The 141,614-nt window shown below is 49.0% G+C and overlaps 11 protein-coding genes across 15 annotated transcripts in view; 5 read left to right on the top strand and 6 right to left on the bottom strand.

The window, feature by feature from the left end:
• Nucleotides 1-3,585, bottom strand: part of CDC26 (cell division cycle 26) — a 9,331-nt gene extending 5,746 nt beyond the window's left edge. Inside the window, exon 1 of the mRNA XM_044268322.1 lies at nucleotides 3,518-3,585. The gene's annotated coding sequence lies outside the window, so the exon portion shown is untranslated. The remainder of the gene's footprint in view (nucleotides 1-3,517) is intronic.
• Nucleotides 3,586-3,606: 21 nt separating this feature from the next.
• On the top strand, nucleotides 3,607-16,626 carry PRPF4 (pre-mRNA processing factor 4). Its single transcript, XM_044306071.1, is given in 15 exon segments — nucleotides 3,607-3,663; nucleotides 4,676-4,843; nucleotides 5,724-5,910; nucleotides 6,191-6,278; nucleotides 7,928-8,007; nucleotides 8,757-8,850; nucleotides 9,324-9,418; nucleotides 9,639-9,697; nucleotides 9,912-10,035; nucleotides 12,688-12,777; nucleotides 12,867-12,912; nucleotides 12,914-12,990; nucleotides 13,324-13,431; nucleotides 14,033-14,151; nucleotides 16,049-16,626. Coding segments are annotated over 14 exon segments (1,521 nt in total). The 5' UTR covers nucleotides 3,607-3,663; nucleotides 4,676-4,683; the 3' UTR covers nucleotides 16,243-16,626.
• A 2,799-nt stretch (nucleotides 16,627-19,425) lies between these two features.
• Nucleotides 19,426-23,631, bottom strand: LOC122919532 (E3 ubiquitin-protein ligase RNF183-like). 2 transcript variants are annotated; one of them, XM_044268606.1, is made up of 3 exons: nucleotides 23,495-23,631; nucleotides 22,297-22,350; nucleotides 19,426-20,211 (listed from the first exon to the last, which is right to left on the bottom strand). In XM_044268606.1, the coding sequence occupies exon 3, from the start codon at nucleotides 20,166-20,168 to the stop codon at nucleotides 19,614-19,616; it is 555 nt and encodes a 184-aa protein (XP_044124541.1). In that variant the 5' UTR covers nucleotides 20,169-20,211; nucleotides 22,297-22,350; nucleotides 23,495-23,631; the 3' UTR covers nucleotides 19,426-19,613. The 2 variants fall into 2 exon arrangements, with proteins under 2 accessions (XP_044124541.1, XP_044124542.1); XM_044268607.1 differs by lacking the exons at nucleotides 22,297-22,350; nucleotides 23,495-23,631 and adding an exon at nucleotides 21,703-22,286.
• Nucleotides 23,578-26,226, top strand: LOC122919531 (RING finger protein 223-like). The gene is made up of 2 exons (XM_044268605.1): nucleotides 23,578-23,704; nucleotides 25,172-26,226. The coding sequence occupies exon 2, from the start codon at nucleotides 25,388-25,390 to the stop codon at nucleotides 25,961-25,963; it is 576 nt and encodes a 191-aa protein (XP_044124540.1). The 5' UTR covers nucleotides 23,578-23,704; nucleotides 25,172-25,387; the 3' UTR covers nucleotides 25,964-26,226.
• Nucleotides 26,227-26,265: 39 nt separating this feature from the next.
• Nucleotides 26,266-29,080, top strand: LOC122919533 (RING finger protein 223-like). The gene is made up of 2 exons (XM_044268608.1): nucleotides 26,266-28,053; nucleotides 28,127-29,080. The coding sequence occupies exon 2, from the start codon at nucleotides 28,181-28,183 to the stop codon at nucleotides 28,715-28,717; it is 537 nt and encodes a 178-aa protein (XP_044124543.1). The 5' UTR covers nucleotides 26,266-28,053; nucleotides 28,127-28,180; the 3' UTR covers nucleotides 28,718-29,080.
• A 5,737-nt stretch (nucleotides 29,081-34,817) lies between these two features.
• WDR31 (WD repeat domain 31) lies at nucleotides 34,818-49,140 on the bottom strand. The gene is given in 11 exon segments (XM_044268604.1): nucleotides 34,818-35,774; nucleotides 36,424-36,586; nucleotides 38,521-38,662; nucleotides 40,084-40,151; nucleotides 41,728-41,828; nucleotides 41,974-42,118; nucleotides 42,206-42,280; nucleotides 46,466-46,513; nucleotides 46,515-46,596; nucleotides 47,616-47,731; nucleotides 49,003-49,140. Coding segments are annotated over 10 exon segments (1,032 nt in total). The 5' UTR covers nucleotides 47,663-47,731; nucleotides 49,003-49,140; the 3' UTR covers nucleotides 34,818-35,613.
• A 6,429-nt stretch (nucleotides 49,141-55,569) lies between these two features.
• BSPRY (B-box and SPRY domain containing) lies at nucleotides 55,570-72,416 on the top strand. Its single transcript, XM_044268823.1, has 6 exons — nucleotides 55,570-55,992; nucleotides 65,873-65,971; nucleotides 67,532-67,762; nucleotides 67,850-67,875; nucleotides 68,156-68,280; nucleotides 70,387-72,416. Exons 1-6 carry the CDS (start codon nucleotides 55,615-55,617, stop codon nucleotides 70,905-70,907), a joined length of 1,380 nt encoding a protein of 459 aa, XP_044124758.1. The 5' UTR covers nucleotides 55,570-55,614; the 3' UTR covers nucleotides 70,908-72,416.
• Nucleotides 72,417-73,696: 1,280 nt separating this feature from the next.
• HDHD3 (haloacid dehalogenase like hydrolase domain containing 3) lies at nucleotides 73,697-90,761 on the bottom strand. Of its 2 annotated transcripts, none has more exons than XM_044268415.1 (2): nucleotides 90,725-90,761; nucleotides 73,697-74,492 (listed from the first exon to the last, which is right to left on the bottom strand). In XM_044268415.1, the coding sequence occupies exon 2, from the start codon at nucleotides 74,474-74,476 to the stop codon at nucleotides 73,766-73,768; it is 711 nt and encodes a 236-aa protein (XP_044124350.1). In that variant the 5' UTR covers nucleotides 74,477-74,492; nucleotides 90,725-90,761; the 3' UTR covers nucleotides 73,697-73,765. The 2 variants fall into 2 exon arrangements, with proteins under 2 accessions (XP_044124350.1, XP_044124348.1); XM_044268413.1 differs by lacking the exon at nucleotides 90,725-90,761 and adding an exon at nucleotides 76,939-77,143.
• A 3,130-nt stretch (nucleotides 90,762-93,891) lies between these two features.
• ALAD (aminolevulinate dehydratase) lies at nucleotides 93,892-119,263 on the bottom strand. The gene is made up of 12 exons (XM_044306650.1): nucleotides 119,180-119,263; nucleotides 112,385-112,513; nucleotides 112,261-112,311; nucleotides 110,348-110,444; nucleotides 104,165-104,300; nucleotides 103,822-103,905; nucleotides 103,645-103,733; nucleotides 102,590-102,645; nucleotides 101,834-101,921; nucleotides 101,585-101,671; nucleotides 94,766-94,895; nucleotides 93,892-94,377 (listed from the first exon to the last, which is right to left on the bottom strand). The coding sequence occupies exons 2-12, from the start codon at nucleotides 112,495-112,497 to the stop codon at nucleotides 94,316-94,318; spliced, it is 993 nt and encodes a 330-aa protein (XP_044162585.1). The 5' UTR covers nucleotides 112,498-112,513; nucleotides 119,180-119,263; the 3' UTR covers nucleotides 93,892-94,315.
• A 3,795-nt stretch (nucleotides 119,264-123,058) lies between these two features.
• Nucleotides 123,059-128,871, bottom strand: POLE3 (DNA polymerase epsilon 3, accessory subunit). 2 transcript variants are annotated; one of them, XM_044306469.1, is made up of 5 exons: nucleotides 128,787-128,871; nucleotides 128,221-128,301; nucleotides 127,786-127,871; nucleotides 127,190-127,308; nucleotides 123,059-123,483 (listed from the first exon to the last, which is right to left on the bottom strand). In XM_044306469.1, exons 2-5 carry the CDS (start codon nucleotides 128,284-128,286, stop codon nucleotides 123,296-123,298), a joined length of 459 nt encoding a protein of 152 aa, XP_044162404.1. In that variant the 5' UTR covers nucleotides 128,287-128,301; nucleotides 128,787-128,871; the 3' UTR covers nucleotides 123,059-123,295. The 2 variants fall into 2 exon arrangements, with proteins under 2 accessions (XP_044162404.1, XP_044162403.1); XM_044306468.1 differs by having other exon boundaries at nucleotides 128,757-128,865.
• A 119-nt stretch (nucleotides 128,872-128,990) lies between these two features.
• C9H9orf43 (chromosome 9 C9orf43 homolog) lies at nucleotides 128,991-137,604 on the top strand. Of its 2 annotated transcripts, none has more exons than XM_044268531.1 (13): nucleotides 128,991-129,023; nucleotides 130,514-130,685; nucleotides 130,776-130,887; nucleotides 131,903-132,002; nucleotides 132,118-132,218; nucleotides 132,303-132,390; nucleotides 133,238-133,344; nucleotides 133,466-133,661; nucleotides 133,751-133,865; nucleotides 133,968-134,102; nucleotides 134,825-134,934; nucleotides 135,136-135,268; nucleotides 136,725-137,604. In XM_044268531.1, the coding sequence occupies exons 1-13, from the start codon at nucleotides 129,006-129,008 to the stop codon at nucleotides 136,886-136,888; spliced, it is 1,551 nt and encodes a 516-aa protein (XP_044124466.1). In that variant the 5' UTR covers nucleotides 128,991-129,005; the 3' UTR covers nucleotides 136,889-137,604. The 2 variants fall into 2 exon arrangements, with proteins under 2 accessions (XP_044124466.1, XP_044124464.1); XM_044268529.1 differs by having other exon boundaries at nucleotides 130,773-130,887.
• Nucleotides 137,605-141,614: the final 4,010 nt, after the last annotated feature.

The raw sequence follows: 141,614 nt of genomic DNA, 5'->3' as shown, positions 1-141,614 counted from the left end.
TGCCATTCACAGATCCCCTATAACAGTGCCATTCACAATTTGTTTTAATGTGGCCTTTGAACATAATTTTTCAAGTAAAATCATATAAACCCCTTTTTTTGTCATATTGGTGTTTTTTTTCCCGATTAATCGATGAAATTATCGACAACTAATCGATTATTCAAATAATCGTTAGCTGCAGCCCTAGAGTAAACCATTCAAGAACCGCTGGGTTGATGGTCAAGACACGACCGCTAGATGACACCGGGAGCTTAGGCCTCTCGCTGTGACTCCTGCTGCCGCGACCCCTTACTCTGCTGCGACCTGTGCCTGCGCCAGAAACATTCAGGCCTCTGCCCCTCCCCTGAGCAGGGTCTCTGCCTGACATACTGTTAGAGCAAATAAATAAAGAGCCAATTAAAACACCCCTAAAAGTGACGAATATATTTTTCTTTTTGTACTAAAATAGTCCCCTATACGCGTTCACCGGAAATAACTGCAGCAGTGACCTGAGAACATACTTCTTGTGGTACTGAATAAGATACTAAAGGCTCCAACATAAGACTCGCTGGAATGACAGAGCTAAGGGCTGTTCAGACCCCCAAATAGTCTTTTTTCTGAAATTCGGATCAAATTCCACTTCGTCAGCTTCGATTCGCTTATCTCTATGTCTAATCCTATAGTCTGTGATGCTGTCTGCTGAGCCGTGTATCTAATCCTATCCTGTGTGATACTGTCTGCTGAGCCGTGTATCTAATCCTATCCTGTGTGATACTGTCTGCTGAGCTGTGTATCTAATCCTATCCTGTGTGATACTGTCTGCTGAGCTGTGTATCTAATCCTATCCTGTGTGATACTGTCTGCTGAGCTGTGTATCGAATCCTATCCTGTGTGATACTGTCTGCTGAGCCGTGTATCTAATCCTATCCTGTGTGATACTGTCTGCTGAGCTGTGTATCTAATCCTACCCTGTGTGATACTGCCTGCTGAACTGTGTATCTAATCCTATCCTGTGTGATACTGTCTGCTGAGCTGTGTATCGAATCCTATCCTGTGTGATACTGACTGCTGAGCTATGTATCTAATCCTATCCTGTGTGATACTGCCTGCTGAGCTGTGTATCTAATCCTATCCTGTGTGATACTGTCTGCTGAGCTGTGTATCGAATCCTATCCTGTGTGATACTGTCTGCTGAGATGTGTATCTAATCCTATCCGTGGATACTGTCTGCTGGCTGTGTATATCTATCTGTGATACTGTCGCTGAGCTGTGTATCTAATCCTATCCCGTGTGATACTGTCTGCTGAGCTGTGTATCTAATCCTATCCTGTGTGATACTGTCTGCTGAGCTGTGTATCTAATCCTATCCTGTGTGATACTGTCTGCTGAGCTGTGTATCTAATCCTATCCTGTGTGATACTGTCTGCTGAGCTGTGTATCTAATCCTATCCTGTGTGATACTGTCTGCTGAGCTGTGTATCTAATCCTATCCTGTGTGATACTGTCTGCTGAGCTGTGTATCTAATCCTATCCTGTGTGATACTGTCCTGCTGAGCTGTGTATCTAATCCTATCCTGTGTGATACTGTCTGCTGAGCTGTGTATCTAATCCTATCCTGTGTGATACTGTCTGCTGAGCTGTGTATCTAATCCTATCCTGTGTGATACTGTCTGCTGAGCTGTGTATCTAATCCTATCCTGTGTGATACTGTCTGCTGAGCTGTGTATCTAATCCTATCCTGTGTGATACTGTCTGCTGAGCTGTGTATCTAATCCTATCCTGTGTGATACTGTCTGCTGAGCTGTGTATCTAATCCTATCCTGTGTGATACTGTCTGCTGAGCTGTGTATCTAATCCTATCCTGTGTGATACTGTCTGCTGAGCTGTGTATCTAATCCTATCCTGTGTGATACTGTCTGCTGAGCTGTGTATCTAATCCTATCCTGTGTGATACTGTCTGCTGAGCTGTGTATCTAATCCTATCCTGTGTGATACTGTCTGCTGAGCTGTGTATCTAATCCTATCCTGTGTGATACTGTCTGCTGAGCTGTGTATCTAATCCTACCGTGATACGTCTGCTGCTGTGTATCTAATCCTATCCTGTGTGATACTGTCTGCTGAGCTGTGTATCTAATCCTATCCTGTGTGATACTGTCTGCTGAGCTGTGTATCTAATCCTATCCTGTGTGATACTGTCTGCTGAGCTGTGTATCTAATCCTATCCTGTGTGATACTGTCTGCTGAGCTGTGTATCTAATCCTATCCTGTGTGATACTGTCTGCTGAGCTGTGTATCTAATCCTATCCTGTGTGATACTGTCTGCTGAGCTGTGTATCTAATCCTATCCTGTGTGATACTGTCTGCTGAGCTGTGTATCTAATCCTATCCTGTGTGATACTGTCTGCTGAGCTGTGTATCTAATCCTCTCCTGTGCGATACTGTCTGCTGAGCGGTGTATCTAATCCCATCCTGTGTGATACTGTCTGCTGAGCTGTGTATCTAATCCTATCCTCTGTGATACTGCCTGCTGAGCTGTGTATCTAATCCTATCCTGTGTGATACTGTCTGCTGAGCTGTGTATCTAATCCTATCCTGTGTGATACTGCCTGCTGAGCTGTGTATCTAATCCTATCCTGTGTGATACTGTCTGCTGAGCTGTGTATCTAATCCTATCCTGTGTGATACTGTCTGCTGAGCTGTGTATCTAATCCTATCCTGTGTGATACCGTCTGCTGAGCTGTGTATCTAATCCTATCCTGTGTGATACTGTCTGCTGAGCTGTGTATCTAATCCTGTGTGATACTGTCTGCTGAGCTGTGTATCTAATCCTATCCTGTGTGATACTGTCTGCTGAGCTGTGTATCTAATCCTATCCTGTGTGATACTGTCTGCTGAGCTGTGTATCTAATCCTATCTTGTGTGATACCGTCTGCTGAGCTGTGTATCTAATCCTATCCTGTGTGATACTGTCTGCTGAGCTGTGTATCTAATCCTGTGTGATACTGTCTGCTGAGCTGTGTATCTAATCCTATCCTGTGTGATACCGTCTGCTGAGCTGTGTATCTAATCCTATCCTGTGTGATACTGTCTGCTGAGCTGTGTATCTAATCCTACCCTGTGTGATACTGTCTGCTGAGCTGTGTATCTAATCCTATCCTGTGTGATACTGTCTGCTGAGCTGTGTATCTAATCCTATCCTGTGTGATACTGTCTGCTGAGCTGTGTATCTAATCCTATCCTGTGTGATACTGCCTGCTGAGCTGTGTATCTAATCCTATCCTGTGTGATACTGTCTGCTGAGCTGTGTATCTAATCCTATCCTGTGTGATACTGCCTGCTGAGATGTGTATCTAATCCTTCCATGTGTGATACTGTAGGCCGACCCCAGTGTATCTCAGCCTATCATAGCTAAGCCCAGTGTATCTAAGTGTAAGAAGCTCTAGGAGGAAGACGTATCTAAGCCATGGCTTCACATACAGCCCCGGGCACAGCGCCCTCTTCCGGTCTCCCCCGCCGGACCGGGGCCCCTCTACATTACCTCTCCCGCACTCCTGGCAGCCCCGCGCTCAGCAGTCGCGCTACTTCCGCCCTTTCCTCTGACTTCCGGTTTTATCGTCACTTCCGCACAGCTGACCCGGAGGCAGTTGCTGTAACGTGCAGCGGCCGCTTGAAAGCACAGAACAGGTAATTTCCGTGATTTCTCCGGTTCCCGGCTCGGTTCTCCCGGGACCCCGCGTGTTATGTGACGGGTATTAAGTCTGGGGTCGCAGAAGCCTCAGTTACCCCCAGATATCAGTTCTCCATCACTGAGGCGTCTTCTTCCAGTTATATCTGTTACTGGGAGAGCTGGGTGAGCACCGACATGGCTGCCATTACAGGTTGTCACCTGGCTGTCCCAGACTCCTGACAGGCAATCCTGCTTTCTATTATATTCTACACCGCGGGGGCGTCACTGGCTGCGGAGCCCCTCCAGAGCCCAGACAGGTGGTGAAATAATAACTAAGCTCAAGACGTCCCCAGAAGTAGCAGGAGACTCCGAAAACTAATTCAGGCCCCGGACCGGGCCCCCAAAACCTCTGACGGCTATCCTCCGGCACTCCAGCTGTGGTAAAGCTACAACTTCCAAGATGCACACTTGCTTGGCTGTTCTCAGAACTCCATAGAAATAAATGGAGCACGCTGGGAGTTGTAGTTTCACCACAGCTGGAGAGGTTAGCCATCACTGCCCTAAACTAATACAGAACTCTGACTAGGCCTCCTAAACTACCCCAGACCAGACTCCTAAACTAATACAGACCCCAGAACAGGCATGTCCAAACTGCGGCCCTCCAGCTGTTGCAAAACTACAACTCCCAGCATGCCCTAATAGCTGTAAGCTACCCAGGCATGCTGGGAGTTGCAGTTTTGCAACAGCTGGAGGGCCGCAGTTTGGACATGCCTGCCTTAAACTAATACAGAATCCAGACTCCATAAAATGAAACTGACCCCAGACCCCCTAAATAATAAGGTGCTAGATGATACCCCTAACCCCCCCCCCCCCCCCCAAAAAAAAAAACCCAAATATGGACCCCCTAAGTAAATATAGACCTCAGGGGTACAATATGAATGAGACCTCACTGAGTAGTCTGGCAGATAGGCCATGTGGGAAAGCTGGGTGACTTCTGCTGAGGATTCTCCCTTCTGTCTTCATCCACAGATCCAGACATGTCGGACGATGAGGGCGCTCCTGTGGTGAAGAGGTCTCGTATTTTCTATGGCAGCCTGGCGGATAAAGAGAAGGAACGGATCTCCAGGGGGGAGTTTTCATTGGGGAGAACGGCGGTGAAGGCCGGGATCGAGGCCGGGAACATCAACATCGGAGGAGGTGACAGAGACCTTCCTGATACCTCACTGCTTCAAGGGTGGAGAGTGACACTAATCCGGGTGGGATGACCAGCTCGGCAGCTTTCTCATAGGCTGTCTTTGTGCTCCAAATCCTCACCGTTTTCAAGATCTCTGCTTACTGTCCGTGAATGAAGGCATTCCTGTTTACATCCCGAGGCTAAAAATACCTCATTATTCTCCCAGCAGTGGGGTTGATACAATTGTATCCAAACTAGACTTTGTCACTCCAGGCTGATACATTTCACCTGCGCTGATACATTGCAACAAACCATCAGGACAGGTGAGCTGTATACTGTTGATGTGTATATGGCTCACAGAGGATTATCTGGACTAGATACAATTGTAACAAACCCTCCGCTTTAAGAACAGGGCAAATTTATCTTCTGGATGTAAATGAGAATATTCCCTTTTACTGACAGGAAGCAGAGATTTTGAAAGTTGACATTAAAACAAATGTCTATTAGAAAGTTGCAGAACTTTATTTTACGATGATTGAACTTTATTAGACTGTTGTCTTTGGGGTCCTTATTTCCGTCAAGTCCCCAAAGTACAAGTCGGATCAGCGGGGGGGAGGCTCGTCCTTGTTCCTGGGGGCATCACAGCGATGGTGATTGGCGCGGGCCTGTCCTAGTCTCATTCAGCTGCTGATTGGGCCACGTGACTCCCACTACTGAAGGCATCTGCATCCTTATGCTGTCTAGTGTCAGTCTGCACTGTGGTTCTGTCATTCTATTCATAACCCAGGAAGACCTTCATTGACAGAACAGTAGGTCACGTGCTGATAGTAGGGTGTTGCGGTTGACATTAGACTTGTGATGATCCTTTTGGGGAGTATCCCTTTAACTCTGCTTCCTCCTCAGGGGAGTCCTTTGACCTAGATGAGCACATCAGTGAGAGGCAGGCGGAGGTCCTCGCCGAGTTCGAGCGTAGGAAGCGAGCGCGACAGATCAATGTGTCCACTGACGACTCGGAGGTGAAGGCCTGTCTGAGGGCCCTCGGGGAGCCCATCACTCTTTTTGGAGAGGGGCCCGCGGAGCGGAGAGAGAGGTGAGAGAACAGGGGGTGGTCTCTGGTATGAAGGACCCTCTAAAGTTTTGTTTTCTATTCTGTCATATACTTTGTGCTCGCCATTTTCATCACCTCTGCTTGCTGTCAGCGAACACCCACTCTGATCATGTCCTACTCGTGATGGACTTGTTAGTGTAGCCGAGCTGTCTCTTGTGTCAGTTGGACATAATGACAGCAAGCAGAGATCTTGAAAATGATGAGGAGTTGAAACACAAGTGGCAGAGAATGATTAATGGAAATGAACCGTTCTACTCTGCAGGCTGCGAAATGTCCTCTCCGTGGTCGGCACAGACGCCCTGAAGAAGACGAAGAAGGAAGATGAGAAAGCCAAGGCATCGCGTGAAGAGGTACAATGTAGGGCGTGTTCACACAGGGGATACTTCAGAGCTGTATTCGCAGTTCTTCTGCTTCATAGGTGAAATTTCCCGGCATTACCTGCTTGTTCAGGGTCTAAGTTGTAACTCCGGTGATTTGCGTTCTGGGAAGTGTTGTCTTTACAGTAGAAAACCTAATATTCCCCCCCCCCCCCTTCCTTCCCCATATTAATTAATAGGAATACATCAATCATCAGTATGTTTATCTGTAGTAGTAAGCCGCAGAATAGTGAGTGCAGCTCTGGAGTTTAATACAGGATGTAACTCAGGATCAGTACAGGATAAGTAATGTATGTACACCGTGACTGCACCAGCAGAATAGTGAGTGCAGCTCTGGAGTATAATACAGGATGTAACTCAGGATCAGTACAGGATAAGTAATGGTATGTACACAGTGACTGCACCAGCAGAATAGTGAGTGCAGCTCTGGAGTATAATACAGGATGTAACTCAGGATAAGTACAGAATAAGTAATGTATGTACACAGTGACTGCACCAGCAGAATAGTGAGTGCAGCTCTGGAGTATAATACAGGATGTAACTCAGGATCAGTACAGGATAAGTAATGGTATGTACACAGTGACTGCACCAGCAGAATAGTGAGTGCAGCTCTGGAGTATAACAGAGCTGTAAGTTATAAACTCAGCAATGTCTGGGGAGGGAAAAGTTGCACAGTAGTAACTGTCTAATAGACTTTGAGTTTTGGTTCATCACTGTTTTCAAGATCTCTGCTTGCTTTCAGCAGATGGCTACATTACTCATCTGATTTCCTGCTGTGTATCAGTCGGCAGAATCCTCTGTGAGCTAAAGGCCTCATGCACACGACCGTTGTGTGCATCCGTGGCCGTTGTGCCGTTTTCCGTTTTTTTTTCACGGACCCATTGACTTTCAATGGGTCCGTGGAAAAATCGTAAAATGCACCGTTTGGCAGCCGCATCCGTGATCCGTTTTTCCTGGCCGTGAAAAAAATATGACCTGTCCTATTTTTTTCACGGCCAACGGTTCACGGACCCATTCAAGTCAATGGGTCCGTGAAAAATCACGGATGCACACAAGATTGTCATCCGTGTCCGTGATCCGTGTCCGTTTTTTCCTATCATTTCAATGGCAAACTTGACTTAGATTTTTTTTTCATTTTTCATGTCCGTGGATCCTCCAAAAAACAAGGAAGACCCACGGACGAAAAAACGGTCACGGACCTACGGACCCCGTTTTTGCGCACCTTAAAAAAAAACGGTCGTGTGCATGAGGCCAAACTCTTCTCCAGCGCAAATCTTTCTCCTGTTCCGATACTCGGATGTGACATGTCTCAGACAGGAGTGCAGGCTGTGATCTCGCAGAGGGCCAACTAGATCCTCAGCGTAGCAAACCTTCCATCTGTGGTAAATGTTCGTGGCCAGGAGGGTGCAAACTAGAATCCGTCCCTTCACTGACAGCCAGCAGAGATCTTGAAAATGGCAAGGAACTGAAACACAGTATATTACAAAGTTGTAGAACATTTCCTCGTATGATGATTCATTTAACACTAGATGATCCCTTTAAGAAGAGCGGAGTCTGAAGCCTCAAAGCTGCATTGCATTCTGGGAATCTAAGCTAATGGCGGATCATTTATGTTTCCACAGTATCAGCACACCTGGTATCATGAGGGGCCCAACTTGCTGAAATCCGCACGACTGTGGATAGCGCGATATTCTTTACCACGGTATGTAGGATAATTGGTAGTATCGCCCCTAAAGGTATTTTCCAGGAATTTGCCCTCTTTTGCCTAGCCCTCTGCTTGCCTGCTCCTGGCCGCGCCGGTCCTGCTCCCTGGCTCCATTAGGAGAGATTCCTGTTTTCTTCCGGCCGGGAGTCGGATAAAGGCACGTGCGCCGCTGCAGCCAATGACTGGTCCGCAAATGTCATGTGCCGCTTGGGGACGCATCACTGCTGAGGCCAGTCATTGGCTGCAGTGGTGCGGGTCACCCAGTCCATAATCTAGCTGGCAGATTGTTAGGCAGAGCCAGGCTTCAGGTGAGTGTGATTATTCATTAGGCACCACATGTTCCCGGAGGTAAAAAAAAGAGCAAAATCCTTGAAAATCCCTTCAAAGGAACTCTCCAATCAAAGCTTATACACCATGTTGTGTCTAGTATGGGGCCCTCGAGGCGGAGCTCGACACAAGGATTCTTTCCTGCGCCCCCTCAGCCCAGCATAACGCAGCGTATCAGATTTGTTCGGAGTGTTCCTTAGGTTTCGGAATGGAAGCGACCATGATGCTGGTTGCAATCATACTGCAGGGGTCAGCAACCTCCAGTACTCCAGCTGTCGTGAACTACAAGTCTCAGCATGCTCTATCCACGTCTGTGGGAGTTCTGAGAACAGCCATGCAAGTGTGCATGCTGGGAGTAGTAGTTTCACTCACCACTGCCGATCCCTGATATACTGCATATGTGTCTGTTTCCCCTCTAGTGCCGCACAGCGACTGGAAAACGCGCGAGAATACAGGATGATCCCAGAATCCATCAGAACATCTCAGAAACAAGATCTGAACAATGATCTGCGAGTGAGTAGTAGTACTGTTGTTTGAGGCAGCCATTTTGTTAGCGGAGTACTCCGGTACTCGCGGATTAAATATGTAGAGTTTGTGCAGTATCAGGAAATATACTTTGTGCGGCAAGATCTCTGCTTGCTGTCAGGAAATGAATATAGTTTTAGTTTAAATTCAGCTGCAAACCAGACCTGACCTTATGCACAGTTGAGTGTTTGTTACACTGTGTCAGCATAGGAGCCATCAATTTTCCCATTTAGGACGGGAAAGAGATTTGTGCTGCTGGGTTTAGTACTAACGACACTGTAACATTGTAACAAACCATCCGTTGTGTGAGCTGGATGGAAATGAGTGTTTCCGTTTACTGACCACATGCAGAGATCTTGAAACCGGTGACAGACTGCAGCATTTCTACATTTTTGGGGCACTGGATTTGTGGGGTTGTGGGGGGAACGGTCAAGTGCTGAGGTTCTTTTCTTGCTCCGCAGTCCGTGAACAATTTCTGCAGTCAGATCGGAGATGATCGCCCTCTGTCCTTCTGCCACTTTAGTCCCAACTGCAAACTCTTGGCGACGGCGTGCTGGTAAGTGCGACTGTTCCTTTAAGACTGACCGATTGCTGTCAGGAGGTACATCCGTATGACCGGCCTGGCTGCAGCAAGGTCTAACCCAACTTCCCCGAATGTCGGACCCCCCACCGATCAGATACTGAGGACCTAGCCTCAAGATAGTCCTATCCGTTCCAGATTTGCACCGTGACCTCACGCGCCAGTCGTAGCTCACATCTTGGATTTTTCTTCCCAGGAGCGGACTCTGCAAACTTTGGTCAATTCCAGACTGTCAGCCCATACGGACTTTAAGAGGTAACTGGGGCAGAATAGGATGTACGGGGCAAGCGGTGATCTCCAGACTGCGGCTCTCCAGCTGTTGGGGGGCCTATACCTCTCACCACGCTGGGAGTTGTAGTTTCCCGCACGTTTGGAGAGTCGCAGGTTGGGGCTTATGGCGTTTACAGGATACATATGAGACATTCACTATAGGGTTAATTACAGTCAGGATTTCCTTTTTATTTCCCAGGGCACAATGCAAACGTAGGCGCCATAGTCTTTCATCCCAAGTCCACGGTGTCGCTGGATGAGAAGGACGTAAATCTGGCGTCCTGCGCCGCAGATGGCTCTGTCAAACTGTGGAACCTGGAGAGGTGAGCGAACTGTGTGCATTATGGGAAATCTAGGGGACTATCCGCCGTTGTGGGCTCAGGATGTGTAGTGCTGGTGCGTCTTAAAGGAACACTCCAGGCAGAAACTACAAGCTGTGGCATTCCTAATGCAGGATCTGAGGAGGCGGAGCATGACACAGGCTATTTGTCATGCTCCTCCTCCTTGGACCTAAAATACAAAAATGTTGCGCTAGTTTTTCTGCGACACGGCGCCATATAGCTGTATCCTTTTTTGTTGTGCGAAAATACATCTCCGTGTAGCCCTAGACTTATACATGCTTTGTTTTTCAATTTCTTGGCACTCGCTGTCATTGAATGGAAACCTTGATTAAGTGAGAGCACGCTTGATACACTGTAACCATCCCTGCCCCATGTTTGTTCACTGTTAGCAAGCAGAGGTCTTGAGACACAGATAGTTGCAGAATCCAGTGACAGAGCGTGACTCATAAATCCAGAATCGCTGTGTGGCGCTGCACCATACCTCAGGGGCCCCCCAGGGTTTTGTACGCTGCAGGTGCCTACCATGGGTATAGGCTGGGCCTCCGGGAATCGGTTTTAGTATCTTGTACCTGCATCTTGAGTTCTGTTTTCTAAGGCATTAATGTGTGAGAGAGGTTTTTAGAAAGGGGGGAAAAAATGGCTCCAGTAGGGTGGGGCCCGTGTCTCTTATGTGACTCCTCAGCATGTGTCTTCCATGGCCCCTATAGGGTGGGCTCTTTTCTTAAGCTGTCCTGCGTGGCCCCCATAGAGCTACCTCTATATTTCTCCAGTGGGTTGCTCTTCTAAGTCATGTGGCCCCAATAGAGCAGGCTCTTATTCTGAAGCTGTCCCTATGTGTCTTCTATGGCCCCTGTAGTGGGAGCTCTTCCCCTGAACTGTCCCTATAGAGCGTATTCTCTGCATTGTCTCCAGTGGCCCCTATCGCCTGCTCCGCATATGTGTCTCTCACAAGCAGGTCCTTTTGAAGAACTGTCCCTGTGGCCCCCTATAGAGGGAGTTCTTCTCCTGAGCTGCCCCATAGACCGAGCCCTTCTATAGTGTCCTTCTAGAGTGTATTCTTCTGCATTGTCCCCCAAATAGAGCGGGGTCTTCTCTTGAGCTGTCCCGATGACCTCTATAGAGCATATCTATCTGCAGTGTCCCCCATGTGTCTCCTGTGGCCCCTATAGAGCAGGATCATCTCTTGAGCTGTCCTGATGACCACTATAGGACGTATTCTTCTCTTGTGGCCCTTATAGAGCAGGATCTTCTGAACTGCCCCTATGTGTCTCCCGCTCGGCTGCCCCTGTGGCCCTTGTAGAGAGCGTTGCCCTTTCCTGCAGCTGCTCTGATTGTGCCGTTAATCCCGAGGACAATAAGCTCATGTTGTAGCGGAGTAGAGATGGCAGGTGCTCCTCAGGAAACAAAAGGAAAGGAAGACTCGGCTCCTAAGCCCCCCGGTCATCACGGTGCCACCCGACTTCTCAGGACATAGACATAGTCATAAGGGGGGGGGGGACCCGCACCTACAAGGAGAACTGAGCCGGGGAGAGTTGTGGCTGCAGGACCCCAGGTTTCCCGGGGTCCGTCCATCACCAGGCGCAGCTCCCCGCCTCTACCATTAAAGTGAATGGGAGCGCACCGCGCATGCGCGGCCACCACTCCCATTCATTTCTATGGGGCCGACGGGCTGGCTCGGCTATATTTGGTGGCTCCATAGAAATGAATGGAGGGCGGCTGCGCATGCACAGTGCCCCCTTCTCAAGTTTCTCCGTTCTCTTTGTAGGTGTGGGACCCGCACCTATCAGACAATGGGGGCATATCCTAGCGATATGCCCCCATTGTCTAAGATGGGAAACCCCCTTTAAATGACATTTTGGGCTCTGAGCGGCAGGTGATGGGATATTATAATCTGCTTTCATTTGTGTCTTTCCTGAAGAGCAGCGAGCCCATCCCGTTTAATATGATGGCGGACGCGCTCTCATTATAGCTGCCGATTAGTATTTTTCTGACTTCTCCTCGTTAAGTAGTAAAACCTCCGTCCCTGAAGGAGTAATTAGCGCCGACGCTGGGGACGGGAACCGTTGTCCTGGTGAATGATCCCCGCAGGGAACAGATATCGCCCTCTACCTGCAGACCCTGCAGTCGTGTGCACCTGCTGGCGCTTGTACCCTGCAGGAAATGGAATCCTCTAGATGGGAATAAGCGTACAGGCAGCGGTATCGCTGAGCTTAGCCGCTGATCCCATCAGCACGTGGATCCTTTCTCTGATTTAGTTTGGATCCACAGAGCGGAGTATCGGTGATTTCTTCTGCATGTGCATTAGAAAGGGCCGGATGGTATCTTAGGATCGTTTAAAGGGAACGCCCATTATTGAACACGGTTTGTTTTTTCCAGTCTAAACAGGTCCAACTTTTGTGCCAGGGCCTCCACTAGGGGGAGCTGTATACTGTAAAACAGGTCTGCAGTACGCTCTTTAGCTCCCACTTGTGGTGGCAGCAAGTAGTCAGAATTTTGTCATCTTAACTCTTTATGGAGCTCTGACTGTAAGAAAGGAAAATGACATGGGGCTTAAAGGTGTGCTTCCCCTTTAACGACGGCCTGTATAGAAATCCCAGCTGATACACGCAATGATCGCTTTGTCTCTTTCTGCAGTGATGAACCAGTTGCAGATATTGAAGGACATACTGTGAGGGTGGCGAGAGTGACGTGGCATCCATCTGGGCGTTTTCTGGGCACCACATGGTACGTAGGACACCGAATATTGAGCATACAAAGGCCTCATAACCAAGGGGGGTATTTACTTATTTTCTTTACCCCCTTGATCTCTTTAGCTATGACAAATCCTGGCGCTTGTGGGACCTGGAGGCGCAGGAGGAGAATTCTGCATCAGGAGGGTCACAGTAAAGGAGTATATGACCTCGCCTTCCACAGTGACGGCTCCCTTGCTGGTACCGGGTAAGGGACACGACCATATGATGCACTAATGCCCACCATCTGAGAAGCAGACGGAGGCGCAGCTCATCCCAGTCACAGATGTAATGCACGGGATTGGCAGGATCGATGCATTGCCTGCAGGAAAACGTCTAGTACCTGCCTCCTACCAGGGTGGGATTAAGCAGGATTGGCGGGGGATTTGTTTTGGAAAGCTGCACTCCTGACTGGTGGAGATTCGCAGGCTGCAGACCATTACTGTAGAGGATGATGCAGCCATGACTAGATATCGCTGCATTGCCGGGGGATTGTGGGAAATGCCTGTTTACACACATTTTTTGTTCTCTCCCTACACAGAGGTCTGGACGCCTTTGGGCGAGTGTGGGATTTGCGGACTGGTCGCTGCATTATGTTCCTAGAAGGTCACCTCAAGGAAATCTACAGCGTCAACTTCTCCCCTAATGGGTATGGTGAAAAGCACAGTTCCTTTAATCCACCATTAAAGGGGTATTCCAGCTCTACCCGGTTATCGTCAGCACTCCCATAGAAATGAATGGAGCAACGACGCGCTTTTTTTGACCAGCCGCTCCATCCATTTCAGGGGGTGCTCCAAGGGGTACGTGGCCCCTGTTCTCGTAATTGGTAGGACCCCCACCAATCTAATATTTTTATTTTTTTTCTATAACCAGAATACCCCTTTAATGTCCTTGTCCCACTCCATTCACCTCCTATGGGACTGCGGAAAACAGCCAAGCAGAAGCGCTCTGCTGTCTCCGAAAGTCTCATAGAGTCGAATGGAGCAGCGGACACGCATTCTTCAATCAGACATGTATCCCCTAATAAGTTATGGGATAACCCCTTTAACAGGACTGAATTAGCAGGGCCTCCAGGTTAACAGTCCAGTAGAAAACAAGACCCGCTGCTCTCGTTTCGGTCTCGCGGTTGATTCTCTCGGCTCGGTCCTGAGATTTCCACTTTTCTTGGATTCTCAGATGCCGGATTAAAGGAATGTTCCTGCAGGGAGACAGAGATCCAGTCTTCTTACCAGCTTCTTCTTTTCCGCCAGGTTTCACATTGCTACGGGCAGTGGGGACAACACCTGTAAAGTGTGGGACCTCCGGCAGCGGCGCTGCATCTACACCATCCCAGCGCACCAGAACCTGATCAGCGCAGTCAAGTTCCAGCGTAAGTACAGGGGGTTACACTCAGCAGCTGGCCACCGTACCTCTCCGGGTACTGCAGAGCTACAACTCCCATCAGGCCCTGACAGCCATCATCAGGACATGGGGGAGAGTTGTTATAGTGCCACGCATTATTTTGCGGATTCACAGCAGATTTCACCATAAACTTTAAAAAGGCTGAAATCTACGGCTTTTCCACAAGATAAGGAGGATCCTGCAGATTTGGGGAACCCGTAGCGGCCTCGTCCTTCCAGTACACTGTGGATGGTAGTCGAGTCTCAGCCACTTGTATTGTGCTGTAAAGTCAGCAGCTTCTGAACCCATCCTTGGGGTGAATTCGTACACGATGGATTTTGGCGCAATACAAACAAGCGGAAGATCGGGGCAGGCTGCAGATCTTCTAATCCTAAACCTGTCACGTCACCCTTTGCCTTACGTAAGGTTATATCCATATATGCAGATTACAGTGACCCTGTAGGAAACGGACGGAGCGGCTGCCGGGCCTGGTCTGAGAGCGCGATCTTGACTAGCCGCAGGAGTGGGCGGTTGCTGAGAGGGGACTCCGTTCAAATAGTCGCTGTGAAGCCTAGTCATTTCTAGCTACGCCACTGTATTAGAGGAAATGTATAAAGACCACTTTATTGTAAAATGGAAAAACAACTTCTAGCCTATACTTGGCCGCAAAATGCAGACCCATTGAAGTCAACGGGTCTGCAAAAACTGCGGATGCCCTACAGACAGTTTCTGTATTTTGCAGATCCCTAATTTGTGAATGGTTGTGTGCGTGAGGCCTAATCTTCTACGCTGTGATCCGAGTGGGTTAAGTTAGAGGCCCAAAGCCTGAGGCTGCACTACTGACAGGTCTCGATGACGTGCTCTTTCTGTTGTCGCCAGATCGCCATCTGCACAAATCGTGCTCTTCAAGGCTACAGGTAGAGGATTTTGGATCCCTACATGACGACGCTGCGGGTGACGAATTAGAAAGAATGCATGTTTTAAGGATCTCAGTAGTGCAGCCTCAATATTTGGGCAGGGACCTAAACATTTGTTCTGGTTGGAAGGATAACTTCCGTTTTGGAGCTGCTGTTTATACCGCAAGCCCCATATATAATGGGTCCCCTTGCGCTATAGGGAGCCTTACTGGTACTGTGCACCCACATACTTGCTTTCACGTGGGCAGCATATGCTCGGTGGTGTAGCTTATAGACGGGTCCAGTTCTGCAACATCTATGAGCTACCCGTGGACAAGAGGTGACGCCGGGTCACGTGATCAGCCCATGCGCTGACTATTGCATGCACAGGGCTGTTACCCCGGGCCCAGTGTTCTCCATGGTCGCCCCGTAGATGCCACAGGACAAGGTTTATCTATCGGCTATAGCATTATGTGGGGAGGACACCCAGGTAAGAGCAGGTATGTGCCCACCATCGTCGGTTAGTGTACAGCAGTCTGAGCTCCAAATCCCTTGTGTAACCATTTTGATGGACCCTCGCTGATCAGATATTGATGGCCTGACGCCCTGCAGATCAGCAGTGGTAAAATAGCTGCGTCCATTGCATAGTGGACAGACCTGGTTGCAGTGCTGCTACCATTCACTTCACTGCACAATGGATCGAGCCGTATACTTCCGTCAGTAAGATATGGATGGCCTGAGGATAGGCCATAAATCTAAAAATCCTGGACTGGCCCTTTAAACTATGACTTTTTGGTTGCCCTGCAGCCGCCACAAGGGGGAGCTGTTTGTACAGGTTTTTATAAATTCTATTGGAGAATAACAAACACTCCCTCTAGTGGCGGCTGCCGCTATTTATTATTAGGAAAGCCCAATTATCCGAAGCTCGCCAGTCTGCCCAGTTTGTGGTTGTGACAGACTTCTCTTGACCTCCGTTCTGCTTCCTTACAGCCACAAACGGACACTACCTGCTGACCGGAGCATACGACAACACGGCCAAGATATGGACGCACCCGCTGTGGTCTCCCCTGAAGACGCTCGCCGGTCACGAGGGGAAAGTGATGGCCGTGGACATTTCCTCCGATGGAGAACTAATCGCCACCTGCTCCTACGACAGAACTTTTAAGCTTTGGATGACAGAATGAACATTGGGCACAAAGGTCATGTGATCTCTCCGGCTGAGCATGCCCAGGACAGGCTGGTAGTTGTAGTGCTGCAAAGGCTGGAGCCTTACATAGGAGAGCATCGATTTATATATATTTTTTTTTTTATTACGCTTAACCCCCTAGTGACCAGCCTATTTTCGGCCTTTCTTCCTTTTTTAATCGTCGCCTTCCAAGAGCTATAACTTTTCAATTCATTTTTGTTCATTTTTAGGTATAAATAACACTTTATTCTCTTGGATAGGCCTCATGCACACGACAGTTGTTTTTTCTCGGCCTCCGTTCCGTTTTTTTTTTGCAGATAGGAGGGGGACCCATTCATTTCAATGGGTCAGCAAAAAAATGCTGATAGTTCATCCGTTTGTGTTCCGCGTCCGTTGTCCGTGTTTCCCTTCAGCAAAAAAAATAGTGTATGTCCTACTTTTTTCACATTTGCGGACAAGGATAGGCATTTATTACAAGAGATCTGTGGAAAAAAACGGATCCTCCAAAAAAACGGATGCTGCATCTGCATCCATTTTTTTTTTTTGACGGACACACAATTTCCAGACGCAAAAAACAACTGTCGTGTGCATAAGGCCTTAGTCCGATTACAGCGGTATCAAATACGTGTTTTTTTTTTGCAATAAAACCCTTTTTTATAAAAAAAATATATATAAAAAAAAAAAACTTTTTGCATTCCCGTTTCCTAAGACCTGTAACTTTTTTTTTTATTTTTATATTTCTTACTATGGAGCTGTGTGAGGGCTTGATTTTTGGCTGTGTGGGCATGCTGGGAGTTGTAGTTTTGTAACAGCTGGAGGCACACTGGTTGGGAAACGCTGCCCTAGGCAACTGTCAGCGTCTTACGCTGTAATACAAGCATGTATGTACCGCATTAAAACGGGGATCAATCCCTCAAACGTAGGTCCATAGCGACCTGGCTCTATAAAAAGGTCACATGCTCTACCCCGTGATGGTGAACGCTGTTAATTTTTTTTTAAATAATTCAATATGGCCATTTTTTGGTCACCATGCCCCAAAAAGGTGTACTATTGAATGATAAAAAAAAAAAAAATCACATGTACCCAAAAATGGTACCAATAAAAACACCAGCTCTTCCTGCAAAAAACGAGCCCCTACACGAGACGATCGGCAGAAAAATATAAATTTCAGAAAATGGAGACAAAAAATGTGATTTAAAAAAAAAAAAATGCTTTTATTGTATAAAACTGAAATAAAAAAAATACACATACACTGCCTGTCCCTAATATTTGGTTGGACCGCCTTTAGCTTTGATTCCGGCACGCATTCGCTGCTGGCGTTGTTTCGGGAAGCTTCTGCAATGTCACAAGGATTTATTTCCATCCAGTGTTGCATTAATTTTCCGCCAAGATCTTGCATTGATGACGGTAGAGTCTGACCGCTGCGCAAAGCCTTCTCCAGCACATCCCAAAGATTCTCAGTGGGGTTACTACCCATACGCCTTATTACGGCGACCACTAAGGGGCCGCGATAAAAAGGCAGCCCAGCCTAAGGCCCCTTAGTGAACGCCGTAATAAGGCGTATGGGTAGTCATTAAGGGGTTAAAATAAATCTAAGCGCTGCACGAGTTCCCTGTGCAGCCTGGATCGGCTTGAGTGCGGATCTGGGCTGTTTAACCCCTTTTTATGGCGGCCCAGCCTAAGGCCCCTTAGTGGTCGCCGCAATAAGGCATATGGGTAGTCATTAAGGGGTTAAAATAAATCCTTACTTTGAATTGGACCTGTCCCCTGCTGGCACAGAATGTGATTTAAAGGGGTTGTATTGCATACATGGCTTTCAAAAACAGCACCACACCTGTCTACAGGTCGTGTCCGGTATTGCAGCTCGGATTCATTCATTTCAATGAAGCAGAATTGCAAACATAAGGACAGGTTTGGCGCTGTTTCTAGACGCAAGCAGCCGTGTTTTTCTAAACCCAGTCTGGGACTACATGGAACCTTTGGCCGCAATAAACATGCTGCACAGGCAAAAAAAATCACAGTGCAGCGCTGTAACTAACCTATAGGCTCATGCACACGGCCATTTGCCGGCCGGGTCCGCAATATACAGGCCCCTGCCGGTTCTGCACCTCATCTTGGAGAATGGGTCCGCAATCCGGAAGGTGCGGTGCAGAACGGAAGCACTACAGAGTGTTTCTGTGGGGTTTCTCTCCATGCATGTACTACTATTTTGCTGTGCGGACGGATCAAGTTGAAAGGGTCTAGATCCATCTGCGGAATCCGCACAAATGTTGCCCGTGCCCCCGCAAACTGCGATCCCCAATGCACAGAACGGCCGAGCAACGCGTGCCTGAGCCCTAAGAATTCAGTTTTTAATGTGCATCCTCCTGCTAAATGCACTTTTTGGAAAAATCTTATCAAGGGCTCATACACATGAACGTGTCTGTTCCGTTTTTTTTTTTTGCGGACCGTAGGCAGAACCATTCATTTCAAGTCTTGCAGGCTCTTCTCTCTTTACCTTAAAGGGGATATTCAGGAATTAATATCGATGACCTATCCTCATGATAGGTCATCGATATAAGTTTAGCAGGGGTCCCGGGATCCCCACCGATCAGCTGTGACATCGGCCTAGTTGCAGCTCAGTCCCACTAAAGTGAATGAGGCTGCTACACAATATATGGCGCTGTGCTTGGAAAGCTGCCAGGAGCCCGCAGCACTCGCCAAAGCTCCCTGAAACAGGCGATGGACGGGGGTGCCGGGACGCCCCCTCCCCAATGTGATAATGATGACCTGTTCTGAGGATAGGGTATCATTATCATTTCCTGGATAACCCCTTTAATGGGAGTTCCCCAGGATTAATAAAACATGGCCGCCTTCTCTTTAAAAAATAAAAAAACAGCGCCCCGCCTGGCCACAGGTTGTGTTTTGTATTGCAGCTCAAGCCAATTCACTTCAATAGAGCTGCAATATCAAACACAGCCAATGGACAGGCGTGGCGCTGTTTCTGGAAGAAAGCCGCCATGTTTTTCTAGTTCTGCACATCCCCTTTCACAAATTCTTACCTGTTAAAGGGAAATTCTACCTCTCGTAAAACTCCACACGGCATGAACTTACCTGTAGGCAGCCGGTAGAATATTGAATGCTGCTCTGGATGTGACTAGAGTACAAGATAAAGAAAAGTTGCACAACATTTTATGAGGATTTAAAGTACAAAAACTGTTTATTGGGCGCGGGCGGGCAGGTATAACGTAAAAGTAGGGTAAGACTCTTTATACTGCAGAAGGTTCATTAGGAATGCTGAGCGTATATGTGTATTACCAAAGTCATCGCTCGATGCGTTGTCCTCCAAAACGAACGCGTTGCAGTAGATCCCATTCCACGTTGTGGGGGTCACCGTGGTCCCCACAGTAACTTGCGGGTCCAGAAAATGGAAAAGATCAGCAGCATACTGACCAACAGCATAGTCACCATCAGGTAGGAGAACATACGGAATTGGGGGTTCCGCAGACACTGCCAGGAGCCGTCGTCAGAGGGAATAGTGGTCGGGGGCGTCGGTACCTGAGTTTGTTGAGTAGCATACGTGGACTCCGTGTCCTGTCCGCCGCTGAGTGTGTAGACCGAGGGGGGACGGTGAAAAAAGTTCAGTCTCCGGGTGTCTCTAGCAGAGAGTCCGTGCTTCTGCGGCTCCAGTTTGAGGTGGCCGAGGACGGCCATGTTGGTGGGGAGGTCGGTGATCACCTGGTCCAGGCGTAACACGGTGGTGTGGCGGCACAGCGGGCAGGGCAGGCGGTTCCTTGCCTGGGTCACGAAGCTCAGGTGGGCCAGACACTCCATGCAGAAAGTGTGCTGGCAGCTCAGGAGTTTGGGGGTGCGGAAGGTGTTGTTGTATGGATTCCAGCACACGGGACACTCGGATTCCAGGTCGGCTTTGGAAGCGTCCGCCATCTTTGTGGGTCATCTACAGCTCAGGATTCGGAGCGAGCAAATTCTAAAAACGTACAAAAAACATGAAATGAGGCATAAAGGAGACTTGAGGTCGCCCCCACCCTTATTGTACAACCCCCCCCCCCCCCCAAAGTCATGAGATATTTATTTACATTCAGTTACAAAATTAGGACCGTATGCATTTTGTAGTCCGCAAAAAAATGAATCGCAAAAAATACGGATGCCGTCCGGGTGCATTCCGTATTTTGGGGGAACGGAACAGCCGGCCCCTAATAGAACATTCCTATCCTTGTCCGTTATGTGGAAATTGTTTTGAGGAACGGACATACGGAATGTACACGGAGTAACTTCTGTATTTTTTGCGGGCCCATTGGAATGAACACGGATAGAAAATACATTCGTGTGCATGAGCCCTTATTGCGAGCCAAAGTTTCGGTCCACCAGGACCTCGTGCACGGCCTATGGGACAACGAGAAGATGTGGGATTACTGGATGTCGATATCAGTCTGGAACGCTGAGATCCAGAAACCCCACATCTTCTCTTTGGATTACAGGCCGTGGACGAAACGTAGGACTGGCTTACTGATATCCGTGGCCGCGGTTTTCTCCACACTATTGGGTCGAGCACCACCATACGTGATCTGTGGAGGGCCAACCATACTTTTTTTTTTTTTTTTTGCAACTCCTAAAAACTACCATGAACTTTGACCACCATAAGGTCTAAACTATCTCTGTGTCCACAGAACTTTGCTCCCATCACGCAGCGGTGACCGCGACCATCTGCTCAGGAAGTGCGGCAGCAAGGTAAACATGGGGAACGTTCTCTGCAGCAGAGCTTTCTATCACCCCGCGATGAGCCGAGGAACCCCAATAAGGAGATGAGTCCATGTGAATTATCTAAAATATGGGGGTTCAGGGCAACATGCCAACACCGGGGGGGTGTGCAGCAGGACGACAGCGCGCCGACACCGGGGGGTGCAGCAGGACGACAGCGCAAAGACACCGGGGGGGGGGGGGGGGGGGGGTGCAGCAGGACGATGGCACGCCGACACCGGGGGGGGGGGGGGGTTTCGGTGCAGCAGCAGCAAGCGACACCAGGGGGGGTGGAGCAGGACAACAGCATGCCAACACCGGGGGGGTGCAGCAGGAGGACGTCACATTGACACCGAGGAGGGGGAGGGGTGGCACGGTGGGGGGGTGCAGCACGACGACGGCACGCAGACACCGGAGGGGGGTGCAGCAGGAGAACGACACGCCGACACAGGGGGGGTGCAGCAGGAGGACAGCACGCAGACACAGGGGGGGGTGCAGCAGGAGGACAGCACGCAGACACAGGGGGGGGGGTGCAGCAGGAGGACAGCACGCAGACACAGGGGGGGGGGTGCAGCAGGACGATGAGGGGTGCAGCAGGACGATGGCACACTGACACCAGGGGGGTGAAGCAGGACAACAGCGTGCCAATACTTGGGGTACAGGACATTGCAATATGGGGTCCTAGATAAAAGCATTTTATTCGATTACAGAGCCCCCATACCGCCATCCCGCTCTCCCGCGTCTCAGGCAGAGGGATCCTGCGCGCCTGTGAATCCGGATCTGAGCCCTGAGGCAGCAGGATCTCACCGTCCCGGGATCAGGGTAAACACTGTGACTTCCGTGTACAGGAGGACATTCTCTATACGTGGCTGCACCGCAGGGTCGGAGGATAGCGCCACCGGGGGCAAATAACTGTACACAAAACCTGTTCTGCCTTTCAGACCCCCCGGACAATGAGCGGATCATGGTGGTGGGGGAGGGCGACCGCCGCCGAGAACCTCGGAGGCACAGGGGCAGTGCCATACGGATAACACCCGCTAGTGTTCTCTGTGATCAGCCACGTCCGGCCGCCAGAGGATAAGCTGACCGGACATGAAGGCTGATAGCAGAGGACAATAGACGGCGGTCACCTGTCCTGTCGTCAGCCTCAAAAAGTCTACAATGGCTGATAACAGAGGGCAATAGCGTTCAGCCGTCCTACAAGACCGTGTAACTGCTCACAATCCAAACCAGCAATCACTCCCATCATCCACATTACACGACTATGACAAATATCCACTCAACAGGAGCAGCGCTCATATCTGCAGGCTCTCACCTCACGTGAAACAATGGCTGCTTTCATCTCGAGGCCACGGGATGTACCGACCACCTGTGATGTGTGAGCGGCAGGAAAGGGTTAAACGAAGTGACTGAGCCGGGAACCTCCAGACATGAGAGAGAGAGACACCGAAGTGAGGAGAGAAGAGAGAGAGACCGCCCGACACTGTGCAGGTGAGGGAGGAGAGCGCTGAGCAGAGGGCGGGAGCACGGCTGTATCTAATCCTCTGCTGTGTGATACCGTCTGCTGAGCTGTGTATCTAATCCTGTCCTGTGTGATACAGCCTGCTGAGCTGTGTATCTAATCCTATCCTGTGCGATACTGTCTGCTGAGCTGTGTATCTAATCCTATCCTGTGTGATACTGCCTGCTGAGCTGTGTATCTAATCCTATCCTGTGTGATACTGTCTGCTGAGCTGTGTATCTAATCCTATCCTGTGTGATACTGTCTGCTGAGCTGTGTATCTAATCATATCCTGTGTGATACTGTCTGCTGAGCCGTGTATCTAATCATATCCTGTGTGATACTGTCTGCTGAGCCGTGTATCCAATCCTATCCTGTGTGATACTGTCTGCTGAGCCGTGTATCTAATCCTATCCTGTGTGATACTGTCTGCTGAGCCGTGTATCTAATCCTATACTGTGTGATACTGTCTGCTGAGCTGTGTATCTAATCCTATCCTGTGTGATACTGTCTGCTGAGCTGTGTATCTAATCCTATCCTGTGTGATACTGTCTGCTGAGCTGTGTATCTAATCCTATCCTGTGTGATACTGTCTGCTGAGCTGTGTATCTAATCCTATCCCGTGTGATACTGTCTGCTGAGCTGTGTATCTAATCCTATCCTGTGTGATACTGTCTGCTGAGCTGTGTATCTAATCCTCTCCTGTGTGATACTGTCTGCTGAGCTGTGTATCTAATCCTATCCTGTGTGATACAGTCTGCTGAGCTGTGTATCTAATCCTATCCTGTGTGATACTGTCTGCTGAGCTGAGTATCTAATCCTATCCTGTGTGATACTGTCTGCTGAGCTGTGTATCTAATCCTATGAAATATAACTACGACATAAAGTGCAGGCTACAGCGGTTTGTTTACAGATTGTTACCATGGAGACACATAGATCTGCATAGGCGCTGCAGGCACAAGACGGTTGAGGATTTTAATTGTCTATTCATATCAGAGCGGCGCGGTATTACCTGGTTGCACAGAAGGATAACGTGCCGCGCTCTCCCTTCCGGATGTGGTCGGTCTCCCCTCCAGGCAACGCCGCCGCTCGTGTCCGGCATCTTCTGGAGATGGCGATGGAAGGAACACCGAACCTCTGGGCAAAAAGAAGACACAGTCAATGGCATCTGATATCTGTGCGACAATACAATGGTGCCGCCCGCTTGCAGAGGGAATATTTGGTAAGTAAACACGCCGGCAATCCACCGGATGATATCACAGTAGCTGAGTGTGCCGCCGCAGCCGCTTATTACCTCCATTATAGCAGATAAGGAGCAATCAATGGAGGACAGGACGGTCATCTGTCTCCACCTACTGGTCACACACTGAACTGCACTAGACCCGACAGCTTATAATAGTGCTGGAGCGTTATAAGAGCAGCGAATATCAGTCACGTGTAAGGAAATGTGTCTGGAGACAAAGTCATTATCGGGCAGAGACTTCCTGGCACTTATCTCCCCGAACAGCAATACAGTCAACTGAGAGCAACAGGCTGTATTCAACCGCACAGAAAAACACTCGGGGTACAGGATAATGACGCTGACACTCGGGGTACAGGATAATGACGCTGACACGTGGGGTACAGGATGATGACACTGACACGTGGGGTACAGGATAATGACACGCTGACACTCGGGGTACAGGATAGTGACACTGACACTCGGGGTACAGGATAATGACGCTGACACTCGGGGTACAGGATAATGACACTGACACTCGGGGTACAGGATAATGACACTGACCCTCGGGGTACAGGATAATGACGCTGACACTCGGGGTACAGGATAATGACACTGACACTCGGGGTACAGGATAATGACACTGATACTCGGGGTACAGGATAATGACACTGACACTCGGGGTACAGGATAATGACACTGACACTCGGGGTACAGGATAATGACGCTGACACTCGGGGTACAGGACAATGACGCTGACACTGGGGGTACAGGATAATGACACTGACACTCAGGGTACAGGATAATGACACTGACACTCGGGGTACAGGACAATGACGCTGACACTCGGGGTACAGGATAATGACACTGACACTCGGGGTACAGGATAATGACGCTGACACTCGGGGTACAGGATAATGACACTGACACTCGGGGTACAGGACAATGACGCTGACACTCGGGGTACAGGATAATGACACTGACACTCGGGGTACAGGATAATGACACTGACACTCGGGGTACAGGACAATGACGCTGACACTGGGGGTACAGGATAATGACACTGACACTCGGGGTACAGGATAACGCTGACACGTGGGGGTGCAGGTGACATTTCTGCGCTGCTGACGGCCCCTTTGGAGCACAGAAAAGGCAGAATATGACAGAAAAACTAAATTACCAAAAACCTCCCAATAATTCTGATCACCATTTCAACCCCTCCTGGGAGCAGGTGACTGGTCTAGTGGGAGATTTGTGTGCCCTCCCCCCTCTCCCCCCCGCCCTCCTGTCGATGCTCTGACACATGGCTGACATTTGCATCTGGCAGTCCCATGTAAATGACACCTTCTCGTGGACCTGAGCAGCAAATAATATCTCATGCAGTAGCGATGAATACGATGTGCGGTGTCATTGTCACCGAGTAATGTGATCCGATGTCACGCCAACACAGTAAGTAAATATTGTCACTAGGCACGGTGTGAACACAGACCAGTCTGTCACGGAGCCTCCGGGACCGCTCCCTCCACCAGGACCGCCTGTGGGGATGTCTGCTCTCCAACAGCTCAGAACATCCATCGTCTGGTCTCAGGAAGACATCTTCAATGCTACCAGGACCGAGTTCTCTGAAGTCCTGCGATCCTCGTTGAACTTTCTTCTGCCGTGGACTGTATCCATCGGGTGAAGGACATGGAGCCGGAGCATTCAGTGCCCGAGTGCCCGATTTGCTTCATGACGTACGACAACATCTTTAAGACCCCCCTGCTCCTGCCGTGCTCGCACACCTTCTGCATGGAGTGCTTGTCCAAGCTTTGCATCTTTCAGAAGGAGCTGGAAACGTTCTGCTGCCCCATGTGCCGGGCGGTTGTCACCATCCCACCAGGGGGCGTCCCTCAGCTACCCCCTAACATAGACATTGTATGCCGCTTCCAGCCGTGGATGGGCGAGCTCCAGAAAGTGTGGATGGAAGGGTCTAAACTGTGCTGGAAGAAGGACAACGGCCAGAACTGCGTCACCAGCACGCAGAACACGTTGGCTCATTTCCCACCAGGACAGGACGAGAACATGGTCATCAGCGTCTTTCTCCTGAGTCCTGCCCAACCACATTTCTCGCGTCCTGGAGATCTGGTGATTGTCCCGCGGCAGCCTCATTACCACCGGTGCAACCTGATCCTGCGGAACTACGGCTGCATCTTGTGGATCTTCATCTGCTGCTTCCTCATGCTGTTTTTCGTGGTGTTCTTCCCCACGTATTTGTGCCGTTGACTCGGTGGATCTGAGGTGGTCCACCACTCTTCATTGGGAACTCAAGATGTCAACGTCCCACCGGCTCCGGACTCTATCAGAGACAGTTTCCAAAGAACTAGCTGTGGCCCCTCCATCCTAGACATATCTGAAGGACGTATATCCCATCATCCAGGGTGATACACCCCCGTATTTACAGATGGTATGGACCAAATAGGGAGAATCCATTCCCAGCTTCGGCAGTCACCTATTCATCCGTAACGTACTTTTGTTTGGTTATTATACTGTTATCAAAAGTAAAATATAAGAGTATAATCTACAGTCGGTTCTGATTTCTATAAGGCCCTATGCACACGACCGTGTCAGTTTTGCGATCTGAAAATCGCGGACCGTAAAAAATATGGACGCGGTGCATGTGCCGTACACATTTTATTTGTTTCAATGGGTCCACGCTCGGCATTTTGTGGACCTTTTCTATCTTTTTGCGGAATGGACAATACAGATGCGGAAATCACACGAATCATCCGTCTGCTTTCTGCATTTGTATCTACATTCCGCAAAAAACATACAACATGTCCTATACCTGTCCGCAAAATGCGACACCAAATTTTGCGGATCCGTGATTTGCAGACCGCAAAACGGATACGGTCGTGTGCATGAGGCCTAAGTCATTCTAATACAGAAATATCACAAAATAAAAGAAAAAAAAAATCGTATCGGTGCAATTTTGTAGAACGTTCTTTCAGTCAGGTCACACTTATATTAAGCCACACCCTTTCACTTAAAGGGCAACTCCATGCAAATCCTGAACATCCTTCTACTTGCCCCTAACGTTTCACTTCTCTTTAAGGGGTATTTTCATCTCCCACACCTCTGGGACCATGTCAAGAAAGAGGGACCCCGACCCTCGTCCCAGCCAGAGAATGAATGGGGAGGTGGTGACTTGCATAAAAGTTTTGGGCAAGCAATAGACCAGTCGTAGGGTCAGCTCATCAGGCAGGATGGAGGGGGCCGGGACCCACATTTTCAACACTGGTGGGACCCGCACGAATATGGGTGACTTGATATGGGAATACCCCTTTAATGGGACTGCCTATGTTACTTGGTCAATCTGAATGGGTGGCATGTAATACTCCATTCCTCCTGTAGGGGCCGTTGTACCGGAAAAATATAACCAATCTCACCATCCACTGGCCATAGCAGCGACTTATTGAGGAGGATGAAACAACCCCTTTAAAAAGGTAATAGGTAGAGAAAAACAAGGTTGCTTCTTTCCAAAAAATAACCAAACACAGCGCCTCACATGCCTGCAGGCTGTGCGTGGTATTGCATTTCAGCCTCACTTCAATGTAGCCGAGCATCAATACCAAAAACAACCTGGGGTGGTGTTTCTAAAATGTTTTTCTAATACTTCATAAATCTTGCGCTGACCATGACAACCCAGAAAGTGTGACAACCCCTCTGGGCACTGTAATGACAGCCTTATTAGTTGTCACCCAGCTGTCCCAGATCAGAATGAAACCAACAAGGTGAACAGACTTGTCAGATGAGGGTCATCTGTCCAGTCCTAGAAAAACATGGAACGATGCCCCATCGGTCCATGGGTTACATCAGGGCCAAGCTGCAATACCACTCACAACCTGCAGATATGTGTGGCGCTGTTTCTATTGAATGCCTGGCAGCCTCTGGGCGATTTATTGCTGATCTGTCCTGCAGAATACGCTAATCCACGACACTTATGGTGACCCGAGCGCCCCAAGGGCAGCCATTAGCGACTATTGAGTAACTGGCCCGTCCCATCTCTCCAGCCAGAGAATGTGCTCAACTAGTGTTTGATGGTTTCCTCCGGAGACTCTCATTGTTCTCGTCCCCAATTGTTTGTGTTGCTATGTGATGAGGGAAGGACGGGCGACCGGAGAATCATTCTTGGCTCAAGGCTGAATGAAACCCGAAGCTGATTGTTGGTTACCAAGAGAAGGACAGGAGCTACGTCCATACAGAGATAGCAGCAGAGCAAGAGCCGAGGAACCAGAAGGTCTCGTGTAGAAGTAACAGAGCTGCAGGATGGACAGAAGGTAAAAATGGAGAAGAAACCTCACGGTCCAAGACAGGTGAGAACCCAAAGCTTAGGTAGAAAACCTCACCCAGGGCACGGTGATAGAAGATGACTTTGTGTCTCCTCAGGTTAGAGATCCAACTTAGAGTCTCCTATTCTGAACTTGGAGATCTGGCTATGACATGGCCACCACCACTCCACCTCCAGAGGATCCTGAAGGACATCTCACCAGCTTCCTTGAATGTCCCATTTGCTACGTCTCCTACGACAATGCCTTCAAGACGCCGCTTCTTCTCCTGTGTTCTCACACCTTCTGCATGGAATGTCTCTCCAGGCTTTGCCTGTTCCTCAAGAAGTCTCAGGAATTCCCCTGCCCCATGTGCCGAAGCTTGGCTCAGATCCCACCGGAAGGGGTGCCGAAAATGCAGCCCAACCTAGACGTCGTAGCCCAGCTTCCGCCCGAAATGCAGACTCTCGAAGAGGTCTGGGCGGACGGATACAAACTGTGCTGGATGAAAAAGAAAGATTCTTCGGAAGGTAAAGGATCTCTGGTGACTTTGCATCTTCTGACCAACGGTGGTGAAAACCGGCCTGGTCCTGATCCTGATGGGCTAATCTCCACTGAGCAGAGCGGCTGCCGGGCTTTCTGCAACAGCTTGTGGGGCATGGGGATCACCATCCTCTTATTGGCCTCGTCCTCTTCAGCCTTCTGTTCTTAGCCATATATCTCAACCAAAAGTGATGCTGACCTATCATCTGGAGATGGTGTGGAGTCCATTATAATATGATCTCAGCCTACATTAGTCAGGGTCCCTGAGCTGTGGCTCCCCAAAATATTGCATCGGTGGGGCCCTGTAGAGCATCTAAGTTTCTTCAGTGGAGCTCAGACCCTCACCAATTTTGGAACAGAAGAAGACACATTTTGATGGTTCCTTTTTACGTAGACAGTAATCTACTGGCTGGATAATATACATTTCATACTGATGGAAGGACTGGGTCCTGTCGGGGTGGTAGGGGGTCCCAGCTGCTGAGTCTCCACTGATCAGACATGCTCACCCTCCCTAGAATGTCTCATATAGACTCTCCTGCTCTATGTTTGCATTTAATGTCCATTTTCACACATTTTGCAAATAAAATATATGGGATGATATGATGTTGGTGCATGCGGCGGACTACTGTAGTAACTCCTGTCCACATACCCGCTATGAGGGCACATGGACATCATCGAGGAGGTCCTCCACTCTGTATTCCTGTCCTGGTGGACTCAAACCACCTTTGCAGTGCATGAACATCCATTTATTTCAAAGGTCTCCATTTAATGCAACTTTGCCTGGCTGGCCAGGGCCTACCCCAGCAAGATCAGCTGTCTGCCGGGGGCCGACTGAAGTGGTCTCTCATGACAGCCCCTTTAAAGACCTCCGGCAATCAAACTTAATGGAAAACGAGTGCAAAGCTAAGGGTATAAAGTGACTTCAGGGGTTATCTTCTCCATTTGATCTGTGGGGGGCTCACCTCTGGGTCCCTACTGATCCTCTAGAAAACAAGGGGGGCCTCTGGGTTGAGAGTATGTGGCTTTACCTCATTCTAAGGGTCCCAGTTCTTGGGCCTCCCCTTCATGACCCCAGTGATCAGCTGTAATCCGTGAGGACACCTGGCAGTAAGTGTTCAGTTTTTCTGCAGTGCCCCCACAGGGGAAGGGGAGTACTACAGTGTCTATTCCTATCAATAGGCCTTCCAAATTCCCTCCCAATGGGCTTTCTGCACTACGCGCCCCCTAAGTCCGTGTACTCCAGACCCCGGTCCCTTTCATTTTCTGTTTGGTTTGCGTGTGATCAGGCCGATACAAGATAACCAGATCTAGGTGGACACCTGACAGGTAACATCAGCCTGTTTAACTAAGGAGCGGGTTGTGTTACTAGGTGTGTGCCCACGGAGTGAATAGGGTCTAATTAGGGCAAGACGAGGCTTGTAGCAGCCGAAGCAGGACATTCATCTACACAATAGATGGATATGGAGCAAACACCGGGCCGGCCGGCTGCACCTTCATGCAAAGTTCATGCAAATCACACTCAGCTCCTCGACTGTGCAACGCTGCTCGGCATTGTGGGAGAGGCTTCTTTATGGCAATGGAACAAGACAGAGGGGAGGGGACGGATCAGTCATACTTTGCTGGAGGAATTAGCAATGGCTACCGTCATCCGCTGCGGAGCCACCGAATGCACATCCTCAGCCACCATGGAACCTCCAAATGCACCCCCCCCCAGCCTCCGCAGCGTCTCCCAAACACCATGGAACCTCCAAATACACACCCCCAGCCTCCGCAGCGCCTCCCAATGCACATCCCAGACACCATGGAACCTCCAAATGCACATCCCCAGCAACCGCAGCGGAACCTCCCAATGCAAACCCCCAGCTGCTGCAGAGCCACTTAAGCCACACCACCAGTCGCTGCAGAACCTCCCCAATGCAAACCCCCAGCCACCGCAGAGCCACCCAAGCCACACCAGTCGCTGCAGAACCTCCCCAATACACCCCCCCAGGGTCTCCTAATGCACATCCCAGACACCATGGAACCTCCAAATGCACATCCCCAGCCACCATGGAACCTCCAAATGCACATCCCCAGCCACCATGGAACGTCCAAATGCACATCCCCAGCCACCATGGAACGTCCAAATGCACATCCCCAGCCACCATGGAACCTCCAAATGCACATCCCCAGCCACCATGGAACGTCCAAATGCACATCCCCAGCCACCATGGAACGTCCAAATGCACATCCCCAGCCACCATGGAACGTCCAAATGCACATCCCCAGCCACCATGGAATGTCCAAATGCACATCCCCAGCCACCATGGAACCTCCAAATGCACATCTCCAGCCTCCACAGCGCCTCCCAATGCACATCTCCAGCCTCCACAGCGCCTCCCAATGCATACCCCCAACCGCTGCGGAGCCACACCACCAGTCGCTGCAGAACCGCCCCAATGCAAACCACCAGCCGCCGCAGAGCCACCCGAGACACACCTGTCGCTGCAGAACCTCCCCAATACACACCCGCAGCCGCCACGGAATCTTCCCAATGCCCCCCCCCCCCCCACCACCACAGCAGAACCTCCCCAATACACACACCCAGCCGCCGCGGAATCTTCCCAATGCACCCCCCCAGTCACTGCGGTTCCTCCCAATGCCCCCCCCACCACAGCAGAACCTCCCCAATACACACCCACAGCCACTACAGAATCTCTCCAATATACACCCACAGCCGCTGCAGAATCTCTCCAATACACCCCCCCCCCCCCCGGCCACCGCGGTTCCTCTAAATGCACACCCCCAGCTGCCGCGGTACCTCACATGCTCAATGTGCAAAACTAGAGCTAAACATAAAATCAGATGCAATACAATCTGCATTCCTCCCCGCCCCAAATTAGAGGATATCAAATAAGGAGACAATGCCGCCAACTGATTGTAATTGCATAAATGATAAATAATGCATCCATCAGAGAGAATATGGAATCCTAGTTTGCGCCCTCTGCTGACGGAAGGACATACTACAATGTAATCATCCCTGCGCTACAGTTATGCATGACCTGAGAAGTTTCCTAGTGCAAGTGTGTAATTCTGTCACCACTAGGGGGAGCTGACTGCGCATGAAGCTGTAAGAATCCCTATGCGGTGAGCTCCCTCTAGTGGCCACTGCTGGGATAGAGAATTCCATCACTTTCCTGCTCAACCCCATCAACAACACCATCAGAATATCATTACACTGAGGCAGCACAGACCCCCACGGATAACAGATACTAACCCAGAACCCCTACGACTATCAATACTCCTTCACTGAAGACCACCAGAGGTATAAGGTATCAGCTACTAAACCACAAGCTGTATGCTTGGGATACTATCAATAACTCGCCGTACACACCACCGCTCCATGGGGCAGTATGGCAGCACTTGCAGACCGCCGTTCTCATGATTGCTGGGGGTCCCACCGGTCCCGTGGATAGGTGATAAGTGTTATTATTGGCACAAGACTGTGCGGGTGAACATAGCTTCAACTTTCTAATGCTTGATGTACAAATCCCTTGCCGTCTTCAAGAACTCTGCTTGCTTTCAGGGAATGAGAATGTTCCTATTAACAGACAAAAAATGGAAAGCTGTCCTGACCTTGCTCTAATCAGCCACGCACCTCGAGCTGCCTGGGCATCGGCGTTCAGGTTCCGGAGGTTAACAATGGTGTTTTCATTCACTGACAGCAAACGCTGACACTGAATAAAAACATTCTTGTATGCATTCAGAGGCTGTAAACAAGTCCTGGCCTAGCTGTGCTCACACAGGAGCAGTCTGTTACAGTGTATCAGTGCCTCATGCACACGGCCGTTGTTTTGGTCCGCAGTTTTGGCGGCTCGGATGCGGACCCATTCACTTCAGTGGGGCCGCAAAACTCCATGTGTTGTCCGCATCCGTTGCTCCGTTTCATGGTGTGCAAAATAAATATAACATGTTCTATTCTTGTCCGTTTTGCGGACAAGAATAAGCAGTTATATTAAAGGCTGTTCGTGCCATTCTGCAAATTGTGGAACGCACACGGACGCCATCCGTGTTTTGCGGACTGCAAAACACACAACGGTCATGTGCATGTAGCCCAAGTCTCTCTCCTGCCATGGACACCAGACTTTACAGCTCTTCCCTTCACGGTAACAAGCCCGTGAGCAGTACTAAGACAATAGACATTTCAGATGCTTCCATTCACTGACAGCAAGCAAGAGACCCTAGAAAACGGAGATACAAATAAAAAGATGGCTCCAGACACCAGGGGCACGGTCATGCTCCGGCTAAGCTCTGTAAAGGGGCCCTTAGGGCACAACCACAAGTGGCGTAAAAGCTCCACGTTTTCCGCTGCCCAATTTCACGCTGGTAATCTACGGGCGCCGGAGCAGCCACGCACCGCGGAAAACTGCCGCACATCAATTGACATCCTGAGGATTAAAAATCTGCATAAAGGGCGAGACCTGCTGCAGATCCGCAGCATTGATGCACAGAAATCCACACCATCCGGTACAGATTTCAGCACTGCGAATGTCAGCGAGATATACCGCGCATTTTCCACTGTAGCCGACTCGCGGTATTTGTGGGACACCAGTCTAGTACACTTTTCTGCATTACCTTCTCTGGGGTCCATGTCCCTTCGGATCGCTCCGGTCGTGCTTTGTTCTTGAATCTTTGCACAAAATATCCGCCGCAAGTAACGTACAGGCCACGAATAATCTACTTTAATCTGCGATATTCACAACACGGACCCACAGGGGCATAAAACATGTAGACATTTCTGCAGCGCATGGCGGACGCGGCCCTCACCCCGACCCATAGCCGGACTGTATGGTAGAAAATGTCAACGTTATATCCTCTAACCAGAACCAGTATAAAAACGACAGAAAAAACAAATTGCGCCAACCCTGTCCATGGCTCGTGTCTGGTATTGCAGCTCGGCTCCATTGGAGTCTATGGGGCAGGGCTGCAATACCGCACACAACCTGTGGACAGGGGTGGCGCTGTTTTTGGAAGAAAACTTTAGAATTAGAAATCACTGACATCCTCTTTTAGAAAATGCAGATTCTACAATTTTTCCACATTTGTTTGTAGTTACAATTTCTGTAAATCTGTAATGTGCCGGTGTCTCAAGGGATCACATCCTTTAGGGCAGGCATGCTCAACCTGCGGCCCTCCAGCTGTTGGAAAACTACAACTCCCACCATGCCCTTCTGTAGGCTGATAGCTGTAGGCTGTCTGGGAATGATGGGAGTTGTAGTTTTGAAACAGCCGGAGGGCCGCAGGTTGAGCATGCCTGCTTTAGGGCATGTGCACACTGCAGAAAGCTGGGCCTTTGGGTTTCTGCTGCGGATTCGCATGTAATAACCGCCGTGGGTCCGCAGACAGATTCGCTTGATTCAGTCGGCACAGAAGCCGCGGCAAGAAGGGTCAAAGGTTATAGGGTTTGGAAAGAAATTTAAAAAACACAATATAATCTATGGCACAGATTTCTCATCGATAACAATGGCAGGAGGACTTTAAAATGGCTGCCTTTAAAGGTCTCCTTCCGCTCCCCTCCCAGTGGGACCAGTGAAGGCAGCTATACTTACCTGCTCCCCAAACACTGCGTTCGGGCTCCGTGGCTCCTAGGCCATCATCCTCCAGACTTCTGGTCCCCGCATGTGAACTTCCTGCACAGATGGGATTGAGAGCACTGCTACAGCCAATGACTGGCCTCAGCGGTGACCTGTCCACCTACGACATGTCACTCCTGGGTCACATGCTGCAAGGAGACAGGTCACCGCTGAGGCCAGCCGGTGGCTGCAGAGGTGCATACAATCCCATCCGTGCAGAAAGCTTACATGTGGGATCTAGTAGTCTGGTTGAAAGGGAGACAGAACTGAGCGGCGAGGACTGGGCGAGTATAGCTCCTTTTACAAGTCAGACTGAGGCAAGGGGTGGGGGGGCTCATTAAAGGGCATCTGTCAGCAGTTTTGTCCCTATGACACTGGCTGACCTGTTACATGTGCGCTTGGCAGCTGAAGACATCTGTGTTGGTCCCATGTTCATATGTGCCCGAAATGATGTTTTAATATATACAAATGAGTCTCTAGGAGCAACGGGGGCGTTACCATTACACCTAGAGGCTCAGCTCTCACTGCAACTGCAGCGTTCTCTCCATTTTGATTGACAGGACCAGGCTTTATGACATTTTCACTGCTCACATATGAACATGGGACCAACACAGATGCCTTCAGCTGCCAAGCGCACATGTAACAGGTCAGCCAGTGTCATAGGGACAAAACTGCTGACAGATGCCGTTTATCCCGAATGGAATATGCGCGATTGTGCACATACCCTAAGGATACTAAAACTTACCAGACACCTTCATGGATTCAGACATTTCACCTTTACAGGGTCTAAAAATGTATTCTACATTGATAACGCTGCCCCATAGAGATCAGTGGCTGCCTGTGAACCCTGGAGCCGCTGATGATCTTGGGAGTACAATAAAACAGGAGACGAACAATCCATCTTCGGAAACTATTTTGGCGCATAGACAGCACGCTGGCGCGCGCCGAGACGGGGGGCGGATTCTTTTTGTCCTATTTTACCCAGAATATAAGCAGCCACAGAGGTGCCGGGCAGCCCCTGATCTAGTCAGCTCCAGTGCTTCGATGGCCGCCTCGGCGTCTAGGCGTTGTGTCCCGTCTGATAGAACAATTGATCATTTCTAGAAAATACACAGTAGTAATCCACATACACAAACATATAAAAAGAAAATTCTACAAAAAATATTTCACAAGCTTTTTGGACAAGCGACTGTACAAATCGATCAAGTGCGCGGTTACTAATGGAAAGAGCTTCAAGTGTGCGGACGGGTCACGGACAGGCAGTGCTACATCTCTATAAGGGTAAGTACGGTGGCTCATAGAGGACAAGCTCCATGCAGACGCTGCCCAATGCCAGGTTTGAACCCAGGGCCCCACTGAGCAGGGCCGCACAGGAGTGCCATAGTCTTGTGTGTTCCCCGTCAGTCTGCAGAAGTGCTTGGGGGCGGAGAGGGGGGGGGGGGTAGCACCACAGTTAGAACTTTGCCACCTGTCGCAGCGAGGCGCCCCTGCTGCAGTCTATGCGCAGAGATTGAATTCCTGAGTTGAAGCTGGCACACAGGATGGATGTGTTATCGCAAACTGCCAAAGACGAAAGGGGCCCCGAGCCGTCCAGGAACAGGCTGCTCAGACACGCTTTTGGAGAGAGGAAGAGAGAAGCAAAGTAGGAAACTTTCAAACCACAAAGTTATAAAGAGCAGCTCAGCTTCAGCTAATATCTACAAAATAAACACTCAACATCGCATTCACGTCCCCACACTCCAGTCACAGCCGAAGCAGCGTACAAAATTCCGCAGCTAGCATTGTGGGAATGTAGTCTTTCCGCATGACTGAACTACATTTCCCACGATGCAGCTCAGCAGAGCAAATAGGACAAAATACTAAAAGGTCTACAAACGCTTGATGTTAAAGGGGTATTCTAACTTTAGAAATTATGATATATTGCTAGAATATGCCACCACTTTATAGAGGGTAGGGGTCCGTCCTCTGGGCTCCCGACTCATCCTGAGAAGGAAGGGGCCTCAGCGATGTTTACTGCCCTGCACGACGGGGCCCCAGGGGGACTGCAGCACAATCCCATTCAAGGGAATAGGACCAGCAGCTTTACTATGGCGCTGAAGTGCAAGGACAGCAACGCTAAATCAATGCCGAGGTCCCTCTCATTCTCAGGACTGGTGAGGGTTGACCACCGATCAGAAAGTGATAGCATATCACTGGGATGTTATATCATTTTATCGGAAGCGAGTGCCCCTGTAAGTTGAGATATAGGAGGCCAATCACATACCAGCAGTATCCCGCTCCCAAACCTTCACAGTGCAGTCATGGGATGTGGTGGCCACTAGCGGGGTGTCCGACATTCCCTTCGGAAGGAAAATGCAGGACGTGGTGCTTTGTAGGTGCCCCTTATATTCACACACTATGTCTTTCGTCTGGCGGAGGTCCCACAGCTGTGAAGGAGACATATGGCTTCATTATAGGGTTGAACCGGGTATCGAATTATCGATACCCAATCGAAACTTTTATACGGGTATCAGGATTTGCCATTTACCGATACTAGGCTGCGCTACTGCACAGCCTAGTATCAGAGAACATGGCGCGCGCTGAGAGCAGCGCGCGCCATGTTCCCTCTGCAGCACAGGGAAGAAGGAGAGACTCTCTCGCTCCCTCCCCACTATGCCGCTGCCACCAATGAGAGAGGGGCGGAGGAGGGGAGGGGCTGTGGCCGCTGCGCCACCAATGAAGATAATAAACGTTTAATACAGATACAGGAGGCGGGTGCCGGCGGCAGAATCACATAGCCGGCACCCAACCTCTGACAGGGAGCTGCGATCAGCGGCAGTTAACGCCGCACCTGAGGGGTTAACTGCCACTGATCGCAGCTCCCTGTCATAGAGGTCGGGTGCCGGCTATGTGATTCTGCCGCCGGCACCCGCCTCCTGTATCTGTATTAATGGATTAAAAACATTGGTGGCGCCCCCAAACCCCCCAGTATTAAATCATTGGTAGCGCAGTGCGCCTCCACAACCCCCCAGTATTAAATCATTGGTAGTGCAGTGCGCCCCCCCAACATTAAATAATTGGTGGCGCACTGCGTCCCCAATTTCCCCGGGAATAAATCATTGGTGGCAGTGGCCACAGGGTCTCCTCCTCATTGGTGGTGCCGTGGCAGTTGTGATCGAAGCCCCAGCAGTATAAGGGTCCATTCACACGTCCGCAAATTGCGGAACAATTCCGGATCCATTTATTTTCAATGGGGCCGCAAAAGATGCGGACAGCACACAGTGTGCTGTCTGCATCTGCACTTCCGTTCCGCAAAAAAAATAGAACATGTCCTATACTTGTCTGCAGACACGGACGAGAAAAGGCATTTCTATTCAAAGTGCCGGCCATGTGCGGTCTGCAAAATGCGGAACGCACATGGCCGGTGTCCGTGTTTTGCGGATCCGCAATTTGCGGACCCTAAAACACTTGCGGACGTGTGAATGGACCATTATCCTGGGGCTCCGATCAGTTACCATGGCAGCCAGGACGCTGCTGTGTGCACAAAGCCCCAGACAGCAGGGAGAGTGTGAGGTCCGATTCACCCTAATAGAGATCTATCAGGGGGAATAGGACAAGGGATTAAAAGATCACAGGTTCTGGCCCCTAAGGGGGAAATAGTTATTAAATAAAAAGTAAAAAAAAAAAAAAAAGTTTTCAAAAAATACACCAAAATATTAAGTATAAATCACCCTCTTTCCCAATTTTACATATAAAATATATAAACAGTAAATAAATAAACATATTACATATTGCCACGTCCAAACTATTAAAAAAAAATATCTCCTATGCGGTGAACGCCGTAACAGAAAAAAAAAAAAAAAATAAAAAAAAACGGCGCGATTCGACATATTTTAGTCACCTTGTCCCCCCAAAAAATAGGATAGGACTGTTCGATTATGGGTCGGACATTCCATAAAATGCGGAATCCACGCAGCTTTTTTGGTGTTTTTTTTTCCGCATGGTATCAAATGGTATCGAGTATCACAATACTTTTTTATGCTATCGAAATCGAATCAAAAGTTTGGAATCGCGACAACCTTAGTTCATTAAAGCTTAATTTAAGTTCCATCCACGGGAGATGCAGTTGAATATAATCGGTTGCTCTCGGTTAGCAGCCGTGGCTCACTGTAATGTATGTGAATGACAGGATGCCACATATCTCCAGCCACACGCACACACTAGCCTGCTGGTCCGCTATATAGTTGGGGGAGTTCATAGAGATTTTACTTGTGGTCTTCCCAGAAGATGAACGGGATAAGTAAATCTGTAAAACAATCACCCACCTAAAAAAAGCCATCCACAGTATAAAGCTCCACAGCCCCTGGAATAAATGTCTCACCGTGGCTTCACAGCCCTGTCCACCGAATCCATTGCTGCTGGTCACACAGTAATGGCCATCTTCACTGACATCGCAGTGCATCTGAATGTACTGCTTCACAGGGAACGTGTGCGCCACCTGCAGGTCACGGGTGTCCCAGACACTGGATAATGCAGAGAGATTAATGCTCATATGGATTACATGTGCAGGAGAGCCGGCCTTCCTCTCATGTGACATTTACATCTTGGGTAAATCTAAGGGATGTCTTTTCTGAATGCTGGAGCACAGGCAGGAGGTCTAACTGTGACCACGGAGAGTGGGAAGTAGGGGTATGGGTGGGAATCCTGGCTCGATTACTGGGAAAGTAGAGGAGGTGCCCTGCTGCCACTACCAGGGACGTAGAGGTGCCCTGCTGCCACTACCAGGGAAGTAGAGGTGCCCTGCTGCCACTAGCAGGGAAGTAGAGGTGCTCTGCTGCCTCTACCAGGGACGTAGAGGTGCCCTGCTGCCACTACCAGGGAAGTAGAAGTGCCCTGCTGCCACTACCAGGGAAGTAGAGGTGCCCTGTGCCACTACCAGGGACGTAGAGGTGCCCTGCTGCCACTACCAGGGACGTAGAGGTGCTCTGCTGCCTCTACCAGGGACATAGAGGTGCCCTGCTGCCACTACCAGGGACGTAGAAGTGCTCTGCTGCCTCTACCAGGGAAGTAGAGGTGCCCTGCTGCCACTACCAGGGACGTAGAGGTGCCCTGCTGCCACTACCAGGGAAGTAGAGGTGCTCTGCTGCCTCTACCAGGGACGTAGAGGTGCCCTGCTGCCACTACCAGAGAAGTAGAAGTGCCCTGCTGCCACTACCAGGGAAGTAGAGGTGCCCTGCTGCCACTACCAGAGAAGTAGAAGTGCCCTGCTGCCACTACCAGGGAAGTAGAGGTGCCCTGCTGCCACTACCAGGGAGATGGAGGTGCCCTGCTGCCACTACCAGGGAAGTAGAGGTGCCCTGCTGCCACTACCAGGGAAGTAGAGGTGCCCTGCTGCCACTACCAGGGAAGTAGAGGTGCCCTGCTGCCACTACCAGGGAAGTAGAGGTGCCCTGCTGCCACTACCAGGGAAGTAGAGGTGCCCTGCTGCCACTACCAGGGAAGTAGAGGTGCCCTGCTGCCACTACCAGGGAAGTAGAGGTGCCCTGCTGCCACTACCAGGGAAGTAGAGGTGCCCTGCTGTGACTACCAGGGAAGTAGAGGAGGTGTTCTGTCCTGCGACTAATAGGGAGGTGGAGGTGCCCTGCTGCCACTACCAGGGAAGTAGAGGTGCCCTGCTGCCACTACCAGGGAAGTAGAGGAGGTGTTCTGTCCTGCGACTAATAGGGAGGTGGAGGTGTCCTGCTGTGTACAGAGCAAGTGTAGCACAGGCTGAGCATTTTATTTTTTACTACTAGAGAGGAAGGGGGAGTGAGGAGGAAAACCACAGCTGTAACCACCATAAGGAACTTTAGGCCAGGTAAATATCGTAATGGATGAAATCACTTTTCCTATAAGAGTAGATCTGTAGCATTAGAGCCACCCTATAAATTAACTGTATAATTACCGGGTGCTTTTATCCTCAGAGGTCTGGACGACGTAGGACTCTCCGGGAACCCAGCACAGGTGAGTTACCTGCAGGAGAGAAAGCAGACATCAGGATCCTCTACCAGAACCCACCATGTGGACCCCCCGCTGACCGACCCGTGACTGGAGATTTAGGGTAGAGCTACAGAGATCTTGGTCATGCAACAGCTGTCCCACCCAAGTATCACGGTGTAGCAGGGCAGCCATAGAAGTGAATGGGGTTTCAGCGACTGAACTGCCCTGCTACTCTGCGATACTTTACAGTGAAGGTATCTGCACTGAATACTCCAATCATGCAGCAAACTGTGCATCCAGAACTGACTATGTACACATCATGGCTGCCTTAGCCCCTCGGAGCACCGCTTCACTTCCGCCGCTCCTGCGCCCAGTGAGATTGACAGGGCCAGGCATCCTCACCGCTTCCGAATCCTCCCGTATATGCCCGCGGCAGCACTATTGACACGTGTGCAGCGGAGATCCCAGAGAGGAACCCCCGCATGAGATCTTCACTGCGCCGACGCATGCGCCATATTTCAGGGCCAGGCATCGGAGCAGTGAGGATGACTGGCTTTGTCAATCACACTGGGAGGGGGAGTCGCAATGGGGGGAGGCTGAGGTGAAGTGGTGCTCCCAGGAGCAAGGCCGAAACCCTCAGTGTTTCGGGTGACGCTAGGAAGGCTCGTCCTGTCACTGCCTACCATTGGCTGCTACCCCCCGATGCCGGATATTTTCATCCGCGCACAGGGAGAAGCAGCAGCGGCGGTGCGGGGACCAGGAGCGGCGCGGGGAGCCAGGTAAGTATTTTCAGTGTGAGGGGCCCGAATATATGGGGGGCATTCTTTAGTCTTGGATAACCCCTTTAAAGGGGTATTTTGACTATCTCTGGAATTCCCATAGAAATGAATGGAGTGGCTGCGTGCACCGGGTACGGGCGTCCCGCTCTTGTGATCGTTGGGGGTCCAAGCATCCATCCATCTTGTGGATAGGGGATAATTTAACATAACCAGAATACCTAGGAAGCAAACTAATCACTTCTGCAATGTTCTGGAATACCCGACGAGCGGCTGCCACTGGCAGATCTGGCGACATTTGCCATGGAAACTCATGGGCACCCTACAATGACACTCCAGTGCACCAATGGGCTGACAGAGGAAGCCCCCTCATTACATGCCACAGTGGCTACTGACCACTGCATCTAAGGGGTTAAATGACTGGGATTTGAGGTACCTCCAATAACGTAGGCTGTATATTACAGTCAGCACACGTTGCCGTTGGCACGGATACAGCTCCTGTGCCCATGCCAGTCACTGAATGTACCATTACGTAACGGTGCATCATTTGTGAAAAGAAGTTAAAGGGTGTGTGTGATCGGTGGAGGGTCCTCGGGATTTCCAAAATCAGGAACACAAATGGCATCATTTGAGTGGACGGCGGTGAAGCGCTGCAGCCCCCTTTGCTCTGCTAATGAGGCCCCCACCAATCACACACGGATGACCTGTCCTGGCAGGTCTCTACAGAATGCTGGATGCTGCTGCCCCCTGCTGGACAACTGCAGTAAAATCCCCTCCTCGTGCCGTGTGAATGGACACAGCAGCCCTGTCTAGAATGCACAGCCTAAACCTACCAGATTTCTGGACACAGCGGCTTTCAGCAGACATTGCCCGGACTCCACGTCCCATTTACACAGGGTGTTGTCTCGAGACCCCGTCACCAGTTTGGCACAATCTGCAAACAACAGAAAGAAATCAGTTCTCCCAATTTCAGGCTGAAGCATCCCGGCCACAAGTGTCGGCAGGAGGGAGGACGCAGCGGCTAGCAGATGTCCCCCACATATCCCCGATAATAACCACACGGAGGAGCGAGTACTGACCGGGGCTTACTGCCAATCCAGTGACAATTAAATGATGTCCCATGAACTTCTGAGCGCTGCTGGCTTTACAGTGCAGGTCCCACATGAGAACCGTCTTATCCCGAGAGGCACTGAATAAACGGTTGGATCCGAACACGCAGCTGACCTGTAGGGTGGAGACACAACACGGTCTGGAGTACGCGCGTCACGACCCCATCTATAAACGCCATCTCCACCCTTGCCACAAGATTACCTTCGACACCTCTCGCTCGTGCCCTACAAACCTCTTCAGGGCGGTGCCCGCCCTCCAGTTAGACACGATCACAGCCTGTGAGATGGAAAAGTGGCACCGTTACGGTTTGCAAGCACCAAGTTTAGCAGCATGAGGTCGGATGGATCCTGTTCGCCAGGTAAAGGGCCTGCTGAGAAGCGTCCAGACCCTGATAAATGCCAGATCTGAAGACCTCCATAAGTGACTAACCCCTTCTATGCACCACAGACCAGTTCCTAGATTTGTGCCCCCGCCCCAAATTTTGGACCCCATTCTGTTCCATTTCCCATTACTGACATTCATCATTGTTTGTTACAAGATAAAACCACTTTTTTAATAAACTTTATTAACCTATAATTATTATTTTTTAGTCCCACTAGGGGGCCTGGCTTTTATAATACACTGGTATACACTGTACATCAATGTATTACAGCCTACAAGGCAGGGGCGGACTGGGAACTAAAAGTGTCCCCACATTGACAGCAGGGGGGGCAACACACGTAGGCAGGGTCAGCAGTACCATAGTACAGCACAAAATACTGGGGGCTATTTACAGATTGCAACAATTTTGGCAAAGAAATAAAAAGTCTGGAACTTGATTTGCGACTTTTTTTTTAACTTGATTTTGCGCCGTCGAGTAGCAGGGGCCGGAGCTTCGGCCCGATAAATTTACCATCTTTTATGTCTTGAAACCGGCGTTAAGAAAGAGTGAAAAGTTCACCAATCAGGGCTGGAGTCGTTTTCACTGCCAGAAGTGCACCTAATTATGAGACCCGAGCCTCTTCTTAAGGCCTCATGCACACGACCGTATGTGTTTTGCAAAAAAAGGATGCGGCAAAAATACGGATGACGTCCGTGTGCATTCCGTATTTTGCGGAAAGGAACAGCTGGCCCCTAATAGAACAGTTCTATCCTTGTCTGTAATGCAGACAATAATAATGTTCTATTTTTTTTGGGCGGAACGGAAATACATAAACAGAATGCACACGGAGAAACTTACGTTTTTTGCAGACCATTGAAATGAATGGTTCCACATAAGCAAAAAAAAAAAACGGAACAGACACGGAAATAAAATACGTTCGTGTGCATGAGCCCTAAATCAGGCGAATCCTCCGGCAACGCAGGGTGAAAACAAAGAGCAGCATAAAGAGACAGTCTTTGTAAATGACCCCCCTGCCTCAGGATTACCAAATACCACAGTGCAGCATAAAATGCTGCCCCAAACGCTGCCTTTCTGTGGTGGCCAGCACCAGCCGCCACATCCTGTCCTCCCCCCTGACCTAGAAGGCGAAATGCGGGCCACAGCCCAAGCCCGCCCTACCTTCAGCGTGCTGGCTGTCCCCGTCTGCTGCTGTCCTCTTCTAGCCTGTGACCCGAGAAGTCTACATCATGGTGCCATTCGTACATTGCCTCATACAGCGGCCTACGAGGGTGAATGGCGGGACAGAGTGCCGTGGGCTCCCGTGCCCTGCTGCCACATTCAACTGTAATGCCGTCCTGATGACTGCGATACAATTAAAGGGAACCTGTCATGTGATTATAATCTAACTAATTATATACAATCATTAACTACTAAAAAGTACCTTAGATGTATTCACTCACTGGTGTGACAGATGGGATGTATTCACTCACTGGTGTGACAGATGGGATGTATTCACTTACTGGTGTGACAGATGGTTACCTCATAATATACACACAAAGATGCCACATGCTAATGAGCTGATTTGAGTCCAGCGTGATGTCAGTGAGTCCAGCGTTTTTTTAATTCAGAGCTATAGCCACTCCCCTGCCCACCTGCTGCTGATTCATATGGAAAATAACTGTCATTCAGCAGCAGGTGGGCGGGGAGAGTCAGGAGCTCATGAATATTCAGGACTCATCATTATCAGCTGGAGCTTTTCAATACAAGATGTTGGCAGATTGACTGGGTCAATTAAAGAAAGTGACCCAGCATTTTGCTAAGAGAATCAGTCACTTATTTATGTTGCCCTTAGTTAGGACACCATAAAACTGGTGACAGGTTCCCTTTAAATTCAGGAGGGCACCTGCGACCACCTGCCAGGTATGCAAGTACCTGATGCTCCCACAGAGAGCGTCACATCATTAGGTACCCGGCCAGTGGCAGAGAGAAGGGCTCAGGTAGCCCCCTGAGCATCAGCCCAATGGGAAATCTTCCTGTAGAGTCTATGGCCTGTCCACCCCATCTGATAGGCTGGGTTCAGATCAGCATCAGAGGATTCAGACTTACACAAATGTAAACTCATTCACATGACCGTATTTTCATTTTTTGCGGAAAGGACGTGGCCCTGTTCATTTCTATGTGCGCATCTGCGTACCCCGTCCTGCATAAAAGATGGAACATGTCCTAATCTTGTCTGGTTTGCGGACAAGAATAGGCATTTTCACAATGGGGTGTGGGATGCAGACGGACAGAAACTGTATTTTGCGACCACAAAATACATACGGTCGTGTGCATGAGGCCTCTTAAACAAATTCATACTATACCAGGGAGTAGCTAAAGACTCATGGGCCCTGTGGCTGAAGCAAAGGCATCTTATTACAGTTCTCCACAATGTATAAAAAGAACCAAACATATTACGCTTAGACCACCTATATTCCACACATACATAAGTACGACCATATTGGGGGTCATTTACAAAGAACAGCGTTTTCACGCTGGTCTTAGTTTCCCCTTGCGCTGCCGCAGGACTAGCCTAATTTATGACAATACTAGGCACATCGGAGGGAGTGCATGGGACACATTTATCGAGCTCGCCTGTTTTTGGGGCGTAAAATTTAGACGCATTTCATTCTTCTGTCTTTCTTTTGCTGAATATTTATTAAAACTCGCACAGCAGTTATTTATTAGTCTGACCTCTGGTGGTTGCTTTTCAGTATGACAGGTTCATATTCACTTAGACTGGTCTAATTAGGGTACTTTCACAATAGCGGCAGGGAAGTCCGGCAGGCGAACAGCCTGTCGGATCCGTCCTGCCGCTAGTTCACTAGTGCCCCCGAACTGCCACTCCTTCCCCAATGACTATAATGGGGGCGGAGTTCCGGCGGCAGCACGGCAGCGCACGCCCAGAGGCAGCCAGACTAAAACTACGACATGCAGTACTTTTAGTCCGGCTGCCCCTCGCCGTGAGATCCGACAGGCTGTTCACCCGCTAGAACAGCCTGCCGGACTCCCCTGCCGCTAGGGTGAAACTAGCCTTAGTTTGCTCATTAAAAAAGTTGCATCTGTGCAGAGAAAAGTCACACGTCTCCAGGAAAGTCTTCACCACTAGTGTTGAGCGAAGTTCGGGTTCGGGTTATTGAAGAATCCCATTATGGAGTCCGCTACCACGGACCATAACGGAATTTAGAATCCATTACGGGATTCTTCGATAACCCGAGCTTTAGATGCCGAACTTAAAAAAACAAGTTCGCTCAACACTATTCACCACTGAAAACAGACGAAGAAATACACCAGTCCTGGGGTGAAGTAGAAATTAGACTGTCTTTGCAACAAATTCAGGCGCACCTACGTAAATAAATCGGAAAAAAGTTGCAAAAAAGTTTGAAAACTTCTGACTTTGTCTTAAAAAAAATCCAAATAAACAAATGAGACGCAAAAGCCTCCAAAACAGGCGTAATTTCAGTCGTAAATGCGACTAAAAAAAATAAGACTGTCTAAAACAGTATTTTTTTTACAAAAAAAAAAACTGGCGCAAACACTTTAGTAAATGAGTCCCCATGTGCTTGCCTTTTTCGCCACCATGTTGTCCTGTGTGCAGGCGTAGTGCGACACACATTGTTTGGAGGTCTTTTTTGTTTCTTTCACCCTGACATTGCTGCGGGAAGATGCTCCTAATTTCTGATGGGGCGTGCGCTTTGTCATAAATCAGGCGCATCTTTGGTAGTCCTTGCGCCTGCCGGAAAATCGGAAGGTTTTTTTCAGCAACTTTTTACGTTGTTTTTTTCTGATGTAAAACTGGTACATTTATCAGGGCTGGAGCCTGGCCCCCGCCACTACTATGTTAATGTTGCCACGCGGGCGTTTAAAAAGTCACAAAAAGGAGGTTGTGCAAACATTTTAAGCCAAAAAGAGGCATAAAACTGTTAGTAAGTGACCCCCAGCGTCTCCATAATCTCTGCCCGGTCTTTAAAGTCAGGCAGAAATCTGAGCCCTGCTGTGTTAATTACAAGGCAGAGCGCCTCGGAGCGCAGCTGACGGGTATCCAGTGCTCAGCGACTTACCTTGTCTTTGCCGCCTGACACACAGAGGTCCGATTTCAGAGCAGCGATGGACGGTGACGGCGTCATTGTGGGCCCGGCTGTACTGCTGGATGGCCTGCCCCGGCGCGCTCTCCTCCACATGACTGTCGGCCCTGCGTGCGATGTATAATACTGTAAAGGCACGAGGCCATTGATGATGCACAATGCTGCAGTCTATGGAGGAGCCGGTATGGAGTGGTGTGCGGGAGGCAGAGCTACATACCGCGACCCCCAAGATCTCGGCTTGGGGTCCGCACTGACATACAGCGCAAGTGGAGAGGTTTATTTTTACGAAGACTTCGTGATGGCTTCCCCATTAAAATCTGCTTAACATACGACGGCCACTGGTTTTATGGGGAATCTGTGCCGCAGTTTATACGGCGTGGATTTAAAATCCGTATCACAAAAAAGAAAGTGTGTCAATTCTTGGCTCTACCAGGCTGAAAGCGCTTTGGGTAGTCACACACAGATTAGCCCCATTGTAACTTAAAGGGGTATTCCGGTTGTTCCCCTATAACTATTAGATCAGTGGGGGTCCTTCTGTGGGAACCCCCAATGATCATGATAACAGGTGCCTTGTACAGAACAGAGTAGCTGATCACACGTGCATGCAGCCCTCCATTCAGTTCTATGGGAATTCCTGACATAGTGGAGCGCTGTACTCGGCTATCTCTTGGCGCTCCCATAGAAATTCAATGGAGAGTCCGTGTCCATGTGCGACTGGCTGCTCTGTTCATTTCAGGGGGGCTGCAGGGGGTAAGGGGCCCTGTTCTCGTGATCGGGGGAGGGGTGTTCCCAGAAGTAGTACCCCCACCATCTATCATGTGAATAGCGGATAACTTGAAACAACCAGAATACCCCTTTACAAGGCCTGGGTCGGTCTTGGATTTCGGCAGCAGGTTTCATGGTAAAAATACAATCTGATTTGCCGTATCTGATGCAGATTTGCGCCCTTAGATATTTGGAACCACGATGCCATGTGACATTACTGAAGCGTCGCTGCATGGCGGGTGACAGGGACCACCTCTCTCTGACACATTACATGCTGATCCTCCTGCACTTCAGCCCACGACCCCCAGTTTTGTCTGTTTTTACCATCTCTGGTTGAACATTGATCCAGTCGTACGTTTACCTGTATTTGGAGCTGTTCCGCTTGACCTTACTCTGGAATTTTCCCATTATCCTGACTGGGGGCGGATGACAGGAGCCGGCGAAGCGACAAAGACATCAGGATTCCTGAGCTGCGGCCTGTCAGGAGGAAACATGAGAGGTGAACGTCCGATAATCCGGAGACGCCAACGTGCGGGCCTTGTATATGGAGCGGACAGGTATCTGCTCATCATCAACGGGAGCAACACAATATTGGGGGGGTCCATGTGAACCCCTCAGCTTAGGGTACTTAAGGCCTCTTGCATACAACCGTATGGCTTTATCAGTATTTTGCGGTCCGCAAAAAACAGATCCGCAAAAAATACAGATGACAACTGTGTGCATTCTGTTTTTTGCGGAACGGAACAGCTGGCCCCTGATAGAACAGTTCTATCCTTGTCCGTTATGCGGACAATATTAGGACATGTTCTGTATTTGAACGGAAATACGGAAGCATACGGAGTACCTTCTGATTTTTTGGAGGATCCATTGAAATGAATGGTTCCGTATACGGAGCGCAAAAAACAGACCGTAAACGGAAAAAAAAAAAGGCGAGAGGCCTAAGAAGAATCCGGCAGGCAGTTCTGTTGTCGGAACTGCCTGCCGGATCCGGAAATCCGTATGCAAACGGATATCATTTGTTTCTGGATTCGTCTCTCCGGTGTCATCCGGAAACAGATCCAGTATTTATCTTTTCTCACATTTTTAAAGGTCTGGGTATGCGCAGATCGGGAAACCGGATCAGTTTTTCCGAAACACTGGATACCGGATCTGTCATAATACATTTCAATGGAAATCCGGCAAGTTTTCCAGAATTTTGGCTGGAGAAAATACTGCAGCATATTGCGGTATTGTCTATGATGTCTTCGGGGGATCAGTGACTCATTACAATCTTCTTCCAGCCTCAGCAGATTACAGACTATCCAGACACGGATGCTTTGCGGTATTTTCCATCCGCCCTCTTAGTTTTCGGGGGATTAATCGGTGATCGCACACAACAGATCTAATTAAAGCAGACGATAGGGACAGACAGACGAGGCGCGGCGGTGTCTCTCACCCGGCATTATGTTGCTATGGGAGACGGTAAATCTCATTAGGATAAACGGCGTCAGTCTGATTGACGTGACCCCTCTGGGTCGCCCGCTGCGGGGAGAGGAGGGCTCAGGGTGGCATGACACTAGATCACCTGCAAAGGGGGGGGGGGGGAATCAAATAATCATCTATCACCTGGCACTGGAATATCCCTTTAATAACAGGACAACTGTAAATGGATATTTAAAGGGATATTAGGTAAAGAATAGATGGATACGGGATGACTCAGGCTGTGTTCACACACACTGCGGCATATAAGGACACACATTGTACATTACCTCGCTCGGCGCCTCTAGTTGCCCCCGGGGCTTCTCCATCCTCCCACCACCTTCTACCGCCGTCTCCCTGTCTCCTTAGAGACGCGGCGCCGCCGGTTACCAGGGACCGAGCGTCACCTGGAAAACCCTCCCCGTGGAGCCAGACACATTGGTTCCGCCTCTTACAGTTCGGTAAATGTCCCGGTAAAACATACCCGTTCCCGGCGGTGCCCGAGGGCAGTTATTACCCCCCTGACCTGACATATTCCCTGAGCTAAAGAAGAATTCCTATCCTTACAGTCAGTGAGGAAGACTTGCTAAACTGGTGCAACCAATCGGATTTCGGCTTTCATTATTAGAAGGGGGCTCTGACAAATGAGAGCTGCGATTTGATTGGTTGCTATGCCCCCATTAGTTCCCCCCAGTATTGATAATGCCTCCATTGCTGCCCCACAGAATTAATAATGTCCCTATTAGTGCCCCCAGTAACAGTAATGCCTTCATTAGTGCCCCCCTGTAATGGTAACGCCCCCATTTGTGCCCCCTAGTAATTCCCCCATTAGTGCCCCCAATAATAGTAATTCCCCCATTAGTGCCCCCTAGTAATAGAAATTCCCCCATTAGTACCCCCCAGTAATAGTAATGACCCCATTAGTGCCCCCTAGTAATAGTAATTCCCCCATTAGTGCCCCCTAGTAATATTTCCCCCATTAGTGCCCCCCAGTAACAGTAATGCCCCCATTAGTGCCCCCAGTAATAGAAATGCCCCCATTAGCGCCCCCTGTAATAGTAATGCCCCCATTAGTGCCCCCTAGTAATAGTAATTCCCCCATTAGTGCTCCCAGTAGTGCCCTCCAGTAATAGTAATTCCCCCATTAGTGCCCCCTAGTAATAGTAATTCCCCCATTAGTGCTCCCAGTAACAGTAATTCCCCCATTAGTGCCCCCCAGTAATAGTAGTGCTGTCACAGTCTCTCCCCTGACAGGGGTCAGAAGATCTTAGAGACTGGCTGCACGTGATGCGATCTGACAGCCTCCTTGGTTTCACTTGTTTCTGTGTAGTTGCTGGATATGACCGCACCTCTGGTCTCATGTGTAGCTTAGTGGTCATTCCCACTCCTCCATTTAGTCTGGTCTCCCCCATCATGCTATGCGGTTGATGGCTCCTTTCTGGTTGTGGAAGTGCTGGTGTTGGTTTTCCTCTGAGTGCCTGCTCGTCCGCGTACTTCGGAGTTAAGTGTCTCTTCCTTATTTCTTGTTTGTAGTATTCCCCTATCTCTTGGTATTAGGCCTGAGGGAGTCTCCTGTTCCTTCAGCTGGGAAGAAACAGGACTTATTGTCCTGACACTATTTCCAGGGCCCTTTAGGGTCAGATAGGGCTCTAGGTTCCTGCGTATGAACATTCCTGTTCATACTGATAGTAGTCAGGGCTCGGTTTAGGGATTCTCTAGGTGGTGACCTTTCCCCTTTCCCTAGTTAATAGGCCTAGTACCTTTTCCCTTACCTCTTGTGTTCGGTGTGGAGTTTCCTACCCACACCGCGCCGTGACAAATGCCCCCTAGTAATAGTAATGCCCCCTTTAGTGCCCCCTAGTAATAGTAATGCCCCCATTAGTGCCTCCTAGTAATAGTAATGCCCTCTTTAGTGCCCCTCAGTAATAGTAATGCCCCCATTAGTGCCCCCAGTAATAGTAATGACCCCATTAGTGCCCCCCAGTAATAGTAATTCCCCCATTAGTGCCCCCTAGTAATAGTAATGCCCCCTTTATTCCCCCCTAGTAATAGTAATGCCCCCATTAGTGCCTCCTAGTAATAGTAATGCCCTCTTTAGTGCCCCCCAGTAATAGTAATGCCCTCTTTAGTGCCCCCCAGTAATAGTAATGCCCCCTTTAGTGCCCCCAGTAATAGTAATGCCCCTGTACTAATGAGCGCCCCACAATGGAAGCCTCATTAGCAACAGGCCTTGTAGGAAAATACCGACAATTATAATTGCCGGTAGAAAAAATGACCGGCACCAGCAGGGCCACAAAATTACCGGCCAGGTGGCACCCCTATGGGGCCCAGACTGAAACAATATTTTCCCAGCTTGCTGTCTTTAAGCATGGCCCTATGTCAGAGCTGACGGATCCCACTGACGGGAAAATGTCACCAGGGTGCCTAGTATGCATCAGCGCAAAGTCGATCGTAACCACCAATTTCGGCGGGAACGGTCCATGCGGTGCCGACTTTCCCGGATATCAGGGGAAAGAAGGGCCAGACAAATTTCAACATGCCCGATCCTTTGTCCTTGCAGCACCAGAGATGCTTATTCCCCTCTCCCCGCTGAGAACACATGCATGCTCGGCTAAACCAAGCATGCATGTATATGCACAGCTGCTAACAGCCCCCAATTTTCTGAGACAATCCGGCAAATTCGGGTTTGTCCCAACCCAGGTGGGACTTTTGTAGTTCCCAGCCGCTTGTGGACACATCACCGTGGCCAGTGATTGAACCCTGTCTTGAATTTTACATGTCCGGTACCAGAAGGAGCTGGACCGGACCATCGGCGCCGGAAGAGAGCAGCGGGGAGCAAGCAAGCGCCTTTCTTATGTTAGTTACAGCGATGTCCAGGAACTGTATAAAATTAGGTTCAATGTGGACGACCCCTTTAAGACAACCCAATTAAAGGGGTTATACGTGACTAGAAACAGAACCTTTTTTCCATAAAGAGCGCCACTCTTGGGCATTGACCGGTATTGCAGCTCAGTCCTATTCATTTTAAAGGGGTTGTCCAGCTATCCCCCGCTATTCCCGCATTGCCCGGGTACCATGTGCGCTTGGCAGCTGAAGGCATCTGTGTTGGTCCCATGTTTATAGGTGCCCACATTGCTGAGAAAAATTATGTTTTAATATATGCAAATGAGCCTCTAGGAGCAACGGGGGCGTTACCATTACACCTAGAGGCTCCGCTCTCTCTGTAACTGCCGCATCCTCTGCATTTTGATTGACAGGAGCAGGTGTGATGGCCTTTCCCCTGCCTGGTCCTGTCAATCAAAGTGCAGAGGGTGCAGCAGCTGCAGAGAGAGCAGAGCCTCTGGGTGTAATGGTAACGCCCCCGTTGCTCCTACAGGCTCATTTGCATATATTAAAACATGATCTATCTCAGCAATGCGGGCACATATGAACATGGAACCAACACAGACGCCTTCAGCTGCCAAGTGCACATGTAACAGGTCTGACAGTGTCATAGGGACAAAACTGCTGACAGATGCCCTTTAAAGCTGCAGTACCAGACACAACCTGTCGACAAGAGTGGTGCTGTTTTTAGTCACATTGCTTAGTGTGAACACGCTCTGCCAGGGATGGGTTGGAGGGTAAATAGTTAATTCATAACAGAAGGTCATATGACTGGTCTCGGCGCTGTCATCAGCAGGTCCTCTGTGTTTGGTTGTCGTCGCCTCTGACGCTGTCTGTGTAACTGGTATAACGTGTTCAACCTGACTTACCGGTGAAGGAGAACGGAAACTACACGACTTCTACACCACAGTCTCTGGAATATAAAGTAGGCGGCCATTTAGTGTCATTGAATCTACATTGAGTTAGTTTTGAATCCAGTTGGTAAGTGGAGACCGTCAGCAAGCAGATGTTGACAGATGTTGTATTCTTACTATGATTATATATCAGTGCTTGATACTAGGGACCAAGCGGTGGGTTGGATTGGGTGGGCTGCCTCATGATGTTAAAGACAGCCACCTCCAGGGGTCCGGCTCCTGTACCCCCCAGGGGATCAGCGGCTGTTGCTGGCGAAAGGTTTGGTGTAATACATAGACGCACCAGAGAGGGAGCTGGCACTCCATACATCACCCTACTTGCTGATGGTTTCCATACAAAGTTGATTTTACTACTATCTACAGAGTGATACTGAACTGTTTCCTAGTCAGACGCATCTCTAGGAAAGCTAAATCTGACAACCTATGATTGCCAGTCCACAACCGCCAGGTTGTCAGCAATCGACTCTTGAAACCTGAAAGTCAAATTTGAGTAGTGATGCTGTAATGTTGGAAAGGAGCCGTGTATCTGTATGTAGCAGGCAGGAGCCTGGGAAAGCTGGGTGGCCATGACATCACAGGGCGTCCCCCAACACCACCAGTTACTGTACATACTGGTGGAGACGGAAACATGAGAAACTCCCATCATCACCAGCACTCCCCAACTTGCCAGCCATGCTTGTGAAATGGAGATACTGGTAACCTTATCATTTTACTGGGAGAACTGGTAAAACGCGTTGTCCCTGACTTACGGGAAACAATCATAAATGCCAGAGACCTTCATAGAACAATGTGTCCATTCACTGAAAGCAATCACACCCAGCTTTCCTAGAGTCCTGAACAGCACATTTTCTGTAGTGAATAACCCTGGTGACTGATGGTAAATAGGTAACCTAGTCTGGGGGCAACGTCCTGTACAGCGCCCTGACCTCCGGACATGGCCAGGCCAGGAGCATGGCCGCAGCACCCAGTGTCACCCAGATATCTATCTATCAATAATAGCATAAGACTGGAACTCGGCCGAAAACCTTAACCTGATGGACCCCAATGTAAGTGAATAGGATCTGTCAGGGTGGGCCGGGATCAGCTGGTGACATTGGGCCCTGACCAGTGTAGTCATCTGTGACCATTCACATTTCGCAGAAATTTTAGCTGTATTTTCGCAGATTGAGCGGGCGTGTCCTTTATATACACATCCGTCATGTCACTGAATAGATCTGCTCTGGTAACATTGTGTCCTGCAGCTCCAGTCTCTCCAGCTGTGGTGGAACTACAATTCCCATCATTTATCTTGCAGAGATAGCGTGCATTCAGAAGTCTGCACTCATTGGTCACCATACATTATCCAATCGGGGGCGTCTCCTCCGGAGCAGAACATCTGACGGTTTCGGTTATGGGGGGGCGTCTCCTTCAGAGCAGAACATCTGACGACTTTTGTTATGGGGGGTGTCTCCTGCAGAGCAGAACAACTGACTACTTCTGTTATGGGGGCGTCTCCTCCGGAGGAGAATATCTGACGACTTCTGTTATGGGGGGCGTCTCCTCCGGAGGAGAACATCTGACGACTTTTGTTATGGGGGGGGGTGTCTCCCCTGGAGCAGAACATCTGACGGCTTCTGTTATGGGGGGCGTCTCCTGCAGAGCAGAACATCTGACGGCTTCCGTTATGGGGGGCATCTCCTCCAGAGCAGAACAACTGACTACTTCTGTTATGGGGGGTGTCTTCTCTGGAGCAGAACAACTGACGGCTTCTGTTATGGGGGGCGTCTCCTCCGGAGGAGAACATCTGACGACTTTTGTTATGGGGGGGGGGGGAGCAGAACAACTGACTACTTCTGTTATGGGGGGCATCTCCTCCAGAGCAGAACAACTGACTACTTCTGTTATGGGGGGCATCTCCTCCAGAGCAGAACAACTGACTACTTCTGTTATGGGGGGCGTCTCCTCTGGAGCAGAACAACTGACTACTTCTGTTATGGGGGGTGTCTCCTCTGGAGCAGAACAACTGACGGCTTCTGTTATGGGGGGCGTCTCCTCCAGAGCAGAACATCTGACGGCTTCTGTTACGGCTTCTGTTATGGGGGTGTCTCCTCCGGAGCAGAACAACTAACTGCTTCTGTTATGGGGGCGTCTCCTCCGGAGCATAACATCCGACGGTTTCTGTTATGGGGGGCGTCTCCTCTGGAGCAGAACATCTGACGGCTTCTGTTATGGGGGCGTCTCCTCCGGAGGAGAATATCTGACGACTTCTGTTATGGGGGGCGTCTCCTCCGGAGGAGAACATCTGACGACTTTTGTTATGGGGGGCTTCTCCTGCAGAGCAGAACATCTGATGGCTTCAGTTATGGGGGCGTCTCCTCCGGAGCAGAACATCTGACGGCTTCTGTTATGCGGGGCGTCTCCTCCAGAGAAGAACATCTGACGGCTTCTGTTATGGGGGGCATCTCCTCCAGAGCAGAACAACTGACTACTTCTGTTATGGGGGGTGTCTCCTCCAGAGCAGAACATCTGACGGCTTCTGTTATGGGGGGCATCTCCTCTAGAGCAGAACATCTGACGGCTTCAGTTATGGGGGGGCGTCTCCTCCGGAGCAGAACGTCTGACGGCTTCTGTTATGGGGGCGTCTCCTCCGGAGCAGAACGTCTGACGGCTTCTGTTATGGGGGGCGTCTCCTTCGGAGCAGAACATCTGACGGCTTCTGTTATGGGGGGCGTCTCCTCCGGAGCAGAACGTCTGACGGCTTCTGTTATGGGGGGCGTCTCCTGCAGAGCAGAACATCTGACGGCTTCTCTTATGGGGGGGGTCTCCTCCGGAGCAGAACAACTGACGGCTTCAGTTATGGGGGCGTCTCCTCCGGAGCAGAACATCTGACGGGTTCTGTTATAGGGGGCGTCTCCTCCGGAGCAGAATGTCTGACAGCTTCTGTTATGGGGGGCGTCTCCTCCGGAGCAGAACATCTGACGGCTTCTCCTTAGTAACTTTGTAGCAAGCTTTCAGCTTTGTCACCACTTGACTCCTCCCAGGGGAGGAGTCTACCTCTACCTGAGGAACAGGTGCAAGGAACTCAGGCAGCTACCATACCTAGATCTGTTCTCTCCAGGGTCCAGGATGTCCTCTGCTCCTGGAGACCCTCAGCCTCCGCTGTGGGTGATCACTGGATCTCATTCCTGGGGTGGATCTGAGAAGCTGGACAGCCTTCAGGACCAGAAGTCTCCCTTTGCTGTGGAGTGGATCCCTGATCTGGCCACCTTATCCCTGGAGATCTCCAAGGAGGAGACCATTAGTCTTGAAGACCACCCATCTCTTGATGAGGAGCAGCGGGGAGCCACAGACCCCTCGGTGGTGGACACCTGCAGGCAGCATGGACAGCAGCTCAGCCTCTACTGCTACCAGGAGCAGAAGCTCATCTGTGCCCAGTGCAAATCCCTGGGCAGCTGCCAGGCACACAGGATCAAGCCAGTGGAAGAAAGGGCATCTCAGATCCGGGTGAGTAGTGGTCCTGTCCCCCCCACTGCATTGCAGAGCTATGCCCCTGTGGTGCCACCCTGCAGTGCAGGCGAGGGTTAATGCTGGAGCACCCTTGTGTGGAGGCTGGAGGGGGGGGGGGAGTGAGCTGCAGCAGAGACCTGACTCATTGCAGCAGCAGAAGAGATTGTGTCTTCTTGGTATTCATAACCTCCTCTCTTTGCCAAGCAATACTGGCAGTGCCCATGACTACAGGTGCGGGCGTGTCCTTTGTAAAGGGTTCATATCCCTAGAAAAGCTGGGTGACCTCCAGTGTGAATTCACAGGTGCCAGATTTGTGTCAATTGATCTGAATGATAATAAGCATTAAGTATCTGCGCTGTGCCCAAGGGCATGGGGGGCAGCACGTCATATCTGGGCAGATTTATCATTCAGGACTCTAGGAAAGTTGGGTGCCGGTCTATTTAAAGATAGGGGGAGGGACAACGGGAGAGGAAGAGAAGGAATGTCACTGATTTTTCCTTTCACTCACGTCCTGGGTGCACGCCGGGTGATACAGCGCCACCCCCTGACTCACCGCACCCTGCACGCTGTATGCTTCATGTAATAAAACCGCCAACTACTGCACCATAAGATAGCCCTCCATAACAGTGCTATCAGAATATAGACAGCCACGATGACCAACATAACAGTGCCACCAGAATATAGACAGCCACAATGACCAACATAACAGTGCCACCAGAATATAGACAGCCACGATGATCTCCATAACAGTGCCACCAGGCTATAGACAACCACAATGACCTCCATAACAGTGCCAACAGAATATAGAGAACCACAATGACCTTCATAAAAGTGCCACCAGGCTATAGACAGCCACAATGACCTCCATAACAGTGCCACCAGACTATAGACAGCCACGATGACCAACATAACAGTGCCACCAGAATATAGACAGCCACAATGACCTCCATAACAGTGCCACCAGACTATAGACAGCCACGATGACCAACATAACAGTGCCACCAGAATATAGACAGCCACAATGACCTCCATAACAGTGCCACCAGAATAGAGACAGCCACGATGGTCTCCATAACAGTGCCACCAGACTATAGACAGCCACGATGACCAACATAACAGTGCCACCAAAATATAGACAGCCACGATGATCTCCATAACAGTGCCACCAGAATATAGACAGCCACAATGATCTCCATAACAGTGCCATCAGAATATAGACAGCCACGATGACCAACATAACAGTGCCACCAGGCTATAGACAACCACAATGACCTCCATAACAGTGCCACCAGGCTATAGACAACCACAATGACCTCCATAAAAGTGCCAACAGAATATAGAGAACCACAATGACCTTCATAAAAGTGCCACCAGGCTATAGACAGCCACAATGACCTCCATAACAGTGCCAACAGAATATAGAGAACCACAATGACCTTCATAAAAGTGCCACCAGACTATAGACAGCCACAATGATCTCCATAACAGTGCCACCAGAATAGAGACTGTCCTTAAAACATAGACATCCACACAAGCTAATTGCAGTGACCTCAGTTCCCCCACAGCAGTGACAGCCAACAAGTCACTATACTATAGGAAGTCACAGGATTCCCTTGACAATACGTAAAAACCTGAAATTATTGAGAAAAATTGACAACTGCAGCCAGCTATCTACAAGTGGTTGTCGGCCTCAGTTTCCACATGTAGTGTTTGGGGTTGCCTGCGGTCTAGGTCTGGTTGTCAATCACAGGTGAGGGGTGGGAGTATCCCGCCTTCGGAAGAGGGCGCTGCATGTGGTGCCTAACGTAGTCACGGGCAACCAAGTGAAGGAAAATGTCACTACGCACACCATAGGCCGTGACTTTGGGGTCGCCATGGTTCTTCTGCTCCTGTGTACTGGACTAGAGGAAAATGTCCTGGTTGATGGGAGACGTCTTTAGCTGGACACAGTCTATTGTTCCCTGTTATCAGCCCTTCCAAGCTGACTGCACCCCAATCCTCTCAATGGGCTTGCCTCTTCATTTTAGCACCCCCCTCACAGATGTCTTAAATTAGGTGAAATTGGCTTTTGGCCAGCAGCCAGGATGAGCGAACGCTAGTCGGAGGAGCCGCAATAATGGGAGAAATCCTGACCTCACCGAACACCATCTGAGGACTAAAGACCCCTGACAGAGCCCCCTGCCGGGTACGTGAGTCAAGGCGGTGCAGGAGTAAGCTCGTCGGCAGTGTACGGAGGTGCCGAGTCTGGAGCGTGAGAAGCCGCGTGACACGCCAAACCGCGAGACACACCGGGCTTGCTGATACAGTAAGTGAGGAAGGAAAAGGGGAAAAGAGCGGGAGGTGGTCAGAGATACCCGCTGAAGTTTAGAGGAACCCCTCCCCTGGTCTCCCCGCCAGTCGGCCATCTTCCCTGCCCTCCACTACCCAGTAAAGAAGGAGGGGGACAGCGCACCAAGTAACAGGCGCCTGCCTGTGATATGAACTCAGCGAGCCCTTGGCTTCCCAACCATATACTGAGCCTGGACGTTGTAATTGCCCTATATATGACTGTAATCAGCAACCAGGGAACAATAATCCCTCAGCAGAATAATACCAGGGACCTATACAGAAATATACTGAGCCCCAAGAGGTACAGAGCCCGATATTGTTACAACAGACAGTTAAGCACCCTGATACAACAATGGGTCCACAGAAAACTGCAGAGGAAGGATCGCGGTCGCCATTACCGCAACGGAACGTCCATACCAGGGCAAGTACGGCATCAAATACACCAACTCCTACAACATCCCCCTGGGGAGGACCAGGAAGAACTCGCACTGAAACAAGTATCCGCCCAAGTCCTGGACGCCATAACGGCATGTAGGACATCCCTAATGGGGAAACTAGATGGAGTTAAAACTTAAAATTTCCGGACTTTTCCATGGAATTGCAAAAACAGCGTGCCACGTTCATGGAGGTTAAAAGACGACTGAGGGGAGCAAGCATCCCATATTCCGTGGGCTATCCTGCAAGACTTAGAGTGGTGGACGGAGACAGGGCAGTCTTCTTTTCCATCCCCTGGAGAAGCGTCGGAGTGGTTGGCCCTACGAAGAAGATCCCCCCAAGACGCTGAGACTCTCCTTATTTCCAGGGTCCGGACGCCAACCGAGGACAACAACTGGGTTCGCTTTATTTGCCTCAATTCTGATGATCAAATACCGTTGTATGATTGCTTTTCTCTAGCTAAGGTTGTAGGGTCTTAATATCTACAAGTAGAATTGTTGTGGCTACAGCCCGCATGCTTCTGCCAATAGTCATCACAGGCGGAGGCATCCCGGATCTACTGGCCAATAGTCATTACAGGCGGAGGCATCCCGGATCTACTGGCCAATAGTCATCACAGGCGGAGGCATCCCGGATCTACTGGCCAATAGTCATCACAGGCGGAGGCATCCCGGATCTACTGGCCAATAGTCATCACAGGCGGAGGTATCCCGGATCTACTGGCCAATAGTCATCACAGGCGGAGGCATCCCGGATCTACTGGCCAATAGTCATCACAGGCGGAGGCATCCCGGATTTACTGGCCAATAGTCATTACAGGCGGAGGCATCCCGGATCTACTGGCCAATAGTCATCACAGGCGGAGGCATCCCGGATCTACTGGCCAATAGTCATTACAGGCGGAGGCATCCCGGATCTACTGGCCAATAGTCATCACAGGCGGAGGCATCCCGGATCTACTGGCCAATAGTCATCACAGGCGGAGGCATCCCGGATCTACTGGCCAATAGTCATCACAGGCGGAGGTATTCCGGATCTACTGGCCAATAGTCATCACAGGCGGAGGCATCCCGGATCTACTGGCCAATAGTCATCACAGGCGGAGGCATCCCGGATTTACTGGCCAATAGTCATCACAGGCAGAGGCATCCCGGATCTACTGGCCAATAGTCATCACAGGCAGAGGCATCCCGGATTTACTGGCCAATAGTCATCACAGGCGGAGGCATCCCGGATCTACTGGCCAATAGTCATCACAGGTGGAGGCATCCCGGATTTACTGGCCAATAGTCATCACAGGCGGAGGCATCCCGGATCTCCTGGCCAATAGTCATCACAGGCGGAGGCATCCCGGATCTACTGGCCAATAGTCATCACAGGCGGAGGCATCCCGGATTTACTGGCCAATAGTCATCACAGGCGGAGGCTTCCCGGATTTACTGGCCAATAGTCATCACAGGCGGAGGCATCCCGGATCTACTGGCCAATAGTCATCACAGGCAGAGGCATCCCGGATTTACTGGCCAATAGTCATCACAGGCGGAGGCATCCCGGATCTACTGGCCAATAGTCATCACAGGTGGAGGCATCCCGGATTTACTGGCCAATAGTCATCACAGGCGGAGGCATCCCGGATCTACTGGCCAATAGTCATCACAGGCGGAGGCATCCCGGATGTACTGGCCAATAGTCATCACAGGCGGAGGCATCCCGGATTTACTGGCCAATAGTCATCACAGGCGGAGGCTTCCCGGATTTACTGGCCAATAGTCATCACAGGCGGAGGCATCCCGGATTTACTGGCCAATAGTCATCACAGGCGGAGGCATCCCGGATTTACTGGCCAATAGTCATCACAGGCGGAGGCATCCCGGATTTACTGGCCAATAGTCATCACAGGCGGAGGCATCCCGGATCTACTGGCCAATAGTCATCACAGGCGGAGGCATCCCGGATTTACTGGCCAATAGTCATCACAGGCGGAGGCTTCCCGGATTTACTGGCCAATAGTCATCACAGGCGGAGGCATCCCGGATCTACTGGCCAATAGTCATCACAGGCGGAGGCATCCCGGATTTACTGGCCAATAGTCATCACAGGCGGAGGCATCCCGGATCTACTGGCCAATAGTCATCACAGGCGGAGGCATCCCGGATTTACTGGCCAATAGTCATCACAGGCGGAGGCATCCCGGATCTACTGGCCAATAGTCATCACAGGCGGAGGCATCCCGGATTTACTGGCCAATAGTCATCACAGGCGGAGACTTCCCGGATTTACTGGCCAATAGTCATCACAGGCGGAGGCATCCCGGATCTACTGGCCAATAGTCATCACAGGCGGAGGCATCCCGGATTTACTGGCCAATAGTCATCACAGGCGGAGGCATCCCGGATTTACTGGCCAATAGTCATCACAGGCGGAGGCATCCCGGATTTACTGGCCAATAGTCATCACAGGCGGAGGCATCCCGGATTTACTGGCCAATAGTCATCACAGGCGGAGGCATCCCGGATCTACTGGCCAATAGTCATCACAGGCGGAGGCATCCCGGATCTACTGGCCAATAGTCATCACAGGCGGAGGCATCCCGGATTTACTGGCCAATAGTCATCACAGGCGGAGGCATCCCGGATCTACTGGCCAATAGTCATCACAGGCGGAGGCATCCCGGATCTACTGGCCAATAGTCATCACAGGCGGAGGCATCCCGGATCTACTGGCCAATAGTCATCACAGGCGGAGGCATCCCGGATTTACTGGCCAATAGTCATCACAGGCGGAGGCATCCCGGATCTACTGGCCAATAGTCATCACAGGCGGAGGCTTCCCGGATTTACTGGCCAATAGTCATCACAGGCGGAGGCATCCCGGATCTACTGGCCAATAGTCATCACAGGCGGAGGCATCCCGGATCTACTGGCCAATAGTCATCACAGGCGGAGGCATCCCGGATTTACTGGCCAATAGTCATCACAGGCGGAGGCATCCCGGATCTACTGGCCAATAGTCATCACAGGCGGAGGCATCCCGGATCTACTGGCCAATAGTCATCACAGGCGGAGGCATCCCGGATCTACTGGCCAATAGTCATCACAGGCGGAGGCATCCCGGATTTACTGGCCAATAGTCATCACAGGCGGAGGCATCCCGGATCTACTGGCCAATAGTCATCACAGGCGGAGGCTTCCCGGATTTACTGGCCAATAGTCATCACAGGCGGAGGCATCCCGGATCTACTGGCCAATAGTCATCACAGGCGGAGGCATCCCGGATTTACTGGCCAATAGTCATCACAGGCGGAGGCATCCCGGATTTACTGGCCAATAGTCATCACAGGCGGAGGCATCCCGGATTTACTGGCCAATAGTCATCACAGGCGGAGGCATCCCGGATCTACTGGCCAATAGTCATCACAGGCGGAGGCATCCCGGATCTACTGGCCAATAGTCATCACAGGCGGAGGCATCCCGGATCTACTGGCCAATAGTCATCACAGGCGGAGGCATCCCGGATTTACTGGCCAATAGTCATCACAGGCGGAGGCATCCCGGATCTACTGGCCAATAGTCATCACAGGCGGAGGCATCCCGGATCTACTGGCCAATAGTCATCACAGGCGGAGGCATCCCGGATCTACTGGCCAATAGTCATCACAGGCGGAGGCATCCCGGATCTACTGGCCCATAGTTTGGGGTAGATACCAACCCAAAATCTAATTGTTTTCATAGAAAGCAAAAGTTTAAGTTCTGAGCTGTGTTTTTCTGTTTGAACTGAAATTAATAATGTTTTATTGGTTAAAAGCAGTTATCTATATAGTAGTGATGCACACCAATACACCCGCTGCGCTGCGCTCCACCCATGACAACACGTCTGCCTTGGAATCCAGGGCTGAGCTGGAATGTCAGGGGTCTGTGAACACGGCAAAAGAGATCTATGGCGTTTGCCTTTATCAGAAATTCTAGCCCACAAATTCAATGTCTTCAAGGGACACATCTCACCAATACCACCTCTAAGGCCTCTTTCACACGGGCATAGGATAGGATGTGGGTGCGTCGTGGAAAAATGCGCAATTTTTTTACGCGAGTGCAAAGCATTTTAATGCGTTTTGCACGCACGGGAGAAAAATCGGAATGTTTGGTACCTGAACACAGACTTCTTCAAGTTTGGGATCGGTGTTGTGTAGATTTTATTATTTTCCCTTATAACATGGTTAGAAGGGAAAATTATAGCATTCTGAATACAAAATGCAAAGTAAATGAGGGATGGAGGGGTTAAAAATAAATAAATAAAACTCACCTCATCCACTTGTTCGCGCAGCCCGGCTTGTCTTCATTCTTCTTCTTTGAGGACCTGGGAGGAAAAGGACCTTTGGTGAGGTCACAGCGCTCATCACATGGTCCATCATGTGATGAGCGCAGTGACGTCACCAAAGGTCCTTTTCTCCTACGTCCTCAAAGAAGAAGAAAGAAGACAAGCCGGGCTGCGCGAACAAGTGGAGGAGGTGAGTTTTATTTATTTATTTTTAACCCCTCCATCCCTCATTTACTTTGCATTCTGTATTAAGAAAGCTATCATTTTCCCTTATAACTATGTTATAAGGGAAAATAATAAAGATCGGGTCCCCATCCCGATCGTCACCTAGTCACCAAGCAAATCGCACCGCATTGCACCCGCGCGGAAAACTCGTTGTGTGAAAGAGGCCTAAGAGCCTACAGAAACCCTGGGTTCGATGGGCACCACATTCCTATCATACTTCCTCTTCACGAGGGGTCTCCTTACTAATTCATAAGCAATTGCGCTGAGAGGTAAAAGAACTAGCTGTTGATACAGAAGGCAGATATGTCTTTGTCCTCTCTCTCACTGACAACGTACAATATACCGTATTATGTATATACATCCTCCCCCCGGTTCTATGCAGGTATTATACCAGGCAACCACATCTGCTGCCACCCACCCACAGTCTAGATTACTTTGCACGGGAGATCTCAATATGACGGTAGATCCACAGAGGCAGTAGTTCCAGAAGATGTGGAGAGCTAAACACCCCAGAGACGGGCACACTCCGGCTATAACAGTAGTTACCATTCCTTAACCCGAATAGATCATATGTTAGGTAACGGGCCGACTATGTGAAACCGTCGGTCTATACGGTATTTATCTAGAGGTATATCCGATCACTCGCCGACACTGGGAATACTAACACCGGGCACTACCTCGGTAAGGTACAGCCCCATTGAAGTAAATGGGTCCGCATCCAAGCCGCAAAAACTGCGGACCAAAACAACGGTCGTGTGCATGAGGCCTAACTGCCGGTTCGGGTGGAGTGCAGACCTGAGATCTGCCTACTGGGGATATTGAAAGAGGATAACTGGGACCATTAGGCTGCTTTCACACTTGCGGCAGAGTGATCCGGCAAGCAGATCCGGCAAAATGTACGAGAACTGATGGCATTTGTAAGACTGACCAGGATCCTGATCCGTCTTACAAATGCCGGATCCGTCTTTCCAGTGTCATCCGGAAAAACGGATCCGGCATTTATTTATTTTTCACTGTATTTTGAATGCAGGATCCGGCACTAATACATTCCTATGGATAAAAAATGCCGGCATTCAGGCAAGTCTTCAGTTTTTTGGGCTGGAGATAAAACCGTAGCATGCTGCAGTTTTATCTTTTGCCTGATCAGTCAAAACGACTGAACTGAAGACGTCCTGAACGGATTACTCTCCATTCAGAATGCATGGGGATAAAACTGATCAGTTATTTTCCGGTATTGAGCCCCTAGGACGGAACTCAGTGCCGGAAAAGAAAACCGCTAATGTGAAAGTACCGTTACATGTCTATATTTTTAAAGGAGTCTTTATTCATGGAACGTAAATGCATTGCCTTGAGATGGTGCGGTCCCAATACGCCAAATCTGTCTATGTGGAAACGACAAATAAACCAAATTCTTCCGTACATAGCGCTAGTGTTTAAATCACGAAAATTTGACCGGGTCTGGGGTTTGTGGCGTGACTCCCCCCCCCCCCCCCACCACCCAATAAACGTCCTCGAGACTACGGCAGGCTATTTCACTGGCTCGGGGTTCCATGGCACAATCGATTTTAATGGGAATACTGGGATGATGCCGAAACGGTGCCGCCACTTGAAGGAACAAGGAGACGGTAACAGCGCAGTGAGTGATCGAAAACACTGAAACAATGGTGGATGTTGAGAATACCAGAAATGTAGGAGATACGGTGTACTTGTCTGTACTCGGACGTGGAGCAGGAATGAATAGGTCAATGTACTGTAACTTTGCTTTATTTCCTGTTAATAAAAGTATAAAAAAATAAATACAATTGGGTGAAATTATGCTAAAGTGGAACTCCCCTTTAAATAGATATTAAAGTGGACTGCCCCTTTAAATGGGAGAAAAAGCTCAGTATGCTAGAAAATCTGCCAGCAGGAATGTGGAGCTGGTTTTCAGATGCCCCCAATGGGGGGGGCTCATTATCGTGTCCACTGTGACAACAATACCGCGTTCTCTCCGTCTGGGGCGTGCACAATGGACTCTTTATACCCAGCCTGGATTCCTGGCTCTTGGAGTGTACAGCACCGAGCACTTCGGGAGTTGGGTTACCGACCCTGGCTTGTGGTGACAATTGACGGGTATCAATGTCGTGTAGCAACTGTCGCCGCACAGAGCCAGATTATATCAGTAATCTGTTATACCGGAGGGGGCGGAGCATGACACAGGTTCTCTGTGTCATGCTCCGCCCCCTAACTCACTGCATTTTATGTTTATATTGAAAGGGATTCTTATAATGGAAGGCTTTACCAATTGTTTTCATTTGTCACCGTCCAAGATCTCTGCCTGCTGTCAGTGAAAGAGAGCATGCGTGTTTACATCATGAACAGACAACGCAGATGCAGGGCTCGTTACAGTGTATCAGACCTTCTGCGGAAGAACCCGATCGGCGCAGGGTTTTTGCAAGATTGTTTCTATTCACTGACAGCGTGCAGTACTGAATATGTCAGATCTGGGGTTAACCCCGTCGCAGAGATTCTCCGTTGATCCCTCTGATCTGTGCTGCTGTCGGAGACCATACTAATGAAATGCTTTCTCCCCCAGAACAAGATAGTCGATCAGTGCGAGAAGCTGCAGCTACAAACGGCTGGAATTGAGAAGTATCTCGCTGACTCGCTTCCAGCCAAGATCCCACGAGTGGCGGTAATTATAGGTCCTTAGAGGGCGGTCACGGCCTCCTTATACTGTGCTCTGTGCTGCGCCATATGCAAATCAGTGTCATAGCCGTGTGACCTCAGGACAGTAATTGGGCAGCAAAGAGGAGGTGGGGGTAGATTTCCAATAGAGCAGAGGAAGATTTACTATATTACAAACTTTAAAAGTACCATGACCCTGAACTTACACGATTCACTTTCATCCTGAGTTACATCCTGTATTATACTCCAGAGCTGCACTCACTATTCTGCTGGTGCAGTCACTGTGTACATACATTACTTATCCTGTACTGATCCTGAGTTACATCCTGTATTATACTCCAGAGCTGCACTCACTATTCTGCTGGTGCAGTCACTGTGTACATACATTACTTATCCTTACTGATCCTGAGTTACATCCTGTATTATACTCCAGAGCTGCACTCACTATTCTGCTGGTGCAGTCACTGTGTACATACATTACTTATCCTGTACTGATCCTGAGATACATCCTGTATTATACTTCAGAGCTGCACTCACTATTCTGCTGGTGAAGTCACTATGTACATACATTACTTATCCTGTACTGATCCTGAGTTACATCCTGTATTATACTCCAGAGCTGCACTCACTATTCTGCTGGTGGAGTCACTGTGTACATACATTACTTATCCTGTACTGATCCTGAGTTACATCCTGTATTATACTCCAGAGCTGCACTCACTATTCTGCTGGTGCAGTCACTGTGTACATACATTACTTATCCTGTACTGATCCTGAGTTACATCCTGTATTATACTCCAGAGCTGCACTCACTATTCTGCTGGTGCAGTCACTGTGTACATACATTACTTATCCTGTACTGATCCTGAGTTACATCCTGTATTATACTCCAGAGCTGCACTCACTATTCTGCTGGTGCAGTCACTGTGTACATACATTACTTATCCTGTACTGATCCTGAGTTACATCCTGTATTATACTCCACAGCTGCACTCACTATTCTGCTGGTGCAGTCTCTGTGTACATACATTACATTACTTATCCTGTACGGATCCTGAGTTACATCCTGTATTATACTCCAGAGCTGCACTCACTATTCTGCTGGTGGAGTCACTGTGTACATACATTACTTATCCTGTACTGATCCTGAGTTACATGCTGTATTATACTGCAGAGCTGCACTCACTATTCTGCTGGTGGAGTCACTTTGTACACCCATTACTTATCCTGCACTCATTCTGAGTTACATTCTGTATTATACTCCAGAGCTGGATTTATAATTCTGCTGGTTGCTGGAATCAATCAGCTCTAGTGGCTGAGCGGAGCCTATTCTTCCTATAGCAGGTGCTGTATAATGTTTGTAGCAGAGAAAGTTCTGTGTACACACTGAACCTGCAGGAAAAGCTGAGAGATTGCTACTGTGAAACATGCAGAATTATGAATGCAGCTGTGGATTCAATCTGCAAAAAAGAACATCATTCAGTGGGGAGGTGCTAAGTTGACGATTTGCATCGGCTCTGTTAGAGAGAACTGATACACTGTAACGAGCCCCGCACCTGTGTTACAGAGCACGGCCAGGTCTGCTCGCGAGATGATCATCCAGCGACTGAACTTTATCCGCAACGTGTGTGACAGTGAAGAGCAGCGCCTCCTGGAGGAGATCCACGCTGAGGAGGAGCGGGCACAGCAAGGGATTCTCACCCAGAAGGCCCACTGGACGGAGTCCACCAAGAAGCTGTCCGGGATCAGGAACTACCTGGTGGACATGTTGACCAACATGGACGACCTCAACCTCATTGTACGTAATCATCTGTGCAGATTCTGGATTAAAGGAATTTTATTGGAAGATTTTGTTGACTTTTTTTCCTCGTCTTCTTCTCCCCAGGTCTCCGAAAACAAAATGGACGACAGGTCAGTGTGTTCTATATCCACCTAGCTAAAACTGCCATACTACTGAAATCTCCGCTGTCCACTGCTTCAATGCAGGCGTATGTGTCTCCATGGTAACAGACTACAAACAATCCTGATCCTCTACTTCTGTGTGTGGTATCATGGGGCTGCATAGGAGCTGTGTACACAAAACTGTAGGAGGATTTGTAAAAGAAGAATATTTCCAAAGTTGTCAGTGTTTGATGTGACGGCGGCCATTGCCTTCATCTTTAGTCATGTGCAGTATGTCTTCCCTCTGCAGAACAGAAGAAGCAGAAGGAATTCTGGAGCCTCAGGAGTCGGAAAAGTTAAACTTTAACATGGATTGTTGTCAAAGTCCATTACTGAACAGATTGTGGGCCCTGTCTGTCCTCTGCTACACCTCCGGTCAGTATAAGACACTACACCTTCTCCCGTCCTTTTCTACTCCTCTGGTCAATATAAGACACTACACCTTCTCCTGTCCTCTCCTACACCTCTGGTCAGTATAAGACACTACACCTTCTCCCGTCCTCTCCTACACCTCTGGTCAGTATAAGACACTACACCTTCTCCCGTCCTCTCCCACACCTCTGGTCAGTATAAGACACTACACCTTCTCCCGTCCTCTCCCACACCTCTGGTCAGTATAAGACACTACACCTTCTCCTCTCCTCTCCTACACCTCTGGTCAGTATAAGACACTACACCTTCTCCTGTCCTCTCCTACACCTCTGGTCAGTATAAGACACTACACCTTCTCCCGTCCTCTCCCACACCTCTGGTCAGTATAAGACACTACACCTTCTCCCGTCCTCTCCCACACCTCTGGTCAGTATAAGACACTACACCTTCTCCTATCCTCTCCTACACCTCTGGTCAGTATAAGACACTACACCTTCTCCTGTCCTCTCCTACACCTCTGGTCAGTATAAGACACCACACCTTCTCCTCTCCTCTCCCACACCTCTGGTCAGTATAAGACACTACACCTTCTCCTATCCTCTCCTACACCTCTGGTCAGTATAAGACACTACGCCTTCTCCTGTCCTCTCCTACACCTCTGGTCAGTATAAGACACTACACCTTCTCCTGTCCTCTTCTACACCTCCGGTCAGTATAAGACACTACACCTTCTCCTGTCCTCTCCTACACCTCTGGTCAGTATAAGACACTACACCTTCTCCTGTCCTCTCCTACACCTCTGGTCAGTATAAGACACTACACCTTCTCCCGTCCTCTCCCACACCTCTGGTCAGTATAAGACACTACACCTTCTCCTATCCTCTCCTACACCTCTGGTCAGTATAAGACACTACGCCTTCTCCTGTCCTCTCCTACACCTCTGGTCAGTATAAGACACTACACCTTCTCCTCTCCTCTCCTACACCTCTGGTCAGTATGACACTACACCTTCTCCTGTCCTCTCCTACACCTCTGGTCAGTATAAGACACTACACCTTCTCCTGTCCTCTTCTACACCTCTGGTCAGTATAAGACACTACACCTTCTCCTGTCCTCTCCTACACCTCTGGTCAGTATAAGACACTACACCTTCTCCTGTCCTCTCCTACACCTCTGGTCAGTATAAGACACTACACCTTCTCCTGTCCTCTCCTACACCTTCTCCCGTCCTTTTCTACTCCTCTGGTCAATATAAGACACTACACCTTCTCCTGTCCTCTCCTACACCTCTGGTCAGTATAAGACACTACACCTTCTCCCGTCCTCTTCTACACCTCTGGTCAGTATAAGACACTACACCTTCTCCTGTCCTCTCCTACACCTCTGGTCAGTATAAGACACTACACCTTCTCCCGTCCTCTTCTACACCTCTGGTCAGTATAAGACACTACACCTTCTCCTCTCCTCTCCTACACCTCTGGTCAGTATAAGACACTACACCTTCTCCTGTCCTCTCCTACACCTCTGGTCAGTATAAGACACTACACCTTCTCCCGTCCTCTCCTACACCTCTGGTCAGTATAAGACACTACACCTTCTCCTGTCCTCTCCTACACCTCTGGTCAGTATAAGACACCACACCTTCTCCTGTCCTCTCCTACACCTCCGGTCAGTATAAGACACTACACCTTCTCCCGTCCTCTCCTACACCTCCGGTCAGTATAAGACACTACACCTTCTCCTGTTCTCTCCTACACCTCTGGTCAGTATAAGACACTACACCTTCTCCTGTCCTCTCCTACACCTCTGGTTAGTATGACACTACATTTTCTTCTGTCCTCTCCTACACCTCTGGTCAGTATGACACTACACCTTCTCCCGTCCTCTCCTACACCTCTGGTCAGTATGACACTATACCTTCTCCTGTCCTCTCCTACACCTCCGGTCAGTATGACACTACACCTTCTCCCGTCCTCTCCTACACCTCTGGTCAGTATGACACTATACCTTCTCCTGTCCTCTCCTACACCTCCGGTCAGTATAAGACTCCTTACACTGTACCACTGCTACTGTAGCCTCAGAAGATGACCGGACATTTCTTATTTTTAGCTTGTGAAAGCCTCACGTTTGATGAGAAGACCATGAGTCCCCTCCTCGCCTTATCAGACAACAGCCTTAAGTTCCTCCACAAGAAGGCGAAGAACTATCCAGATGGACCTGAAAGGTTTGACCACTGGCCCAACTGCTTGGCAGTAGAGTCTTTCCAGAAGGGCATCCACATGTGGAAGGTGAACGTGGAGACATGTTGTGCCTACAAGCTCGGCATCACCTACAGAACCATCGCCCGCAAGGGCTCAGGCAACGACGCCCGGTTAGGATACAACCCGGTTTCCTGGATCTTCTCCCGTTACGACAAAGACTTCAGTTTTTCCCACGACTCTCAGCATTATCATGTAGAACTCCTGAAGGGTCCCAAACAAGTTGGCGTCTTGGTGGACATGGATGCTGGAGAGCTGATCTTCTTTGAACCTTCCTCTTGTGTCATCCTGTACAGTCACCAGACAACGTTTACCGCTCCAGTCAGTCCTGTATTTGCCGTGGCCGACGAGAGCATCAGTCTCGAGAAGTGACCTGAGACAGAGGAGGTCCTTATGGGCATATAAGAGACTCTAGATTTTTATCTAAGTTGTTACATACGTAATAAGAGCATTCCACCCAAAGCTCAGTCTTCAGTTTGGATTGGTTCTCCAGAAGCTGGACCATACCTGGTGTCCTATCCAATGGTTGGATATGGTTGGCCAGTCATGGTTCCCTAGTGCCTTCCTTGCCTATGGTTGGTGATGTCAGACATGGGATCTCACCTTGGACCCCAGGATTGCATTGAAGCCAGGTCCAAGATGGCCACGCCACAGAACCCAACATAAATCTTGTGTGACTCCATGGGTAATACCGCGTCTAGGGACCATAGCTCTCAAGACCCCCTTTTCTTTTTTACAGGAACAGCGCCACTCTTGTCCACAGGATGTATCTGGTACTGCAGCTTATCCACAATTAGGTGAATGCGGCTGAAGTGTAATACCAGACACAACCTGTGCTCAAAAGTGGCGCTGTATGATCACCAAGAAGAGACTTATCCTTGAACGACTTTACGTTGACAACAATGAGAGGTGGAATACATGCGGTTGTCCCGGATGTGCCCATACACAGAAGTTAAATGTCAATAGGGCTGGCTGACCATATGACATGTTTGGGGGTGTCCCAACTTTCCGCCCGCACCAGTGGATCATGGTCATGGGAAAGGAAGGATCGGGCTGTTGTATTTCAGCATGCCCTATCCTTAGTTCTCATGGGAGATAGGACGCTGCTAGATGTGTCTGGCAGCGCTTACTCCCCTCTCCCCATGTGTATGGGGGGGGGCGGTCAGGTATGTGCATCAGAACATGTGAACTGTTTATCCGATGTGCCAGGAACGTGGTCAGTGGATGGCAGCGCAATATTTTTTGTAAGTTTGGCGTCCATCAAATCGCTGTTGCCCGGAACAACGAAAGACTGTGAATTCCATACGGTATGACGAATGTCGGAAGATTTCAGAAATTCTTCAAAGAATATTTGCACAAAATGTATAAAAGCTGTGTGGATGGAATATAAATTATACCGTTATAACACGTGCCGAGTGACGCCACTTTTGTATGTTATATACTGCGCTCACTTCTCACTCTTCTTTTAAAAACGTGGGGCCCCCCCTTTGTAACGGCAGGGCGCCATATGCTGGCACATCCATTCGACCAGCTCCCGTCAGGGGCCACGAGCCAGAACCTGGTTTACATCTGTAGTGTACGCAGCGACTGCGCTCCTATAATGCCCCCTGTTCACGTGCCCAGCAGATAACGGCCGGCTGAGGTTACTCGGAGCCGCGTCACGTCCCTAGCCGTGCGTGGGAGCGCCATGGACTTTGCCCCCTTGGCACAGAAAACTGCAGCGGACATACTTAAAGGGACCCACCAGAAAAATATGCAGAAAATCGAAGCTTCTTAGTCGTATCTGTTTCTGGGAAAGCTGGGTGAGGAGACATGAATGCTACAGATCACCCATCTTTCCTAGCTTCCTGAATGGTGAATATGCACAGAATTACAAGAACAGTGGGCGGGTGACAACCTCGATTGCCACCTATAGGGGGGGTGCCACCCAGCTTTTCCCAGACTCCGAAAAGGCAAGTATAAAGCCCTCTGCTCCTGTTACACTGAAGTCTCAGAAAGTTGGGTGACAACTGCTGTAATGGCAGCCGGCTGGGAAATCAGGGTGGCAACCTGTCTTGCCACCCAGCTTTCCCAGACTCCAGAAAAGCAAGGATACATCCCACTGCTCTGTAACACGAATACTAGGCATATGCGCCATTCTGGGAAAGCTGAGTGACAACCCCTTAAAATGGTGGTGGCCAGACAGGTTGTCACCTTGATTTTGGATCTGGTCATCACCCAGCTTTCCTAAACTCTCTGAGTTTTGGCCTCCATTATAGTCTCCAGAATGGCAAGTCTACATTCCTCTGCTCCTGTAACACAGTATAACTCAGCATATTTGCCCTTCTGGGGTCTGGACAAGCCGGGTGACAACTGCTGCAATGGTGGCCAGGTGGGAAACCTATCCGTTCACCATTACAGGGATTGTCACCCAGCTTTCCCACAGTCCAAGGATACATCCCACTGCGCTATAATATACTGTATTACTAGGCATATTTGACATTCTGGGGTCTGGGAAAGCTGAGTAACAACCCTTGATAGCGGCCAAATAGGCTGCCAATCTGATTTCCCATCAGGTTGCCATTACAGGGGTGATCACCCAGCTTTCCTAAACTCCAGCATGGCAATATGTCTAGTTGGGTGGGATACGCCTAGTTATACAGTATCACAGTACAGTTGGATGTATCCTTGCCTTTCAGAAGTCTGGGAAAGCTGGGAATGGCGGATGGATAGGCTGTCTCTCTGATTTGCCATCTGGCAGTTGTCACCCAGCTTTCTCAGACTCCAGAATGGCAAGTATACATCCACCTGCTCCTGTTCTACTGTATGACTGAGCATATTGTCTACTCTGGGAAAGCTGGGTGACAACCAGTCTGTCCACCATTAAAGGTGTTTTCACTCAGCTTTCCCAGACTCCAGAAAGGCAAGGATATATTGCACTGCTCTGTAATACTATATAACTAGACATATTTGCCATTCTGGAGTCTGGAAAAGCTGAGTGACAACCCTTGATGGTGGCCAGGCAGGTTTCCCATCTGGCCACCATTACGGGGGTAGTCACCCAGTTTTCCTAAACTCTGTTTAGGAAGTATTCCAGGAGCAGGGGGATGTATCCTTGCTTTTCTGGAGAGTAAAAAAGCTGGGTGACGGTGGGATATCATTAACTGATTTCTGTATTTTGCACACATTATTTGATTGCTTGGATTTATTGGAGAACCCCTTTAAGACGAGTGAATTATGAGCCCCCCCTGTTATATCATAGCCCCTCGTAGTCTGGGGATGAGCTGATCCAGGGACTGGATCACGTGATCTGGAGGGACGTCGTCCCTGAGACGTCCCTGGAGGAGGAAGCTCAGCATCCCCGCTTCTCTTGCCGCCTTATAATCGTTCACATAGTCGTCCCCGACGTGAGCGGCGCCCTGCGGCGGCACGCCCCCCAGCTTAAGGGCCTTGTGAAAAATACCTAAATCTGGTTTAGCCACGCCGACCCTCTCGGAGGTCAGCACAAAATCAAAATGTCCGTCTAAGTCAACCTGCCTGAGGATGTCCTCCAACCTCCGGTCAAAGTTGGAGATCACCGCCATCTTGAGGCCCAGTTCACCGCATTCTTTCAGCACCCCGCGGGCGCCTGGTAGCACCTCCCAGTACTTGGCGGTGCTGAAATCTTGGTAGAGTTTCTCGGCCAGGGGTTGAAGGATCTTCTTGTCTTGGATGCCGGCGAGGCGAAAGGTCTGAGACACCACGTCCAGCCACCACCGGTGGGAGGTCATCCCCTGGGACAGGCCATAGTTGGGGAAGAGACGGCAGTGGTCGCGGTACGCTTGTCGAAAGGAAGATTCTAGGGCGGCGGAGTCAACTTGAAGGCCTCTGCTTTTGGCCTCGGCCTGGTACTGCTGACCAACGGGAAGACGGAGACGGAGAAGAGTGTCTTTCACGTCCCACGTTAGAAGCCTGAGCTTCATCTTCAGTCCTGCAGATCTAGGAGACAGCAGTTAGTTGCAGTGTAGCAGAGTTACTATTTAAAGGGCCAGTAACACTATAAATTCTAAGATATCACTCATAGGTTCTGGACACAAGAAACGACACATTCAACTTGTGTGAATGATTACAGGCTGGGTGCCCCTTTAAGGCCGTATGCTCTGTCATTCGTGAAAATTAGCGATACTACAAAGGTGCGAGACGTTTCTGTCTCCTGGCGATGAGAGAAGGTGGAGCAGTCACCTCTCCTAAATTACACGTACGCCCTGGAATTCAGTCAGGTCGCTCCGCCTCATCAATTTAAACCCATAGGAGTTTCCGACTTTTTAGGCAGATTCTCTTCACCCCCTCCTCCCTGCACAATTTCATCATCCCATAGCCGGCTTATCCCCTCCCTGCCACGACGGGCGCAATATGTACACAGTCCATAGTCAATGCCAAGATATAAATATCAATGCATAATACATGCCGCCAGAGGGTGTACCCAGAGGATTAACTGTTCGAGAACCAGCTCAGGTGCAAGCCCTGACACCTTCCCTGCAGCAGGGATCGTTATTTCCAAACACCCATATGTATATACGGTCTATTGGCAGCGTCCTACGTAATATGCACAGGCTGGGATTTGTGGAACTACAAGTCCCAGCATGTGTGAACCACTGATGTACAGTGAATTAGACTGAGCTGCAATACCAAGCACAACCACTATACAATGTGTGGCGCTGTGCTTGGTGAGCAGAGAGAAGAAGTGCTGCTGCCTTCTCAAATAGCTGATCGGCGGGGGTCCCGGATGTCAGACCCCCACTGACCAGATACTGATCAGTAAAAAAAAAAAAATTTAAGTTTTATGCTGGTAGTTAAAAGCTATCCCCTATCCGCAGGGCATTAGATCAGCGACAGGACCTCCGGGTACCCTGTTCAAACCCCAACAGACTACAAAATACTAACCCCTAAAATGAAATCTGGAACCCCCACCGATCACCCCATACCTCTCGGAGCCCCCCAAAATGAACGGAGGGGCAGGTTGAGCATGAGCACTGGCGCTCCATTCATCGCTGAGCGGTGTGCTCCCATAGAGTTGAATGGAGTGGCAAGGTGTGTGTTCGACCTGCCCCTTTCAGGGGGCTCCGAGTGGTATGGGGGGCCCCATTCTCATGATCAGTGGTGGTCCCAGCAGTTGGACCCCTGTGGATAGTGTACAACTTGTAACAGGTGGAATATCCCTTTAAGGGGCTCTAGGGTAATCTGTATTGGGGGGGGGTCTGGTCTGGGGTCTATTTCTGGGGTTTGATTTTATATTCTGGGGGCGGGTCTTAGGAGTCTATAGGTTTAGGGGCTGTATTGATTTAGGGAGTCTGGGGGGATCTGTACTGAATTTTGGGTCCATGTAGTTATGAGGTCCATACTGCAATCATCGTTTCGAGGGTCTGTATTGGTTTATTACAGGGGGCTGTATTTATTTTGGGGTCTCGGGAGTGGAAATCAGAGTTTATTGAGGGGCTCTCGGGGAAGGGGGGGTCTGTGTTTATTAAGGGGCTCTGTTATTTTGGGGGCTCTGTGTTTATTGAGGGGCTGTTATTTTGGGGGCTCTGGGGGAAGGGGGGGTCTGTGTTTATTGAGGGGCTGTTATTTTGGGGGTTCTGGGGGAAGGGGGGGTCTGTGTTTATTGAGGGGCTCTGTTATTTGGGGGGTTCTGGGGGAAGGGGGGGTCTGTGTTTATTGAGAGGCTCTGTTATTTTGGGGGTTCTGGGGGAAGGGGGTCTGTGTTTATTGAGAGGCTCTGTTATTTTGGGGGTTCTGGGGGAAGGGGGGTCTGTGTTTATTGAGGGGCTCTGTTTTTTGGGGGGCTCTGGGGGAAGGGGTGGTCTGTGTTTATTGAGGGGCTCTGGTAATTAGTAATCTAAAATAATAAATATTTTATGCAACTCACAAACTGCGCCTCCTTGTACTCGCCATTTTTGGAAATTCCCTTCCAAAAAGTTAGCAATTATGCTCCGACGCTGGGGTCAGCAGCTTCCCAAACGCCAATTGCTGTGAAACTACAACTCCCAGTATGCTCCATTGACTTCTGTGGTAGTTCCAGAGAACAGCTGAGATATGTGCATGCTGAGAGTTGTAGTTTCACAACAGCTAGAGTGCCGGAGGTTGCTGACCCCCTGTCTCACTGTTCACGCTTCGTTTGGTGGTAAAAGGTGAATTGCGTTATGGATTCCCCCCGCATAACGGAAACGGGACGGATCCGTTTTGCAGCCCATAGACTTCTATTATGACGGAATGTCTCTAAAGGCATTCTGTCATAGAATTGCGTTATGGTCCGTGGTAACGGAATCCATAACGCAATTTTGCTTTTACCACCAAACGAAAAGTGAACGAATTTCAAAATATGAAATTCGCTCATCTCTAGTCATAATCTGAGAGGGAAATGGGTTCATCTGCACTAATACCATACCTCCCAACTGTCGCTGATCCGGCGGAACAGTCCCAGATCTTATCGGCTGTCCCGCGGTCACGGAACGGCTAAGGTACGTCCCGCTCTCAGTTGATTGTAATGATGAAGCGAGGAGCCGTCCATCGGCGCTCCCCAGCAGCAGCACCAGGCCCTCGCACATCGATCTGCAGAGCTGTGTAGGTGCTAACTACTGTGAGGGGGCACCTGTCTGGGCAAAACTACTGTGAGGGGGCACCTGTCTGGGCAAAACTACTGTGAGGGGGCACCTGTCTGGGCAAAACTACTGTGAGGGGGCACCTATCTGGGCATAACTACTGTGAAGGGGCACATACCTGGGCATAACTACTGTGAAGGGGCACATACCTGGGCATAACTACAGTGAAGGGGCACATACCTGGGCATAACTACTGTGAAGGGGCACATACCTGGGCATAACTACTGTGAGGGGGCACCTGTCTTGGCATAACTACTGTGAGGGGGCACATATCTGGGCATAACTACTGTGAAGGGGGCACATACCTGAGGATAAGTACTGTGAGGGGGGGATACTTGGGCATAACTACTGTGTGCTGGCACAAAGGGAGAATAATTACTATGTGGGGGTATGAGTGTGTATAGTTATGCTTTGTGCGGAGTTAAAGGCGTGGCCTAGTATGAAAATAATTGCTGCAGCGAGCAATGTGCGTCGCTAATATTGTCTCTCCTTGTGGTTTCCTAAGGCTGGGAGGTATGCTAACACGGTTTGTGTCTTTTCTTGTGTCAGCACAATGTGACATCTCCTCACACCCCCATGTAATCACTGCTATGTGTGTGCGCCAAAAAAAAAGGGACCACTCAGCAACCAATCAGATCACAGCTTTTATCCTCCCGCTATAACATGTCGCGACCGGATTGGTTGCCACAGGGAACACCCCCTGTCCCCGAGTATCAGTGTCGAACGGTAGATGCTAGAGTGGAGTTGTTAGAACGAGGTCTGTGACGTCACTGGTCACATGCTCCTTCATGGTCACATGGTCAAGTGTGGGAAGTGCTTATAAACCCAGACTGCAGGAGCTTGAAGGAGGAGGAGCTGTGTGTGCCTGGATGTGCTGCAGAGCTAGAGGCCATAGGAACACATACATGAGGAGGGCATGTGGTGTATTCTGGGGACATGGGGGGTGGTTAATCTGTGAGGAGGGCATGTGGTGTATTCTGGGGACATGGGGGGTGGTTAATCTGTGAGGAGGGCATGTGGTGTATTCTGGGGACATGGGGAGGGGGGGTTAATCTGTGAGGGGGGCATGTGGTGTATTCTGGGGACATGGGGAGGGGGGGTTAATCTGTGAGGGGGGCATGTGGTGTATTCTGGGGACATGGGGAGGGGGGGTTAATCTGTGAGGGGGGCATGTGGTGTATTCTGGGGACATGGGGAGGGGGGGGTTAATCTGTGAGGGGGGCATGTGGTGTATTATGGAGGGGGGGGTTAATCTGTGAGGGGGGCATGTGGTGTATTCTGGGGACATGGGGAGGGGGGGGTTAATCTGTGAGGGGGGCATGTGGTGTATTCTGGGGACATGGGGAGGGGGGGTTAATCTGTGAGGGGGCATGTGGTGTATTCTGGGGACATGGGGAGGGGGGGTTAATCTGTGAGGGGGGCATGTGGTGTATTCTGGGGACATGGGGAGGGGGGGGTTAATCTGTGAGGGGGGCATGTGGTGTATTCTGGGGACATGGGGAGGGGGGGGGTTAATCTGTGAGGGGGGCATGTGGTGTATTATGGGGAGGGGGGGGTTAATCTGTGAGGGGGGCATGTGGTGTATTATGGGGAGGGGGGGGGTTAATCTGTGAGGGGGGCATGTGGTGTATTCTGGGGAGGGGGGGTTAATCTGTGAGGGGGGCATGTGGTGTATTCTGGGGACATGGGGGGTTAATCTGTGAGGGGGGCATGTGGTGTATTCTGGGGACATGGGGGTTAATCTGTGAGGGGGGCATGTGGTGTATTCTGGGGACATGGGGGTTAATCTGTGAGGGGGGCATGTGGTGTATTCTGGGGACATGGGGGTTAATCTGTGAGGGGGGCATGTGGTGTATTCTGGGGACATGGGGGTTAATCTGTGAGGGGGGCATGTGGTGTATTCTGGGGACATGGGGGTTAATCTGTGAGGGGGGCATGTGGTGTATTCTGGGGACATGGGGGTTAATCTGTGAGGGGGGCATGTGGTGTATTCTGGGGACATGGGGGTTAATCTGTGAGGGGGGCATGTGGTGTATTCTGGGGACATGGGGGTTAATCTGTGAGGGGGGCATGTGGTGTATTCTGGGGACATGGGGGTTAATCTGTGAGGGGGGCATGTGGTGTATTCTGGGGACATGGGGGTTAATCTGTGAGGGGGGCATGTGGTGTATTCTGGGGACATGGGGGTTAATCTGTGAGGGGGGCATGTGGTGTATTCTGGGGACATGGGGGTTAATCTGTGAGGGGGGGCATGTGGTGTATTCTGGGGGACATGGGGAGGGGGGGGTTAATCTGTGAGGGGGGCATGTGGTGTATTCTGGGGACATGGGGAGGGGGGGGTTAATCTGTGAGGGGGGCATGTGGTGTATTCTGGGGACATGGGGAGGGGGGGGTTAATCTGTGAGGGGGGCATGTGGTGTATTCTGGGGAGGGGGGGGGGTTAATCTGTGAGGGGGGCATGTGGTGTATTCTGGGGGGGGGGGTTAATCTGTGAGGGGGGCATGTGGTGTATTCTGGGGGGGGGGGGGTTAATCTGTGAGGGGGGCATGTGGTGTATTCTGGGGAGGGGGGGGGTTAATCTGTGAGGGGGGCATGTGGTGTATTCTGGGGAGGGGGGGGTTAATCTGTGAGGGGGGCATGTGGTGTATTCTGGGGAGGGGGGGGGTTAATCTGTGAGGGGGGCATGTGGTGTATTCTGGGGAGGGGGGGGGTTAATCTGTGAGGGGGGCATGTGGTGTATTCTGGGGAGGGGGGGGGTTAATCTGTGAGGGGGGCATGTGGTGTATTCTGGGGAGGGGGGGGGTTAATCTGTGAGGGGGGCATGTGGTGTATTCTGGGGAGGGGGGGGGTTAATCTGTGAGGGGGGCATGTGGTGTATTCTGGGGACATGGGGAGGGGGGGGGTTAATCTGTGTAGGGGGCTGGGTGTATCTTGTAGCCGGTGTGTGGTAACATTGTGTATTCACCCAATAGATTTTGTTCCTGAGAGCAGACTGGCCGAGCAGAGGGGTTGCCATCCAGCAGAGCCGGAGGAGACGAGCAGAGGGGTTGCCATCCAGCAGAGCCGGAGGAGACAGCACACAGTGCCCACCGCTGTACAGTCTGATAGCAGGGCAGTGGCGGATCCAGGGGGGGGGGCAACGGGGCAATTGCCCCCCCCCCGAGCTGGCGGCGGCTGGGCACAGGGAGATGAGCGATTACAGATGCCTGCCTGTGCTGCGGCAGGGAAGGGAGAGGCGTGTCCCTTTCCATTCCTCTGATAGGCTGCCGGCCTAGTGCCTGCAGCCCATCAGAGGCCGGCGCAGGCGGCGCGATGACGTCATCGCGCTGCCTGAGCCATACAGCGTGGGACACAGGCCAGAAGAGGCTGCATCGCATCACTGACATGGAGGTAAGTATGTGTGTTTTTTTTTTTTTCATTATATACAATACTTTTACTGGCAAAGGGGGGGCGGGCTCTTGTTATTGGCAAAGGGGGGGCGGGCTCTTGTTATTGGCAAAGGGGGGGCGGGCTCTTATTATTGGCAAAGGGGGGGCGGGCTCTTGTTATTGGCAAAGGGGGGGCGGGCTCTTATTATTGGCAAAGGGGGGGCGGGCTCTTGTTATTGGCAAAGGGGGGGCGGGCTCTTGTTGTTGGCAAGGGGGGGGGGCTCTTGTTATTGGCAAAGGGGGGGGGGGGGCTCTTGTTATTGGCAAAGGGGGGGGGGGGCTCTTGTTATTGGCAAAGGGGGGGGGGGGCTCTTGTTATTGGCAAAGGGGGGGGGGCTCTTGTTGTTGGCAAAGGGGGGGGGGGCTCTTGTTATTGGCAAAGGGGGGGGGCTCTTGTTATTGGCAAAGGGGGGGGGCTCTTGTTATTGGCAAAGGGGGGGCGCTCTTATTATTGGCAAAGGGGGGGCGCTCTTATTATTGGCAAAGGGGGGGGGGCTCTTATTACTGGCACAGGGGGGCTGTTATTACTGGGGGCTGCTATTACTGGCACAGGGGGGCTATTATTACTGGCACATGATTGGGGGCACTATAGGGGCATCTACCGAGGCCACAAAGAAGGGGTATTTTATATGGGCTCTCTGTACAGTACAATTTTATACTGGGACACATTATGGTGGGTACTATGGGGAAGGGGGGAGAGGCGTACTATGGGGGGCACTAAGAAGGGGTATTTTATACTTGCAAATTATGGGGGACACTGAGGGCATCTACTGGAGCATTTTATACTGGTACATTATGGGGGGCACTAGGAGGAAGGAGGGTGTGGAGCACTATGGGGTCATTTACTAGGGGCACTATATAGGGATATTTTATACTGGCACATTATGGGGACATTAGCTCAACTGGGGGCATTACAAGGGGGTATTTTTTGCACTGTCACATAAGTAGAATTATTACTACTGGGGGGGGGCATTATGGTGGGCTTTATTACTCCCCCCATGCAATGAGCCCCTAGTAGCGGCACCGGCCTCTCCCTGCTCTGCTCTCCCTCTGCCCCTTCTCCAAATACTGATTATGAAATCTTTCTCATTAGGATAAAACACATCAGCTCCGCCGAGCCCCCGGCCAAGTGTGGAAGTGGCGTCCGAGATCCCCAAGGGCCAAGTGACTAAGTTTTCATGTGGAATATGTTTGTTATACACATATAGCGTACACTGTGCCACACAATATACAGTATACCGCTACACTGTGTAGTCTGTTCTATAAGCACCATTGTTTTGTGGCGGCGGACAGAAAATAATCTGAAAGTGCCCCTCCCGAGACCAGGCTCTGGATCCGCCACTGTAGCAGGGAGGATGCTGTATGCAGCACTACACACTATATATAAGGGGTTGTTGTGTCACTGCTTGTCATGTCTAGGTGGCAGTCCGTAAACAGAATCTGTCCTAAAGACACAGTATGATTGTGTCAGAAGAGCTGAAGTCCCGTGTAGGGCTGCAACGATTAATCGATTATAACGACGAATCCAGTTATTGAATAATCGTCTGATTCGTTGCTATGCGGGCGGATTACTTTAACCACCTCCGGACCGCCTAACGTACAGATGCGTCCGGAAGGTGGTTGATCTACTCCTCCTGGACGCATCCGTGCGTCATCTCGCTATAGCCGAGATTTCCTGTGAACGTGCGCTCACAGGAACGGAAGGTAAGCGAGTGGATCTCCAGCCTGCCAGCGGCGATCGTTCGCTGGCAGGCTGGAGATGTGATTTTTTTTTTTAACCCCTAACAGGTATATTAGACGCTGTTTTGATAACAGCGTCTAATATACCTGCTACCTGGTCCTCTGGTGGTCCCTTTTGTTTGGATCGACCACCAGAGGACACAGGCAGCTCTGTAAAGTAACTATACAGACTTCTTCTCACGCTTTAGGGCCCTTAAATGCCAGGGCAGTATAAATACCCCACATGTGACCCCATTTCGGAAAGAAGACACCCCAAGGTAATCCGTGAAGGGCATATTGAGTCCATGAAAGATTGACATTTTTGTCCCAAGTTAGCGGAAAGGGAGACTTTGTGAGAAAATACAAAAAAAATGAATTTCCGCTAACTTGTGCCAAAAAAAAAAAAAATTCTAGGAACTCGCCATGCCTCTCACGGAATACTTTGGGGTCTCTTCTTTCCAAAATGGGGTCACATGTGGGGTATTTATATTGCCCTGGCATGTTAGGGGCCCGAAAGCATGAGAAGAAGTCTGGGATCCAAATGTCTAAAAATGTCCTCCTAAAAGGAATTTGGGCCGCTTTGCGCATCTAGGCTGCAAAAAAGTGTGACACATGTGGTATCACCGTACTCAGGAGAAGCTGGGGAATGTGTTTTGGGGTGTCATTTTACATATACCCATGCTGGGTGAGAAAAATATCTTGGTCAAACTTTGTATAAAAAATTTGGAAAAGTTGTCTTTTGCCAAGATATTTTTCTCACCCAGCATGGGTATATGTAAAATGACACCCCAAAACACATTCCCCAACTTCTCCTGAGTACGGCGATACCAGATGTGTGACACTTTATTGCAGCCAAGGTGGGCAAAGGGGCGCATATTCCAAAGAGCACCTTTCGGATTTCGCAGGCCATTTTTCTTACACATTTTGATTGCAAAGTGCTTCTCACACATATGGGCCCCTAAATTGCCAGGGCAGTATAACTACGCCACAAGTGACCCCATTTTGGAAAGAAGACACCCCAAGGTATTCCGTGAGGGGCATGGCGAGTTCCTAGAATTTTGTATTTTTTGTCGCAAGTTAGTGGAATATGAGACTTTGTAAGGAAAAAAATAAAATAAAAAATCATCATTTTCCGCTAACTTGTGACAAAAAATAAAAAGTTCTATGAACTCACTATGCCCATCAGCGAATACCTTAGGGTGTCTACTTTCCGAAATGGGGTCATTTGTGGGGTTTTTCTACTGTCTGGGCATTGTAGAACCTCAGGAAACATGACAGGTGCTCAGAAAGTCAGAGCTGTTTCAAAAAAGCGGAAATTCACATTTTTGTACCATAGTTTGTAAACGCTATAACTTTTACCCAAACTATTTTTTTTTTTGTCAAAGACATGTAGAACAATAAATTTAGCCAAAAATTTGTATATGGATGTCGTTTTTTTGCTAAATTTTACAGCTGAAAGTGAAATGTCATTTTTTTGCAAAAGAATCGTTAAATTTCGATTAATAACAAAAAAGTAAAAATGTCAGCAGCAATAAAATACCACCAAATGAAAGCTCTATTAGTGAGAAGAAAAGGAGGTAAAATTCATTTGGGTGGTAAGTTGCATGACCGAGCGATAAACGGTGAAAGTAGTGTAGTGCAGAAGTGTAAAAAGTGGCCTGGTCATTAAGGGGGTTTTAGCTAGCGGGGCTGAAGTGGTTAAGTCACTGCATCTTTATTTTACCTTACAATGACTCTTCAGTAATGGGCAGAGCGGACGGCGGCGTAACGTCACTTACTCATGTGACGCGCCTGCTCCGCCTCCTTCATTCATAAAGTGGGCGGAGGAGGTGCATCTCGTGAGTGACGTTACGCCACCGTCAGCTCTGCCTGTTACTGGAGCGTCATTGTAAGGTAAAATAAAGATGCAGTGACTAGTCTGCTGTGAGCAGCGGGGCCGGGGCTGTTATGGGGAGGGGGATATCGGTCTATAGCACTGTTATGGGGAGGGGGATCTGGGCACTGGACCCCCTCTCCATAACAGCGCTGCCCACAATTTGTTTTAATATGGCCTTTGAACATAATTTTTCAAGTAAAATCATATAAACCTCTGTTTTGAATTTTTTATATTTTTTTCCCCCCAATCGATTAAATTATCGACAACTAATTTATTATTCAAATAATCGTTAGCTGCAGCCCTAGACCCGTGTAAGCACCTTAGCTGGGATTCAAATTGGTGATGTCAGCTTAAAGGGCTTCTGTCACCCCACTAAAGTCATTTTTTTATTTTTTTTGGGCTAGTTACATTCCTTATAGTGCGATATATGAGAATATGATGGTGCTACTTACTTTCATTCGGCCATTTCTTATAAAAACGAAGTTTTATAATATGCAAATCAGGTCTCTACCAGCAAGTAGGGCGTCTACTTGCTGGTAGCCGCCGCAAAAAACCGCCCCCTCGTCGTGTTGATTGGCAGGGCCAGCCGCGATCTCCTCCTCCGGCCGGCCCTGTCAGCATTTTAAAAATCGTGCGCCTCTGTTCATTCGGCGCAGGCACTCTGAGATGAGGAGGCTCGTCTCCTCAGAACTCCCTCAGTGCATCTGCGCCGATGACATCACCGAAAGAGAAGACATCATCGGCCGGCCGGAGGAGGAGATCGCGGCTGGCCCTGCCAATCAACAGGACGAGGGGGCGGTTTTTTGCGGCGGCTACCAGCAAGTAGACGCCCTACTTGCTGGTAGAGACCTGATTTGCATATTATAAAACTTCGTTTTTATAAGAAACGGCCGAATGAAAGTAAGTAACACCATTATATTCTCATATATCGCACTATAAGGAATGTAACTAGCCCAAAAAAAATATGACTTTAGTGGGGTGACAGAAGCCCTTTAACGGCATAGCAGTGTTTCTATGGCGGTGTGGGTGCATTCCAGTGTGCCATTGGCACTTGTGTAATTACACTGGATTCAGATGGCATAATGGCAGTATGCTCATGTGCCCATACACCACAGTGTCTAAACTCCGGCCTTACAGCAGACACAGGCTAGCCCTAGTTTGGAAGCAGTGTCCTAAATATGCTGTCTTAATCCAGCCTTGCTTCTCTACCTTAGGGTGCCTGACCCCACTAAGCCGCACCCTGACCATGTTGGGCAATACTCCCTCCGATTCCGCAGCCAATACAAAATAAACTTCATGTCGTCTGCTGTGGAGAGATGGTGACTCTCCCTGCACCGTGCTGCTGTATGAGAGGGAGCGGAGTCCATTCAGGCACTGTGTCAGACGGAGGACAGGGAGCCTAAAACTGGACCTCTGGCCGCCCTACTTTACCTGCTGAAGTAGCAAACAGCCTAAAAGTGTATTACAGACCAGATAAGCGCACTGTGAATACAGCGACTGAACTTGGCCTACATGCACTTGGTTTAAAAACCACATCCCTCATATTTCAGTCACTTCAGCTGTCTTGCGTATGGAGGCAGGGTTACCAGGAACAAGAGGCAAATAGCCAATTTTATATACTTAAAGTATCTAACTTTATTTTGTATTTCTTGTAGGTAAACAAACTGATCAAATTGGTGAAAGTGGCATTACTTTTTTCATATGCAAGTCTGTATTTAATGTATAAAACTGTAAATGGTTCTGAAATGTTGGTAACAAACACTTTCTTAACGGTTTCTCACTTTTTTTTTCCTCTCTGGTGTTGGGGCTGAAAATAGACAACCAAATTTTATTATTGGTCTCTCAGAACATGTCAACAATTTACATTAAGGTGCAGTGTTCTCAGACATACAGACCCCCTGCAGTTATATCTATGCACACACAGGACAAATGGTATTTATTGAAAAGTTTTTAAATAAAGCATATATTTAATAAATCAAGTATGTGACTTTAATTTGTGTATGTGTGTGTATATATATATAAATTATAATATAAAGGAATGGACATTAGACCAGTGGAAATCTGTGCTTTGGTCTGAGTCCAAATTTGAGATCTTTGGTTCCAACCACTGTGTCTTTGTGCGACGCAGAAAGGGTGAGCGGATGGACTCTACATGCCTGGTTCCCACTGTGAAGCATGGAGGAGGAGGTGTGATGGTGTGGGGGGGCTTTGCTGGTGACACTGTTGGGGATTTATTCAAAATTGAAGGCATACTGAACCAGCATGGCTACCACAGCATCTTGCAGCGGCATGCTATTCCATCCGGTTTGCGTTTAGTTGGACCATCATTTATTTTTCAACAGGACAATGACCCCAAACACACCTCCAGGCTGTGTAAGGGCTATTTGACCATGAAGGAGAGTGATGGGGTGCTGCGCCAGATGACCTGGCCTCCACACCTGAACCCAATCGAGATGGTTTGGGGTGAGCTGGACCGCAGAGTGAAGGCAAAAGGGCCAACAAGTGCTAAGCATCTCTGGGAACTCCTTCAAGACTGTTGGAAGACTATTTCAGATGACTACCTCTTGAAGCTCATCAAGAGAATGCCAAGAGTGTGCAAAGCAGTAATCAAAGCAAAAGGTGGCTACTTTGAAGAACCTAGAATATGACATATTTTCAGTTGTTTCACACTACCAACCTGACTCCCAGTCCAAAGAAATCCAGCCCATACAACTTTAACCAATCTCCAGCAAGCTATGCCTTACTGATGCAGTACTTTTCTGCATTTCAGCTACCTCACCCAGTGCGACTGAACCACTAGGTGAGATACACACCCCCAAGTTCACATCACCAAAAAAAAATAATATATATATATCAAATTGCAATAGGGCCCATACAGAACACCTACATATTTTTCTGCCCACTACATGGTAACCAGAGCTCTGAAAATTGGCAGGAATGGAGGGTGAGGTGGTAGAGGAGGCCAACTGCACACCCGCCTCACACTACATTCGTATAACATTTTATGTGAAATCAAAGAAAATGGTGGGGGGTGAGGCTCTTTTCTTGGAAAGGATTTTAATCAGTTTTTGATATCTGCAGCATGAAGACAAGCTTTCGATATCAAACACTCAGTGGCATCAGATTGCATAGAAAAAAAATATACAAGAAAATAATAAAGGTAAATTCTTAATAGTAAAACTATTTACTTAATTGAGAATGTAAGGTATTTAATAACATCAAGAACAGGAGAACCTCTTCCTAACAACTCCATTCTAGCATGCTCCACGCTGAACAGGCTAGAATACTGAGACTAGGATGGAGTTGTTAGGAGGCCCCCCCCCCCCCCCCCCCCCCCCCCCGTTCTTGATAGTAAATTCTTTACATTCTCAAGGAAACTTTTTTAGAACAATGATTCCAAGAGGAGGAACTCTTTCTAAAAACGCTACAGCTTATACTACTGGCTTCTGACCTCTACAGCTTATATTACTGATAATAGAGGAGGACCTCCTAACACAGGCATCCTCCCACTGCGGCCCTCCAGCTGTTGCAAAACTTCAACTCCCAGCATGCCCGAACAGCCTACAGGTATCAGCCTATAGCAGGGCATTATGGGAGGTGTAGTTTTACAACAGTTGGAGGATGCCTGTTCTAACACCTCTACAGCTTATATTACTGATAATAGAGGAGGACCTCCTTCTAACACCTCTGCAGCTTCTAGCAATGATAATAGAGGAGCACCTCCTTCTAACAACTCCATTCTAGCTGATTCTATAGTCAACGGGCTAGATTACTGACTCCAGGAGGAGGACCTCCTTCTAACACCTCTACAGCTTATATTACTGATAATAGAGGAGGACCTCCTTCTAACAACTCCATTCTAGCTGATTCTATAGTCAACGGGCTAGATTACTGACTCCAGGAGGAGGACCTCCTTCTAACACCTCTCCAGCTTATATTACGGATAATAGAGGAGGACCTCCTTCTAACACCTCTCCAGCTTATATTACGGATAATAGAGGAGGACCTCCTTCTAACACCTCTCCAGCTTATATTAATGATAGTAGAGGAGGACCTCCTTCTAACACCTCTCCAGCTTATATTACGGATAATAGAGGAGGACCTCCTTCTAACACCTCTCCAGCTTATATTAATGATAGTAGAGGAGGACCTCCTTCTAACACCTCTCCAGCTTATATTACGGATAATAGAGGAGGACCTCCTTCTAACACCTCTCCAGCTTATATTAATGATAGTAGAGGAGGATCTCCTTCTAACACCTCTGCAGCTTCTAGCAATAATAATAGAGGAGGACCTCCTTCTAACAACTCCATTCTAGCTGATTCTATAGTGAACAGGCTAGATTACTGACTCCAGGAGGAGGACTTCCTACTAACAACTCTACAGCTTATATTACTGATAATAGAGAAGGACCTCCTGCTAACAACTCCATTCTTATATATTACTGACTACAAAGTGTGGACCTCCTCCTAACAACTGCATGTTAGGGACCATGTACACAGACGTGTGCCTTTTGAGACATAGCGTTCATGAGCAGGCCATATGTCCCAGAGCGGCATCAATCATGTCCCATGATAATACGAGTCTGGGACGGTAGTCCCGTGGGTGGCCCGACGTGCACTGCATTATAGTAAACTATGAAGCTATGCGCTCTGGGACATATGCCCTGCTCACGGACTGTATATCTCAGATGGCATATGTTTATGTGCATGGACCCTTATTAGAATAGTGGGAGAAATAAGGTCCTCCTTCTGGAGCCAGTAATATGGTAGAATAGGAATGTTAGGAGGAGGTCCTCCTGGAGCCAGTAGGATATGCTTTAGAGGTGTTAGAAGGAGGTCCTCCTCCTGGAGTCAGTAATCTAGCCCGTTCACTATAGAATCAGCTAGAATGGAGTTGTTAGAAGGAGGTGCTCCTCTATTATCATTGCTAGAAGCTGCAGAGGTGTTAGAAGGAGGTCCTCCTCTATTATCAGTAATATAAGCTGTAGGTGTTAGAAGGAGGTCCTCCTCCTGGAGTCAGTAATCTAGCCCGTTCACTATAGAATCAGCTAGAATGGAGTTGTTAGAAGGAGGTGCTCCTCTATTATCATTGCTAGAAGCTGCAGAGGTGTTAGAAGGAGGTCCTCCTCTATTATCAATAATATAAGCTGCAGAGTTGTTAGGAGGTCCTCCTCTATTATCAGTAATATAAGCTGTAGAGGTGTTAGAAGGAGGTCCTCCTCTATTATCAGTAATATAAGCTGTAGAGATGTTAGAAGGAGGTCCTCCTCTATTATCAGTAATATAAGCTGTAGAGATGTTAGAAGGAGGTCCTCCTCTATTATCAGTAATATAAGCTGTAGAGATGTTAGAAGGAGGTCCTCCTCTATTATCAGTAATATAAGCTGTAGAGATGTTAGAAGGAGGTCCTCCTCTACTATCAGTAATATAAGCTGCAGAGGTGTTAGAAGGAGGTCCTCCTCTATTATCAGTAATATAAGCTGCAGAGGTGTTAGAAGGAGGTCCTCCTCCTGGAGTCAGTAATCTAGCCCGTTGACTATAGAATCAGCTAGAATGGAGTTGTTAGAAGGAGGTCCTCCTCTATTATCATTGCTAGAAGCTGCAGAGGTGTTAGAAGGAGGTCCTCCTCTATTATCAATAATATAAGCTGCAGAGTTGTTAGGAGGTCCTCCTCTATTATCAGTGATATAAGCTGCAGAGGTGTTAGAAGAAGGTCCTCCTCCTGGAGTCAGTAACCTAGTCTCTTCTATACAGAGCAGGCTAGAATGGAGTGGGCTGAAGGAGGTCCTCCTGTATTTGCTGTGGCTTATTGAGTTAATATTGGTCCTCTCTGAGAAGTCCTTAATCTAGTCGGCTGTGGCAGATAAAACTGTGAAATTAAAATACATGAAGGGTGTGCTCAAGCGGTCGGCGTGGTTTTAGAAGTGGCATTTTGATTGACACTTGTGTGTTTTATTGGCAAAACCACAGCCATTAATGAGAGTTTAAACAGAAAATGGCTGCGCTGTGTGAACACAACTGTAAAACTCTGAATTTGATCATGTCGGCTTAGAATTACATCATTGGTGTAGGAAATGATAAATGAGCGGGGCCACCCCTCTCCCACCATTCCTCCTTATTTAGAACTGGTGTAAGTGACTTGGAAGGGGAAGAAGTCTTAGATTTTGCCGCAAATCACCTTTGCGAAAAAATCTGCACCAAAAATACACCAAAAGGTCGTATATATTTTAAAATAAATGACCCCTTAGTTCTATTTTTATGTATTTGTGAAAACAAGCAGAATGGAATATTTTCTATTGCATCAATAAAAATATATATGAAAAAATGATGTAGGAAAATCATAAATCTAGTAAAACAGTTTCCAGAATTAAGAATGCAAAGAATATAATAAGTAACATGAAGAACAAGAGGACCTCCTCCTAACAACTCCATTCTAGCCTGCTTTATAGTGAACAGACTAGATTACTGACTCCAGGGTGAGGACCTCATTGTAACAACTCCATTCTACCCTGTCACATGACCTCCCTGCTCCCCCGACCTCACTCACCGGAAGCAGCTCCTGGAACTGTGATAAGAAGACTGTGGTCCGGCTACATAATCTGCCCCCGGGAAACAATAGCTGTGAACTATGGTTCCGCCCATTCCAGGCGATACCGCCCAGTAATGATATGCCTTCATACACCTAATTCATTATTGCCTTAGAAATGTACTAAACTTTTTGGAGTCATTTTCCAGAATGTGTTAGAGAAATGCTTAAATGGCAATCCCCTGACATAATCAGAATAGCTATTGCTGGGGAAGGATCCATATATATAATCCTAGCAGGATTTTCCACATATGTCTGGACCCCATTTGACACATAAAATGAGGGTTATCACGGAGTGATCGACATTTAGTCTATTTTAGCCCTCCATCATAGGTACACCTCCAAAAAGCAGTCATCGTGGTGGGTATTTATAGTGGTAGTACCTATATAAGCACCTTTCTACAGCGTATCTGACTATAGACATACGGCTCCATTCATAAAATTCTGGTAAAAAAAATTGCTTGTTCAGTTTCATGAATATATAATTGCAAGATCTCTGCTTGCTGTCACTGAATGACAGAATTATTGTTTGCAGCCTCGCCAGACGGCCATGATCTGGATGCATAAATCCTGGCCGGACAACGGGTCCGATGATCCAAACAAATTTCAGCAATCCCTATGATGCTGGGGGTCATCTACCGGGGAAAGCTGGGATTGGCAGATGTAACACGGATGCCAACATGTGCCCACATTAAGGCTCGTCTGACCAGTCCTGAATTAGCACTTCTTCACAGCTGAGGTTTTGTCACAATTACATCCAGTATGAGAACATGACTCTCTGTCCTGACAATGAAGGGGCCGCAGCCAAGGCGTCACATGAATAAATAGGTGGGGACGCCCCCATGCATGGGGCTAGAGGGCTAAACCAATACTGGGGCCTGTTCGTCCTGAGGCATGGAGGGGGTCCTAGAGGTCAGACCTTATGATCAGCTCACAGAGAAGAGGCCGGACCTCCACCAATCAGATAGCCTAAACCTATAGAATGCCGTGCAATTTCCGGAGCTCCATTCACTTCTATGGGGGTTACAGATGGCGTCTGCTCTGGAGTGCCATAGCTACCAGGTGCCCACTGTTTCATAATCAGCAGACACCCGGGGCTTATGCCTGTGATCGGCGCTAATGCCAGTCGCAGACATTTAACTCCTCAGATGACGTTCTTAAATGTGACAATGACATTTGAAAGGCAAAAAAAAAAAAAAAGCGCGCACTTTCCAGGCAGGAACACCGTCCCTTGGCTGAGATTGGGGAAGGCGGTCCAATGAAGCAATAAGCCAGAGCCTGTACTAGGCCTCTATGCCTAAGGGCTCATGCACACTGCCGTATGTATTTTGCGGTCCGCAGAAAACGGATGACGTCTGTGTGCATTCCGTATTTTGCGGAACAGAACAGCCGGCCCCTAATAGAACAGTCCTATCCTTGTCAGTAATGCGGACAATAATAGGACATGTTCTATTCTTTTGCAGAACGGACATACGGAAACAGAATGCACACAGAGTAGCTTCCGTATTTTTATTTTTTTGCGGGCCCATTGAAATGAATAGTTCCACATACGGTCCGCGAAAAAAACTGAAACAGCAGCAGTGAATTCTAATTGCCTTACTTCCCCAATAAAATTGAATAAAAGGTCCGGATGCGTTGCAGCAAACCCACGCGAGTAGGTACCCAATTGCGGTCAGTTTTGACTGCGATTGCGTTCCATTGTTCAGTTTTTATCGCGCGGGTGCAATGCATTTTGCAGGCACGTGATAAAAAACTGACTGTGGTACTCAGACCCGGACTTCTTCACTGAAGTTCAGGTTTGGGTTCGGTGTTGACGTAATTATTTTCCCTTATAGCATGGTTATAAGGGAAAATAATAGCATTCTTTAATATAGAATGCTTAGGCCGAATGCACACAGCCGTGTTCAGCGGCCGAGGGCGGTCCGTGGTATGCCGGGCTGGATCCCTTTTGAGAGCAGGAGCGCACGGCGTCATTGGTTGCTATGACGCCGTGCAGTAATACACTATACAAGTGTATTACTGTACAGCAGGGGCGGCATGAAGCACACGGCGTCATAGCAACCAATGATGCCGTGCGCTCCTGCTCTCAAAAGGGATCCAGCCCGGCATACCACGGACCGCCCTCGGCCGCTGAACACGGCTGTGTGCATTCGGCCTTAGTAGAAGGTCAATTGAGGGTTAAAGAAAGAAAATGAACTCACCTCCTCCAATTGATTGCGTAGCTGCCGGTCTCCTGTTCTTTCTTCAGGACCTGTGGTGACGTCACTGAGCTCATCACATGGTCCAATCACATGGTCCAGCACCACAGTGATGGACCATGTGATGTGACGTCACCACAGGTCCTTTAGCCGGCAGCTCATGATTAAAGAAGTAAGAAGAGACCGGCTGCTACGCGATCAAGAGGAGGAGGTGAGTTAATTTTTTAACCCTCAATTGACCTTCTACTATGCATTCTGTATTAAAGAATGCTATTATTTTCCCTTATAACCATGTTATAAGGGAAAATAATACAAAGAATAGACTTTCATCCTAGCAACCATGCGTGAAAATCGCACCGCATCCGCACTTGTTTGCGATTTTCACGCAGCTCCATTCGCTTCTATGGGTCCTGCGCTGCATGAAAAACGCACAATATAGAACATGCTGCGATTTTCACGCTACGCACAAGTAATGCGTGAAAATCACAGCTCATGTGCACAGCCCCATAGACATGAATGGGTCCGGATTCAGTGCGGGTGCAATGCGTTCACCTCACGCATCGCACCCGCGTGGAAAACCCGCTCGTGTGAAAGGCGCCTAAAGAATTTGCCATCATGAAGAGAGGGTAAGGATGGGCTGTTAAAAATCTGGTGTGATCAAGGAAAGAAAAATCGGCGCAATATTAATAAATCAGACATTTAGCAGCTTTCATTTTTATTTTATAAACCGAGCCCCACACAGAGTCGGCCATCTTGGTCACGTATGAGCCGCAAATAGGAGAAAACCGGAACACAATGCGGTAAATGAATACTATGAAGACGCTAAAAGCAAACCTTAAAATCAATAACAATAAAAACTTTATTTAAAAAAACAATGACATCCAAAACTGATCTTTAAGGTCCTGGATGTCCTTTCCTTATTTTTTTGGGGGGGGAAGGAGGTGAGAAAACACAATTCTTGAAGGGAAACTCTTCTAATAACCGGGAGCTTCCCATGGTAATCGTGGACTAGGGGTGTCAATGAAGAATCTGCTCAGGCGGTTGCTTAGCAACGGGTGACTACTCTGGGTCTGCACACTATTGTACAGACCTGGTGTAGTCACTCACAGATCACAAGTACTGGCGGTGTTCATTTAACACTGGCGGTCGGCGCTGCCAGAAAGGGAGCAAGATGGCGACCAGGACACAGATCTCATATTGTGCCATTGGCACCCAGTATGAAGGGGTTAATGGTACTCTTAGTGCAAGTCTATCATAGCGAGACTATCCCAGTACAATCTGGATCTGAGCGCTGAAGCCCTGGCGTCGGATCTCTAGGCTGCACATGGATCCGGGTACGTGGGTTCTGTCCACCTCACAGTTCCTTCACCCACTTGAGGAGTTCCGGGGTGTAATAGGTGATGATGATGTCAGCGCCTGCAAGAGAGGTAATCAAATCATTCAGTGCATCGGGGAACATATGCAAGCTTTATTTTTACAAAAAATAGCGCCACCCATGTCCACAGGTTGTGTGTGATATTGCAGCTCAGCAACACTTCGCTGTAACAGAGATGAAATACCAGGCACGGCCTGCAGGGAGGTGTGGCGCTGTTGGTGGAAAAAATCTGGATGACTTCAGCAAATCCGTCTACGTATCCAGTGCTACATCCCCTTGCTCTTGTACCGCTGCATTACCAAGCAGAGTCTGGCAAAGCTGGATAGAACAGCAGCTAGGTGGCAGTCACCAAGTTTCTCCAAAACAAAGATATATCCAGGACTCAAAAGTTTTTGAGGTCACGGATCATAAAATGTCCATTATACTCACCCGCTCTCCTGAATCCAGTCATGGCTTCCAATACCGCTACCTTGAGGTCAAAGGCTCCGGCCTGTGCTCCGTGCCACAGCATGGCATACTCCCCCGACACGTGATACACGGCTAGCGGGAGGTCAGGGTGCTGAAATAATGGAGGTGGGACATATAAGCTCCATGAAAACAACATTGCTTACCGGTAATCGTTTTTCTCGATACCCATGACGGCACCCAGTGCGACTCAGGACCTCCCATCAGGACAGGAAACCTGAGAAGATAAAAAGGACACACCTCCACCCAACACCAGTGGAAGAAATAAATTGTTCTCCGGAGAGAGTGATAAGGGATTAAAGACCCCCCTTTTTTTTTTTTTTTTTTTATATATATATATATATATATTTTTTTTTTTTTTTTTTACAAATCTATATTACTTCATATAGACCTGACTGATATCCTATATATATATATATATATATATATATATATAATCTTTTATATAAATATATCTGTACATATATCCGTATACGGGGAGGGAACTATCGGGTGCCGTCATGGGTATCGAGAAAAACGATTACCGGTAAGCAATGTTGTTTTCCCCTCACCCATGACGGCACCTAGTGCGAGATAGACTATAAGTAGAGTCTAGGGGGGGGGCCACAGCTTGAAGGACCTTCTCGCCAAACGAGGCGTCAGAATGGAGATGTAACCTATAATGTTTGAGGAAGGTATGAGGGGAACTCCAAGTAGCTGCCCTACAAATCTGAGCTAAAGACACATCAGCCCTTTCCGCCCATGAGGTAGACACCGACCGAGTGGAATGGGCCCCGAACCCAGAAGGAGGGGAAAGACCCAAGGCGATGTAAGCCTTCGTTATGGCCTTCTTTACCCATCTGGCAATAACCCCGCGGGAAGCTTTTTTACCCCTATTCCCACCTAGAAACTGGACAAGAAGGTTCTCGTCTTTCCTCCAGGAAGCCGTAGCATCAAGGTATATTATCAAGCATCTTCTAACGTCCAAGCAATGAAAACTTCTTTCCCTGCTATTGGAAGGTTTAGGGAAAAACGAAGGTAGCACAATGTCCTGGCTCCTGTGGAAATCCGAAACCACCTTGGGAAGGAAGGAAGGCAGGGGCCTGATCACTACCTGATCATCCTGTATGATAGTATAAGGTGGATGTGCTGAGAAGGCCTGGATTTCCGAGATCCTCCTAGCAGAGGTAATTGCCAGGAGAAAGGCCATTTTTATGGACAGGATGTCGATTGGGATTTCTAACAAGGGTTCAAAGGGTTTATCCGTTAGGGCTGTCAAGACCCTGTTTAGGTCCCATGGGGGGGGAAAGAGGTCTTACGGAAGGATGGATTCTGGCCGCGGCAGAAAGGAAACGTCTGACCCAAGGATGGATTGCTAACCGGTAGTCGAAAAAATAGCTCAAAGCCGACACCTGGACTTTTAAGGTGGAGGCCTTGAGTCCCTTGTCTAAACCTGCCTGTAAAAAGTCCAAAACTTTAGGTATCTCTGGAGGGCTAAATGGATCAGGGCTGGACCCTAGAAAGGAAGTAAAGATATTCCAAACCCTATTATACTTCCTGGCCGTTGTAGCTTTCCTACTGCCTAGAAGGGTGGAAACAACTTTGTTAGAAAGCCCTCTCCTCAACCAGATGTCCCTGTCAGACTCCACACTGCCAACTGGAGAATCTCCGGATTCGGATGGCATACAGGCCCTTGGGAGAGGAGGTCCTCCCTGGGAGGGATCATCCAGGGGGGGCCTCTGGCTAGATTTAACAGGGTGGAGTACCAGATTCTTTTGGGCCATTTCGGAGCTACCAGGATTATAGAGGCTCCTTCCCTCCGTACCTTCTTCAGTACCTGTGGAATTTAGAGAAATAGGCGGGAAGGCATAGCCGTGTTCCCGGCTCCAATCCTGGGCCAGGCTGTCCACTGCTGTAGGACTCTCTGTGCGATTTAAAGAGAAGAACCTCTCCGTCTTTCTGTTCTTCCGGGTAGCAAAGAGGTCTATAGTTGGGGTCCCAAACTTTAAGACAATCTGGGAAAAAACTTCTCCGTTCAGACTCCACTCTGCCTGACTGAGTTCCACTCGGCTCAAAAAGTCTGCCACCGTGTTCTCTTTTCCCTTCAGATGCACTGCTGATATGAGCAGGTTCCTGTCTTCTGCTATTTTGAAGATTTCCTGGCAGAGGAAGATCAGGGATGGTATCTTTGTTCCGCCCTGGTGATTTATATAGGCCACCGTCGTCGAATTGTCCGAGTAAAAGACCAGCCTTTTGTCTAAGACTTCTGGAACTGCCACTGTTAGAACTCTTTCTACTGCCTTGAGTTCCTTGTAATTTGATGTGCAGGCTCTGGTTCTTAAATCCCATCTTCCCTGCCAATAATTCCCATCTGAATGAGCCCCCCAACCCCACGGACTGGCGTCTGTAGTTATCCGTATGGGTTCTATGAAGGACCAGGGCATTCCTGTCGAGAGATTTTCCTCGGATGTCCACCATAGGAGGGAATACCTTGCTCTGGAGGAGAGATTAAATTTTTCCTCTAGCGTCTGTGGAAGACCATTCCATATCTTTAAGATAGCCCACTGTAACGATCTTGTGTGAATCTGAGCAAACGGTACGGCGGGAATCGTGGCCATCAGGTGCCCCAATACTGCCATCGCCTCTCTGATGGAGCATCGGAAGGAGCGGAAAAGTATCCAAACATGTTCCTTTGTTGAAATTACCTTCTTTGGAGGAAGGAACGTTTTCTGGGCTATGGAGTCCAGCTGCATCCCTAGAAATATGCAATTTTGAGAGGGGGTTAGGCAAGATTTTTCTCGATTGACCTTCCATCCCAGATCTTTCAATAGGGAACACACCAGAACAAGATCCGTCTGTAACTGTACCTTTGTCTGGGCTATGAACAAAAAGTCGTCCAGATAGGGTACCAACACTATCCTGGACAATCGGAGGAAAGCCACCATCTCCGCCACAACCTTTGTAAAAATTCTCAGGGCTTGTGAGACCCCAAACGGGAGGGCCCTGTATTGAAGATGTAGAAGCTGGCCCTTTACTTGGACTGCCGTTCTCAAATACTTTTGGGAGGAGGGATGAATAGGGATGTGGTAATAAGCATCCTCTAAGTCTACACTTGCCATCCAGCAGTCCTTGTATAGTAGGTCTATAGTTGTCTTTATAGTCTCCATCCGGAATCTTTTGTATTTCAGGAACTTGTTCAAACGTTTTAGATTTAAAATCATCCGAAACGTCCCATTGGGTTTCCTTACCAGAAAGAGTGGGGAATAATACCCCCTGCCCTCCTCTTCTATTGGAACCTGACAAACGACTCCTTTGTCCAATAACAACTGAACCTCTGCCTCTAACACTGTGGACTTTAAGGGATCTTTCGGAGTTGGAGTGCGGGTGAAGAAATTTTGGGGGTAGGAGAGGAATTCTAGTCTGAATCCCTCTGCTATCCCTCCCAGAACCCATTTGTTCTGGGTGACCCCTGACCAGGCCGGGAGGAAGGATGAAAGTCTTCCCCCAACCTGGAGACTGGCGTCATTGCTGCTTATCTTTTTTATCTTGGGTTTTGAAAAGGAAGCCGCTAGATTTCCTCTGAAAACGATCCCTCTCCTTCCTATCATAGGGCTTGCCCCTCTGCCTTCTAAAACTCTGCTGGGGCCTACGAAAAAAGGGGGGCTTCTGAGGGACAGGAAACCCCCTTTTTTTGTCGGAGGCCTTCTCCAGGATGTCATCTAAAGATGACCCAAATAACCTGTCGCCCTCACACGGAAGGGCACAGAGTCTGGCCTTGGATCCCTGGTCACCCTTCCAGGATCTAAGCCAAATAGCTTGTCTAGCCGCGTTTGTCATAGCAGAGGCTCTGGCGGAAAAGCGCATCACATCAGTGGAGGCATCCGTTAAAAAATCGGCTGCTTTTGCGAAGGAGGGGAGAGAGGCTAGGAGCTCTTCTCTAGGCCTTTTTTCTTTAAGGTGTGTTTCTAGCTGGTCAATCCATAGTCTCAACGACCGGGAAACCCAAGTGGCTGCGACTGCCGGCCTGAGACAGGCGGCCGACGTCTCCCAAGCCCGCTTAAGATATATATCCGCTTTTTTGTCTAAGGGGTCAGAGAGACAACCTAAATCATCAAAAGGGAGGGCAGACTTTTTTGCAATCTTGGCAACTGGTGCATCCACCGTAGGGGCCCTATCCCAGCTTGAGGACACTTTTTCTTCGTAAGGGTACTTTCTTTTAACCGAAGAGGGTATGAAGAACTTTCTGTCGGGATTTTTCCACTCCTTTTTAATAATCGCCTGCATGCTCTCATGTACAGAAAAAACTCTATGTCTCTTAGGGCCTAAAGCCTGGAAGGCCTGATCCGCAACCGATCTGGACTCCTTAATGTCCTCCAATTGCATAGTCGCTCGGACCGCTTTCAGTAACGGCTGAGTATCATCAGGGGAAAAAAAGGACCTCCCTGAGTATTCCTCGTCCGAGGAGTCCAAATTACTGGAATCTAGCTGTCCAGATTCTCTGGCTTCACTATCGGACGAGTCCCTTTCCCCACTATCATATTCTGTGGCTTTATCCGGGGATCTGGCACGGCCTTTACTGAACGCCTTGAAGGACGCTTTGATTAGGGACTTCATAGATTTTGTAAGGGTCTTGGACTGTTCCGCTACCAGCTTGTCTATACAAGCTGTGCACAGAGACTTCTGATAGGATGCAGATAGAGCCGTTTTACAGTCTGCACACTCCTTGTGTTTGGACTTGGCGGATGACTTTTTAGGAGGCTTTGGGATCTAAGACAGAAACACCATATTAGTAAAAAAAAAAAGGAACATTCTCACCAAGTGAATTTTTCCTCTCCCCGTCCTTAGGACCAATACCGGACTTGGAGGCCTCAAGGGGTCCAGGGGATCAGCGCGTCCCTCTGTAGGTTCCGACATGCTTCAGCTCTATCCTACTTCAGCACAAGAAACTGTGCCCCGCTGGCTGCCTGCACCTGCTGCCGTATTTATAGATTTAAAAGACGCGCCTCGGCCTCACTTCCGGGTCCTGCCGTCGGGAGAGAGCCCCGCCCCCTCCTACGTCATCAGCCGGCCCCCTGAAGGACGGCCCCGCGCATGCGCATAAGCGCTTAGACGCGCGGGCGCCATCTTTAATCTGGGCATGTCGGCGTGGGGAGCCGCCTGAACACGGCCACAGCGGCTCGGCTCCCCGCAGGACCGGTAACGAGTGCGGGAGCAGGCAGACTTGTGGGGAGCGGCTTCCGGCACGGCCACAGAACTACCGCTCCCCAGGGATAGGTCTTCCCACGGCCAAGCCACAGACCCCCCCCAGCGCTGGTTCCTCTTAAGGTATGTCCTGCAGTGATCTGCTGTGCTGCTTCTCAGGAACTCCCATCCCGGAGGACAGGAAACCTGAACTGGTGTTGGGTGGAGGTGTGTCCTTTTTATCTTCTCAGGTTTCCTGTCCTGATGGGAGGTCCTGAGTCGCACTGGGTGCCGTCATGGGTGAGGGGAAATCTGCTTCTATCATTACTGGAAATGACGTGTAGCTTTATCATCATGAGTTGACATTTTCAGGTCCAGAATTCTGCACTGATTAATTTAACAACGTCTTTCTGATACAAAGCTCCGAATCCCCTGCACAGGCAGGTTTTATGATACAATTCTGCTACCTGCAGCCACCTCTAGAGGGAGCTTACTGTATAATGTGTTCAGTGTGCAAACTGTGTGCAGTGAGCTCCCTCTAGTGGTGGCTGCAGGCAGACAACATGCAGTAAGCTCCCCCTAGTGGTGGCTGCAGGCAGACAACATGCAGTGAGCTCCCCCTAGTGGTGGCTGCAGGCAGACAACATGCAGTGAGCTCCCCCTAGTGGTGGCTGCAGGCAGACAACATGCAGTGAGCTCCCCCTAGTGGTGGCTGCAGGCAGACAACATGCAATGATCTCCCCCTAGTGGTGGCTGCAGGCAGACAACATGCAGTGAGCTCCCTCTAGTGGTGGCTGCAGGCAGACAACATGCAGTAAGCTCCCCCTAGTGGTGGCTGCAGGCAGACAATATGCAGTGAACTCCCTCTAGTGGTGGCTGCAGGCAGACAATATACAGTAAGCTCCCCCTAGTGGTGCCTGCAGGCAGACAATATGCAGTGAGCTCCCTCTAGTGGTGGCTGCAGGCAGACAATATGCAGTAAGCTCCCCCTAGTGGTGGCTGCAGGCAGACAGTATGCAGTGAGCTCCCCCTAGTGGTGGCTGCAGGCAGACAATATGCAGTGAGCTCCCCCTAGTGGTGGCTGCAGGCAGACAATATGCAGTAAGCTCCCCCTAGTGGTGGCTGCAGGCAGACAGTTTGCAGTGAGCTCCCCCTAGTGGTGGCTGCAGGCTGACAGTTTGCAGTGAGCTCCCCCTAGTGGTGGCTGCAGGCAGACAGTATGCAGTAAGCTCCCCCTAGTGGTGGCTGCAGGCTGACAGTTTGCAGTGAGCTCCCCCTAGTGGTGGCTGCAGGCAGACAGCATGCAGTAAGCTCCCCCTAATGGTGGCTGCAGGCTGACAGTTTGCAGTGAGCTCCCCCTAGTGGTGGCTGCAGGCAGACAATATGCAGCTCCCCCTAGTGCAGGCAGACAGTTTGCAGTGAGCTCCCCCTAGTGGTGGCTGCAGGCTGACAGTTTGCAGTGAGCTCCCCCTAGTGGTGGTTGCAGGCTGACAGTTTGCCGTGAGCTCCCCCTAGTGGTGGCTGCAGTGAGTAGAACTTTATGAAGTAACTCTATTGCCATGCTTTTCAGTATCTGAAAATCTGAGCTCCTTAAAAACCTTACAGGTGAAGACGGAGTCTTACCTTGTCCTTAACTTCTCTAACAAGGTCCAAATACGGCATTCCAGGCTTCACCATCAACATGTCGGCACCTTCACGTACATCACGGTCCTGTCCAGGTGAGAAAGCATGGTGAGAAGACTATGGGTGTAGTAGTCCTAGCTTAAAATAAAAAAACATGAAGTACAAAGAATCCTCATCTATCCGCCGTTCACTATATTCACTGTAGGACCCCTGTGCCCAGATCGGGATAAATATGGTCACCCTCCTTACCACCGCCCTGCTGGCCAGTCCTCTTGCACCAGGAGGTAACTGGTAACATTTCCGGTCTCCGAACGCAGGTTTGGACTGAGCCGCGTCTCTGTAATTGAAAGGGAAAAAAGAAAATATATATAATTTATAAAAATGACAACAATCGACCCTATGACAACACTGACGGAACATGCTTTTATATTAAACCCAGCGCCGATTGTCTCTCTGTTCTAGAGCCCAGCTACTCCAGTATAAAGTCCACCACCTCACAGCTGGGACGCCTTCCAGACTCTTAACCCTTTATGCCTTGGAGAGGTTAGACTGCTGCAGGCAGCAGAGAACGGATAGAAGAAAATCTCACTATCTTGGGGCCCGGTCCTGTAATTACGTTCCTGACACCTCACAAACCAGTTTGCCATGTAATAATATAGAGCAGGCATCTCAAACTGCGGCCCTCCAGCTGTTGCAAAACTACAACTCCCACAATGCCCTGCTGTAGGCTGATACCTGTAGGCTGTCCGGGCATGCTGGGAGTTGTAGTTTTACAACAGCTGGAGGGCCGCAGTTTGAGATCCCTGATATAGAGAATCATCGTCAATGTGACCTGTGCTGCTCAAAAACACCTCTCATATGCCACCGCCGAAGGCTTTCTCCCTTATCCCCCTCTCTAGAGAGAATACGTGCACATCTGGCCACGTGCATGGTGGGAACGCGGAGGGACAGCTGACCACATATGGCCGACAACTATCTAAACCATACGGCCAGCTTTACACATACCTGAATGGGCCGTAGAAGCAAGAGGCAAATTTTGCGCTGTAACTCAAGACCGAAACCTGGGTTATAAAAGAAAATATATATATTACTATTAATATTCATCATTAATAAATTCTATTTAAAATCCCCTTAAAGGGGTTGTTCATCCCTGGGGGCCTTTTGGTGAGACCGGTGGAGGGAATCATACCTACCTGATCCCGGCCTCTGCTGCACATCTGGGGTTTCCTCACGTCAACATCTGGCCGCTTCGGTGACGTGTCCGCCAGTGTCAAGACGCATGGAGGACATGTCATAGCAGTAGCCACGTTGATGGATGGAGACCAAAGAGGTAGAAGGAAGCAAAGGAGCTGGAACCTAGTGGCAGGGATCAGGTAGATATGCTTCCCCCCACTGGTCCAGGCCATGCCAGGGGTCTGCCCAAAAGGGGCTCTAGAGTGAACAACCCCTTTAAAGGGGTTGTGCCAACATATAAGCATATCCCCTATCTACAGCAAAGGGGATAAACATCTGGTCGGTGGGGGTCCCACCCCTAAGACCTCCATCGAACATGATAAGGGTCACGAATCCCCCAAATGAAGGAGTGGCAGTCGAGCACGTGCGCTGCTGCTCCATTTATGGGACTACTGGAGACCCGGCAGTCCCATGGAGGATGAATGGAGCAGCAAGGTCCACTGCCACTCCATTCACTGGGAGGACTTTAGAGGCCGGATCCCCAATGATCAGAAGCATATCCACTATGCTGTAGATAGGGGATATGTTAATATGTGGGCACAACCCCTTTAGATAGGTTGCCTGAGATTTCTCCAGATACGACGCCGCTCTTGATCACAGGCTGTATCTGGTATTGCAGGTCAGCCCCATCACTTGACAACCGTGACGTCTGAGGCCAATCATTGCAGGGGGGTGTCAGCAGTAGGTCGCAGTTGACACCCACTGCGGATGGTGCTGGCACAGCATCTCTGCCGTCATAGTGCAGTGTGGTGCACCCATGCAGTCTTATTACTGTGCAGTGCGGGAAGGGTATGACCCAAAATGCGTGGGATAGAACACAGACTCACCTTATTCCCCAAGTCATTGGATATTAACGCCTTCTTAATGGCTCCAATCCTCCCATCCATCATATCGGAGGGCGCAACCACATGACACCCTGCGGCACAGAACAAGAAATGGGGTCTGAAAACACAGTAAGGGAGGACGGAAACCTAAGAGATAAAATAAAGGCGTCTATATGTTACCTGCACGTGCATACGCCAGAGCTACCTCGGCTAGTCGCTGACAGCTGGCCTCGTTCTGGAGGCTGCCATCTTCTCGAAGGATTCCTACAGGAACCAAGGATGTGTGAATTATACAGCAGAGACCGCTCCAACCCACCCTGCACCATCGCTCTGATCCCTGGTGCTTTTCAGGATTAGAAAACATGGCTGCTTTCTTCCAGCAACAGACTAGAAACCTGTCCATGGTTGTGTCTGGTATGGCAGAAGCTGCAATACCACCTACGACCTGTGGACAGGGGAGGCGCTGTTTTTGGAAGATGTGGACATTGATTCTAATCCTGGACATCCCTAGGCCTAGACTCACCACAGTGTCCATGGGAGGTGTAAGGACACAGGCAAACGTCACAAGCTATGAGCAGCTGGGGAAAGAGACTGCGGATCTCCTGGATAGCCAGGATGGCCGGTGTGTCGTCTGCGTCAGCTGCTGATCCTCGATCATCCTGAGAATAGAAAAGGATGGTGTGTGATTGGTGGAGGTCCGATGACTGCAAGAACAAGGGAGTCCGGGTGTCCCCCAAATAAATGGAGCACCAGTCTATCTATGGGACTGCTGCAGGGTTTCAGGGACCTCCATTCTTGTCATCGTAGGGGTCCCAAGGACCCCCATTCTTGTGATTGTAGGGGTCTCAGTAGTCAGAACCCTCCTGATCAGATCCTGTGGATAGGTGATAACCTGTTATGTTTCCTTTAACCACTTCAGCCCCGCTAGGTGAAACCCCCTTCATGACCAGGCCACTTTTTACACTTCGGCACTACACTCCTTTCACCGTTTATCGCTCGGTCATGCAACTTACCACCCAAATGAATTTTACCTCCTTTTCTTCTCACTAATGGAGCTTTCATTTGGTGGTATTTTATTGCTGCTGACATTTTTACTTTTTTTGTTATTAATCAAAATGTAACGATTTTTTTGCAAAAAAATGACATTTTTCACTTTCAGCTGTGAAATTTTGCAAAAAAAACGACATCCATATATAAATTTTTCGCTAAATTTATAGTTCTACATGTCTTTGATAAAAAAAAAATGTTTGGGCAAAAAAAAATGGTTTGGGTAAAAGTTATAGCATTTACAAACTATGGTACAAAAATGTGAATTTCCGCTTTTTGAAGCAGCTCTGACTTTCTGAGCACCTGTCATGTTTCCTGAGGTTCTACAATGCCCAAACAGTAGAAAACCCCCACAAATGACCCCATTTCGGAAAGTAGACACCCTAAGGTATTCGCTGATGGGCATAGTGAGTTCATAGAACTTTTTATTTTTTGTCACAAGTTAGGAGAAGTTGGGGAATGTGTTTTGGGGTGTCATTTTACATATACCCATGCTGGGTGAGAGAAATATCTTGGCAAAAGACAACTTTTCCCATTTTTTTATACAAAGTTGGCATTTGACCAAGATATTTTTCTCACCCAGCATGGGTATATGTAAAATGACACCCCAAAACACATTCCCCAACTTCCCCTGAGTACGGCGATACCAGATGTGTCACACTTTTTTGCAGCCAAGGTGGGCAAAGGGGCCCAAATTCCAAAGTGCACCTTTCGGGTTTCGCAGGCCATTTTTTACACATTTTGATTGCAAAGTTCTTCTCACACATTTGGGCCCCTAAATTGCCAGGGCAGTATAACTACGCCACAAGTGACCCCATTTTGGAAAGAAGACACCCCAAGGTATTCCGTGAGGGGCATGGCGAGTTCCTAGAATTTTATTTTTTTTGTCACAAGTTAGCGGAAAATGATGATGTTTTTGTTTTTTTGTTTTTTCTTACAAAGTCTCATATTCCACTAACTTGCGACAAAAAATAAAAAATTCTAGGAACTCGCCATGCCCCTCACGGAATACCTTGGGGTGTCTTCTTTCCAAAATGGGGTCACTTGTGGCGTAGTTATACTGCCCTGGCAATTTAGGGGCCCAAATGTGTGAGAAGAACTTTGCAATCAAAATGTGTAAAAAATGGCCTGTGAAATCCGAAAGGTGCACTTTGGAATATGTGCCCCTTTGCCCACCTTGGCATCAAAAAAGTGTCACACATCTGGTATCGCCGTACTCAGGAGAAGTTGGGGAATGTGTTTTGGGGTGCCATTTTACATATACCCATGCTGGGTGAGAGAAATATGTTGGCAAAAGACAACTTTTCCCATTTTTTTATACAAAGTTGGCATTTGACCAAGATATTTTTCTCACCCAGCATGGGTATATGTAAAATGACACCCCAAAACACATTCCCCAACTTCTCCTGAGTACGGCGATACCACATGTGTGACACTTTTTTGCAGCCTAGATGCGCAAAGGGGCCCAAATTCCTTTTAGGAGGGCATTTTTAGACATTTGGATCCCAGACTTCTTCTCACGCTTTAGGGCTCCTAAAAAGCCAGGGCAGTATAAATACCCCACATGTGACCCCACTTTGGAAAGAAGACACCCCAAGGTATCCAATGAGGGGCCTGGCAAGTTCATAGAAAACATTTTTTTTTTGCATAAGTTAGCGGAAATTGATTTTTTTTTTGTTTTTTCTCACAAAGTCTCACTTTCCGCTAACTTAGGACAAAAATTTAAATCTTTCATGGACTCAATATGCCCCTCAGCGAATACCTTGGGGTGTCTTCTTTCCAAAATGGGGTCAGTTGTGGGGTGTTTGTACTGCCCTGGCATTTGAGGGTCTCCGCAATCATTACATGTATGGCCAGCATTAGGAGTTTCTGCTATTCTCCTTATATTGAGCATACAGGTAATGAGATTTTTTTTTCCGTTCAGCCTCTGGGCTGAAAGAAAAAAATGAACGGCACAGATTTCTTCATTCGCATCGATCAATGTGGATGAAAAAATCTCTGCCAAAAAAAAAAAATGGAGGGGAAAGGCGTCTGCCAGGACATAGGAGCTCCGCCCTACATCCATACCCACTTAGCTCGTATGCCCTGGCAAACCAGATTTCTCCATTCGCATCAATCGATGTGGATGAATAAATCATTGCCGGGATTTTTTTTTTATATATATATATATACATACAAAGTGCTTGCCAAAGCATAGGAACGCCGCCTCCTCCTCAGCTCGTATGCTTCGGCAAACGTATCTGTCACTGCAGAGGAGAAAATCCCGTCTTGCAGCGCCGCATACACCGACTTGTGTGTAATCTGACAGCAGCGCAATGCTTCTGTCAGAATGCACATCAGTGCTGCAGCTAGTAGATCGGTTGGTCCACCTGGAAGGTAAAAAAAAAAAAAAAAAAAAAAAAAAAAAAAAAGAAAAAACCAGGCCGCAACGCAATAATTTTATTAACTTTGGAACAGAACATGTAACTTTAACTTTTGGAACTAAACATTAACCTGTTTGCTTACCTGTTTTTTTTTTTGTTTTTTTACCTTTATAGAACAAACCTCTCCTTCCCCATGGGTCAATGTGCAAAGCACAAATCGCCCAAAGATGTGGCGAAGTGCGTTATGCACTTTGTCCCATGTGAAAGGAGACGTTTGCAGCAGCAGTGAGTGAATGGGCCCTAATAGCCCTGTGTGCCTGTCCTGGTGAGATGATCCCTATGCTAATAGTGTACCTGTGAGTGGTACTTCCGGAAACACTCTCCAAAGCATAGGGCAGGGTGGTCCGGACAGTCAGGACAGAAATACCGGGTGTCACGCCTTATTCCACTCCTGCTACAGACACGACATCTTTTTCGGGGTGACTGTTGGGTTGAGGTACCAGGAACGACACTGGGGAAATGTCGCTCGTGTAGACGGCTAACTACACTGGTGGTTGGGGCCACGGAACCTCCTGGATACAGGAGGTTCTCGATGATCTCTTCCTGAAATTTGAGGAAGGATCCAGTTCTCCCAGCCTTACTGTAGAGAACAAAACTATTGTACAGAGCCAATTGAATTAAATATACAGACACCTTCTTATACCAGCGTCTGGTGCGTCGGGAAACTAAATACGGAGACAACATCTGGTCATTGAAGTCGACCCCTCCCATGTGGAGGTTATAGTCGTGGACTGAGAGGGGCTTTTCAATGACACGGGTTGCTCGCTCAATTTGTATTGTCGTGTCTGCGTGAATAGAGGAGAGCATGTAAACATCACGCTTGTCTCTCCATTTCACCGCGAGCAGTTCTTCGTTACACAAGGCGGCCCTCTGCCCCCTTGCAAGACGGGTGGTAACAAGCCGTTGGGCGAAGCCCGCGCGACTAGTTCGCGCGGTACCACAGGCGCCAATCCGTTCTAGAAACAAATGCCTAAAGAGGGCCACACTTGTGTAAAAATTGTCCACATAAAGATGGTACCCCTTGCCGAATAAGGGTGACACCAAGTCCCAAACTGTCTTCCCACTGCTCCCCAGGTAGTCAGGGCAACCGACCGGCTCCAGGGTCTGATCTTTTCCCTCATAGACCCGAAATTTGTGGGTATAGCCTGTGGCCCTTTCACAGAGCTTATACAATTTGACCCCATACCGGGCGCGCTTGCTTGGGATGTATTGTTTGAAGCCAAGGCGCCCGGTAAAATGTATCAGGGACTCGTCTATGCAGATGTTTTGCTCTGGGGTATAAATATCTGCAAATTTCTGGTTGAAATGGTCTATGAGGGGCCGAATTTTGTGGAGCCGGTCAAAAGCAGGGTGGCCCCTGGGACGGGAGGCGGTGTTGTCACTAAAGTGCAGGAACCACAGGATGGCCTCAAAACGTGCCCTGGACATTGCACCAGAGAACATGGGCATGTGATGAATCGGGTTCGTGGACCAATATGACCGCAATTCATGCTTTTTTGTCAGGCCCATGTTGAGGAGGAGGCCCAGAAAAGTTTTAAGTTCGGAAACTTGGACTGGTTTCCACCGGAAAGGCTGGGCATAAAAGCTTCCCGGGTTAGCGGTGATAAATTGTGTGGCATACCTGTTTGTTTCGGCCACAAGTATGTCTAAAAGCTCCGCAGTCAAGAACAGCTCAAAAAATCCCAGGGCCGAACCGATCTGAGCCGTCTCAACCCGAACTCCAGACTGGGCAGTGAAAGGGAAAACTACAGGTGCGGCTGAAGTTGGGGACTGCCAATCAGGGTTTGCCAGCACCTCTGGGATTCTAGGGGCTCTACGGGCACGTCTTTGCGGTGGCTGCGACGGGGTCACTACTGCACGTGCCACCGTACCAGCTTCAACTGCCCTTCTGGTGCTCGCTACTTCACCAGGTTGTACGGCAGTGCTGGTACTAGGTCCAGGGAGGGCTGGGCTGCTGGTGTATGCCTCACCACGTAATCCGACAGCACCAGCCCCACTCTGCTGCTCTTGAAGCGGATCCTGCGCAACCTGCGGTCTAGCGACACGGGGCCGGGTACGCCTGGTGGTATCAGGGACCTCAGCCTCCTCGTCCGAACTTTGGGTCAGACTGCCACTGCTTTCTACAGGTTCGTATTCTGACCCGCTGGATTCATCAGATGAGGGTTCCCACTCCTCATCCGACTGGGTCAGAAGCCTGTAGGCCTCTTCAGAAGAATACCCCCTGTTAGACATGTGGGCAACTAAATTTAGGGGTATTCCCTGAGACTACCCAAGAAAAAAAAAGCAAGCCTGTCTTACAAAGGGGAGGCTAGCGAAGTACCGGAGGCCGCTGCGGTTGATAAAAAATATCAAAACTGATTTTTTTATCGCCGCAGTGCGTGTAAAGTGAATGTGCAGTGATCAAAAAAAAATTTTTTTTTGTCACTGCGGTGGGGCGGGTGTGGGCGAACGCACGTGTGGGCGACCGATCAGGCCTGATCGGGCAAACACTGCGTTTTGGGTGGAGGGCGAACTAAAGTGACACTAGTACTATTATAGATCTGACCGTGATCAGTTTTGATCACTTCCAGATACTATAAAAGTACAAATGTTGATTAGCGATACGCTAATCAGCGAATAACGGACTGCGGTGCGGTGGGCTGGGTGCTAACTGATCGCTAACTACCTAACCAAGGGACCTAAACTATACCTAAAACCTAACGGTCAATAACAGTGAAAAAAAAAAAGTGACAGTTTGCACTGATCACTTTTTTCTTTTCACTTGTGATTGACAGGGGCGATCAAAGGGGTGATCAAGGGGTTAATTGGGGTTCAGGGGGGTGATCAGGGGGGTGATCAGGGGCTATAGTGTAGTGTTTGGTGTACTCACTGTGAAGCCTGCTCCTCTGCTGGATCCAACCGACGAAAAGAACCAGCAGAGGAGCAGGCAGCCATATAACAGATCATATTTACTAATATGATCTGCTATCTGGCACTTTGATTGGATTTTTTAAAAATCAGCAACCTGCCAGCCACGATCATTGGCTGGCAGGTTGCTGACGAAATACTTCTCGAAGAAATGCCGGCGCGAACTGCGCACGCGCGGGCGCATACTCGCGTCATCTCGCGTCTCGCGAGATGACGCGTATATGCGTGACTGTGCGCCAGCCTGCCACCTCCGGAACGCACATGTGCGTTAGGCGGTCCGGAGGTGGTTAATGAGTAAAATAGAAAAAAAGGACTAGGATCGCCATTACCTTTGTGACATTGCCCGGGACACCAAAGATCAGAACGCACTTCAGGCCATCCTCCACCAAGGGGCGCAGCTTCTCCTCCAGCTTGTTCACTCCATATCTGAGAAGACAAGTACAAAGATCTGCATATACCAGTATACACGTGTCATGTCCCACTACAGATGAATGAGGACATTACCATGTGGTTCCATATCAGAGCCAAACAGCCCGCTCCTGGCTCCAGAAGTCTTATCTGGGAGGGAGGAGAGCAATGTGCACACACAGCAGATATCGTCTCCTGCCCTCTACAGCCGGCGCAGCACGAAGATTGACCCTGACCTACAGAGCTTACAGTCCAATTCCATACATTTATTATACAGGGTTCTCCCTTTAACTTTTGGCAGTATAGATTTGTGAGCCCAACCTACTGGAGCTCAACAAAGGTGCCATAGAGCCTGGTAATGCGATCGACCCACTCAAAAGCATCTTTCCATAACCTGGAATTTCGAGCACAGAGCTACACGGGGAAAGTCCTCATCTCATCACCTCATATATATATATTATATAGTTTAATTTATGTTCTGTATTATACTCCAGAGCTGCACTCACTATTCTGCTGGTGCAGTCACTGTGTACATACATTACTTATCCTGTACTGATCCTGAGTTACATCCTGTATTATACTCCAGAGCTGCACTCACTATTCTGCTGGTGCAGTCACTGTGTACATACATTACTTATCCTGTACTGATCCTGAGTTACATCCTGTATTATACTCCAGAGCTGCACTCACTATTCTGCTAGTGGAGTCACTGTGTACATACATTACTTATCCTGTACTGATCCTGAGTTACATCCTGTATTATACTCCAGAGCTGCACTCACTATTCTGCTGGTGCAGTCACTGTGTGCATACGTTACTTATCCTGTACTAATCCTGAGTTACATCCTGTATTATACCCCAGAGCTGCACCCACTATTCTGCTAGTGCAGTCACTGTGTACATACATTACTTATCCTGTACTGATCCTGAGTTACATCCTGTATTATACTCCAGAGCTGCACTCACTATTCTGCTGGTGCAGTCACTGTGTACATATATTACTTATCCTGTACTGATCCTGAGTTACATCCTGTATTATACTCCAGAGCTGCACTCACTATTCTGCTGGTGCAGTCACTGTGTACATACATTACTTATCCTGCACTGACCCTGAGTTACATCCTGTATTATACTCCAGAGCTGCACTCACTATTCTGCTGGTGCAGTCACCATGAACATACATTACTTATCCTGCACTGATCCTGAGTTACATCCTGTATTATACTCCAGAGCTGCACTCACTATTCTGCTGGTGCAGTCACTGTGTACATACATTACTTATCCTGTACTGATCCTGAGTTACATCCTGTATTATACTCCAGAGCTGCACTCACTATTCTGCTGGTGCAGTCCCTGTGTACATACATTACTTATCCTGTACTGATCCTGAGTTACATCCTGTATTATACTCCAGAGCTGCACTCACTATTCTGCTGGTGGAGTCACTGTGTACATACATTACTTATCCTGTACTGATCCTGAGTTATATCCTGTATTATACTCCAGAGCTGCACTCACTATTCTGCTGGTGGAGTCACTGTGTACATACATTACTTATCCTGTACTGATCCTGAGTTATATCCTGTATTATACTCCAGAGCTGCACTCACTATTCTGCTGGTGGAGTCACTGTGTACATACATTACTTATCCTGTACTGATCCTGAGTTATATCCTGTATTATACTCCAGAGCTGCACTCACTATTCTGTACCTTCGCAGCTGAAATCTTCCAGCCTAAAGTTCTTATTCCATGGGGAATACAAGTGTTTACATGTCAGGAGGTTATAGTCCTAGGTATAAAGTTACATTAGTCACGAGTCAGCGACTACTTACCTAGCTTGCCCCGGCAGACTGTTGATCGGCTCCACCGCATCAGCATTATCCCTGTAATATAAATGTACAGTGAGGTATAACGTACAATACAACCACAAGATGGCGATCACTAGACGCCACTCACGTGATGAAGATGGGGTACATGAGATTGGAGGCATTGAGGCTGGTCGCCGTGGTCTGCCAGGCCCGGAGGACGGGGTGAAAGTACCCACTGTGCAATATGGAGTCCACCGACATTCTGTTCGTAAAAGAGCTGTAAACCAGAAAGCAAAAATTGTGAGGGGATGGACTGTTCATTACAGCTGTATGAATAAAGTTTTCAGAAAATGAAAACACAATAGTTGCTATGGGCAACCACTCCTGCCCTTTTTTTTTTAATGAATTTTATTTATACAGTCCAGTAATACCGGAGGCCTAATATAGTAAAAAGTGGCAATCAATTTTGTCCCTTCTTCAATAAACTTTATTTATAAAGCCCCACAATGGACAACATTCATGTACGGATGATTCTCCCATTGCAAGGACAAGAATATGACCCTGAATCTGAGAAAGACGGTAGATTATTCTGGTTTATCGGACATACAAGGTCGAGAAGAGACCTTTATCTAACACAGACAATCCGTTTAAGACTAAACATTTGTACCTCTTTCCCTTCTCCTAAAAAAATAAATTTACTCCTTTTTTTTTTTTATAAGGGAAGAACCCATTCTAATAAATTATTAGCGACTCCCTTCTATACATCTGGTTCCGTCTTTTGCAAGGTTTGTCATCTAGGGACACCATAGCCATATGTCCTCCACCTGAAAGGAAGCAAGAAGCTGGACGCGTCCCGATATTGGAATGATTTTATTTTATTTTTTAAATAAACATGGGTTCATCTCCTCCCCATCCAACCACGGATTCATGCCGCAGTCACTACCCCTTTTATATCTGTGGTATTTGGAAAGATGACAAGTGATGCGTCCGCGGGGCGAGCTGGACGGGCGGCTCCTCAGTAGATTTGCCATCAGAGGTTACAATGTGAAGGTCTCAGATAAGAGAAAGGCTGAGCGCGGGGACCGGCACTAATGGAGGGAGAGCACAGGTTTCATCAGGGGGGATGATAATAATGGAGGCCATTATATAAACGAATGCAAAATGTATAAAAATGGCGCCTACGCCCAGGATTACATTCCTAGCTGTGTTGTAAAAGGATACAAACCCCAATCAAAATAAAACTACTACGACCACACATGTAACTGTAGTAGATATGGGGGCACTTCATCGCCAGTCTTCCACCACAGAATGCTGAAGCACCCTGTGCCAAATTTAAAGGGGTAGTCCCATCTTGGAAATTGGGGTCATGTCGCTAGGATATATACACACTACAGAAGACAGTATACTGTATATATACTACAGAAGACAGTATACTGTATATACACACACACTACAGAAGACAGTAAACTGTATATATACTACAGAAGACAGTATACTGTATATACACACACACTACAGAGGACAGTATACTATATATATACACACTACAGAAGACAGTATACTGTATATATACTACAGAAGACAGTATACTGTATATACACACACACTACAGAGGACAGTATACTATATATATACACACTACAGAAGACAGTAAACTGTATATATACTACAGAAGACAGTATACTGTATATACACACACACTACAGAGGACAGTATACTATATATATACACACTACAGAAGACAGTATACTGTATATATACTACAGAAGACAGTATACTGTATATACACACACACACTACAGAGGACAGTATACTATATATATACACACTACAGAAGACAGTATACTGTATATATACTACAGAAGACAGTATACTGTATATACACACACACTACAGAGGACAGTATACTATATATATACACACTACAGAAGACAGTATACTGTATATATACTACAGAAGACAGTATACTGTGTGTATAGATACACACACTACAGAGCACAGTATACTATATATATATATACACACTACAGAAGACAGTATACTGTATATATACTACAGAAGACAGTATACTGTATATACACACACACTACAGAGGACAGTATACTATATATATACACACTACAGAAGACAGTATACTGTATATATACTACAGAAGACAGTATACTGTATATACACACACACTACAGAGCACAGTATACTGCCATGGCTTGGGCAAAGAAGTGGCAGATGAGGTTTAACACTGACAAATGTAAGGTTATGCACATGGGAAGGAATAATGCAAGTCACCCGTACACACTAAATGGTAAAACACTGGGTAACACTGTGGCGAAACCAACCTCGCCACTGGGTTTTGGAGAGGACTGTTTAAAAGCCTCTTGCCTCAGGATTATGGCCCATAGTAACTGTAAAGGAGAAGACAGACCGGCCGCACAGCTTAAATCTGTCTGTAGAATTGTATTTTATGTTATTATGCGTTCGGTTAAATTGTATGTTATGTGAGGGCACCCAGATAGCTAATATCATTGTATTTGTGTATTCTGAGTGCCATTCACCTAATGATATGCACTCAGACTTGAGCTATCTGGGGATATGTTAAATGTCTGTGTTTGCTGTGGGGGTGTGCCATTGTGTGTTTGGGTGGTGATTCCTGTCCTGTTGTCTCCGCATGTGTATTGGTGATCTCCCCTTTGTCCTGAGAGATAATTGGATTGTGTTCGGTCGTCTCCGGGACAGAGGGGAGGAAACCATGATGCATTGTGGGGATATGTTGTATCTGTCCTGTATCTGCAAAACCTGTAATAAAAACCAGGCTGGGTGTGCCAGCACTTCAGACCACTGCTAGACCCTCAAGACGGAGCCTTGTCTCGTTATTGCGGGATTCCCTATATGCTGTTAGAGACTGATTGCCAGGAGTGTAAGCCGATTGGATGCTTTTCCTGTTCGTCTGCTGGCAGCTATCTGCGAGGTTCCAGTTTGGAGTGCTATTTTGTATCCAGTTCGGGAGGTTGGTGTTCTGCAGTAGCTGTGCCTGTCTCTCAGAAAGGGGCATATCGCCTAAACGGATCTTAACCCCTTGTCTGCCGAAACGGTGCCGTTACATTGGTGGCAGCAGTGGGATCGTTCCTACAGCCAGAAGGACAGCTACAGGAGACACCATTTCTTTGGATTCTACAAATTTAAGGGCAACGCATGTCTCAGTACAGCGACCCTAAAAGCACCAGGATGGAACCAGCAGTGTTATACGAGGAGGAGGACCTGGATGGCCGGGATGCATTAAGGAAAGGCATCTGGTACCAGGCCCTGGATAATGTACAATACCAGCGAGGTGAGAGTCTCCCCAGTGAAGAGCAGCGGTTGCAGAAGCAAGTGGCCCTGCGGATGTCCTTCCTGGGAGAGCAGCCCCTGGAGGAATGGGTGATAGAACTAGAGCACCGGGTATGGCAGGAGCTATGGCTGGAGGATGCCTACCAGGCGCTCTGGTGGTATATGGCACAGTATATACCCTTGACAGCTGAGCATGACAAGCCAGAGGGAGAGGAGTTTGATGGTCCTGGCTTGTTATGGGAGTCCTTTGCAGAGCCTGACTTCGGGAGCCCTGCACAGTCCAGACTTCAGGACATTTTCTATGAGAGGGAGGCTAGGCATGAGTGGGATGACCCCCATGAAGTAGAGAAAGACCTGGCTCACCTAGCAACCCTGGAGTGGGAACTGGAGCAGGACTACCGAGATCTCTTCCACTCCATTGGGACGGCTCAGCAGGACGGTAAGGTGACAGACCCAGATCCAGACCCATTCAGCTGGGCAGATATTGTAGAGTGTTACTGGGAAGGACCCCAGGTGGCCGGTAGAGATGGGACCGAGGTCTCTCCACCGGTCCTGCAGGGAATTGGGAGCCTAGTCTCCATTCCCCAGTGGCAGGCTGAGTTACAGGGGGCAGAGGTAGTCGTTCCTGCCCCCCAGCAGCAGCATGATTTTTTGGGAATTGGGAGCCGTGTCTCCATTCCCCAGCGGCAGTGTGAAATGCAGGGAGAGGAGAGCAACGGCCTCCCTCCCCAGCGGCAGGCTGAGTTACAGGGGGCAGAGGTAGTTGTTCCTGCCCCCCAGCAGCAGCATGATTTTTTGGAAATTGGGAGCCGAGTCTCCATTCCCCAGCGGCAGATGGAGTTACAGGGGGCAGAGACAGTCGGTCCTGTCCCCCAGCGGCAGAGTGTCCTACAGGGAATAGAGAGCCCAGTCTCCTTTCCCCAGCAGCAGGACACTGTATTGGGAGCGGAGGCGGTCGGTCGCCCTCCCCAGCGGCTGGAAGTATGTATGGGAGAGGAGCTCGTTACCCCCTCTCCCCAGCGGCAGCTTAACGCACCAGGGGGAGACAGTAAGCCCCACAACAGGGCAGATGGGACCGTGGTCTCTGCACGTACAGCACAGGGGGTAGAGACAGTCGGTCTCCCCCTCCAACAACCAGGCTCCCACCAGGCTTCTTCCGTGGTAGCGCTGGCACCAGGGCAGAGTACTGCTGATCCCTGCCCACAAAGCAACCTCCACTCCAAACCAGGGAGCAACACAGAGACCGGGAGTACCAGCTTCCAACATAACTTTGGTGGATTCACTGGACAGAGACAGGCTACGAAATTCAGCAGGTCCAGTATTGGGTTGTGGGTGGGCTGCCAGACTAACTCAGGTACCGACCGGCGTGAGGTCAGGTATCTGGTTAGTCTTCCCTGGGGGGGGGAGATGTGTGGCGAAACCAACCTCGCCACTGGGTTTTGGAGAGGACTGTTTAAAAGCCTCTTGCCTCAGGATTATGGCCCATAGTAACTGTAAAGGAGAAGACAGACCGGCCGCACAGCTTAAATCTGTCTGTAGAATTGTATTTTATGTTATTATGCGTTCGGTTAAATTGTATGTTATGTGAGGGCACCCAGATAGCTAATATCATTGTATTTGTGTATTCTGAGTGCCATTCACCTAATGATATGCACTCAGACTTGAGCTATCTGGGGATATGTTAAATGTCTGTGTTTGCTGTGGGGGTGTGCCATTGTGTGTTTGGGTGGTGATTCCTGTCCTGTTGTCTCCGCATGTGTATTGGTGATCTCCCCTTTGTCCTGAGAGATAATTGGATTGTGTTCGGTCGTCTCCGGGACAGAGGGGAGGAAACCATGATGCATTGTGGGGATATGTTGTATCTGTCCTGTATCTGCAAAACCTGTAATAAAAACCAGGCTGGGTGTGCCAGCACTTCAGACCACTGCTAGACCCTCAAGACGGAGCCTTGTCTCGTTATTGCGGGATTCCCTATATGCTGTTAGAGACTGATTGCCAGGAGTGTAAGCCGATTGGATGCTTTTCCTGTTCGTCTGCTGGCAGCTATCTGCGAGGTTCCAGTTTGGAGTGCTATTTTGTATCCAGTTCGGGAGGTTGGTGTTCTGCAGTAGCTGTGCCTGTCTCTCAGAAAGGGGCATATCGCCTAAACGGATCTTAACCCCTTGTCTGCCGAAACGGTGCCGTTACAAACACTGACATGGAAAAGGACCTAGGAATTTTAATAAACAGCAAACTAAGCTGCAAAAACCAGTGTCAGGCAGCTGCTGCCAAGGCCAATAAGATAATGGATTGCATCAAAAGGAGCATAGATGGCGGTGATGAGAACATAGTCCTACCACTTTACACATCACTAGTCAGACCACACATGGAGGACTGTGTACAGTTCTGGGCTCCTGTGAGCAAGGCAGACATAGCAGAGCTGGAGAGGTTCAGAGGAGGGCAACTAAAGTAATTACAGGAATGAGGGAATTGCAGTACCCTGAAAGATTATCAACATTAGGGTTATTCACTTTAGAAAAAAGACGACTGAGAGGAGATCTAATTACTATGTATAAATATATCAGGGGTCAGTACAGAGATCACTCCCATCATCTATTTATCCCCAGGACTGTGAGGAGGGGACATCCTCTGCGTCTGGAGGAAAGAAGGTTTGTACACAAACATAGAAGAGGATTCTTTACGGTAAGAGCAGTGGGACTATGGAGCTCTCTGCCTGAGGAGGTGGTGATGGGGAGTTCACTATAAGAGTCCAGGAGGGGCCTGGATGTATTTCTGGGGTGTAATAATATTACAGGCTATAGCTACTAGAGAGGGGTCGGGGATCCAGGGAGTCATTCTGATTGGAACGGGAAGGAAGTTTTTCCCCTAAAGTGAGGAAAATTGGCTTCTACCTCACAGTTTTTTTGTTTTTTTCCTTCCTCTGGATCAACTTGCAGAATAACAGGCCGAACTGGACGGAGGGAGGGCTTTTTTAAGCCTTATATACTATGGCGCAGACTAAAACTCTGCCGGAAAACTGTTGTAACCCGTTCAGCACCAATGATATTCCTTTCGCCCGATAATCCAGAAATCTAATAATCCGGCACAGCGCTGAGGAATTCCACACGACTGGACGCAGGCGACCAAACGGTCTATTAATCTGACACAGGATTTATGAAACTAGTTTGTTAATCCAGAAAACCTGAAATGCAGGACAGGCGTCTGATAATCCGGAACCCACGGACGCCTTAATAAACGGAATTTTACGCACAGTCAAATAAACGCAATGCATCGTCCTGACTGCGCGCGAACCAAGGGGAACAATTACTGGGGTCCATGGCTGATCACCATGGTAACGGGATTTAAAGGGATTGTCCATTTCAGCCAACCACATGAAGGTATTGGCGAGATGCGGCTTCTCACGGACAGCCCATCCCCCCGACCCCTAATAAATGACACTATTGTGAAATGCCTGTATGCGCTGCTGCTGTGACACTGCACTTTCCCTCGCAGGGGTTAATAAAGTTTGTCTTATGTTATAATGCATCCCCCATGACGCACTGCAAGGTGACACAGTTGCAAGGACATGCATAGAGCAGTGTATACCCCGCCGTACACGGAGAGCCCCCGGGTCACTCACCCTCGCCCTGCAGCAGATCACAGTCCTCTGCTCCACTGACTCACATGTCACCCACACACAACTACCCCGGAAACTGCCTGCGGCCCGCCCCCTCATTACCATACGACACGCCCTTATGGCAGACTGACGACACCCAGTGGCCATCTTTAGGTACTGCAGCTCCAGAACAGCTATTGCAAACACAAGGAAATTCCTCCAATCAAAAAGTAATAATTTAGTTATTATTTGTGTATTTTTTGCATCTGTCTATCATGTCACCCCCCCTCCACTATGCTGGCTGCTCTGACGGCCACAATGAGGATTTTACGCTTTATTAGTTGCACTCCCCTCCAGCTGTGGGCTCCTCTGCTCTCCAGGAACTGATTGACAGCATGCTCCCTAGTCAAGAAAGGACTACTACTCCACAGCCGGAAATCATACTGCAACAAACCATCCGAGGGGTCGGCCTATGGCAGCAAATACGTAAAGTGTAAAATTCTCAAGTTTGAGAGCGACAAGTGCTGGGAACTCAGCGCAAAGGAAGCCATTGCTATTCCCCCTTAGAGGAATACGGGAGCAGCGCGGTGGGGCGAGGACAAAACGGTAATGTTCTGCATGAAAGGGAGCAATTGCTGGGGTTCATAGATGATCGCTGCCACCATGGACTTAAAGGGATTGTCCATTTTAGCCAACCATATGAATGTGCTAGAGCATTGGGCGCCTAAAGCGGCTGCCACAGGAAAAGCCGCTGAGCAAGGGGTGTCCGTGCGGCTTCAGCATAGTGACAGTGCCTTGAAAAAGTATTCACACCCCATTTTTTCACCTTACACCCACAAACGTTAATCTATTTAATTGGGATTTTATGTGATAGATCAACACAAAGTACAAGTCCTCTTGCACACGACCGTTTCTTTTTTCCCGTTTACTAGCCGTTTTTTGTGTTCCGTATACGGAACTATTCATTTCAATGGTTCCGCAAAAAAACGGAATGTACTCCATATGCATTCGGTTTCCGTTCCGTTGAAAGATAGAACATGTCCTATATTTGGCCGCAAATCACGTTCCGTGGCTCCATTCAAGTCAATGGGTCTGCAAAAAAAAGGAACACATACGGAAATGCATCCGTACGTCTTTCTTATCCGTTCTTGCAGAACCATCTATAAAAAATGTTATGCCCAGCCCAATTTTTTCTATGTAATTACTGTATACTGTATATGCCATATGCAGTGTATCCAAAGAATAGGCAGCACTCCAAATGTAATGTGCCAGATGGAAAAACGGAACGGAAACAAAAAACGGAACAATGGATCCGTGAAAAACTGACCGCAAAACACTGAAAAAGGCATATGGTCGTGTGCAGGAGGTCTCACTCTAGATGCCTCAGAGGTTTATTAGAGAACATCAGTGATCAAACAGCATCATGAAAACCAAGGAACACACCAGACAGGTCAGGGAGAAAGTTGTGGAGAAGTGTAAAGCAGGTTTATAACCAAGCTTTGAACATCTCACGGAGCACTGTTCAATCCATCATCCAAGAATGGAAGGAGCATGGCACAACTGCAAACCTACCAAGACATGGCCGTCCACCTAAACTGACAGCCCAGGCAAGGAGAGCACTAATTAGAGAAGGAGCCAAGAGGCCCATGGGCACCATGGAGGAGCTGCCGAGATCAACAGCTCAGGTGGGAGAATCTGTCCTCAGGACAACTATTAGTCGTGTGCTCCACAAATCTGGTCTTTATGGAAGAGTGGCGGGAAGAAAGCCATAAGAAGTCCTGTTTGCAGTTTGCCACAAGCCATGTAGGGGACACAGAAAACGTAGAAGAAGGGTCTCTGGTCAGAGGAGACCAAAGATGAACTTTTGGGGGGCTGAATACAAATGCACGCCGCAGTTTCCAGATTTTGTTATTAAAAGTTTTAAAAACCTTGTATCGTTCACAAACTTGTACTTTGTGTTGGTCGATCACATAAATTACACTGAAGTTCGTGGGTGTAACGAGAAACAATGTGGAAAAGTTCAAGGGGTGTGAATACTTTTTCAAGGCACTGTATGGCAGCACATCACTAGGACGGCTCTCTGCACTGCCCCAGGTGAATGGGTCCGACTATAGCTGGCATCCTCTAACTGCGGCCCTCCGGCTGTTGCAAAACTACAACTCCCAGCATGCTCGAACAGCCTACAGGTATCAACCTACAGCAGGGCATTGTGGGAGTTGTAGTTTTACAACAGCTGGAGGGCTGCAGGTTGAGGATGCCTGGACTATCGCACTGAAGCCCCTTCTTTCTCAGGAATGGTGGGGGGTCCCACCCTAATCACAGATGGTCTAGCGGAGCCGCTCCCAGGGGCCCCCTTCTATAAGGGACACAGAACAGGCCTGTCACCCACAGCTTGGCATCCATGGGCACAGCTTCCGGGAGCGGGTGTGGTGGCGAATCTGTGTAGAGACAGGAAAAACGAGAACCAGTTCTTGAAGTTGATAAACCCTAAGAACCTCTGCTGGGAGTGATTGTCCTACGGAAAATGCAACCAAACACGTGAACCCTCAGGGCGGTCGGCATCTGACACAGCAGCCATATTGGTTGTCGTCCAGCTTTCCTGGCAAATTTTACTGCTAGGAAAGGGTTCGGATGCTGCAGCCATTGTAAAACTACAACTCCCAACATGCTCCATTCATGTCCGCGCATGCTGGGAGATGTAGTTCCACACCTGGAGAGCCGTTCCTGATCCCTGCATTAGGAAAATGGGCTGACAACCCCTGCGGCAGCTGAACGGACAGCCATCGGGGGTTGTCATAGCCGACAAAAAGGAGCGGGGAGGATGTGACACTCAGAATCCTGGGAAAGTTGGGTGACCACTACCGCGGCCATGTTGGTTGTCACCCAGCTTTAATTTTTGCACAAAGTTCTCATTAAACCTATTATTTTTCGTTTCTCTTGATAAATCACGGAGAATTTAAGGAATTTGCTGACGGATGGAAACACATTTGGCTCAGCTGACTGGATGTGAATGCGCCGGGATCAGCGAGCGTCTGCTCACATTATACACAGACGAGCAGACACGAGATTTGCCATGCTAACCGGGGAGCTAAAAAGACATCATTCCCTGGTTCTGTCGAGTCACATGATTCCTCTGGACCAATCAGCAGTTCTGGAAAAGATCACCTGATGCATTCTGTGCCGCTCCTTTTTCTAAGGAGACCAGGACCTTTTCGTCACATGGTCATAATCTGGGTTGCTGACTGGGCGGGAGGGGGTCATGTGACCCCACAGAACAAGGAAGTGTTCTCTTCTCAGCCCCCCCCATGTGGCATTTTAGGGGTCTGGTACTTGGTGAGTGAAGGAGGACTAAGCCGCAGTACCACCCACCACCTGAAGACTGTTGTGGTGCTGGTTCTCGAAGGCCGCCATGTTTTCTTCCATCCTAGACAATCCCGTTTGGCGGATTTCTCCATTGGAAACTGGAGCCTCAGGCTTCTGTATACGACCCACTCATTCAATGGGCTAATCCACATGCAGACGCCCACTGTGCTCCCCACGTGGCCCCTCTTGGCAATCATCTGTGGCCAAATAAACAGCAGTGCCACTGAATCGGGACCAGATCCCCGACATGTATTTTGCTGTATGAACAGAACCCTAAGCAAATAAAACCAGAAAGCCCTGCAATAGCACCTTTAAGACTTCTGCTTGCTGTCAGTGAAAAACCCTCACGAAGCTTAGTATAACAACCCCCACCCCCACGTGAAATCATTGAGAAGTCACTATGTGTTTACTGGCACCAGGTCCGCAACAAGCGTTGGCATCACCTGTTGTGGGACTACTACTCCCAGCAGGAGAAGCACAGTTGCAGATGAGCAGAGTTGGGCGTATGTGTAGAAGACATAAATAAGACACAACTCGATCTAGAAAACAGACATCTACTCCATGTTTATTACATACACAATCTCCTGTACAGGCCTCAGCCGTGTGCACCGGCATCTCGCACTACTACTCTCACTTGTGACTTTAACCAGACCACAGAGGAAACCACGAGAGCAATGGGTCTGACGGGTGAGGGGGCTTCACCGGACACAGTGCCAGCACCAACACAGTCACCGCAAAGGGCCCCCAAAGTCCTGCTACATGTAGGCGCCGTCCATCTCAGTTCTCCGCCTCCTCCTCCTCCTCTTCTACAACCTCAACCTCATCCTCCTCCATCTTCTCCTCCTCCTCCTCAGCCTCCTCTTCCCGGCTTCTCTCTGGGTCGTCTCCGTCCGCCTTCTTGTCTTTACCATCCTTCTTTTTCGAGCCTGTGGCTTCTTTCTTTCCTTTCTGTTCCCGTCTGTATGCTGGGAGGTGGAAGGAAGAGCGTGAAGACGAAGGAACTGACCAGCACCTCTACAGTCTCAGGCAGGCATCCTCAAACTGCGGCCCTCCAGCTGTTGCAAAACTACAACTTCCAGCATGCCCGAACAGCCTACAGCAGGGCATTGTGGGAGTTGTAGTTTTACAACAGCTGGAGGGCCGCAGTTTGAGGATGCCTGGTCTAAGAGCTCATGCACACAAACATTTTTGTCCGCATCCAATGCGTACTTTTTGCGGGTCAGATGCAGAGCCGCTCACTTCAATGGGGCCGCAAAAAAAACAGTGCCCCACTTATCTAAGGGCTGCGTCTGGTCCTGCAGTTTAGCCCCATTTATCTGACCCGGTTCTGCCACCGATCCGTTTTTTCTAACCTTGCACAAACCCTACAAAGGAATTCTCCTGTTACCGAATGGGTAGATACCGCACCATGCCTAGGCCCAAGCACTGGAAATGTCTCGTCAGGATAACCCTTATTCTAAATGAAGACGAGCCGGGCGATCTGCAGACATTTCTGAGGACCCAGCAGATTCTGCCGACCCAAGTTACGTGGATCGGCTGCTCGGGAAGCCTATCACGCAGCGCTCCTCTTCTGACGTCATGTCCTTTACCAGGTTTCTGGCCCGGGCTATGGATGGGACCAGAACCTTTCCCTGGTGCATGGACAGATGAGGTGGAGTCAGGAGTTCGTGGAGAGGAGCGGTGCTGGCCCCAGAAACCTGGTAAAGGGCGTGATGTCGACAGAAGCAGGACTTTCAGAAGAGGGGAGGCATGTGACCGCGATCCACACGACTTCAGAACAGTAAGGGTACTTTCACACTAGCGGTTTTCTTTTCCGGCATTGAGTTCCGTCCTCGGAGCTCAATACCGGAAAAGAACTGATCAGTTTTATCCGAATGCATTCTGAATGGAGAGCGATCCGTTCAGGATGCATCAGGACGTCTTCAGTTCAGTCTTTTTGACCGAACAGGACGGAGATAATACCGCAGCATGCTGCAGTATTATCTCCGTCCAAAATTACGGAACACATGCCGGATCCGGCATTTTTTCCCATTGAAATGCATTAATGCTGGATCCAGCATTGCAGTCTGCGCGTGCTGAGACCACAAAAAAAAAAAAGAAGAGTAAAAATAATAAAAAGACGGATCCGTTTTTTCCAGATGACACCGGAGAGACGGATCCGGCATTTCAATGCTTTTGTCATACGGATCAGAACCCTGATCAGTCTGACAAATGCCATCAGTTTGACGGATCCGGCAGGCAGTTCCGGCGCCAGAATCCTCTGCAGCAAGTGTGAAAGTACCCTAAGCATATTACAAACTCTCTCCTACAGGCGAGTCGTGTGTAATTAAAGGGGTCGGCCCGTCTCACACATTGGTGGCAAATCAGTAGGATATGGTCATCAGTGTCAGATAGGTGCAGGTCCCCAGAGGTGGCACCTGCACTGGTCTCCAGAACCGGGCCCCAGAATTGAACGGAGAGCAGCCACCCTCTGTTCACTGCGATGGAAATCCCCAAAACGGCCAAGCACGGGATCGGCCATTTCCAGCAGTCCCATAGCTATGAATGAAGCAGTGGTGCTCCATCTACGAGTGCGCTCGCTCAACTATTTTTGGAACTCCCATAGCGGTGAATGGAAAGCATGCCGCACATGTTCTCTTCTTCACTCTGGGGGCCCCATTCTGGAGATTGGAGCCTCTGGGACCCGCACCCATCTGACATTGATGGCATATCCTAGCGATATGCAGTCAGTGTCCGAGATGGGAACAACCCTTTAAAAGGTGGGTTTGCAGAGGGTTCCAGAAAACCCCTTTAGGCTACAGGTTAGGCTGGTCATACACCTGAAGCCCTCAACAAATTTGTGTTGTTCTTCCCTGCCTGCCTTCCAAAGCCAGAAGTTCTTCACATTTCCAGTAACGTGGCTAAATGATGGCTTTTTTTTTTTTCCAGCGGGACAAGTTTCTAATGGCGCCATTTAATACTCTACACCATGTATAAGGAGCTGGAAAAGAATTAGGGGGGAAAAAAACAGTGCATTTTTCTACCTAATATAGTAGCGCGGTCCTGATATATTTTTATTTTGCTGACTATTTTGGAAGTGTGGACCTGTCTTCCTTTGCTTTAGGACTGCAGCTGGTAATACGGAAAGAGACACCATTTTTGTTTATTAAAGACTGGGCATGATGAAATCCAACAGCCTGATCTCCCAACAAAATCTTCTGTCAGTGGAGAGTCAGGACCCTCCAATCACTGACAAATCCATTGAGTCTGGTCACTTTAATAGGGAACTCCACTCCCCATAAAAAAAACTGTGTGAATGGGCCCTGTGAGGAATAAGGAGTATCATTAGATTCCCCTTTTGCATGTACAGTCAGTGTACATGAAAAATATGTTCTCACCCCCCAGCCATCTGCTGTCAGATAGCAAGGGAGAAAACCCTTCAGGCTTCAAGGAGGCCCCTGGTAGATAAAGTCACACTTCTTCCAGCTGACAGGCACCAGGAGGATGTAGCAGGAAAACTCCTGGCCGGAGGTCTTAGCCCTAGACCAGATATATCACTTTCCCTCAGACATGTTGGCACCGACATTTCATAAGGAATTATGAGTCGTCCGTCCATCCCAGGCATAATTCGGTTATCTGTTTGCGATCCTGGGGCAAAGCCAAACATCCACGTGGTCCTGGCTTGATGCTAGGATGCCAGGGAAGGGAGATATACATATCTCCCCACAGAAACCAAATAACTGCACCACGTTTGGTCTCTACTTGTAGCCGGAACCCATGCGCATCCGTTGGTCCCAGACCTAGCTCCCTGTGACCTTCTGGTCTGGAGCTATGAACCCTAAAGGGTTAGGTGGGTCATTTAAGGGCAGCCCAGAAGAGGGGGAGTGGACCCTTCCCAGAGGAGGGGCTGGATAAAGTTTAAAAAGGCTTGTGCCAGCAAGCGGGCAAGTCTTTCTCTGAAGGAGGGTCACATTGTGCCATGGGTTTAGAGAGACCTGCAACCAGCTGACATCACTGCCCTCCATGTGAATATAGCAAAGGACTAATCATAACCAACTCTGTGTCATCCTGTATCTGTAACCTCAGACCACTGTATATATTCTGTGTGTATACTGTGTTATATCTAGTGCGCCCTTAAGGCGATTCAATATATAATTTAATCTTGTGCTGTCTGGTATCTTAATCACGAATCCCCACGTCCATGTTTCGGCCTAGTTATAAGCTACCGCGGGTTGGTTTCTCACCCTATACAATCCCGTTAGCGGACCGGGCTTATATCAAACAAGAAGCTGGTGGCAGGTGACCCGGGCTGAGAAGGCGCTGTTTCACTGCGGCAGTGAGAAGGCTCTCTCAGCCTGTTGCCTCTCTGTGCCCGCGTGGACAGGACGAGTCTGTGTAAACTGTACCAACCTGACCTTACCTGCTCCTTCAGGAGGCGTAACGTCACGCTTTGGTAACAAGTGACCATACTGCGTCTCGTGAGCTCGACGGAGATGACGTCAAGCGGGCACGAGGCGTGGTATCCATCACAGGCCCTTCGAGAATAAGACACGGTGAGCGGTCACTTTTCGCCTTGCCTCAGAAATGCCAACGGACCTCCAGAACCAGCGCTAAGCTCTGCAGTGGTTGGAGGATTACTCATTGAGCCGACCTATAGGAGGTCAATGGGAATCTGCAGTCAGGAGCGCTCACCTTCTAGCGCCTCTTTTAACGGATCAAGGAAGCGCTGGAACTCCATCTCCTCCATGGCGGACATCACGTCTGTGACGTTCAGCGTCTTCCTCTTTCCCTTCATTGCAAAATTATTGGCGCTGTAAACACAACAGGAAAGATCGGGGTTAACCTCTACCCTATAAGAGGGTTTCTGGCCATCTTCTACCTATGGAACTTCTGATGGGAGACCACCGAGATGGGGACATATATGTCATAAAGGGCCGGACCGCTGGACACGGTAAATCACAGCCAGATACCAGGCTATGCTGCTTCTCCACGTAGCTAATCTATGCACTGTGCGAGTACACAGAAGGTGCACATCGGGAGATCCTGCAGACAGTACCTCCGATGGTTCCATGCTGAGGGATGGAAAGATGGTGGACGTGGCGTAGAGTCTAGATCACACGAAAGGAAAACCCACCAGGGTCCTCGTATGGACTGGACGGAGGTTCTCTTCTCTGTACTGGCAGATGGAGGGCTATGAGGAAGGGGCTGCGTGGGCGACATATCCCACCTTGCCTTTGCCAACAGAAAGAGGACAAACATCACTGCGTCACGACGTGGGGAACACTCACCAGGACGTGGCATACAACACAAAGACGCTGGCTGCCCGCGAGATGGAACTGCGCGCCTCCTTGGACACGTTCACACCATCTGGAAGCTGAAGAAAGAAAAAGCAGAACGTCCGTAAAACGCCTGAATCCTCCCAAGTGGAGGACCAGATACGGATGTCTTATGGGTATTCTGATTTGAACACATTAACTGTAAAACTGTGGGGGTCTGACCGGTGGTCACACGTGTCCTCTGCCGCAGAGAGTCCCATCACGATGGGTAGGCGGCGGGCATGCTCCACTCACAGGGCACGGGACCCTCATGACTCGTAGGGTCCCACCACAGTGGGTAGGAGGTAACGTGTTCCGGTCAGAAGTTCCCTTTAAATGAAGATGGTGGCGGGAGGAAGACAGCAGGGGGCGCTGCACCTAACAACTGCCCGCAGCGACGTCACTTACGGCTTCTTTAATGATCCGTGTGATAACGGCGGTGGGTAAATTGAGATCCTCCGGTCTCTCTGCCATCTTCTTCGACTACACCTACAGGAAGACATGGCAGACGTTATTTTACACCCTCTTATAGAAACACGCGCCGGTTGTGCTCAACCAATGAGATTACAGGGGGCCGTTGCTTAGCAACCATCCATGCATGCATGCATGGGTGACAACCGCAGGTCACCATCATTCAGTGCCGGAAGCAGCTGTCACCAAGAATTCCTCTAAACAGGAGCGCTCTGCGCCAAAGAGAGAGACAGCTGCCGACACGGACAGGGACTAACAAAACGACTAAAAATGGCGCCACCTTACAAACTATTCTTACAGCGATATCCCACTATACAAAATCATCTCCACACACAAGCACCCTGCAACTAAGGTACTACAAATCTCAGCATGCATTGCACACAATATATTGGGAGTTGTAGTTCCCGCCAAGGTGGAATCCCTTAAAAACAGCCACCACGCTTGTCCACCCTGCTGTCATTCCCATTACAAACCAGTTAGATCCAAGTTAACTCTGCCACAACCTCAATTCCGCGCCAAGAACCACCAGAAGCAGCTTCCGTACACCACGTGCTCTGCAGTCTCCCCGCCCTTTCGCATGCGTTTCACCGGCGCGCCGCCATCTTCCTGTGATGCGTTCCAGGGACAAGCCGCCATTACGCGTCAGGACAGAACGGCCAATCAGCATCAGCGAGGCGGGGCCGCAGCGGCGTGAAGGCGTGCCGGCGTCCTCCTGTGTTGTCATGGTGACCAGAGCGCGGGTGAGTTGTTAATAATTACCGAGCTCGATGTCTGGGTATTGGGGGGGCTGTATTAACATGGATCTGCCCACTGCTTGCTGGGATCTGTAGTCCCCTCGGAGACTGAGTGCTGCGCTGTGTTCATGTGAATAAAGCTTTATAATTGTAGAATGAAAAGTTCTGTAACTTTCTAAAAGACAAGCTGGTGTAAAGTAGAACTGGCACAGTTGCCCATAGCAACCAATCAGGTTAGACCAGTGCTTCTCAAATAGTGGGGCGCGCCCCCCAGGCTCCGTAAAGGGGGGCTCGTTCAGGGCCGGCCTTTGGGGTGTGCGGGCTGGGCGCCGGGCGGCCGATAGCTCGCAGTGTAATATGCGGCAGGGAGATGAGCGCTTCCATTGTGGAAGCGCTCATCTCCCTTCCTGTGATCAGAGGCCGGCGCAGGCGCTGGAAGCGATGTACGGAGCGGGGGCCGGGGGAGGAGCTGGGGGCCGGCAATAGCGGTGGGGCGGTGCGGTCACTGTACTATAGCCCCGCCCCACCACTCCCTCCGGTATACTAATATAAAATGTATTATTGAATTAAAAGTTATTAAACATGCCCCCCTTACTCCTAATAGTACCGTATATCCGAATTTCTTCTGTATAATGCCACGCGTGCCGGCGCGTCCCTCAGTGATGTCACGTGCCTGCGCCGCCTGCTTTATGAATGAGGCAGGCGGCGCAGACAAGTGACGTCACTGAGGGATGCGCCGGCCCGCCTGCCGGCATTATACAGAAGAAATTTGGATATATGGTACTATTAGGAGTGAGGGGGGCATGTTTAATAACTTTAAACGGCGGCGGCGGGCACACGGAATCTGTGGATGGCACAGTTAAGGGGTGGGGGTCTGTGGATGGCACTGTTATGGGCTGGGGGGGCACTGTGGATGGCACATATATAACAGTGCCAGCCACAGATCCCCCCCATAAGTGTCCGTCATCCACAGATCCCCCCCATAAGTGTCCGTCATCCACAGAGCCCTCAGCCCACCATACTATTTACAGTCGCGCGGGGGGCGCGAAATGTTTTCTTCTTCCTAGGGGGGGCATGACAGAAAATAATTGAGAAGCACTGGGTTAGACCTTTCATTTTTTGGAGCGCCTTTTAGAAATGAAAGGTGACATCCGATTGGTTGCTACGGGCAACTAGGATAGTTTTCCTTTGCACAGTTTGGGTTTCAATTGCTTGCCATTTTCAAGACCTCTGCCTGCTGTCAGTGAATGGAAACATTTTTTTATATATATATATATATATATATATATTATTTTTTTTTACACCCAGACGCAGAGACCTGATCGTTCTCACAGCTGAGGGTTTGTTACAGTTGTATCCATGTAGTTTTACCTGCACTGATACATTGTAGCAAACGAGCATTATAGCTGTATACAGCAGGGGATGCTGCTCGGCAGGGAATATGTACCACCCAGGACCCGCGGAGAGCTGGGCTCACGCGGTGCGGTATGTTTCAGGCCCCCCCGGACGGTCCACACATAGCGCAGCACATGGAGCTGGATGAGACGGTATGTCAGCGCCCCGCGTGTCCGCATCCGCAGTGCTGGGTGACCTTGAGGAGGATCGAACAGGGAAACCCTCGATACCGGCCGCTCCGATCCATCTCCAGACGTCCCTCCCAAGATGACGGTACAGTGTGCACTGACACCTAGGCATTACGTTCTCATATATAGGCGGTGCTGGCTCATAGAGCGGAAATGTATTAACATTCATCAGCAGGCGGACTCCCGGTCCTGAGCGTCACCACCCTGCTGAGCAGCCGGACCCCCCAGGATGGAGGCGACATGGGGGCGTGCAGCCCAGGAGTCCCCCCTACCACAGCCTACAGCATGTACAACAGCGCTGCCACCTGCAGGCCTGTCTGACAACTGCATCTATCTCCTATCTATCTATCGTTCTATCTATCTATCGTTCTATCTATCTCCTATCTATCTATCTCCCATGTATCGTTCTATCTATCTATCGTTCTATCTATCTATCTCCTATCTATCGTTCTATCTATCTATCGTTCTATCTATCTCCTATCTATCTATCTCCCATGTATCGTTCTATCTATCTATCGTTCTATCTATCTATCTCCTATCTATCGTTCTATCTATCTATCGTTCTATCTATCTCCTATCTATCTATCTCCTATCTATCGTTCTATCTATCTCCTATCTATCGTTCTATCTATCTATCTCCTATCTATCGTTCTATCTATCTATCTCCTATCTATCGTTCTATCTATCTATCTATCTCCTATCTATCTATCTATCTCCCATGTATCGTTCTATCTATCTATCTATCTATCTCCCATGTATCGTTCTATCTATCTATCGTTCTATCTATCTATCTCCTATCTATCGTTCTATCTATCTATCGTTCTATCTATCTCCTATCTATCTATCTCCTATCTATCGTTCTATCTATCTCCTATCTATCGTTCTATCTATCTATCTCCTATCTATCGTTCTATCTATCTATCTCCTATCTATCGTTCTATCTATCTATCTATCTCCTATCTATCTATCTATCTCCCATGTATCGTTCTATCTATCTATCTATCTATCTCCCATGTATCGTTCTATCTATCTCCTATCTATCTATCTCCTATCTATCGTTCTATCTATCTCCTATCTATCGTTCTATCTATCTATCTCCTATCTATCGTTCTATCTATCTATCTCATATCTATCTATCTATCTCCTATCTATCGTTCTATCTATCTATCTCCTATCTATCTCCTATCTATCTATCTCCTATCTATCGTTCTATCTATCTATCTCCTATCTATCGTTCTATCTATCTATCGTTCTATCTATCGGTCTCTGTAGTAATCTTGTTTTCTGTCTCTGTGTTCTTAGTATGGAGAAGGTCTACTTTCCAGGTGTAAATTCATACAGGGATCTCATCGCTCCTTCAAGACTGTCAGGGTCCTGCTTCTCTTCCAAGAAGTCTCAGAAGGTAAGTGATATGAACCGAATAAGAGTAACAAGATGGCGGTTCGTTGCCTTCCCGGGAGTCCTGGGGAGCACATACCTATACAGGTGCTGCTACCCACAATGCACTGCTCTTCCAGGTGCAGGTCCTTAATCCCTCTTTTCAGAATACAGAGAGCAGAGCTGTGACCATGGTGTGGGTGCCGAACGCCCAGCGCCAGCCTCTGCGGACACAGGACCGGTGGGTACGGCAGACCCTCATATATAGCTACATAGCAGGGGAGCAGTCGTGCCGAAGTACATGTTCTGTCCATTTTATTCCTAGAGAAAAACCTATTAAAGTTTGGATCAAAGATCTTTCACTAAAAGATCCACCGGGAGGAGCGAAAAGAGAGAAGCAAAATCCAGATCTGGTGAGTCCTGTATATAGGAGCAGTATTAGGGCCGCTTCACACGAGCGGATGCCGTGCGTGGCATTCGCTCCGTGAAAGAGTGCCAAGACCCGCTGCAGACTGCAGAGGCACGGAGCAGTAACATGACTGTTAATGCTCCGTGCCTCTCTGTGATCTCTTTACTACGAAATCACAGTGACAACTGTGATTTCGTAGTAAAGAGATAACAGAGAGGCACGGAGCATTAACAGTCATGTTACTGCTCCGTGCCTCTGCAGTCTGCAGCGGGTCTTGGCACTCTTTCACGGAGCGGATGCCACGCACGGCATCCGCTCGTGTGAAGCGGCCCTTATAGTAGTTATATTCTTGTACATAGGAGCAGTATTATAGTAGTTATATTCCTGTACATATAGGCAGTATTATAGTAGTTATATTATTGTACATAGGAGCAGTATTATAGTAGTTATATTCCTGTACATATAGGCAGTATTATAGTAGTTATATTATTGTACATAGGAGCAGTATTATAGTAGTTATATTCATGTACATAGGAGCAGTATTATAGTAGTTATATTCTTGCACATAGGAGCAGTATTATAGTAGTTATATTCCTGTACATAGGAGCAGTATTATAGTAGTTATATTCTTGTACATAGGAGGCGGTATTATAGTAGTTATATTCTTGTACATAGGAGCAGTATTATAGTAGTTATATTCTTGTACATAGGAGCAGTATTATAGTAGTTATATTCTTGTACATAGGAGCAGTATTATAGTAGTTATATTCCTGTACATAGGAGGCAGTATTATAGTAGTTATATTCTTGTACATAGGAGGCAGTATTATAGTAGTTATATTCTCTTTTCAGACGGTAATAAAAAAGCAGAAGAAGCCCCCGACTGGTGGATGTCCTGTAAATCTGTCGCTAGTTGGGTCTTCTCCTTTACCACATACAAAGAACGTTGTGCCAGTGAGGTAGGAATATTTGCTTTCTCTCCTCGTTTACCCCACTTTGTCCCTTGTTATGTCTATCTCTGTACATGTATAATTCTGATTTTCCCGCTCTTCTTCTTGATTTTAACGGCTGACTTTTCAGGGATGTGCAAGAACATCCTGAGAAACCATCAACGTGCCGGAGACGACTCCAGGACCAGGGGCCAATCACTGATTCTCCATCTTCTCCACCTTACCGTGGGATAATAGCGAAGAACCGGCGGGTCGTCCTCCATGATACCAGAGAGAAGTGCCCAGTTGTGCTCCATACTGGCCCAGTGTACAGACTGGACGAGCAGGTCGGCTCTGCGTCTACTGAAATCACTGCTCCATTGGTTGTGTTGTCTCTCTGTTATCAGCCGTTTCATACTGATTTGGACTCTTCCAGCGATCTGCGTCTCCCAATGGCACGGAGATCAACATAGACAGAATCAGGAACCAGTATTACCTGTGGAAGAAGTATATTCACCTCGCCGGTCCCAGCCACAGAATCAGACCGCCAGGTAATCAGCGATTTTCTCATGTCTGGTCGGCCCTGTTCACACTGGGTGATGGAGGGTAGGCGCAGTATACGCTATATGTACGGGGACTTTGTTCACTTTCAGATCAAAGAACAAACACAACTCGCAGATCCCACAAGTCGATGGCTCCGGATCAGCTCGGCCACATCGGACTGTTCCCCCACGACCCGGATTCTGCCCTCAGTTACTACAAGTCACAAGCCTTGGAGACCCCCACAGGTACTGAGATGACTGGGGACCATATTATCATAGATAAATGATGGGAGATTTGAGGTACATAGCGCCTCGTGCCACCATGACCGTCCTGCCGCTCGATAACTTGATGGTATTGGGCTTACCACCCTCTTCTCTCATTATATGAGTTGTGATGTTTGCTGTATTACATCTCGCCATGATGGGTGGTTACAGCCTTAGTTTATTCCTCCCCCTATAGTAGTAGCGGCAGCCATATTGACAGGAAGGCCCACATAATACTGCCATCCACTATCAACATTCCCGCTTAATACCTTTATCCAATGTCCTCATCCAGTGCCTTAATATTGTAATACTTTGATCTAGTGCCCACGAAATACATCCATACAGTTCCCACGTTGTACTGCCATCCAATGCCCACGTAATACCTCCATCTAGTGGCCACATTGTACTGCCATCCAATGCCCACATAATACCTCCATCTAGTGGCCACGTTGTACTGCCATCCAAGGCCCACATAATACCTCCAACTAGTGGCCACCTATCTCTGCTAACTATTTCCCACATAATACCTCCATGTAGTGGCCACCTAATACTTCTGTGTAGTGGTCATTTATTACTGCTAGTAGCTTAATTTAGTGGTCACATATTGCTGCCAGCCAGTGCCCACATACTACCTCCATACAATGCCCATATAATACTGCCATGACCACACTGACTGTTTGGCGTAACCTTTATGTCACCCATAGGGTCCGTGGTTTGCGACACAACGAGGTCACCTGACTCCGAGAGCAGAAATTCTCCATCTTTGGGTGGATTTTCTCAGAGGTCCTGGACAGATGAAGAACCTTCTAGAACAGTAAGTGGCTCCGCAGGGCGGTAGATTATGGGGTACATCAGGTATTTGGCAGCAGAGTCAGGCAATGACAACCTAATGCCCATGACCTTGTTGAAATGGAGATAGTCAGCCGCCAAAAGGGACCTCTGAGGATTTGTGACTGGGGCTTGTAGTTCTTCTGTATTTGTCGTTGTTCTAATCTTTAGCTTGATGTTCTTTCAGCCAGAAGAGACAGACGGCCGCAAAGGAGCCGAGCAGGACATCCCCGGAGAGAGAAATGAAGAGGCGCAGCCGGGGACAGTGACAGAGGCCGGGGATATGGCTGCACTCCTCCCGGCAGATTACATTAGTAGCAGTGAGTTCCCTCTACTTATTATATAACCCACATAATAATGCCACACAGTGCCCACATAATACTGTCATACAGTGCGGCATAATACTGCCACACAGTGCCCACATAATACTGCCACACAGTGCCCACATAATACTGCCACACAGTGCCCACATAATACTGCCACACAGTGCCCACATAATACTGCCACACAGTGCCCACATAATACTGTCATACAGTGCCCACATAATACTGCCATACAGTGCCCACATAATACTGCCATACAGTGCCCACATAATACTACCATACAGTGCCCACATAATACTGCCACACAGTGTCCACATAATACTGCCACACAGTGCCCACATAATACTGTCATACAGTGCCCACATAATACTGCCATACAGTGCCCACATAATACTGCCATACAGTGCCCACATAATACTGCCACATAGTGCCCACATAATACTGCCACACAGTGCCCACATAATACTGCCACACAGTGCCCACATAATACTGCCACATAGTGCCCACATAATACTGCCACACAGTGCCCACATAATACTGCCACACAGTGCCCACATAATACTGCCCACATAGTGCCCACATAATACTGCCACACAGTGCCCACATAATACTGCCACACAGTGCCCACATAATACTGCCACACAGTGCCCACATAATACTGTCATACAGTGCCCACATAATACTGCCATACAGTGCCCACATAATACTGCCATACAGTGCCCACATAATACTACCATACAGTGCCCACATAATACTGCCACACAGTGTCCACATAATACTGCCACACAGTGCCCACATAATACTGTCATACAGTGCCCACATAATACTGCCATACAGTGCCCACATAATACTGCCATACAGTGCCCACATAATACTGCCACATAGTGCCCACATAATACTGCCACACAGTGCCCACATAATACTGCCACACAGTGCCCACATAATACTGCCACATAGTGCCCACATAATACTGTCATACAGTGCCCACATAATACTGCCATACAGTGCCCACATAATACTACCATACAGTGCCCACATAATACTGCCATACAGTGCCCACATAATACTACCATACAGTGCCCACATAATACTACCATACAGTGCGGCATAATACTGCCATACAGTGCCCACATAATACTGCCACAAAGTGCCCACATAATCCTGACATATAGTGCCTACATAATACTGCCATACACTGCCTATTTACCATTAACATCAAATATATATGTAATGTTTTAATACAGTGCCTGTGTAATACTGCCACACTGTGGCCAAAATATGGAGTCTTCGAGCATGCTGCGATTCAGTACCCACATAATACTGCCATAAAAGGCCCACATATCAGCGCCATAGAGTGCCCACATAAAGCTGGCATACAGTGCTTTCACATTCTTCCACATAATACGGCCGTACATCGATCGGATGATTTTCTGTGATTTTTTTCTATACACAGAGTCAGAACCGAGCGATGTCCCTGGAGACCAGGAATCCATCATACCCAATACCTCCGATGGTCCTCCAGAATCCATGGGGGAAAGTACCGATGTGCACGAAAACCCGGAGCAGGGCGCGTCTTCTCCACAACCCAACCCGCCTCCCCCCTCCCCCTTGTATTAACAAGCTGCACTACCCTACAGTGCACTATCCGTACAGTGTCCTGCGGTAGGTGACACCATACAGGGCGCCTGCACAGTACCCGCGGGCTTCATACACAGGACCTGCAGCTCTCAGGGCATGCTGGGACTTGTAGTTTTGCAGCAGCCAGACAGCCCTAGGATGCAGTGCTCTGCTGTAAAGTGAATCCATTGTGCTACACATGTAATGTTTCATGTTGAACACTAGGGGGTAGCACTGTATAACTTGAGACGCCGTACATTGCTGAGAGCTGACTGTCCCATTACAACGTCCCCTCTGGTCCAGCATCTACAGTGGGCGTCCCTCTACTTTCCCAGCCTCCTCAATGGTCATGGGGATGTAGGGAGAAGCAATTTCCCTACGCGCAGGGTTTACGATGTACCAGCCTCAGTTCAAAGCCCCTCGTGGCCGTTCGTACCTGTCAGGGAGACAAGCAGCGGGCCTCAGACCCCTTCAGCGTGATCGAAAAGAGAAACGACCAATCACAGCACAGCTTTCAATTCTTATAGGGCTCTTCAACAATGTAAGCCGTGCTGTGATTGGTTGCTATGGGCAACAAGGAGAGTTTCTCTATTAGACTGTTTTCTCAGATCTTCCCCATTGTCTGTAGCAATCAGTGATCCCTAAGGGCCCCGCTATCGGCCCCTGTAAGTGCAGCTTCATGGCTGTCAGGAAATGTCCATTTCAAATAAAACTTGTTGAATGAAAATATTTATTTCTCTCAATTGTTTCCTCTGAATAGAGAAAGATAGATAGATAGATAGAAGATAGATAGATATGAGATAGATAGATAGATAGATAGATAGATAGACAGATATTAGATAGATAGAAATAGAGAGGAGTGCCATATGCCATGTACTTCCACCCTGGGTGTATCTCCATTCTCCATCCCAACTTGCTTTAGCAATGCTAATATGCCTTTAGTCCTGCCAATAAAGCTTATTTGAATTTGAGATATGAGATTGGTAGTGCAGGAAAGCGCAAGGGGCCGCCATTGACGGAAGATATGTGTCACTGAGGTTCCTGGCCTCGGTGAGGTAAGAGCCGGTAATTTTAAGTGTCAGCGGCAGTTAGTGCTGACTGAATCTATTGATTATTTAGTATGTAAAGCTGATCCGGGCCGGCTCTTACTGGGAGCAGCCAAGGTGCAGGGTGGGTGGCTGTGTGTCCCCCTGCTGTGTGTCCTTGGCCTGGCTCATCCACTTGAGAGAGGAGTGGTCGGAATTTTCTCCCCAATAAATAATAGCGGAGAGATTCTAGTGCCCACTTGATGGCCAGGCACTCTCTCTCCACTATACTGTACCTGGTCTCGGCGGGGTGAGCTTACGGCTGAGGAAGACAACATGATGCTCCTACCCGTTGACTTCCTGAGACAGTAGAGCGCCGAGGCCTACTTCGAAGGCATCGGTTTGTACTATAAACTCAATTTTTTACATATTTTTTAATGTTTGGTTAAACCTTTCTACTAGACCGTCCGTTTGCGGATGGTAAACAGACGTCCATAGTTGTTTTATGTGCAGCAACTTACAGAGTTCCCTCATCAACTTGGACATAAAAGGGGTCCCTTGGTCGGTCAGAACCTCTTTAGGTAGCCCCACTTGGGAGAACATCTCTATTAATTCCTTAGCTATGAGTTTGGCCGAGGTATGTCGCAGTGGCACCACCTCCGGGTACCCAGTGGCGTAGTCTAGAATGACTAAGATGTGTTGATGCCCTCTGGCGGACTTCGGTACTGGGCCTATGAGGTCCATAGCTATTCGGTCAAACTGTATTTCGATAATCGGGGGAGGTACTAGGGAACTACGGAAATGTGTCTGGGGCTAGTTATCTGGCAGGTCGGGCAAGACTTACAAAACTCTTCCACTTCTTTGAATATGCTGGGCCAGTAAAACCGCTGTAGAATATGATCCTGAGTTTTCTGCAGCCCCAGGTAACCCAGAGAACGTGTTGGTGGCATAGATCTAACACAAGCTTGCGATACGCCTTGGGGACCACCAACTGTTCAATAGGCTCACCCCGTAGTTGGTTTACCCGATACAACATATCTTGATAAACCACAAAACGGGGAAACACTAACTCTGCCCCAGGTTGTTGTGGTTCACCATCTACTATTAACACATTTTCCCAGGCGCAGGATAGGGTTGGGTCCCGACGTTGGGCGGTACCAAAATTATCCCTGGAGACATTGAGTTCTGCCAATTCAGGACCCGGCGGCAAGTCCTCCACGTCTACCACCATCACACCTTGCGGGGTTGTCTCCCCCCTTTCCACCGAAGTGGTGGTCACCCCTACCGCTAGCCCTTTGGTCTCAGGTTCCCAGGGTTCTGGTCTCCCCCCTGAGCCGGGCCAGTCTACTAGGGTTACCCCTATCTCACGGGTATCAGTCACTCTCATAGCAGGCCACAGTGCCGGGAAGACTCTCCCTATTATGAGTTCCTAATGTAGATTTGTGGCGACAGCCACCTCGTGGGTCCATCATTAGGGAAGCTCTTACCAGGGAAGCTCTCTGAGTCCAGCAGAGCCTCCACCGGAGTGTCTCCCACTTCCACCTGGCACAAGTGATTTAGAGTTTCTGGGGTACCCGCTGCACACAGCCTCCTGGCATATAGCGACTGACGGTAGCCATAGTTAGTGTCCATGGGCTCAACCCGATGGGGACAGTCAGTCCTTACTTGGCCAGGCTCCTGACCCAGCCAGCACACTATCGGAGCCAGGTCCGCCGTGGGTACATCCTGGGCGGGTTTTATCGGCTCAAATGTCCAGGCCTGGGGTGGAGATTTCCGGGGTTTGCCGACCCCCCTCCTGACAGAACCCTCCTTTTAGATTCCTGGTAACTTCATAGCGTTCTACCAGGTCCACCATCTGAAGGGCATTGCCAGGAGACACCTGACCGATCCAGTCCTGGAGAGGGGATGGCAAAGCCCTCCAGAACATATCGGCTAACATACGATCCAGCATAGCAGTGGGACTCAGCACATCAGGCTGTAGCCATTTTTGCAAGAGGTGAAGTAAGTCATAATACTGGGGTCTTGCAGGCTCAGCCGGGTTGAACCCCCACTGATGCACCCGCTGGGCCCGGTGTCATGGTCTTACCTTCTTACTGTTCTCCTTCGTTTGACATGTGCTGGCGGCCATCTTGGTTTCTGGGTTTCTTGTAGCCTCCCACCCTGCGGCTTCTCCTTCCCACTGGGAGGAGCTGGATGCCTAGCTCATATATATAGGAGGTCTGTGGCTTCAGTTCCTTGCTTGGTCCTCCTGTGTTCACATGCTTCTAAGACTGCTGCTGCTTCTGGTTCCTGATCCTGGCCTCGTCTGACTACCCCGTTGGTTCCTGATCCTGGCTTCGTCTGACTACCCTGCTGGTTCCTGATCCAGGCTTCGTCTGACTACCCTTCTGGTTCCTGACCTCTGTCTACGCAAGACCCTGCTTCGGTTTAGCCATCCGTTTGGACTTTTGCTTACAGCTTGATTTTCAATAAAGCCTTCTTATTTCCACTTATCTCTTGTTGTACGTCTGGTTCATGGTTCCATGACACCCGGACCAACACATTTACCCCCAGTCTTGTCAGAATATCACCCTTGGCTTTCTGATAGTCGGCCGGCAAGTCGAAATACACGCACTGGGAATCCAATGCCAGGAATGGAGCGACAACCTCAGCCCACTGGTCACGGGGTAGCTTTTCCCTGATGGCCACTTTCTCGTACATCACCAGGTAGGTTTCAATGTCGTCTGCTGGAGTCATCTTAGGAATCGCGGCACAGACTGCTTTCCGGGCATCGTGGACGCTCGGGGTTGCTCCTGCTGTCTGCAAAGCCATGACGTGTTGTAGCAGCAACTGGTTAGTCTCCTGCTGCTGCTTATTAGCCTCACGTTGCTGCAGGTTTGTCTCTCGCTGCTGCAGACTAGCCTCCATTTTGTTGTGGGGCACTGGTTGTAATACAGCCGGTTTAATGTACGACATACAACCATGCCTGAAAAAAGCAGAAAACAAAAAATATTGGCGTTTACGCCAGCCTCACTGCTGATGTCCGCATCCTCCACCAATTGTAGGATTTCGCTCTTGTAGACAGGATTAGCGGACGCGGTTTAGAGGCAACAACAAGTTCTTTGGATCAAACAGTTCAGTGTCTTATTCACACTTTAGGCAAGTGACAAAACAAGCAGTCATAAACAAACAAAAAGCCACCTTGCGGTGTTGGTGGTAATTCACACCACGTGGCAATTCTGCCTCAAAATGTCCTTGAGCACAGCAGCACCAACCTGTTTTCACGCCAAACAGGTAGCAAACCTTCATCCAGACACAAGGCTCCCAGATCCCAACGCAGAGACCTCGCTTCTTAGCCCAGCTGCCTATTTAAGGACAGCCAGGTGCTGCCAAAGCACTTAAAATCCGGTCCGGTATTTGACCTCACCTCATTTGACCTCAGCCCAGCAGCACATGCTGGGAGGAAAATACCTGTTTTCCCAGACCAAACCTCTCACTGTGTCATAGATATGAGATAGAAGATAGATACTGGTGTCTTCTTATGTGGCTGCGGGGTCTTTGGGCCCTCCTCAGGCTCCAGGGCCCAGTGTGCTTGTTACCGCCTCACCCCTTACACCACCTGCACACGCTGCAGAATATGCCAGGTTTTTCCTGTGCTGAAAAGCTGCAGTTTCATACAGTACTAGTACAGTGTATGGGATTACACTAATCTCACTTTGCAG

The sequence above is a fragment of the Bufo gargarizans genome, chromosome 9 (assembly GCF_014858855.1).
Source record: "Bufo gargarizans isolate SCDJY-AF-19 chromosome 9, ASM1485885v1, whole genome shotgun sequence".
Lineage (NCBI taxonomy): Eukaryota > Metazoa > Chordata > Amphibia > Anura > Bufonidae > Bufo > Bufo gargarizans.
The sequence above is the reverse complement of the archived record's forward strand: the minus strand, read 5'-3'. Positions and strand labels throughout refer to the sequence as shown.

Excerpts from the sequence above, each read along its gene's own strand:
- HDHD3 (XM_044268415.1), bottom strand. The coding sequence starts at position 74,476 with ATGAAGCTCAGGCTTCTAACGTGGGACGTGAAAGACACTCTTCTCCGT.
- BSPRY (XM_044268823.1), top strand. The coding sequence starts at position 55,615 with ATGTCCTCTGCTCCTGGAGACCCTCAGCCTCCGCTGTGGGTGATCACT. Across the intron at positions 67,763-67,849 it reads TGGACGACCTCAACCTCATT|GTCTCCGAAAACAAAATGGA; the intron begins GTACGTAATCAT and ends TCTTCTCCCCAG. Across the intron at positions 67,876-68,155 it reads GAAAACAAAATGGACGACAG|AACAGAAGAAGCAGAAGGAA; the intron begins GTCAGTGTGTTC and ends TTCCCTCTGCAG.
- LOC122919531 (XM_044268605.1), top strand. The coding sequence starts at position 25,388 with ATGGAGCCGGAGCATTCAGTGCCCGAGTGCCCGATTTGCTTCATGACG.
- LOC122919532 (XM_044268606.1), bottom strand. The coding sequence starts at position 20,168 with ATGGCGGACGCTTCCAAAGCCGACCTGGAATCCGAGTGTCCCGTGTGC.
- POLE3 (XM_044306469.1), bottom strand. The coding sequence starts at position 128,286 with ATGGCAGAGAGACCGGAGGATCTCAATTTACCCACCGCCGTTATCACA. Across the intron at positions 127,872-128,220 it reads CACGGATCATTAAAGAAGCC|CTTCCAGATGGTGTGAACGT; the intron begins GTAAGTGACGTC and ends TTCTTTCTTCAG. Across the intron at positions 127,309-127,785 it reads GTGTTGTATGCCACGTCCTG|CGCCAATAATTTTGCAATGA; the intron begins GTGAGTGTTCCC and ends TTGTGTTTACAG.
- LOC122919533 (XM_044268608.1), top strand. The coding sequence starts at position 28,181 with ATGGCCACCACCACTCCACCTCCAGAGGATCCTGAAGGACATCTCACC.
- ALAD (XM_044306650.1), bottom strand. The coding sequence starts at position 112,497 with ATGTCGGTGGACTCCATATTGCACAGTGGGTACTTTCACCCCGTCCTC. Across the intron at positions 103,906-104,164 it reads CACCTCCCATGGACACTGTG|GAATCCTTCGAGAAGATGGC; the intron begins GTGAGTCTAGGC and ends TGGTTCCTGTAG. Across the intron at positions 101,672-101,833 it reads GACTGGCCAGCAGGGCGGTG|GACCGTGATGTACGTGAAGG; the intron begins GTAAGGAGGGTG and ends TCACCTGGACAG.
- C9H9orf43 (XM_044268529.1), top strand. Across the intron at positions 130,888-131,902 it reads CCTACCACAGCCTACAGCAT|TATGGAGAAGGTCTACTTTC; the intron begins GTACAACAGCGC and ends CTGTGTTCTTAG. Across the intron at positions 132,003-132,117 it reads CTTCCAAGAAGTCTCAGAAG|GTGCAGGTCCTTAATCCCTC; the intron begins GTAAGTGATATG and ends CTGCTCTTCCAG.